Source organism: Tasmannia lanceolata, unplaced genomic scaffold, assembly GCF_043159265.1.
Source record: "Tasmannia lanceolata isolate RefF3 unplaced genomic scaffold, GAP_Taslan_0.1 ptg000012l, whole genome shotgun sequence".
Classification (NCBI taxonomy): Eukaryota; Viridiplantae; Streptophyta; class Magnoliopsida; order Canellales; family Winteraceae; genus Tasmannia; species Tasmannia lanceolata.
The window spans coordinates 34713754-34841444 of record NW_027518689.1 but is presented as its reverse complement, the minus strand read 5'-3'; the positions used below and the strand labels follow the sequence as shown (position 1 = coordinate 34841444).

The 127691-nt window shown below is 40.1% G+C and overlaps 7 protein-coding genes across 7 annotated transcripts; 4 read left to right on the top strand and 3 right to left on the bottom strand.

The window, feature by feature from the left end:
- The first annotated feature begins 938 nt into the window (after positions 1 to 938).
- Positions 939 to 2834, top strand: LOC143887249 (peroxidase 5-like). Its single transcript, XM_077391365.1, has 4 exons — positions 939 to 1174; positions 1296 to 1487; positions 1922 to 2087; positions 2254 to 2834. The coding sequence occupies exons 1-4, from the start codon at positions 965 to 967 to the stop codon at positions 2664 to 2666; spliced, it is 981 nt and encodes a 326-aa protein (XP_077247480.1). The 5' UTR covers positions 939 to 964; the 3' UTR covers positions 2667 to 2834.
- A 5726-nt stretch (positions 2835 to 8560) lies between these two features.
- TIM13 (translocase of the inner mitochondrial membrane 13) lies at positions 8561 to 28311 on the bottom strand. The gene is made up of 2 exons (XM_077392208.1): positions 28071 to 28311; positions 8561 to 8969 (listed from the first exon to the last, which is right to left on the bottom strand). The coding sequence occupies exons 1-2, from the start codon at positions 28179 to 28181 to the stop codon at positions 8820 to 8822; spliced, it is 261 nt and encodes an 86-aa protein (XP_077248323.1). The 5' UTR covers positions 28182 to 28311; the 3' UTR covers positions 8561 to 8819.
- A 22314-nt stretch (positions 28312 to 50625) lies between these two features.
- On the top strand, positions 50626 to 52920 carry LOC143887956 (B3 domain-containing protein Os03g0120900-like). The gene has a single exon (XM_077392207.1). The coding sequence runs from the start codon at positions 51207 to 51209 to the stop codon at positions 52473 to 52475; it is 1269 nt and encodes a 422-aa protein (XP_077248322.1). The 5' UTR covers positions 50626 to 51206; the 3' UTR covers positions 52476 to 52920.
- Positions 52921 to 70000: 17080 nt separating this feature from the next.
- Positions 70001 to 107722, bottom strand: LOC143887955 (uncharacterized). Its single transcript, XM_077392206.1, has 5 exons — positions 106815 to 107722; positions 76459 to 77885; positions 71272 to 71379; positions 71009 to 71186; positions 70001 to 70932 (listed from the first exon to the last, which is right to left on the bottom strand). The coding sequence occupies exons 1-5, from the start codon at positions 107398 to 107400 to the stop codon at positions 70247 to 70249; spliced, it is 2985 nt and encodes a 994-aa protein (XP_077248321.1). The 5' UTR covers positions 107401 to 107722; the 3' UTR covers positions 70001 to 70246.
- Positions 107723 to 110263: 2541 nt separating this feature from the next.
- LOC143887248 (uncharacterized) lies at positions 110264 to 110743 on the top strand. Its single transcript, XM_077391364.1, has one exon. The coding sequence runs from the start codon at positions 110413 to 110415 to the stop codon at positions 110581 to 110583; it is 171 nt and encodes a 56-aa protein (XP_077247479.1). The 5' UTR covers positions 110264 to 110412; the 3' UTR covers positions 110584 to 110743.
- Positions 110744 to 120464: 9721 nt separating this feature from the next.
- LOC143887247 (heavy metal-associated isoprenylated plant protein 30-like) lies at positions 120465 to 123521 on the top strand. The gene is made up of 3 exons (XM_077391363.1): positions 120465 to 120656; positions 122068 to 122143; positions 122993 to 123521. Exons 1-3 carry the CDS (start codon positions 120528 to 120530, stop codon positions 123310 to 123312), a joined length of 525 nt encoding a protein of 174 aa, XP_077247478.1. The 5' UTR covers positions 120465 to 120527; the 3' UTR covers positions 123313 to 123521.
- A 1885-nt stretch (positions 123522 to 125406) lies between these two features.
- On the bottom strand, positions 125407 to 127389 carry LOC143887246 (uncharacterized). Its single transcript, XM_077391362.1, has 4 exons — positions 126760 to 127389; positions 126057 to 126297; positions 125839 to 125956; positions 125407 to 125649 (listed from the first exon to the last, which is right to left on the bottom strand). The coding sequence occupies exons 1-4, from the start codon at positions 127287 to 127289 to the stop codon at positions 125558 to 125560; spliced, it is 981 nt and encodes a 326-aa protein (XP_077247477.1). The 5' UTR covers positions 127290 to 127389; the 3' UTR covers positions 125407 to 125557.
- Between the last annotated feature and the right edge of the window lie 302 nt (positions 127390 to 127691).

Genomic DNA, 127691 nt, shown 5'->3' with positions numbered 1-127691 from the left:
TAGAGATGCCATTCTTCACCCTTGGAGAATTGCACCCTAAGCTCCCAGGCTCATCTTTTGAGATGTTTGATTATCTTAGGTGGGTTCTTTCTGCTTTTGTTCTTTGCTTTTCTTCTTTTCTTTGAATTGTTTGACCTCCTAGGTCCTCTCTCATTTTTTTAAACATTTATTCACCGTTCATGAGAATTAACCAAATTATCTCTTGAGCAACTCAATTTTCTGTTATATGATTGAGTCAACTTGACCCTTTCAAGTTGACAAGGCAAAATTTAATACCACAACTTTTGGCACGATATCTGCTTCACGGGTTTGAGTTTGCGTTTCTCAATTTTTCATTGACCCAATTTGAGAATTTAAATTTAATCAGGTTCTTTAGGGGTAGGCTTCTTTGCTTTGCTCTACCTCATCTCACAGGAAAATTAACAAATCCTCTTCAAATCTTTAACTATATGGGAGGTGAAAACTCAAATATAGAGAATGTTACATGCTTGAGAGTGAGATGCACGCCAAAAAAAAAAAAAAAAACCATATTTACTGCTTCTAACCAAATTTAAAGTCAGCCATCCTTTCAACCCCATTACCGGGAGGTGCCCGATACATGTATCTTTCATTGGTATCATACCAAACCACTCCCTCTCTATTTTATATATTTCTACACGTTTCTCTACCAACTGTCATTGCTTTGCAGTTTGCACTACAAAGATCCCACTAACACTCTGGCTTTCTTCATCCTTAATCTAAGATTTTATCATCTTTCAACTGAGACCGGATAAAAAATATTATTGTTTACAAGCAGTTCAACACCAAAGTCCCTCTCATTACCTAAACATATTTAATATTTCCCGCCCTTGACCCACAAATGGGTAGTTTAATAATGCAAGTGTGTCACATTTTTGGGTATAAATAGTGATGCGGTGCAAGTATAATGGGTAGGACTTTGAAATTTAATTAGTTGATTCGAGAGATGGGTCTGAGCGTAGGGATGTTGTTAGCTTTGGCTGTGGGATTGTGTCTTAGTGTTGGGTTGGAAGCTCAGCTTCAAATTGGGTTTTATAAAAGTAAGTGTTCCACTGCTGAGTCTATTGTCAGGGATGAGGTTATAAAGGCTTTTAATAGAGACAAGGGTCTAGCTGCGGGTCTGCTTAGAATGCATTTTCACGATTGTTTTGTTAGGGTAAGTTTAAGTTTTATTTGTCATTCTTCTAAACAATTTCAGGAGTAATATTTCCTAGTTTAGTACTCAGTAGCTAAGTTTTTGGTGTGTTTGATAAGTGATTTTGGTTTGTTTTTTGAAGGGCTGTGAAGCGTCTGTTCTCATTGATTCGACCCCATCAAACACGGCAGAAAAGGATGCCCCACCTAATAATCGCAGCCTTCGAGGGTTTGATGTCATCGATAGTGCCAAGGCTAGATTGGAAACCCGATGCGAAGGAGTGGTTTCTTGTGCTGATATACTTGCATTTGCAGCAAGAGATAGTGTGTTGTTGGTAAGTAGGGACATATTTATCATTTTGTAAAAAAAAGAAGGGTATTATTAGCATTAAAAAATTGTTATTAATGGGATGTTGTACAAGTGGGGCAATAGAGAATGCTGTTAGGAAGCTTTTTGAAATGGGCATGTCTTCCTAAAAGCTCTCATTAGAATATTTATACAAAATAGGTGACTGCTATAGACCCTTAAATTTAGGCACGTCAAACATGTTTGTTTGTCCTACATATGAAAAAGTACAAGCAAAATAAATAAGACAGTTGGAAAATGCATAAATCTAGGGTTGCAAATCTAGAGAGAGAGAGAGAGAGAGAGAGAGAGAGAGAGGGGTGTTACAAGCTCAGTGTAATAATGATTTGAAGACACACACACACATATATGAAGATGAAAATGTTTTTTTTTTCTTTATATATTTTTTCTTGGATTGTGCAGTCAGAAGGGTTATGGTATGAGGTCCCTTCCGGAAGAAGAGATGGAAGGATCTCATTAGCCTCGGAGGTACTCGCAAATATACCTGCTCCATTTTTTAACCTCGATCAAGTCACTCAATTCTTTGCAAACAAGGGACTCACGCAAGAACAAATGGTCACACTCTCTGGTAAAAGCTCAGAATTATCACATATAAAGAATTCATCTGCTCTCTGATAAGTTAACTTAGTTCGATTATGATGCCCATCACCTTTTTTATCTCTCATTCACTAGATGTAAATAACAAAGTCTAGAGCGTTTAACTCCATGAAATTGATTTTAATTTGTATGTACAGGAGCACATACCATTGGTCGTTCACATTGCACTTCCTTCAGCAACAGACTCTACAATTTCAACTCAACAACAAGCCAGGACCCCACCTTAGATCCCACCTATGCAGCCGAACTGAAGAAGGACTGTCCACAAGGAAGCAACGATACTAGCTTGGTAGTTCCAATGAATCCCAGTAGCCCAACTGTCTTTGACAGTGCTTACTACACTGATGTTTTGGCGAACCGAGGTTTGTTCACATCTGACCAATCCCTCCTCACGAGCTCGGCAACTGCGAGCCAAGTTACTCAGAACTCGAATAACGGGTATCAATGGAAGTCTAAGTTTAATGCAGCTGTGGTGGAAATGGGTAAGATCAGTGTCTTCACTGGTACCGATGGGGAGATCCGTTTGAACTGTAGGGTAATCAACCCTTGATTCTGGGTCTTTCTCCCTCTCTTATTGTGCTTTAGTTTGTATTTGATGGTGGGTAGGATTTCGAGTGGTATTATGGGAAAAAAGTAAAAATGCCAAAGGACATTTACTATATTCAAGATTATGTTACATAATCTAATGAATAAATAAAGCTAGCTGACAATTGCATCCCCTTCTCTTGTTTGGTAGATACTAGATACACCTCTTCCTTTTATTTCCTAACTTTTCCAGTGGTTGATATAGTTATTAAACCGGCCAATGAAACAAGTCTAAAATAAAGTTTAGGAAGTGATATATTCGTTTCGTTTTCTTCATGTTTACACACATTTTTTAAATTAAGATGACTTCGAACTTGAAAGACCGAATCATTCGTTTGGATACTAATTCGTTGAATTTAGGACAATTACCTACACGTGGACATTCTCATAACAATAGGGATAATGATTGTTATTTTTAATGAATTGAAATTTGAAATTCCAAATGGGAAGTTGAGAACAGATATGACAGGTTTCCTCCCAAAAGTAACGGGTAGTTAAAAATGGTTTCCAATGGGGAAAACTAGGGGTGCAACTCGGATCGGGCGGGTTGGGTTTTGAAGGACCCTATCCTACCCAAGAAACTATGCCGGGTCGGGTCGGGTCGGGTTTTTTTGGAAAACCCATGATTCCTGTTGCGGTCAAAATTGGTAACATGACGCGGTAGTCTAAGAGGAGTGGCTGAACTAAATTGGGAATAGATAATGGTAGGTCCGAGATGCCGCGCGGTTAGTTCGGCACAAAGTTCGGTCCTGCACAAGGTAACACCCAGTCAGACGAAGTGGTTACTCCGGATAGGTCCTCCGATACTTAAGTCAGTAACTGCACCAGATAAGGGAAGTAAGCTGTGAATAGTAAATCTCGGGATTCGGGCCCCTACCTTTGCCTCTGTGAAGGCTATTTATAGTGGAGGCTTACGCACTAGATTACCTTCTCACCCTTAGACAGGTGTTAACCTGTGATAGGGCAGGATGAGCTTTAGGGTTTTCTCTTGGGGGTGTAATTACCTGTTTACCCCTGTTTTGGATGTATAACCCCATTTTTGCCTTGGCGCACTTGTCTAAGTGGTGATTGGAGCTACCTTTTTATACCCCATCAATTCCTAAACCCAGCCCTACCCATGATAGTTTCTCAGGTCGGGTAGGTTTTTTTCATATTGCCGCCTTGTTTTAGTTTTATTTAAAGAATGAACTGGTACGATAAAATAGAAGTGTGTTTACTGCGATACAAGAGCTCCCACCTTCACTAGAAGAACATCAAAAGGATAGATCAAGATGAATGGCTTAACGGTAAATCAGATGTCTATAAAAAGCCAGTAAGGACCCCAACAATGCAAATACAAAATCTGTTTTTAATCATCCAAGACCATTTCCTATACCATAGCAAAATCCCAATAGTCAAATATCTATAAAAAGCCAATAATGACGCCAACAATGCAAATACAAAATCTGTTTTAATCATCCAAGGTCATTTCTTATTCGTAACGCAGCAAATCCCAACAGATATTTGCCTCTCCGGATGTTACTGGTAACTATTTGAATATAATCTTATGTGCAAGTGGGTTTAAGAAGGAAATTATATTTCCAAATCACAAACATAAACACCTCAATGAGAACAATTATATCAATATATTGAAAAATTATTTGCTATGTTATTCAAGAGATATTTAAGAAAGTCATAGTACACCTATATAAGTCGGGTCGAGTTTTAGATTTCAGGTTTTTTTTTTCTTTAAACCTGACCCTACCCAAGATTGAGCCAATTTTTTCAAACTAAAACCCAACCCTACCCCAGACCCATGATTTCTAAACCCGACCCATGTTATTTTCAGGTCGGGTCAATGCATGTTGGGTAAAACCCGACCCAAGTTGCACCCCTAAGGAAAACTAAATAAGGAGACTGCGTCTTGAGAAGTGATCCTGAACCATTCAACAACATGTTCTAATTTACTTTATCCTAGTTTTTTAGGTGTCTTAGTTTGTAGTTTTATTTGAATTCTAGAAGAAATGGAACCATCCTGGCCGGTGAGCATTTCCTTTTAGTTTCCAATTCTATATCAACGCATCGGTGCTTGTTCGTGCTCTTTGTTCTTTGGTTGAATGCCTATCATTGACCGTTGCCCGTTTGCGTTCCTGCATTTTCTCGTGTTAGGCTTGCATTTTGGTAACTTTAAGTCATTTGTTTCCCCAAAAAGGCAGTAAAATTCTGAGGAAGTCAATTCCCCTCTTCTTCTCAATCACCTGGAATATAATCCTAGGGAACGAATTGATTACCCCCTCACATTGAACTTTTGAAATCAAACACTTCTCTAGACTACAACTATTTTTTTGCGGGTGGATCGGAAAAAAGGGGGCGATCGAATCACATTTCTGTCTCTTGCACTTCTCCAAGAAAAATAAGGACAGTTAAAAGCTTGATTACCTAGTTTACTCAATTACATTTGTTTTGGAACTAGTACAACTTAAGCACTAGTGAATTAAAGATAATTTTAAGGGCGTGCTAGAGAACCATTCTCCACAGGACTTCGCCCATTTTCTCCTTGCTGAGAATGAAAGTTGTGAACCATGAATCATGAACCCAAGCATGAACAAAACCAAGTGAGTCCCTATTTATGACAAGGTGAGTGCTCAACACATGCCCACCACCAACCAGTGTTCCACCCTCATAAAAAGCACATGAGGTGGACTATCACTATGTCTCTGAGTTTGTGGCAAATAAGAGCTCTTAGAATCGCTCTGTCAACTCCCCATATCAAGATCTTGATGTGTTTACAAAAAGGTCTATCTACTCCAATGATTCATCTGAGTCAACTGGAAACTATTATGCATTGACTTGACACGCTAGTAAAATGAGTTGACTCGCTAACAACTCGATAATAGAGAAAATGAGTAAAACCAATCCTAGGACTCAAACAGACACAGCTTCTGATCTCGGTATGGTACCTTTTCATAAATTGGAATCTTTATATGAAAGAAGTATACCATTAGAAAAAGTGTCAACGTATTGTTACCACTGAGTCATTCAACTTTACTCAACTCTACCCACTTTCGAGTTGAGTCCGAGTTTTTGGGTTTTCGAGATTTTGAAACTATGGTTCCATTTCCATCACTTTTGGAGTAAAACTGATGGTTTCTTGACCACGATACATGTGAGAGGAATAACAAGGTAAATGATATAGATTCAGTTTGGCAAGATCCACGAAATCATATTAAGACAGAGAAAAATACAGAATCCTCTGGTGGACTTCTGATCATCAGGGTGACTAGCACAACCAGCACAACCGAAATCAGAGTAGGCACTTGAAGTGAGAAATGATGTCTTGGGACGCGCACGCCCCCAGTTGATCATCCATCTTTGTGCGGAAAAGCAGGTTGTGGCAATATATTTTCGCTGAGAAATCAGTAGACCAATGGATGTGTGAGAAACTTAAACAGGATGGGCATGGGGATCCCAAGAGGTACAACAGAACCATAGGCCGGAGAGTCTGATACTTTGAATGAGTGATCATGTTATAGGTATTGGTAACAGGTGGTTGTGAAGGAGGGCCAATGCCGACCAAGTGAGAGGAAATCAAAGGGAACAGGTTGGGAGAGAGAGGAGGGCAAGGGCCTGAAGTGGCAACAGATGCAAGAGCTGAGTGGGAGAGATGGGTAAGAAGTAGGGTCAGACCACTTTCGACAACATGACGGTACTTGCATTTAGCCAAACGTTTCTGTTTGGTGGGTGTAAGGAAAAGATACTCGATGATCAAATCTCGAAGAGCAGAGAAGGGGTTCAAGTTTTCAGCACTCACCCCCTAAGTATCAATGTAACACTAATGCCCTGTTTGGTTGCTCATTTTGGGGATCTTCAGAAGATGATCTCCCCAAAGCATGTTTGGTTGCATAAACTCCCTTTAACCACCAGACATGTTCCAGACATCATTATTAGCTTTTTTTCCTACGTGGCGCCTATGTGGAGACAATGTTCCCCCTCTAATCTTCTCCCCATCTTTCACCATTTTTGTGGAATTTAGGTGAGAGACTAGGAGAAGATTCTTGTCTTATTCCCTTTTCTTTCTTTCTCTCTCTTCCACCCTCTCTTTTGGTAATGACACCCCACATCTTCCGCTTCCCGCACAACCAAACACTACTTACCTATCTTCTTCTAATCTCCTCCTCATCTTCCATTCTTGTCTAATTCCCTTTGACTTCTTATGCTCCTATGCTCTGTTTGGTTGCCTATTTTTAAGGAGATTGAGGGGAGAACATCTTCTTGAGATTGTTTGGTTGCCTTTTAAGGTCTTTGACCACTAGCGTTGTCGGGCGACGGTCGGGTGATGTGACACGCTCAAGATCTTTTCTCCAAATTTCTTCAATCGATGAAATTTTTGGAGAAGATCTTGGGGAGATCTTTTTGCCCTTACCCCAAATCCCCCCAATATTTGCAAGACAAACCAAACAATGTTTCTTTCTTCCACCCCTAATCCCCCCCGTTGACTGATCTGCTTTAGATCTTCCCTTTAATCCTCCCTTTGACCGCTGGGATATAGATCCCCCAACGAATTACCGGCATCCAAACAGAGCACGAGGATCGAAGCTGGGAGACTGGCTAGCAAACATAGCTGCAAACAGAGGATGTGGGAAGCACTAAGATGATTGGTTGTGTAGTGGTAGCAGGCCTAGGCAAAGTACCTAGGCATCAACATAGCTAACAAATAACTCAGGCCTGTGTAGGTGCTTGGTGTCTAGGTGACTTAAGGTATTTGGATTGCAGACCACCATGGCCCCAGCAAAGAAACTTGTCCTGCTTGGCATTCCCCATCGGCTGAGACAGTGAGGAGATCTTGGCGGCAAACTGGGCTTCTTGGGGAGCAGTAATGCACAAGTGGAGAATAGCGAGAATCATACTGGGCGTCTGATTCCATATAAATGTATGCTCTTGAGATCTTTGAAAAACAGCTTCACAGCGTATGCACTCGAGATCGTTAAAGAGAAAAAGCTCTACACAGTACTTGTTAGCTTGAGAGATTTTGTACTTACGATGCAACAGAGACAATCTAAAGATCAGCACAATAAACTCCACCACAATAATATGCTGGCAAGACTAGTCTCCAACTGATTTGATAATCCTAACCCAATTATCCAAAAGGTGCCCTGTCACGGTGCTTTCCCAACAAGTTAAGGCCATTAATATAAATAGGCCTAAATTGAGAGGGCGAGATACCCTTCCACATCAAATGTCAGTCATCTTTGCCCAAGTGTGAAATGCAGACAACTCCCCAGTGGTTCCATTCCTTCTGACTAATGGGTGAACTCAACCCGAATGGGAAGAAGGTGGCTATAACTAAGTCTTGTCCCTTCGGAGTTATGATGACCCGCCACATCAATGGCTTCAATCACTGGTCACACACATGCCCCATGTTGAGGAGTTCAGTCCTCATCCTCAGATAGACCTGCCTTGCTTGGTTGGCTTTCTATTGATACTTTGTTTCCCAAAAGAGAAATATTTCTGAAAAGGGAAATGATATCTGCACCAAGTGTTTTGATAAACATGCGCTTCACTTGTTTGTCATGTAGTATTTAAAGGGATGTCAGAGGATATTACGGTTCTCAAAAAGCGCTTAAAACCCTTTAAATGCTAGACAACAAACAAGTGGAGGGATGTTTATCAAAAACACTTGGTGTAGATATCATTTCCCTTCTCAAAAACCTTCACCTGCATGAATGGAGATTGTTTCTCAACTGAACATTACATGCACAAGAAGAGAAACTCCTACTCAAGTAAACATAGGCGCTCTACATGAGCATCGCCTGCAAAGACATGCATTTTGGTCCAGGTATAATATGATTTGGTATCAACTGAAATCAAACTACATCAAAATAATAAGAAATTGTTGCTTTTGTTTCAACAAGTTCAAGGGTTCGAAGGGTTCAAGAAAGTCAAATGCATATGAAAACTAAAAAATTCCAAGTTCTAGTTTAAAACTCTGAGCCCAACTGCAATTTACTCCAATTTACCAAATTAGACCCTAGTAACAGAATGAAAGGAAAATAATGATAACAATGGTTAAACATATCATATGCCCTCCTTTTTACCATCACATTCTCTCTTAAACTCCAAATAACTTAATGGGCTGAAACTAACGCGTCGAACTGAAAAGAGCTCGGCTGATAATCCCGGTGGCCTCAATGTAGCGTTCTACGCATCTAGAGATGCAACTGCTGTCACTTCCGCTCAAGCTTGTCCCTGGCTTTGTGATACACTTTGCAAAGCATTTTCCCCTTACAGTCTGTGGAGTGAATAAGGCGGCGAAATGATAATGCAGCAAAATTATCGTTAACAGAGACAGGCATATCAGCAAAATGTAAATCAATAAAATCTAGAACATGCATAGAGGCTGTAATTCAGATGTGAGAACGTATTGCAACATCGAGTAATCCATAAATATGGAGAGGTGCAAATCATACGAGAGGACTTGGTTTTTTTTTTTTTTGAGAAAGGTAACAATTTTATTAATAGAGAGGTAACATTCAACTGTTGATGAGCGATCCAAATAATCTGCAAGTGACTTTCCAGATACATCGAACCTCAGCCAAGCCCCCACGTTTGAAAGATAACAGAATATTGGACGGGGGTAATTTTGAAACAAAACACGAATAATGATAAATGATTTGTATCACCTTCTCCATTGCACAGTTATAGATTGTGCTAGAAGTAGAAGACCTCAGTCAAAGTGGCCAACTGACCACAAAGTCACTTGCTTTCAAGTCTCGGATTCACACTAAGACGGTTCGAAGAATTGGGAATCTGGGCTTTAATGGCTCGGGTGAAAGTGACAGTTTCATCAGAGAATATATTCTGCATTGGTGGTTCTTGAGGTCTCTACACTACCGAGCACTGTTTTTATTTATGATTCATTAGAGTGGTGCACATGCTCAGTCATCAGGTAAAGGAAGGTATTGCATTGAGGGCATGGTTTTAAATTTCGACCGAAATCCGAAATTTCAGATTTCGGTGGAGACTGACACCGAAATCAATGAAATCCGAAACAGTATTTTATTTCAGCTGCAATTTTGAAATTTCGGAATTTTCCGAAATTTCACCCAAAAATCTTTTTTTTTAATTAATTTAATATATCGATTGAAGTTTTATATCCTATAAAATAGTAGTTTCCTTGTTTCGCCGGATTTCGACCGAAATTTCGGTTTCGGCTAGGTCCGAAGCCGAAATTTCAAACCATGATTAAGGGTAGGGATGATGGCACCCTTTGTGAGCTTAATCATGTCAACGTTTAAGCAACAGTCACTAATACTCTTTTACGAGCATACTTCTGGAGGGTGGATCCAAGAGTAGATTTTCCATGTTTTCATCTTTTTTGAAAGAAAAGGTTGCCCTTACAGTGGAGGGGGTGACATTCCTGTCACTCGTCAGAGCCGAGCTCAGCACTGACAACAGGGCTACCGACCGCTTACAAGATAGGCTCAGACTTTTTCTTATTTGATCATGTTAATAGGAGAACGGTTCCACTCGAATCTGCCTCCTTTTTGGTCGGGCTTGCTCTAATCTAAGAGGAAAGATAGCCTTTTAGGACACAATTTCTCTTCGATTAGTCTGAAGTAAAATCACTCAGCACTTAGTTGAGCTTTGGTAAGGTGCATAACTAATATAAATGGCCGAGATGTAACCCGGTCCCTACTTATTAAGGGTTCCACGCAAAAGAAAAGATCCCACATCGGAAAAGTGAATGGATGTGGATGGGCTTAGAAGGGCTTAGGCACCCTCCCCTTAACGACTAGCTTTTAAGGGTGAGTTCCACCCGGGTCCCAGCTCTACTAATAAAACAGTTGTCCAAACAGTTCCATTTCTAAGAACGAAATTCGAGTTGGAGCAGTCAGCTATCTTCCTTTATTACTACAGCTTATTATTTATTTGGTCAGTATTTATAGCTCTACGGACGAAAGTGTATTTAAGTACAATATGTCATGAAAGAAATTACCAACCAAGAAAAGAAAGCCTGAAAAAAGTAACATCAGTGCAACTGGCTTGTTGCATTACATAAAAACTATTTCATAGCTTATCCATATAGCGAAACCATCAGACGCACAGGAAACTCCACAATTAGGTAACTGTGTGAAATAAAGCTATCCAATTGCAACCATCGTCCAATAAACCATAAAGGAAATGTTGGTGAACCTCAATTTTTTTGAACTGGCAAAAGAAGAAATTCCATTCCCCTTGACCGTCCCTATCGCTCCGAAGTCCGAACCAAACCCTACAACATCTCTCTATGCTCCCTAAGCACCCTATCAAGCAGATAATGCCTTGAAAAAGCAGCAACTGAGACTAATAGTTGCCCAGCCTCAATTACAAAAACCACATCCAGTTCAGAAGAGATTGACCCAGTCTTAGTCATCTGTCATCTTAGGTAATCTCACCCATCTTTCCAAACTGCCAGATTGCATAGCTTTTTGAACACCTCCCCATCTCCATCTTTCACTTAAAGACAGCAACTTTCCCCAACTTCAGATCTCCCGCCGGAGGTCAATACCCAGCAGACACTGAATCATATTGAATCCAAGGACTTCATACAGGAATTTGAATTTTGTTCTTGGTTTTGGTGTCGGGAATTTTTCTGCAAGACAGGACGTGTTGCAGAGCTTGGGGGATGGACTGTGTCAGAGATGCCATTTATGGTGGACATTATAGAATATGCCACATGAATACTACAATGGAAAATGAGCTCCAACAATTAACATATCCCGTGAAACTCCTTGGCCAACTGATCTGCCATATTGCTCGTTTCTCTCCAAATGTAACAGAATTTAACATGTAAAAACAAAGCCAGATCTAAGAACTCCTCAATTGGATCCGCCCACCTTCATGAGAAGGAAGACTCTTGGGATACCCATTTTATTGCGCTCCTTCAGTCTCCTTCTCAAAGACCTATTATTCAAATGTAACACCAACTTCAAACCATGAAGAATAGCCATTAAAATCACTTTTCAATTTATCAGTTTCTGCATTACCACTCCAAGAAAAATAATGTCAACATAAGCTACAATGAGAACCGTACCTAACCTAGTGCGTGTAAAATACTAGCATCACATACACTTCTCCTGCATTCCCTGATCTGAAGAGGTTGATTTACCTATCAACGCAAGCTGAAGGGGCCTGGTTGGGCACATAAATGGCTTTCATAATACTCCACAATTTTGCACCTTTGTTCGCTTCGTCAAATCCTTATGACTGCTCCATATAGGCTTATTTTTTTGAATGAAAAGGAATTACATTAAAAAGAGCAAAAGATGGAACAAGGCGAGCCCTACGACGATCGAGATGACCAGTCCAAGTATACACCGAAAAGGGAAAGAAAATAGATGTACACAAAACAAACTCCCATCAAGGGGGAAAGAAATCGAAGATTTCCAATCCTTCCCTAGAGACACCCTCCCTCACTGATCTACCGGCCTCACTATTTGCAAATCTTCTTACATGATGAAAAGAGATGGGGGATATTGCCTGCCACTCAATCCAGAATCTCGTCTATCCATTGAGCGAACCACCACGAATGGGATAAGCTTCCCTTCAACCATTTAATTACATTGAGGGAATCCCCTTCCACTACTACTTTGATCCACTTTATTGGACTCAAATCATCCTTATTCCTGGATGCACTGCTCTAATCTCCGCTTCATTGGAATTAACAATGCCAATAGGAATAGAGAAAGCTCAAATTGTTGAGCCACTATCATCTCGTAGGATACCACCAACACCAGTCGGCCGAGGATTCCCCATACTTGAGCCATCAAAATTTAGCTTCATGTATCCACGGCTAGGAGGGTCCCATGCTTGCGAAATGGGTGGCCACCGCTCACTTCTAGAGCATACCTCTGACCAACCGTACCACAATTCATGCACTGAAACGAACCGTAAGTAGGCGTCGCCCTAACACATGAGATAGCAATTTGCCTCCACTTGAAAATAGATTTAAAAAAACGGGTATATATATGTAGATGAAAATAGATTAGAACCTATTTGATTACAACTGTAGGTCTGATTTATCAATACCCTGAAAAAAAATACTGCAGCGAATCCCGTATGGATGATCTCCTAAGAAAAGCCACACGAACAAAAAAAAACATGTAGCACAAAACCTACGTAGAACTTTCTTCCGTTCTTAATCAAAGCATACCAACTGTCTCTAAAAGACAACAGATTATATATATATATATATATATATATATATATATATATATATATAGAGGAAAGTGTTGGTGAGCTTAAGCGCCCAATCACATTGGGGCCTACTTTGTTAGGATGATCCAAAGCATTCATTTGAAAGGCCCTTACATAGATGGGGTGTGTACCAAAAATCAGCTCCATAGGATCATCCTAACCCATCCATTTGTGGAGGTTAAAATGGACAGACATTATTTGTCCACAAATCTGCCCATTTTTGTCCTCCACAAATGGAGGGGTTAGAATGATCCTATGGAGCTGATTTTTGGTACACACCCTATCTATGATAGGGCCTTGCAAATGAATGGTTTGAATCACCACAGAAAATGTGGGACCCATGTGATTGGGGCGCTTAAGCTCACCATAAGTTTGGTGAGCTTAAGCTCACCAACACTTTCCTCATATATATATATATATATATATATATATATATATATATATATGGAAATGTCATCAGCACTACCATATTTTGATGATCGCACTCCTCACTTTATTAAAAAGTAAGGTATGGCCCGCACCATAGGATGATCCAAACCGTCCATTAGATAGGCCACAGCCTAAATAGGTTGAGTGTGATCATCAAAATATGGTAGTGCTGATAACATTTCCCTATATTATATATGAGTATAGAGTTGCTGCGCTCGAGCACAAAAACAGGGTGGGGGCACATTTTGGGTGGGATCCAAAGCATTCATTTGATGGGCCCTTTCATGGGTAGGATGCCCACCAAAAATCAGCTCCATTGGATCACCTTAGGGTGTCCATTTGTGGGGCAAAAAATGGACAGATTTGTGGACAAACAGTATCTGTCCATTTTTGGCCCCACAAATAGACACCCATTGGTGATCCAATGGAGCTGATTTTTGGTAGGCCCCCCATCCATGATGGGGGCCTTCCAAATGAATGGTTAGGATCCCCCCTCCACCCCCAATGTCCCCTCCCCCCTGTTTTTGTGCTCGAGCGCAGCAACTCTTTTCTCATTATATATATACATATTATATATATATATATATATATATATATATATATATATATATATGAGAAAACTGTTGGTGCGCTTAAGCTCACCACTTATGGTGAGCTTAAGCGCCCCAATCACATGGGAGCCCACTTTGTTAGGTGATCCAAAGCATTCATTTTAAAGTCCCTTACATGGATAGGGGGTGTACCAAAAATCAGCTCCATAGGATCATCCTAACCCCTCCATTTGTGGAGGACAAAAATGGACAAACACAAATCTGCCTATTTTTGTCCTCCCCAAATGAAGGGGTTAGGATGATCCTATGGAGCTGATTTTTGGTACACCCCCTATCTATCATAAGGCCTTTAAAATGAATGCTTTGGATCACCTAACAAAGTGGGCCCCCATGTGATTGGGGAGCTTAAGCGCACCATAGGTTTGGTGCGCTTAAGCTCACCAACAGTTTCATATATATATATATATATATATATATATATATATATATATATATATATATATATATATATATATAGAGAGAGAGAGAGAGAGAGAGAGAGTAAAGGGTTCCTGCGCTCAAGCGCAGAAACAGGGGTGGGCCACATTGTGCGGGGGGGGGGGGGGGGGGGGGGAGATCCAAAGCATTCATTTGATGGGCCCTTTCATGGATAGGGTGTCCACCAAAAATCAGCTCCATTGGATCACCATAGGGTGTCCATTTGTGGCGTGAAAAATGGGCAGATTTGTGGACAAACAGTATCTGTCCATTTTCTCCCCCACAAATGGACACCCTAAGAGGGTCCAATGGAGCTGATTTTTGGTTGACCCCCCATCCATGATGGGGCCTGTCAAATGAATGCTTAGGATCACCCCCCCCCCCCAAAATGTGGTCCCACCCCTGTTTCCAGCACTCAAGCGCAGATAAGCTATCTGCGCTCGACCGCAGGAACCCTTTTCTCATATATATATATATATATATATATATATATATAAAACCTACTATTGCTGCCCTAATAGAGTTTTAATAGGACAAGAACTACCTGTCACTGTTCAAGTACACAGTAACAGTAACTGATTAAGCCCTAAAAAATAAAACATAAAATATAAAGGCCAATGAATCAAAACATATAAACATTGATGGTCCCCACCAAAATAAACGACAACTAAACCTAAATAACTCAGCCGCAGGCGCCTATGTTGCATGGATTCTTTGTCCCCCATGCCGAATCCGTGGCGACACGTCTCCGCATCCGAATCGGACATGGATTCACGTAGGACACACCCGGATTCTTGTCGTAGCCGTGTCCCGCTCGAATCCTATTTTTTTTGGGCGAATCCGATTCATCGTTGACGCTTTCAAAATGCGAATCCTATATATTTTCCCTTTAAACGTATTTTCTTCATAACTTCTTTTATATGAAAGCATAACTCGTACTCTTTTAATAAAAATCCTAGCGCCTTGACCCTCGAACATCGACCCCCTTCCTCCTTCAACTTTCTTAATACAAAACTCGCCTCAACCCTCTACCCTCAATTTTTTCATGAATATATATGCATAGACATACATTTAAAATTTAAAGTTTGAAAATTTTATTTTATTTAAAAAGTACCGAATCCGAATCCCTCTTTTGGGGGTTTGTCGAATCCGACACCTCGAATCCGTGTCGGACCCCGACACGCGAATCCGAATCCATGCAATACTCTGCAGCACTTGGAAGTAGGCCCCAATTGCATCAACTGTATTCTAAATCATAATCAGATCGAAAAGTCTTTGAAGTGGACACCATCAAGGTGATTCTCTCTCATGAACAGCAGCTTCTCTCCTCTTTCTTGTCTCTGTCTAGGCCCCAACTCTAGATCACGAACAATCCTTATTTACTCCTTGGTATGTTTCAGTAATTTTTAGATTTTCAAACTGTTGTACATGTTCTTTTTGTTGAATGACGAGTATTGCACATTTCACTTCTTCCTCAACCTCAATGTGAGGTTGTACTAGATCAGATCCCCATCTGATGAATAATTAACATCAGAGTTCAATTGGTATTGTACATTTAAGCGATGTTACTAGTCCGTGTCCTGCAGTACACTAAGGATAGGATTAAGTGGCTCCAGGAGAACAAGAATGTGGGAAGCCCTGCCAGTAGAAAGGTAAAAGGAATCCCCTTGAGGAGGACAACCTTTGCCCTGTCCAAGCCATCGGCCACCGTTGCAGGGGACACTTGACAAAGTTGTTAATGTTGGCCGTAACTCTATTGTGCCTGATTGAGGCATACCCATGTTGCTGATTGGAATAGTTTTCTCGGCCACGACCAAGTCCACAGCCCCTACCACAGATGCGACGAGAGGACCGCAAACATAGTGTGTTTCAAGAGAGTCTTGGGAGGTGGAGTGTAATAATGTGACGCTTTGCATGTTCCACTTTGACAGATAGAAAAGCCTTACGTTGAACCAGAAGCATGCACAGCTCAGCAAATGTTGGTGGTGTTTGGCGAATGAGGATCGAAGTTTTGAAGATCACAGGCATATCCCAAACCTGATAGTGTCCATCGAATCATATCATGCTTGTCGAGGGACTTCTGAATGGCAGCAAATTGGTCAAAAAGACAGTTACTTTTGTTGAGGTACGTGGAGATCAAGAGGTTTCCTTTGAGAAAATTATGCAGAGTTGCATGATATGACTTGAATTGTTGCAAGTAGGAGTGTGGGACTCATGTCCAAAGTTCACAAGAAGATGATATACGAAGTACTTGAGCAAATCTTCAAGAGCCTCAAGGGCTTGCGGCAGGGTGATCCTTTATCTCCTTTTTTGTTTAAGATTATGGCAGAAATGCTCAGTCGTATGCTGGACATGGTTAGAGTTGGTGGCCTTATTGAGAGATTTGTGATTTTGAGTCTTTCAGTTTGGAGATTACTCACCTTCAATATGTGGATGATACCCCTTTCCAGCAGTGGTAGTCAAAAGGTGTGGGATCTCAAAGCGATGTTGAAGTGTTGTGAGGCAGTGGCAGGGAAATGAATCAATTTATTTAAATCAGTAGTCATGGGTGTTAGGCTGTAAAGTGGGGGTAGATTTCTTTACTTGTGTGTTGGTTTGCAGATATGTTGCTATCCCTAACAACTACTAAGGGATTTCATAACCATCCTTTTTATACTTTAAAAAAAAAAGCATTCCTCTTTTTTTTTAAATGGTACATAACCATTCCTCATATGCTGGATTCTTCTCCTAGAAGTTGGCCTATTCTTCTAGATTAGTGGAATCATCTCCCCCTCTTATAACAAACTCAGCAGGTCCTACTACAGAGAGGCCAATTCAAGCGATGTAAGATGCCTTGGGCACTGGCAGTAAGAGTATTTTTCCCCAGCCATAGAAGAAAGTTGTCATTAGATATGGATTGTGCTCGACCACCCATGTGAAAGAAGTGTTGAAAAGGAATAAAACTGAGATCTTTACCCTCCAACAGAAAAAAAAATGGAGCAGACTTGAGAACTATAGGGTGCTCAAGAAACTTTTGCTTCTCGATGCTTGACTCCAACGCTCTGAGGGTGGGCATCTTAGTCGCTTGGAATGGGGCCAAGTTAGTATTAGAAGATGAGGTTTATTTGTCAAAAAGAGAAGAGTCGAGGATACCACCTCGTTGGGCCTTTCCAGCAATAAATGGATCTCTCTGTTTATTGATTACCTTTTCAACAAAAAAAAAAAAATGGATCTCTCTGTGAACATTTGCGGAATGAACTGGAATCAATCCGATCTAGATGGGACATTCCCTGGTATAAGGGGAGATTTCAATGGGACACAATTAATGGATGACAGAGTAGAGAGATCAAGGATGTCTCAAGATATGGTTAAGTTCTCAGACTTTGTGAGGAGGAGGAACACTCTGGTCGACCTCTTTTGACAGGAGCTCGTTTCACTTGGGAAAGTAATGTAAGAGTCATATTGATCACTTCCTTATCCGCACTCAATGGAATGTGGTGTTCTTGGGTGCCATTTAGATTGCCCTCCTAAAGCCAATTTCGGATCATAGACATTTGCTCATCAACCCTATTTTGGGCTTGTGGCAACCATCTCCATTCTGATTCGAGCTCGTTTGGCTTGGGGATCCTTCATTAATAGAGAAACTCTAGGAATGGCGGTTTGAGGTAAGTGGATCCGGCCCGGCTGACATTAAACTAAGCCAAAAGCTTTGTTTTGTCAAGTCCAAACTAAAAACCTGGGTCGAAGATGTGTTTGGTGAGGTAGATCAGGGAAAGAGCAATTCTAGAGAATTTCAATAGGATTGAAAGAATCAATGAAGAGAGACCTTAATACGGATGAATCCTTGGAGAGCTCTAAACTTCAAGAAGTATACAAGCGCATCATCATTCAGGAATAGGTAAAATGGAAACAGTGATCGAGATCAAAATGGTTGAATGAGGGAGATAAGAATATTGTGTACCTTCATAGCACGCATGCTAGAAGAAGCAATGATAGAATCCATTTCCTGAAGGTGAACGGGACCAGAATTGAAGATCAAGAGCAGATTACCGCAGAAATTGTCTCCCATTTTGAAAAGTTCTATTCTTTGGAAAACTAACATTTGTCAGCTCCGATAAATTTCCAATTTGGGCAATTGGACAAGGATACTAAGAGGGGGCTTGAGAGACCGTTCACGAAGGATAAAGTTAAAAAGGTCACATTCCCTATGAAAAGAGGTAAAGCACCTGGACCTGGCAATTCTCGCATAGTTTTCTATTAGATGTTCAGGGAATGGATAGAAAGAGGTACGATGGAGATATTCAACGAATTTCATGGAAGATGTAATTTAGGAAGAAGCACGAGGGCCACATTTACCACCCTCATCCCCAAAAAAGAGAGTGAAAAGTCTAAACAACTTTTATCCCATCAGCCTAGTGGGTAGTGTCTATAAAATACTAGCCAAAGTCTTGGCTGGCCGTCTCCGGTCAATTCTAGAAGGAATCATTTCTAAATTGCAGTGCGCCTTCATTCAAGGCAGAAAAATCTCAGATGGAGCCCTGCTAGCAAATGAATGTATTGATTTCTACCACCGAGCAGGTAGACCGGGGTTTTGTACAAAGCTGGAATGGGAAAAGCCCACGATAGAGTGCAATGGAGCTATTTTGACTATTTTTTTTAATTTTTTTTTGAATGGTTGGAGCTATTTTGACTATGTTATAAAAAGAATATGATTCAGGGACATATGGAGAGATTGTACATTTAGGTGCTTACCGTCGACTAGATATTCAATCCTCTTTAATGGATCCTCTAAAGGATTTTTCTAAACTTCTAGGGCCTCCGTCAAGGAGATTCATTATTGTCTTTCTTGTTGACTAACTTGGCAAAAGCCTTCAGTAGGATGATGGATATATTGGATACTTGGAGGGGGAAGTATCCCACATCCAATACGTGAATGACACATAGTTATTTAGCTGGGCACAACCATCCAAGATATAAAAAAAAAAGAAGCGATAATCAGACACTATGAAGCGATATCTATTCAAATAATGAACTTCGCCAAGTCGGATTGTGAATTTTCAAGCTGGAAGATTGTGCCAAAATATTGGGTTGCAAGATAAGTTCTCTCTTCAATACAGGGCCTTCCTGTATGTACAAGAAGACCATCAAAAAGATTATGGGATCGGATGATGGAACGAATGACAAGGTGACTCCCCTCTTGGAAAGAAAGGCTGTTTTCTTTAGTTGGCTTGTGGTGTGTAGGCCCTGTAGAGAGGGAGGCCAAGGGATCATAAAGCTGAAAAAAAAAAATATAAGACTAAGACTTTGGAGTCGAACAGATTTCTCTCCCAATCTGCTCTTGGAAATCGCAACTATGACGGCCGGGGGTCCTCAGTTGTCCGGTGGCAGATTAAAAAAAGCCGCCGAGAGGAGAGACTGCAAAGGGTTATAGAGAGAAGAAAAGCAAGTAACCTGGGGGACTGGCGATGCTCCAAGTGCAGATTCCTAAACTTCAGACGACGTCCCGAATGTTACCGATGTAGGAAGGTGTGGTCGGGTTTTGACCGTAATATCCCAGTTGGTTTCCAACGTCAGCTCCCGTCTACCTCAACCAGATCTGTAAAGAAGCTGCCTATCACGAATTTCCTGCAAAACCGTTTGGAGGGGATGCATTCTAGGGGACAGATAGAGCCCGAAAGGAGTCAGCAGGAGACGGAGGTTGTTGCGGTAGGCCCGGAGGTGATAGACAATCTGTCTCAGTGCCCGGAGGAAATATGGGCTGAATCCATTGAATTGGGATCTAGATTCGACCTTCAACGAACTTTTTGGGGTAAAACTAGAACAGGATCAATGAAAGATTTTACGAAGTTAAAATGTTGGTTAGAAGAAGCTTCGGGAATTTCAGCCAAGTTCGAGATTTTTTCGATAGCCCAAGAGGAGGTTGCTATAACATCTTCCCCGGATGCCTCGTACGTTGACTGCAGACTTCGGTGGGCTAATGCCAAGGATTGTCCTTTCGAAGAGCTACGTGAATGGAAGGATAAATTTTCCGTGAATTTCACGTCTTCATGGTGGTCGATTGTAGGGCTTCCTCCACATGCATGGGTGGTGGAAAATTTCAGGAAAATAAGTTGTCGTATTGGAAGGATGCTAGCCACATATGGATCATGTGATGAAGGTGATGGTTATGAGAAAGCGTTAATTCTTCTAATGACATCTTCAACCACCCCATATTCTCTGAAATTACCGGTTTGTATCGACGAAACAGTGTACTGGGTGATGGCGTCAAGAAATGATAAACGTCCGGACGTACACAAAGTTCGACACTCAGACGAATTCAAGCGAACTTGGTCGGAAATTCTCTGTAACTCCGGTAATGGGCGGTCGGAGAAGACAATGGCGCAAGATAGTAATTCTGCGGTGGTAGGTCTAACGAGCGCACCTCCCTATATTCTATTACCCTCCTACGTGTCCTATGCTGTGAGTGATAGCGTATGCAGAAATGGGAAGGGGACGGGTGTCAGGCATGTTGCGTCTGGTCTCCTATGCCAGGATGACGTGGCGATTGGAGCAAGCTCCTCCAGACGGCGGGAAACAGCCTTTACAAGTTCAACTTCCCAGGTTCTCCTATCTCCAATGATTCAACTTGAGTCTCCCTATCCGTCGGATCGGCGTATAAAGAAGATGTGGGCCCCTCCAACTCAGCCTAAAGTGTTGGGCTTGTCTGAAAAATATAATATAGGGCTTTCTCCTTTTTCATCTTTTAATCGGGCTATAGCCCATATTGACGGTTCTACCGCAAAGGACAAAAGCCCATCTTCACCTCTTATCCAATTATCGGCTTTTGTTGACCACTCGCAGCTTTCGGAATCCCGTATTCTGCTTCTTGGTGATAAGGTAGCGGCTGGAAATTCTCGTCTAGTAGTCAATTTATATGAGGCATTTACTGGAGTGTCCTATGATGAGCTTAATATTGAAGATACTCAAGAGGGTCACGGTATACAACAGGGGGGATGTTTGGATCATTACGATTCGGAATACTCAGATCTAGATACTCTATCTTGTGCGACCACTGCTTTGATTCCAAACGCTGGTGCGGCACTTGGGGGTTCGGTCTCCGGTAAACAAATTTGCCATAGCCAAGTTCGGGTGGACTCTCCGGAGCGAGGCCAAATCGATTTCTGCTCTAGCCGAATGACGAACGATTTTTCTCACGCCGGTAGGAGGGAGTGTACGGTTGAGGCAGAGTATAGTGGAGGTGGTCTGGTTTCCCGAGAAGATACCGTGAAAGAAAGCCTAGCGTTAGTATTATGTGTGGAGGAAAATATTAGTCCTCTTTCCTGGGTCGATCCCAAATCCGAAATTCTGGGGATTTTTGTAAATCATATAATTTCCACCAGCAGAGTTTTGGGATTGACCTACTCCGGGCCGGAAGATCAATTGCGTTCCATGTTCAGAGTTGCGGAGCTTCGAGAAATGGATCATAGGACCTTTGAAGATCCTTCCAGTGTTGAAGGTGTCAGGAAGATGTTACGGGAGCTAACCAAACTGAAATCAGATATAAATTATGAAAAATCTCCCGCTAGTAAGAAAGTGGTTCGTAATTCGCGAATGAACAGTAGAAATTGCCCCAGGGGAAGTGCACGGCGGTCGTCCGGTTGTAAATGAAGATTTTATCTTGGAATGTAAATGGGTTGGGGTCCTTGGAAAAAAAGGCACAGGTCAAAGACATAGTAAAAAGTACTAAGCCGGTTATAGTTTGTATTCAAGAAACAAAAATAGGGGTAGCAAACAGAGCTCTGATCATGAGTTTATGTGGCAATTCCAATTGGGATTGGCTCTCGCTGGCATCTGAAGGGGCTGCAGGAGGTATTTTAGTTATGTGGGATCAATCTAAATGGGAGATCCAAGATTCTTGGGTAGGTCAGTTTTCCGTCTCAATAGTTCTCAGTCAGGTGGGAAACAAAGATGTGGTTACTTTTTCAGGCATTTATGGCCCTACAGATAGGTCGGCGAAGCGCCAGATGTGGGAGGAACTTACCATGATTAGGAGCAAATGGGGAAATACGTGGTGCTTAGGGGGAGATTTCAATGAAATCAGAAGGGTCGAAGAAAGATTGGGGTGTAGCAGAACTTCCCAGAATATGATTGAGTTTTCAGATTTCATTGCTGAAAATGAACTAATTGATATTCCGCTGATGGGGGCTAAATTTTCTTGGTCCAGAAACTCAAGGAAAAGTCGGTTAGATCGCTTTTTGTTCTGCCCTGGTTGGAATTCTATGTTCCCGGAAGTGTGTCAGAAGGCGATTGTGCATTCCGTTTCTGATCATTGCCCGCTGTTGTTGGATCCAAGATTGGATTCATGGGGTCCCTCACCTTTCATATTCGAGATTGCGTGGTTAGAAATTCCTAACATGGTTGAGAGGCTAGGGGGGTGGTGGGAATCACATACAGTGGATGGTGCAGCTGACTGGATCATAGGGGCGAAACTCCGTTTTGTTAAAAAAAAAGCTCAAAGAGTGGAATTCTCTCAGATTAGAGGCTCTCCATGAGCGTCAATTATGACTAAAAAATCGAATTCCGGACATATCTTTGGCCGATGAGGAAAGGTTAGCTTCAGAGGATGATTTGAATGAACTGGGAAAAATAAAGGAGGAACATAGAGGCAGCCTCCTGCAGGCAGAAATCTCATGGAGGCAGAAGTCCCGAGTTAGTTGGTTAAAGGAAGGAGATAAAAATACTGCTTACTTTCATAACATGGCCAATGCAAGGCGTCGGAATAATAGAATCGAGGTATTGGAAGTGCAGGGATCCTTATCTTGTAGCAAAGAGGCGATTACCATGAAAATTCTTAACTACTATCGGAAGTTATATTCAGCGGAAGGTATTGTTCGGCCCAGGCTGGATGAGGTGATCTTTAAATCTCTCGATGCTATTAGCATCTCGGGACTGGAAAGCCCTTTTTTGGAGGAGGAGGTGGAGAAAGGGCTATTCTCGATGAATCGTGATAAAGCTCCGGGGCCGGACGGTTTCTGCCTTACTTTCTTTCAGGCTTGTTGGGCGTATGTAAAGGGAGATATTATGGCCTTTTTTCGAGCATTTCACGATGGGTTGGAGTTGGATCGAGGAACAGGAGCCACTTTTATTGCTCTCATTCCAAAAGTTAAAGGAGCAGTGAAAGTATCTGACTTTCGGCCTATTAGCTTGGTAGGTTGTCTATATAAGATCTTGTCCAAAGTTTTGGTGGACCGGCTAAAGAGGGTACTTCCAACTATCATTTCTGAGAATCAGAGTGCTTTTGTTGGCTAGAGACAAATCTTGGATTGCTCGCTGGTGGCTAATGAAATGGTGGATTGGATGGCAAAATCAGGTGAGCAAGGTGTTATTTGTAAGCTGGACATGGAAAAAGCGTATGACAGAGTGATTGGCAATGTTTGGACTACTTTCTACAAAGAATGGGTTTCGGTGGGAAGTGGCGAGGGTGGATCAGAAGTTGCTTATCTTCAGCCTATTTTTCCATTCTTATTAATGGCTCTGCAAAAGGTTTCTTTAAATCGTCTAGAGGCTTGCGTCAAGGGGATCCTCTATCTCCCTTTTTATTTGTTATTGTTGCGGAAGCCCTCAGCGTGATGTTGATGAAAGGCCGATTGGAGAGTCTGATTTCAGGGGTTAAATGTAGCGAATCTGGGATTGAAGTCTCGCACTTGCAATTTGCGGATGACACCCTTCTCTTTTCCTCTCCTCAGGCCTCAAAGATCCTCAATCTTAAGGCAATTCTCAGGTGTTATGAATTAGTAACAGGGCTTCAATCAAATTTCTCAAAATCCAGACTTTACGCTGTTAATATAGACGAGGAAGGAGCTTCTAGTCTAGACAATATTATGGGGTGTTCGCTGGAGAGTCTGCCTGCATCTTATTTGGGATTGCCCTTGGGAAGAGGGCGACCCCATAAAAGTGCATGGGATCCCATTGTGGAACGAATCGAACGACGACTTGATACATGGAAGAGGAACTTGGTATCTAAAGGAGGCAGATTAACCTTGATTAAGGCCGTATTGGCCAATATACCGATGTACCAGTTATCATTATTTAAATGCCCTGTGTCTGTTGTCCAGCGTATTGAACAGATTCAGAGAAGATTTTTGTGGGGGGATCTGAGCAGAAGCGGGTTATGGCCTTAGCGAATTGGGAATTGGTTTGCAAGCCAATTCAAGGCGGAGGCCTCGGAATTCGAAGAATCAAGCAGGTAAATCAAGCACTGATGGGAAAATGGCTGTGGAGGTTTGGTGAAGAAAAATCAAGACTATGGACTAAAGTAATATCAGGGAAATATGGTGCTGCTCAAGATGATTGGGTTACTATGAATAGCTTTAGCAAACCTGGGGTGACAATATGGAGGGATATCCTGTGCCTAACTCCTCTATTTGATCGAGGAGTTAGGTATAGAGTGTATTTCGGCGACAGGGTCTCTTTCTGGTTCATGAGGTGGTGTTCGAGTTCCCCTTTAAAAGTTTTATTCCCTGACCTCTTTTTAGTTGCCGCTGATAAGTCAGTTTTAGTGAAAGATTGCTATGAGCGACTCGCTGGTAAAGTTATCTGGAATCCTCTCTTTCGTCGGAATTTTTTTGATCGAGAATTGCCCTCGGTGACAAATCTATTTCAGACTCTTGATCAGATCTATATAAGTTCTTCAGGGGAAGACAGAAGGTTGTGGGTATTAAACTCTTCTGGATGTTTTTCGGTCAAGTCTTTCTATAATAGTCTGTTGCCTTATGAGGAAAATGCTCTGGTAGCAAGGGTATGGAAAATAAAGGCTCCTCCTAGAGTATGTTTCTTTGGATGGTCAGCGTTAAGAAATAGAATCCCAACGGTGGACTTTCTGAGAAAGAGAAATATGCTGATTATTGATCACTGTGCTATGTGTATTGAATCAGGGGAGTCGGTAGACCATATTTTCATCCACTGTAGAGTAGCTCGGGAGGTCTGGGCGAGGATTTTAGAAAGGCTTGGTATTAATTGGGTGTTTCCATCCTCTCTTCCAGACTTGTTCGCAGGCTGGTCATATACACCATGGGGCAAAAAAGGTAAGCGATTGTGGTGGCTTTCTCTAATGGCCTTCTTATGGGTTATATGGATCGAAAGAAACTCTCGAGTCTTTGAAGGGAAAGCTAAATCTCCTTACTTTCTATTTATTAAGGTCATTGCTCTTACTATTTCTTGGGCTCGAGCTCTTCCTTTATTCCGATTCGTTTCGGCCTTCGAATTGTGAGAAGGGTGAGGAGTTGTTTGCAATAGCCAGGAGAATATTAATGTTTCCATTCAGCACTGGTGCCCTCCTCCTGAAGGGATAGTCAAATTAAATTTCGATGGCTCAAGTTTGGGTAACCCTGGCCCAGCAGGGATTGGTGGAGTATTTAGAGACAGTGATGGTGGGGTCTTTAAGGCTTTTTCTGGTCCAATCAGCATAGCAGATTCGAACGAGGCAGAGATAAGAGCAGCGCATCAAGGTATCCTGTGCTTGGCAAGGGGCCGATTAGAAAGTTGTATTGTGGAGGGTGATTAGCTGAATGTTATCAGATGGCTTAGGGGCCCTAGGTGTTCTCCGTGGCGTTTTCTTCATTTCTTTGACGAAATTAAAGATATCTTACAAGGGCTTCAGGTATCTTTCCAGCATGTGAGAAGATCTGCTAATGATGTGGCCGATAAGTTGGCGAAAGATGGAGTTTCGAAGCAGGATTTCGATCTTTATGATTTTCTTCCTCCCTAAATGTATCTCCCGGGATAGTTTAAGTTCCTTGGGTGTTGTTTGTTTTTCTTGTATTGTTTGAGGGACTTCCTCAGTCTTCTTTTAATATAGTCTGCTACCATTCAAAAAATAAATAAATAAATAAATAAATAAGACTTTAATTGATAAATGGCTTTGGAAATTTGGTGAGGATAGAGATTTTCTATGGAGAAGGGAAATTGAAGCGAGGCCTCGGAGAATGGACCCATGTTGATGAATTTTGATGACATGGACTACAGTTTGGTGTCACATCATGAAATTCTTAATATAATTCCAAAAAGGGAGACGAATCAAAGTACGTGATGGGGAGAGGATTAGGTTCTGATTGGATGACTAGTGTGCATATAGATGTTTAAAGGAAGATTTTTCAGCTTTATTTAATGCGGCATCTCGCAAAGACGCTTATGTGACTGAATCTTTTTGCAGAGTGAACAATCTTATTGATCGTATCTAGTTTGCATGGAGAAGTAACATGAATGTTGATGCAGGAATCATTGAGCAGCAACACAAGATGGATATCAAACAAGCAAGCACTAGATCATCTCGTGGGGGTTCGAAACCCATACCACGGTTTTGGAGTAAAACTGCGATATGGCACATGAAGGAGAGAAGCTCCTTGAACCACGTGAAAGAGCCAAGGCTCTCTTCACAAAGGATGTTCTAAAAATTTACTTTATTCAAATATATCTCTTTCCTTCATCATGTCATTTTTTAAAAAATGTCCTTCTTCATGTCATTACATTACATAGATATCCAAAACCCAAAAATAGAAACCCTAAATGCTAACTTACCTAAACAATTAATCTCAATGTTTCATCTAAAGCAACACAATAAAAGTTAGAAACATGACTAAAATGATCCTAAAATAGAAATCCCATAATTGATACATAGTATGCTCGTAAATCGTCCATAACTTCATCAAATCGCGTGATCTTGGGCTCGTTAGACAGGTAATCGAAAAACCTTTACAAAGATACCAAAATCAACCCAAACTAAAAAAGATTTGATGCCCACAAAATATGCTATAAATAAGATAACAAAAATAAAAGTTGAAGGACCCGTTCCACGCAGCACATGTTCTGCATCAAATGCCTCATAAATACAGGCGATGGTAAACATTAATTAGATTGCTACCGCACAAGTCAGAGACTCAACAGACATAGTTAATGCAGCCCCTACTCGTTGACCACTTGACCTTATGCGGACATATGAATACTTGGTAATATTTTCTTTTTTTCCCAACCTTTTCTGTGTACTTGAGATAGTATCAATAATTGATTTTTCTTAAAATTTTCTACTCGAGATCATAAAAATGGTTTCTGAAGAGATCATAGAACACATGGGAACGAGAGCGAACTAGGGAGCCATGCTCCAAAGCATGCCACATGTTTCAGAAACTGAGGCATTTTGAAGGAAAGGTAAAAAACAAAACAAAAAACTTTGTTTGGTCTTTAAAAGCATTAGATACTCTAGACCTCCTACTCACAAATTTGGTTAAAACCCTCTATAACACTAATAAGCTTGCCTACATGTGAAAGAATCATCTAAAAGCAGCAGTAACTCGGCCTAGGGTATCCTAATTCTACATGCATCTCTCATGAAAAAGGTGAAATTGGTTTATCACAATATGCACGAAATCGGATCTTTCTAAATCGATGGGGGAGTATTAAGAGCAATAGAATAAAACCCAGAAGCCTTTCAGAATCATTGGGTTTTCTTTCGACCATACTGCATAAAATTCTCAGCCTAAACCCTAAACCCTAAACCCTAAATTCTCAGAGTAAAGAAAGAGAAGACGAAACTAAAACATACATACAACATGAAAAAACTTATGACCCAGAATAACTAAGACAGCCCAGGAGTAAAAGAGAAAGATTAAACTAACATGTCCATAAAGATTTTAATGATCTTAGAAATTGAGAAAGGGATACAGAGAGATGAAGTTGAGATTTACCTCGAGGAATTCCTCTGCATAAGCCTGAGCTAACTGGGTTTTGACCTGATCAATTAAATCTTCTGTTGAAGGAGGGGAAGAAGAGCTTGAAGAAGAAGAGTAGGGATCCATTTCAAAAAAAGAGAGGCAAGAGGGGTTTGGGAAATAGGCTCTTTGTTTATGTAGTAGCCGCCCAAAATACCCTAATTTTCTTCCTCTTGAAAGAGTGAGATGCCACGTAAGTATTGAAAGTGTTGAAGTCCTTGTTGTCTGATATGCTTTTGAAGGTCCGGCAAGCAAATGACTAAGGGTGTGTTTGGGTACACTTTGAAATAGCGTTTAAAACGCCGTTTTGGTTCAAAACGGTGTTTTGCCAAACTACATTTTCATGTTTGGTTGGCCAGATCAAAACGACATATTAAACGGCAAACGGAGGTATTGTGTGTTTGGTTGTAAATGCCCCAAAACAGAGTTTTAGTGGTAAAATGATCAAAAAGGGCATTGTTTGGTTGGCCTCAATGTAACTCAATTACTCTCTCATTAGGCCCAATATTAAAAGGTCATTAGGATCTCATTCAAACACTACTAAAATTAAACATCATTGCCAAAAAAAAAAAGGCTATACCTTTGGGGTTCTTCTCCTTCTTCTTCTTAACAGCTGGATTTGCCGGATTTGACGAACGAGTGGAGGCGCTGAGGCAATGAGGCGTGAGAGGGTTTGTAACTTTGCAAAGTAGATGAAGAAAGTAAAAAACTAGGGTTTCTTTTAATTCTTTTGTCTTTAAAAAATCAAAATTAAGTGATCATATAATAATATCAGCAGCCCCTTGTTTTGAATTAAATATTAACAATTTAATAAATTTGTGTCCTCAAGAATGATATTAACACCCCCACTTTTTTGGTATTTGACGTAACGCATAAAATCGCAAGCATATACGTAAAAAAAGATTTTGGTGAGGGCAAACACGTAAAAACCTACAGCCCAAAAACTCCGTTCAAAACGGCGTTTTGCAAACGGACCTCCCCCGCCCTCTGTTTGCAAAACGGCATTTTGAGGGTTCAAAACGGTGTTTCAAACGGTGGCTGCGCATCCAAACACTCCCAAACGGCCATTTGGCCCCAAAACGGTGTTTCAAACGCCAAACGGTGTTTTAAACGGTACGCCAAACACGTACTAAAAAGTAGTAGGGCTGCACACAGTTCGTTCCAGTTCGGTTTAGGGAATTTTTTTTAACCGAACCGATCCCATCGGTTTGGAGAAAATCCAAACCGTAACCGAACTGATGGGGGGTATAACCGAACCAAACCAAACCGATTTTGGCCGGTTCGGTTCACGGTTTATCCGGTTAAATACATATATCTATCCAAAAAAAAAAGTTTTATCTATCCAAATCAGCCATCAATCCAACCATCAACTTTAGAACATATCCAAATCAAGTCATCAGCACAAAATAAGCTCAATACAAATAAAGTAATTCAATCCATATTCCAACCCCCCCCCCTTTTCTTCTCTTGAACAGCCCCTCTAAGTATTTATGACTATTCTACACTTCTAAGGGGAAGGGGTGACTATATCAATGTATTATTACTTTTGAATATAGGGAATTGATATAGGTACACCTCTCTTGTTTAAATCACCCATCTTCTCTTTGCAAATGATATTAAATATTAATTCACCTTAGATTTGATGATGACACAAAATCAGTTCGTCTTTTTCTCCATTTCTCGGTTCGGTTCGGATAATTTTCAGATTAAAACTCAAAAACCGTGAACCGAACCGATGGGATCGGTTCGGTAAAATTTTAAACCGTGACCGAACCAATGCCTAGAAAAACCAAAACAAACCAAACCTAAGGTCTGGTTCGGTTCGGTTTATCGGTTTGGCCAGTTTTTTGTGCAGCCCTAAAAAGTACAACATACCTATTTGATGATGGGTTTTCCCTTTCTTTTCTTTTTTTTGAATGGTAAAGAATTGAATTAGGAGGGGGTTGAGATGATCAATGAAGCCCAATAGAGAAGAAAAACCAAAAGTACAATAAAATACTCATCAACGCGGAGGAAGTCAAATACTACCAATGCCATCGTGCAGGCTCCCTCTCGAGCTAGCCTATCCACCTCGCTATTTGCCGATCTTCTAACATGATTAAAAGAGATCGAGGATCTCTCCACTCGGTCCAAGATCTCATCAATCTAACGAGCAAAAATTCGAAGATGTGGAAGATTTCCCTTCAACCATTTTATGACATTGAGAGAATCCCATTCCATGATGATGACCCGATTGAGGATGTTGTGGTCAACTATTTTGTTGCTTTCTCTTCTATTTCTTTCCTCTCTTTCTTTATATTTTTGTCTTTCGCCTATTTAGGTTGAGGTACCTCTTTATGGTGCGTGCCTGAAATAGGAGCTCTACTCAGTTGAGGGGCCTCTCTCCTTGAGGTTCGTGCCTGAGAGAGCAATTTCTCTCTTTCATAAGGATCGGTATCTCAAGCTGACCTGTGAAGTCTACCCATTGAGGCTTTCTTTTGCCCATAGAGGCCATTTCTTGCCCATTCCGGCATTCGTCCATTGTGACTCATTTCTTGCCCATTCTGGCATTAGTCCACTGTGACCCATTTTCAGAAGGTTCGATATTCTAATCGGCCTAATGACTCGCCCATTCAGGCTTGAGTCCAATCCAGTTCAATGACTTTTTGCGGCTCACCTTTTCAATGCAACACATTCTTCAACAACAGGCGGCCATCATCCATCATCTTCAACAATATTGGCAACATACATCAAGCAAACATCAATCGTGACAACGTGCAACAAAATTAGCAAATTTTTACATTTTTTTGTGGATATTCATTGTAATCAAACGAATATTGATTTTCAATCCATATACGTTTGAGGGGGCATGTTAGAATATGTGAGATCTCACCAATAGGTTAGATTAGGTAACTATGGTTTGATTAAGTAAAATAAAATCACATCTTCCAAGATTTGATTTGGATTAATTGGGGAAGATTATGCAGGCCAGATTAGGTATTGAGATTATCTTCTCATATCTTGTCAAATCTCTTTCCATAAATCTTGTGATACTAGTTTCTATGTTTATTGTCTTGAGTGTTCTATATAAACACTCATTAGGCTTGATTGTAAGATAAGTAAAAATTAGTGGAAATCTTCAATATTTTACATATGTTGATGAACGGTTCTAATCTCCGCCTCATTGGAGTCTGCAAATCCGATGGGACTTGAAAATGCCCAAATTGATTATTTGTTTTCCTTACTTTTAACTATATTTTCGCACCAAGAAAATCAAGCGTCAGAACTATTGGGCAACCTTTAATTAAGCTTAGATTAGGCTTTGAAGAATGCAAAATCTTCATGAACAATACTGCCCTAAATACAAGATCTTCATTACCGAAGATTGCCCTTACCAACCATATTTGGTGGGCGACCCATACAATGGGCTATAAATTATGTTGATTAGAGATCATGTCTACCCAATCAAGGCTTACAATGGTGATTTTTTTTAGGAAATTCTATTACCCTCTTAAGAAGGAATAATTACTGGGGTTATGGTCATTATATCATGGAGTCTTTACTAGATTGTAATTGTAATTGTACTCTGTGATGTAGCGAGAATTACTCGATAGTGTGTTCTAGCTCCTTTCCTCTCAAAAAGTGTGATTCCTCTTTCTACCCTCTTCCTCCAATATGAGTGTGTGTTTAGTCACTTTGCGTCCCAACAAAGTGGTACCAGAGTTCACAACCCAAAAGTTAAGTTGAGCCATTATGCACCCTATGAGTCAAGCGTGAGACGGGTGCGATGACTAAGTTTTTCATCGCATAAAAAAAATGCAGTGCCCCTCTCACCTAAGGCTCCTAAACGCCCTTACTTTTATGTCACCAGTTTATATGCCTTCTTTCAAAGCAAGCAATGGCTTCAAAGCTCCTATTAGCCAGGTGTCCTAGGTGTTTACATTTTCTTAGCTAACTTCAAACCCCCAAAGATCTAGCCAGAGAAGGTAATAGCCATGTAGATTGGTTCCCATGGTTCTATCCTTTCTGGTAAAATCCGGCATGTTCGAATTTTGATCGCTTTTACGTGAGAGAGGAGAACCACCCTCTAAGCCTATGTTTTCCTCAATGACCGATAGTGTACAAAGATCTGTAGATTATCCAACATAATTACTTTTACTTTAAGTTTCTCCGATCTTCAAAGACAACTATGAGAATTAATTCATCCAAATAAAGGCACTGCTTGGCTCGCAAGATATGTAAGAGTTCGTTGAGAAAGCATATGTTGAGCCCCAAAATAAAGTTGTCATAAATCAAAGGAAGTCCTTATGTGACTCATGAAAGAACGGTAAGAAGGCTATTTACCTCATCTATAAATAATGTTGAACCCACTTTAGCCACAACCTCAGAGCAAGAAGAGAGATCCTTCAAAATTCTTTCAAGATATTGGTCATTGTAAATCATTTGATACGAAATGGTGAAATCATGAATAACACCCAGGTGGTGGAGAAAGAATGATGGGGTTTACTTGTGGAAGCTACATGAAAGTATGAGTGGGGCCTGGATATGGGCCCTCACGAATAAGACAATTCATCAGTCTAGCAAGGATAGTGGCAAGCTTCTGTTTCGTGTCAACATTAATTTGATTTGTGGCAGGGTTGGAGAGAGGTATGTTTAGTGCCGATTAAAGGTCGTTCATTTCAGTCATTGGAGCCTCCCTGCTGCGGGTTTCTCAAATTGAACTTTCACAGTTCAAGTTTAGAGAACCTAGGTCTGGGTGGAATAGATGGTCCCCTGCGAGAGGGGCAAGTGCAGACGATATGAGCATTTTCAAGACCAATTAGGATTTTGGACTCTAATGAGGCAGTAATTATAGCAGTTCATCAATATTTGAGGATGATAGATCCTGGGATTTTGGACCATGCTGTGGTCGAGGGAGACTCCCTAAATGTTGTGAGGTGGTTGAGGGGGAGTTCTTCGTATCCTTGGAGGTTTGCTCAGTGGATGAATGAAATCTTGGATTGTGTGGTGGGATCATCCATCTCTTTCCGTCATTAAGACGGTCGGGCTAATAGTGAGGTCGATAGGTTGGTTAGGGAAGGAGTTTCTAGGGCGGCGCTGGAAACTTTCAATTTTCTCCCCTCTTGACGTGTCTTTGTATTGTGTGCTCTTTATTTTTGTTTTCTTTTATCTTGTATTGATCATCTCGATCGCTGGGTTCTTCTCCGTGTATATTTTACTCATTAATTTAATTCTTTACTATATATTTTTTGGCATATTTATCAATCTATAGGTATAGAAGGGTGGCCAATGTTGATATATGGCAATCTATTAGCCTATATCTACCAATATTTAAAAGCATGATTGTAATGGAATCGAACATATTGGATAATAATTCTTTTTCTCCTTTTTAATAAAACTAGCGGGAGTACCAATCAAAAAAGAAGAAGAAAGAAATAAAAAGAAATAGCAGCAGTCCGGCCAAACCCAGATTAATTTCAACATTTGCTTTCTCCAAATGTCTAATGTGAAGCAAATAAGCTACTATTTGTTTTTTTTTTTCACCAAGAACATGTACTAACGATCCATGGTGCTTGAAGATGTAGGCTCAAGCCATGGTGAACTTGAAAAGTAAGGTTGAACTGGACCCACATGCATGTAGTTGCAACTCAACCTGCCCCATTACTGGATAGGCTCTGAGACCCGATGGACCAAGTCTATAAATTTACGGGTATAATATAGTGGCCCATCCGCAATAGGACCTCCACAAAGACCAAATTGGGGGTCTCAAATTTAGGGTCCGTTCATCAACCATTGTCCTCAAGGCATCTCTCTCTTTTGCCTTGCGAAAAATGAAAAAGATAAAAAATCGAGAAGACCCTATTCGGCAAGTAGACCTGTTTCCATCCCTTTCTCCCTGTTTGGATTGCAAGAAAAACGTTTCTGATGGGAAATGTTTTCCTGAGAATTTTTTTTTTCATTCCATGATTTAGAGGTAAATTATATGACTACGGTCAATTTAGAGAGAGATTATCATAAATTGAAGCTATCTCGAAGTCAAAATTGAATAGGACTGGTTGGATCAAGTAATCTCTTTTCAGGTGTTAAAAAAGTAGGAAATTTTAGAAACATTTTTCTTCCCAAACTTTTCCAGAAATTCCTGAAATTCATTCCTCTTGCGAAAGATGTGGAAGATTGCATGACACAAAGTCATACATAGGTGGAGAGTTATCAGTAATAACAACCACTAGCATGGAATGGTGCCGAGATGGAGACACATGTGATCGCATTCACCTTTTATAATAAAATCTAAGAAAAGTTATACAAGCTTTTAACAAAACATGCCAAATTTTCCACACCATACTTTGGACTTTTGACCAACGTTTCCTAATCAGTCCGAAATGACACCCACCAAAAATGAAGTGTGAACACTGAGACCCAACTAGCGGCGTGAAAGAGAGCGTGCCCCACTTGTGATACTCTAGACTATGTAGGATGGTCTTCCTACATTTGTTCTTTAACATCTTCAATGCTATTCACCCTAACTTTGAAGGAATCTTCCTCATTGGCTATCTCACCTAGAAGTGGCCAGTTGCAATCCTAGATTTCTACATCCCTAGTGTCTCCTTAAAATCCCCAACTCACAAATGCAACTTTACCATGGGTCAACTTATTAATTAATGCAACTCTCTCTCTCTCTCTCAGCTGGGAGGGGTCGCTATAGAGGCTAGGATGAGTCTTCCTATACGGTGGGATGCCCAGCTCTAGGCGAAGCTCCTCGAACAACGACTGATTGCCATGAATGTTGAAAACAAAGCGTTTTAGGATGGCACTAAATCTTCTTATGGATAATCAAAGTGGGTGACTATTCTCATAGACGGAAAGACTCAACGACAAGTAGACTACTTGCAGCTCCACTCGTGTGACTGCGAGCCAGGCCCTTTTCGTTTCTATATACTCTTCCATATGAGGCTTTTGATTGTATCATTTTGACATTTTCCTTGTTATGTTTAGACAGTGATAAATCGACTCCTAAATATCTTAAATCGACTCCCCATGTGTCTTTCACTCTCATCTGGGTTAGAGAGAAAGTGGAGAGAGAAAAACACATGGGGAGTCGATTTAAGATATTAGGGGAGTCGATTTATCAGTCCCCTATGTTTAACATATGAATGTTTTATGGGCCATTTGGATCTACGGAAAATTAAGACGGAAAAAATTCGCGACTTAATTTAAATATTATGAGACATTTCTAATAAATTATTTTTTGGGATTTTTTTTTTGTTTCCTTATAGGTATAATATCGTGTGTACGTATGACATGTTTATAAATTTTGGACAATCTGTGTTGAAAATTTATGATGTGTATTTGCTTTAATATTACTCTGTTTGGTTGAATGGGTTGTTTAATAACAATCAAATCTAAGTTGACTTCTGAAGCCAGAGACACATTGGGGTTCAAACAAGTTCGAGTTTCGAGGTGTCACATTTGGGGAGTTATAACAATCTTTAAAAGCCAATTAGAAAAGTGTAAAGGGTGTAGTGCCATTATTGAATAACGGTGTAAATATATCATTCCCCTATACATTATAGTTTAATGCAATTTAAATATATAAAAGCATTCTATACATGACAACGAATCTCCTTAAAAAGATGAAAACTTTGCTGTATTATATAATTGGAAAAGGTTTCTTTGGTATCGCTCACCCTCAGTAACCCACTAAATACACCATCTCTTATAGTTGTTTGACTCATCCAACCCATTCATTCTATAGGTTATGATTAGGATTATGATTTGTGGTTATGGTTAGGATTATAGGTTATGGTTAGGGTTATAATTTGTGGAGGCTTAGAATGGATGGCTAGAAAATGGGCTTCTATAGATCAAATGGTTTGGATTATGGTATGGAAATGGTTTGTTAGGAACATCCTATCTATATGAGGTCCTATAGAATGAATGGGTTGAATGAGTGAAACAACACGGAGATGGTGTTTTTATAGTGGCTTGCTCAGACTGAGCGATACCTCAGAAACCTCGCCCCCATTATATATATATATATATATATATATATATATATATATATATATATATATATATATATATATTATAAGAGATTTGCTAGAGGGATATCTTTCGCTATCTTGGTTCAATTTTACTTAAGGAATGAGAGATTGAAGAGGATGTTAACCATAGAATAAGAGCAGGTTGGTTGAAGTGGAAGCTTGCCTCAGGAGTTCTGTGCCACCGTAAAATCCCTACCAAGTTGAAGGAAAAGTTTTATAAGACAGCCGTGAGGCCGCCTGTGGACCCCGATCCCGAGGACGGCGGGCGAGGGACACGAGATCCCGCGTCGGTCCTCTAAGATCTCCACGATGTGAAGGAGAGCTCTACCAACGAACTCTCGAAATGATGTCACTCATAGCATGGGTGGCGATGTAAATAAGATACCTCTCGATTCAAGGACCAGCCCGGAACCAAGATGTACCTATAACAAAGAAGAGTCGCCATCCAAGGAAGTAGGCCCTGGATCCCATGAAATACTCTGTTGCAACGGATAACCAGAGATACAAAAGTCCGTGCCTAATGACGAATGGGAAATGTATTAAGCGCCCCTAATTCGCCCAAGTGCAAGCACCTGGTCTCTTATGCCATTTTTAATTAATTTTGAAGAGTTTTGGGCTAAAATCATGTGAAATGGGAACGAGCACCCCCGAAGAAACGTCTATCTAAGCATGCATGACTCGAGGATGGGCAAAAGAAAATAAACATCCAAATCCTAACTCACCGCATCTACTCCTAACCCATCACATCTAGGAAAGCAATAACATCCGCATGCACAGCTACAGCTAAGCAAGTGATAGCAGATATGATAAGCAGAAAAGCAGTAAATATCTACAGCTAAGCATGTGAAAATAAACGCACAAGGAATAAGCAAGCTGAAAGTAAACACACAAGGAACCAAAGACGAACACACGATAAACTAAAGGATGCGAGGGAAGAAAGGAATCAGAAAATAGACAATATGCGCAAACCCAAAATGCCAGGGAAAAGAAAATGGGACATGCGATAGACTCAGGGAGCGATTCTAAAGGAATCGAGCTCAGTGATCCTGGTCCGCTTAAGATCGGACAAGTCTTGCGATCGTCGTATCCTATCGTTGGGCTCAGCGAGGATAATCCCTGTGAAGGGGCCATGCTACGTCGTCGCCCGTCCCAAAACCCGATAAAACATTGAAAAACCGATAAAACCGATAAAACCGGCAAATCACGATCAAAATCGAAAATGAAATGAAAAGAAGGCTCCGAGTGACCTGGCAATCACCATCCTTGCCCATTTTGGTTTTTGTATTTTTAGGAAAAGCTTGAAAGATATTTTTAGATGCTGAAATGATTTTTTTGAAGGGTTTAAATGATTTTATTGAAGGGTTTAAATGATTTTATTGAAAAGTTTGACTGAACTTGGGATGAAGATCCCAAGCTGCCTACGTACCCTGTAGAAAGGGATCAAGCCAACGTAGTTCGAAATAGCTTTTCGAAAAACGCTTTTGTTATTTATTTTTTTTGAATTTTTGTTGTTTTTGTTGTTTTTATCCCTTTTGATTGAAAGGGGGTTTTGGCTTAAGAAGTTGCCGTCCGTCATCGCCTAAACTCGACGATTGTTCCCAAAATCGAGGGAATCCTGAAGCTCGAAAAGGATCTCTAGGAACGTGAAGAGAGTAGTCCCGAAAGAAGACAAGATAGAACCCTTGAACCTTATGAGAAGCAAAGGCCTCAAAGAATGAGGAATCCCTAAACCCCATGAGAAGTCCCAGCACATGAAAGGAGACAAGAAGGGTAAGGGGGTGATATGGTACTTAGGATGCGAACATGGACAATTATCTGAGTAAATGAGGCACAACAAAGTGAATTATTGCGTCCCTTCACATCAGTAAGAGAACCCACACATACACTATATTTCAGCAATGGCATCATTCTTATCCGAACCAAATGGACTGCAGGAGAATTAAAATTTGGGCACGGGCAGCTATTCAAATAACTAAAAATGTATGTCCAGTAAGGACAATTGAAGGCATGCACTGACACAGGATCCATTTTTATGAGAAGAGGAGGCACAACAAAATTGCGAAATGGGAGAACTAGGTCTGGCATTAGCACTATTACATCTGTGATTCCACCATTAAAACTCAAAATCAACATCTTAACAGATATCAGCTTCTTGCATTAATAATTCTTCCTTTAAAATGATCATTACACACAAACGAAGACCATAAAAACTTCCTCTGGAATGCGAGAATATGAACGTAAGAGTTATGAAAATTATCAATGAGCACCACCATCAAACAAGATAATGAACCTTTACAATCCTAATCAACATAATCTACTCCTTCATTATGAATTAGAAAAGGGGAAAAGAGTTGCCTGAATACGTCAATAATCGAAATTCTCATTTCTTTTCTCTTCTAGTTGAGTCTAAGGCAAGAGAGAGGTGATGATCCGACGAGCTAAGGGCAACGGAGAAACGACGATGAAATGGTCGAAGCTCTAGAAAAGATGCCGGAGGTAAAAGCTGAAATAATGGGGATTGAAATGGGTTTTGATGGGGTATTTGACGCGGGTATTAACGAGGCCAAAATGGGGCCAATTGGGATTAAGAAATTGAAATTGAAGAGGGGAATTAGTGGGATAGAGGTGGTGGCCTGAAATGGTGGTGCGACACAGCCGGATTCCGGCAAGATTGCCGGAATCAATAGTGTTAGAAATGGGGATGGGTTTTGGTTTTGAGTTTTGGTAGATGAAGGGAGGAGTGGCTACAAATGGAAGAAAACCCAAATGGGTTTAATGAGTAAAAGAAAATGGTGGTAGGGGCGGTGGCCGGACCAAATGGTCGGCAAGAACGAGGTCGGAGAAGACGACCCCAAACCTCTCTCTCTCTCTCTCTCTCTCTCTCTCTCTCTCTGTTTCCCTTTCTCTGTTTTCTTTGGTGGCTGCTGTTGGTGGAGGTGGAGGTGAAGGTGGAGATGGGTTTTGGGTTTCGGGTTTGGAGTGGAGGATGGTGGCTGGTGCGGTGGAGATGGGTTTCGGGTTTCGGGTTTGAGGATGGTGGCTGGTGGTGGTGCGGTGGAGATGGGTTTTGGGTGGAGATGGTGGTGGGTATGGGGTTTCGATGGTGGAGATTGGTGGTGGATGGGGTAGATGGAGGTGGCGGTTGGAGAAGAGTGGAAGAGGAAGAGGGTTTGGGGGTGGTGGTTGGAGGCGGTGGTAGAAGGAGGAGAAGATGAGGTGGCTGCAAATCCCTTTTCCTCCTCTCCCTCTCTCTGCCCTTTTTCTTGAAAAAAATCCTCCTCTGAAAACCCTAGTTCGACCCCCTTTGTTCGGGAAGTGATATATTCCACCCCCTTTTGTTCCTTGGACAACCCTCTTCAAGTGTATTTATGACTACTCTTTTTAACTACGAGGGGTGGTCTGGGTAAAAAATGGGGGGGGGGGGCATTTAGCTCTTATTTGTTTACTATCCATGGGGTTGGTATTAGCACACCCATGTTGGATATTTCACCTCCCTCCTGCTTGATTTTGAGATAAAAAAATGGATTAGAGTGCAACTTGGGTTAAATTTTCTCATAGTCGGGTTGGGCTATTAACTTAGGATCATGCCGGGTTCGGATATTTTGGGAAATTTTAAATTTGGTTCCAGACCTTAGGTTTCGGGAACTTGAGACTTGATTCGGGAAGACAGTGAATTCGGTTTCGGGACTCGGATTTCGGGATTTATTCAATTTATTTTTTGGGGAAATTGGGGCTAGGTCAAAATGGGGTGTCTACACCGCCATACTGTACTGCTCAGAATGTTGGGCCACCAAGAAGCAGTATGTGCATAAGATGAATGTAAAGGAGATGTGAATGCTTAGATGGATGTGCGGCCACACAGGGTTAGATAGAATTAAAAATGAAGACATTTGTAAAAAAGTGGGGGTGGCACCAATTGAGGAGAAAGATGAGAGAGCACCGCTTAAGATGGTTTGGACATATCCAACGTAGGCCTCTGGATGCTCCGGGGAGAAGAGGCTACTCGTGCCAAATTGATGGAGTAAAAAGAGGTAGGGGCAGACCAAAAACAACTTGGGTAGAAACAGTGAGGAAAGACTTGATAGCTAGGAACATAACAAAGAACATGACCTTGGATAGAATAGAATGGAAGAAAATGATCCACGTAGAAGAACACAACTATAGCCAGGATTAGAGCCATGTAGATTCCTTTCACTTTCTTCATGACGTTTTTCTAAATGATTCAGTTAGCAGACCCCAACTAGTTTGGGACAAAGGCTTTGTTAAGTTGAGTTGAGATTATAAGGGATTTGCTAGGGTCCATCGCAAAAGGCATTTAACGGCTGGTCTGTCGCATGTCAGACCAGCCACATTGTGAATAGAGAGCCGCGAAATGCCTTTTGCGATGGACGCTAGCAGTTCCCATATTATAAATCGAAAACTTTGGTGACCTCAAGGCTATATGAAAATCCTAACAAATGTAAACCTTGCCATACAAATGTAAATTTATTTATAACTATTAGATGATTTATATAAGTAAATTTCTCTATGCATTAATGTAAATTTCTCTATAGTTATTGCATAACATTTTGCCTCACACATGGGTGCCGAGAGTCCCACTATATAAATATTGTCCGGTTCTGAGTCTTCTACCCTCCCCGGTTTTTCTTTCCAGCAGCACTAATTGTGCCCGACCCACTCTGCGGGGTCCTCCCCATGGAGATGCTGAAAATGCATCTACACTACACAGGGAGAAGGAGAATCCACATATATAGGTCATGAACTTTCTCTCACTGCGGGAAGTACAGCTCTGATAGCATTCCGTCGCACCCCGACCCCACTGTGCAAATATTGTCCGATTTTGGGTTTTCTACCCCTGGTTTTGTTTTCCAGCAACACTAATTGTACCCGACCCACTTCATGGGGACCGCCCTTTGAAGAGGTTGAAACGCATCTACACATGGAGAAGGAGAATCTACATATGTAGCCCATGAACTTTTTCTCCTCTCCCGATGTGGGATCTTACATCAAGACTATCTAAAGGCCTAGCTCTATTTTCACCTCATAAAAATAGTCATAAAAGGATTTAATTTTCTCATGAATAATGTACGCACAAACGTGTTGTTTTGTTGTAAAATGGAAATGGAAAAGCTCGTTATGTTAGGCTAAATCTAAGGATTTTTTTTTTATCACATATACCAAAGGCCAAGCTCTTGGGCCCATGCATGTCACGTGTCCATAATGAAACATATTTAATTAGTGGCTACCCAATGCTAGCCCGCCCATTGTAGGTGGTGCCACTAAAATTAGATAATCCTGTAACCTCGATCAATTAAGCTGCAATTAGGAGACCTCCAAAAGAAGTCTCCTATGACACACAATGATTACAATATGGGCCTCAAGGGCCCATGTACAAGGGCTGCAAGGGGGTCTTGATGGGGAACAGTTGCCAGTTCCTCAACTCCCCCCTCCTAGTGGAAGCACAAAATAATGGTATTGTTGTAATGCGAAAGCAGAATAGTTTTCATATTTGGGTAATACTTCTATATTAGCATCAGTTGTGATATTATATACATATGGTATGGTTTGTAGACATTTGATGTAACTTTTGTAGACATAGTGAGAGCTCTTTGATCATGTTTTCGCCGTGGACGTGATCATTGTCGAATCGCATAAAAAAATTTGCACTCTTGTATGTGCTTGTTTTGATTTTTCTACATTTTATTTTGTGTTTCCTCGAATCCTAGATCAATCATTTTTATCGAAGCTCTTAATTCTTACTCTCTCTTTACATCATAAAAACTTATTCATAATTATATGAATCATGTTTCGGAATCGAACATGTTGTTTTCTTGTCTCCAATAAAGAATTTTTGCAAGTATTCTAGTCACTTTTATTGATATTAAATTAAAATTTCAAAGAACTTAGATCAAACACCTTTTTTTTAAAAAAAATGGCTGAGAGCGAAGATATATTAAATACAGAAGAGAGGCGTATAACCGAGATGGTCAAGGCTACAACAAAAGAACAAATAGAAAAATACAAAATAGACAAATATCAAGGCGGGAGGAAGTCAAAAAACTCCATCTCAGCCCTTCCAATCCCATCAGGGGCCAACGCCTCTTCAGTTCACTTAGAACAAATACTTAATTGATATCATTAAAAAAATTAGTGATGTTTGAACATAATAACTGCAATGTATGAACACTTTGTGGGTAATTTACAATCATCTTCAATTCAATTCAAATGTCAGTTTGTTGAAAAGACCTCAATTATGACTACTGAATTCATCAATTAAAACCTTGAACTAGAAAATAGTGTACATAAAAAATTACAAACTTTACCAACTTGATGTAGAGAAGTGAGTAAACTGAAGACCAACTACATCCATCAAATTGGGATCAGTAAGTAGCAAGTACAACTTGATGTAGAGATTTGAGTGAACTGATGACCAACTACATGCAACAAATTGGGTTCACTAATATAGTAAGTACCCTAGCAAATACATATGTTGCAAGATCCAAAAAAAGCCAAATTATGAACTGAACAACATTGAGTGAGCACTAATTGTACATGTCCTATCATTACATTGTGTGGACTACAACCCTTCTAGTACTATTCACGTGTAAAGCTCCAGTCCAGTTGTCATCTTCAACTTCTCCCAATATCCTTCTTTTACTTCCGAAGATTTATTACTTATTATCCGTTAACAACACTACGAGATATCATCAAATCACACAAGAAAATTGGTCTCCTCATATACATTTTATAGAAGAAAAGATTTTTCTAGTGTGGGACTACAAGTTTAGAAGTTTGGATTTGTGCTACTATACAATATGGATAAAGGTTGAAGACGATGATTTTGATTAATTTTGTCTAAGAACTATCCATTTTGTGCTGAGATTAAGGTAATTAAAATTTAAAAATGGAGGTTTTGGATTAATAAAATCCAGTGTTGAATTGTGCTTATTTCATCTCTCATTGAAAGGTTGCTCAAGGAGAAGAGAAGTTGAAATAGGAGTGAATTTTATGTATTAATTTTGAAGCTAATTAATCTAAATACTGAAATTCAGGATGATTAATCAGAACACCTTTAGGCCAGTCGGTCATGGGTGACCGATTAATTACCAATTGTAGTTTACTTATTTTGTTTTTCTCATCAATCTGTCATTACATTTTTACTAATTAGATGACTTTAGTGGCCGGGAGATTGATCATCTCTCAAACATAAATGAAACTACGCCCCACCATGGAGATGCCTCGGCCACAGGATAACTATACCGAAAGATTTTTGCCAATTGAACTTGGGAATATATGCTCATTTGTCTATTCGTGAATCATAGATCCAATCTAAGTTCATCTATTTAAGGCTCATTTACTATGGCAGATCAATTACATCAACTAACTACTTTCAGTACCACTGGACACATAAATAATCAAATGATAAATGCTATTGGAATTACTCAAATGACTATGACTACTAGTTACAAAACGTGATTCGGCAAAAAAACGGGACGGCAAAAATTCGAGTTTAATACAGTACTAGTTCATAAAAACCTGGTAAAAAAATGGAAACACAAGAAAATGAGTTAAGAATTTTGTCATTTATAAAATATGGTGGGGGTAAAATTGTAAAGTTGGCCAAAAAAATGTGTTTAAAATGTTTAAACACATTTTAAACATGTTTAAAACGTTTGCCTAAAAAAAACGGAGTTTTATTTGTTGTAAAAGTTTTAAATGGCACACCAATAAAACACGTTCTTTTGGCAAAAAAAACGCCGTTTAAAACGGAGTTTTGCCAACTATGGTTACAACATGAACATGGGTCACATTGATTGATCTTACCTACTTGTGGTTAACCTAAGATTACCATATCCCAAAAATGAACCATTTTAACCACCTTGAATGACCTTTATGACTACTTAATCTAGAAGGCTACACGCAGGGGTGTCAACGGATCCACCTATGACTTGGTCACAATCGATCATAAGTCGGATCCTACATTCTACGTCTCGGTCACGATACTTCTAAAATCGGACCGTTCATCATTGTTCTTGATCCTGTTATGTTGTGCAGAGTCAGGGCTTAAACTTAGAAGAGGGACGAGGGAAGAAACTTGAGAGACACATAGGGAAGGCGGATCATCGAAACCAAGTAGGACAGTAAAATTTTGTATCTAGTTTTGAGTATGGTTTTTGAATGTTACAAAAATATCCTTCATGAATAAACATAAATGACCAAAAATATAAAGGGTATTTTCGTACAGTGATAGCCTCCATTCACGAATATGATGCTCCATCTGATTTTGTGACCATATCTGGCCCACGATCCGAAATATTTTTTTAATCTTAGGATATGGATCCAATTGAGACAGTTCAGATCCAACTATTGTGCTCAAATCCTGTCCTTTAATGTTGAAATTCTTTGGAACCTACTTTCAAAGTTTGGGTCATGATCCATTTTAAATCGGACCATCCATCATAGTGTCTTAGATCTATCTTACATTGTACACAGTTAGGGCTTAAATTTAGGAGAGAGAAGAGGGAAGAGACTAGAGAGAGAGGGCTGGGAGAGGGATCGCCATCCATCGAAACAAAAACTAGGAAAGTGAAATGTTCTTATCATTTTAAATAGGGCTTTCTAATGTTAGGAAAATACCCTTCATGTATAGACATAAGTGATAAAAAATATAAAGGGTAGTTTCGTACATTGACGGCCCCCATTCGGAACTATGACGCTCCATTGGATTTTGTGGGTCCATTGATCCCCTAGCTGCATGTTTATATTTTCTATTGCGGTTGTTGATTACATAGTTAGGATAATTGATCGAATAATTACTTTTCATTGGAAAATTGAAGCATCAAGGATACATAAGGTCTAGCACATGAACGGCTTAGAACAATCCCCTGGTACGATGAAATCTAGGAAGCATGAAAATCCAATGAATTTATGATGTATAAATGGAGTAATTATATGATGAAAGGGCCTATGAACAAGTAAAGGTGGTTCAAATAAGATAAATGTACGACCCTTGATATTTGATCCAATAGCAGCTCCTCAAAAAAGTGAGATGCTGTTGTATCAAATAACTAGGATGGGATGATGACTAGGTGTTCATCACTCATAAGGCCTTTCATCATATAATATCTCATATGAATGAACAAGGGAAGTGATATATTAGCCCCCTTTTTCCACTTGGGACAGCCCCCTCTAGTTTATTTATGACTACTCTTTTACAAAGCCCTATTTGGACTGAAAGAAAAACATTTCTGACGGAAAATTTGTTTTGGGGAATTTTTTTTTCCTTGATTTAAAGGGAAATGATATAATTATCGCTTAGGGCGATGATATTTTCACCCTCCTCCCCTTTTACGTGATTTGACGTCAAAAAGTGTTAAGTTTGCGGTTGAAAGAGGTATTCATCTGGCTTCTGCCCTTAACACAAGAAATATTTGGGTAGAATCTGATTCCAAGTTTGCGGTTGATATCTTAAACTATTCCTCGGCGATCCCATGGAACCAGGTTATGAGAATCAGAAGAATTAAAGCAGCACTGTCTACTTTTCTTCATCACAAGATTTCCCACATCTGGAGGGAGGCAAACTCAGCAGCTGATTAACTCTCAAAGAGAAACTGCCCTATAAAAGGTTGGAATTTGCCCGGTTCAGGTTCCACTTATGAGCTTATCAACATTATTGATGAAGATGGTAAAGGATCTCATTACCATCGTCTGTAACTTTCTCCTCAGACTAGCTCTTTATTTTCCTCTGTTGTTACTTCTTATGTGTGTGTGCTGCCCTTGCACGCCCCCCTGTATCTCTTATTTCCATTTATAATGTATCTGGTGGGGGTCATGCCTAACCCAGCTTGCCAATAAATAAAAAAAAGTGTTAAGTTGCCCGCTGTTCATGTTATAAGGGGAGCGAATGTGTACTGCAGGGGGTGAAAATATAATTGTACATCACTTATTTATTCGCTTATATAGAAAGAAATTATCATAAATTGAAGGTCCCTCTAAGTAAAAATTGAATAGGATTGGTTTAAATTATTATTTTTGAGTAAAAAAATAGAAAAAATTAGAAAAAAAAATTTCCTTTCCAAACTTTTCCACAAAATTCTCGCAATCCAAACAAGGTAAAAAAGTGGGGTGTCCCAAGTGAAAAAAAGGGTCGAATATATCATTTCCCATGAACAAATTAAAAAAAAAAAAAAAAAAAAAAACTAGTAGCAGCAAAAAATTATAAATGGAGGAAGAAAGCGACCTAACAAGGAAAGCCTCAACGGTTTCTCAGATGAGGATTCAGGGGCTGGGGGGCTACGAAGGTACGATCTGCCCGCCCTGCCCGCTATTTCTACGGTCAGGAATTATTTGGGGTTTCCCGCCCAATAACTGACCGACTTTCTTCTTGATATAAAATAAACCCAAGAATGAATAAAAGGAAAAAAAAGAAGAGAAGAGTGGTTGATTTTTAAGGGTTTTGTTCGTTAGATGAGAAAATAAAAAATAGAGAGAGGGAAATTAAGGGGTTTTTGTCGTTGTTTGGGGGTTGGGAAAAAAGAAAGGGGGGTGGAAAAGGATAAAAAGAGAGGGTGTCAGAATGGTTGTTCAGTCTATTTCAAGGGGGGAGATGGGAAAACGCCAACAGAAGAATTATGGAATAGGATAGCCGCCAACTGGATGCGATTGCTGGATTTTAGGCTGTGGTCCTACACCTATAATATGCCTACATTTTTATATAATGGGATTGATATTGCCACCTTTTTTCTTTTTTTCTTTTTTGAGGATTTTTTAGTAGGGGTGCAACTTGGGTCGGGTTTGGTTTGGGCTGAGCTTATGTGAAAAAATGAAATGGAATTAACCCGAACCTGCTCAACCCGAATTTGCAAAAATCGACATGAGTTGCACCCATATTTTTTAGGGGTGCAACTTGGGCTGGGTTGGGTCAGGTTGAGGTCAACCCTAACTTGACCTAATCCAAGCCTCAAGCCTAGGGGGGTTAACCCGAACCCAAGCTGCCTCTAAACCTCTCAACCCTAATGTAACCCATCTAACCTGTCTTTCAAATTGGGTTAGGTTGAGTTTGGATTGGCCAGGGCAGGAATTAAACAGAAAAAATAATTCAAAAAACATAATCCTAAGATTTAAAAAAATCAATATAAAATTAGGCGGACATGATTTGGGTCAAATCGTGTTGTCTAAGGAGTAAACCCTATCCCAATCCGAAAATAAATTGGTTTGGTTTAATTTTTCCCAGCCCTACCTAGGCAAATGCCAAACTAACCCAAGAGCCAAAATCGGGTTGAATCCGTCGAGTTCTGGTTGAGCCCAACCCACGTCGTACCCTTAGATTTTTCTCTGGCTATAAGATGTACAGCCGGAATGTACAAAAACAAGTGTGTGGCTATATCATTTACCTGATCTATAGTAATATTAATACAGGCATTAATGGCGGACAGCCACTTTCATCTGAATAAATGAAGAGAGAGGTCCCCCATAAGCTGCTGCCTTAATTTATCTGCAAAGGCACCCCCACCGCCTAATTGGCCTTACTTTATCTGCAAAGGCACCCCCACAGCCTAATTGATGTGAACTGCTTATTTTTTCTCCATACTTTACGTACTCTTCATCTCCCGAGTGGCTTTTGTAAAATTGAAGTCTAAACAATGGAGGAATTATATGGTGTAAGGCCTTACAACAATAAGGCCCTTGCACAGTATTTACATATTATATGGGCTTCTATGTACAATAAGGCCCTTTGTTTGGTATTACGTATGATATGGGCTTCTTTACATGAGATTTTATATGGTGTAAGCCCTTATAGTCCCTTATTTTTCAAAAAGTACTGTGCGGACCACATGATAGGATGATCCAAACCGTCAATAAGATGGAACACAATGTAAATAGGTTGTTCCCCAAAAACGATTTCCATAGGATGATCCCAACCCACCGATCTATAGAGAACTGCATGCATATTATATAAACCTCTATAGATTGGAGGGCTAGGATCATACCATGGAAATGATTTTTGTCGAACAACCTATTTACGTTGGGTTCCATCTTATGGACGGTTTGGATCATCCTATGATGTGTTCCGTACAGTACTTTTTGAAAAATAAGGGACTAGAAGGGCTTACACCGTATAAAAACTCTCTATACAGAGTTTATGGGGATAGCTAAACTGATATCCGTGTACTGTTTGGAATTCAAAAGTTTATTACACCGAATCTCAGTGTATAAGCTAAGTTATATTTATATACGGAGGTGATCTAATTAGCCTCCTTCAAGACTAACTTCATCACACACTAAGTTGAACTGTTTTTGTTTTTTAATCTCAGCCCTTCACAAAAAGGACAGGCTGATGTTACTGGGACGAAGTTAGTCGCGGTTGAGCTTAGACTACGTATTATATTGGGAATGTTTTGAATTAAAAAGTATAAAGATCTGTAATGTAGGTTGTACTGCATATAAAGCATACACCGAAATTTGGTGTAAAACAAATTTTATCTGTTACAATATAGTAAAAAGACAAAAAGAGATCAAGTGATCTATATATGCCTGAGATAGTACGCATACATGTTAGGCTAAAGCATTAGTAGATGTGTACTGATCAAGTGTACGAGAGTGCAACCCAATACTAGTGTACAAGGCGCATCTTCTTTTGGCAATTGGTGCACATGCAGATCGATCTACACCGTCCATTTCATGGACCACCACTTTGACGAAACATCCGAATGGAAATTAGGACAAGAAATTAAAGAAAAGTTTTTTTGAGTTATGATCCAGGAAGTAGATGGTTAGGATCATGATTTTGGGCTATGATCAACAGGCATAGGCATAGACCAAAGAGTGTTTTGGTGAATAATTCATCACACAATTTCTGAGGGGGAACATGTGGACAATCTAAAATCTGAATTAAAAAAGTGAAACTTGAATTCAAATAACTGGGTAATTTTAGGAATAAATGGAAATTTAATCCTTTTGGGCCTTTCAAGACTAAATGGATTGTGGCAGAGGGACGACTAATTTAGAAACTTATGATAAACAAATTTAAATAAAACTGGAAAATTGCACTCTCATGGCCTTAGGGTAATTTGGTGTTAGTCTGTAAATTTTTACACATACATCATGCATGGTTCTCTATATATCTATTTATGTTTCAATAATAGAAATTGTCTTTATTGAATTCTTTGTTGTATGCATGAGCACCAACTTAACTTGGACTGGGGGCATTGTTAGATTGATCCCAGGCTCCCACCTTAGAGCAAGTGATAGATGGCCAGATTGTAATGTGGGGTTGTTCTATAAGAACAGCCCCTTCCTCTTTGATTCATTCTAACAATCATCCTACCGATGTCGCACAATTAATTTCTTATTGGAAGAAATACATAGCTCTCTCTATCTCTATCTCTATCTCCATTCATTTTGACTTGGGATTTTTACTCTCTCTATATATATAGATAGAGAGAAATGCTAAATCTCACCATAGGTATATAGTCTTTTGATGGTTATATGGTTTCAAAAAAAGGGTTAAAAGATTGTTAGGTGTGGCCCTTTTTCGACTCTAGAGCTTCTCATTGCATAAATTGCCTGCTAGAAAGTGGCCTGCTGTTTGCAATTCATGATAAAAGGCTGCTACAGCATTTACATTTCGCCCATAACCTCTTTTCCTTTTCTTTTCTGAGAGAGAGAGAGAGAGAGAGAGCTATAAGATTGGATTGTGTGGGGCTTCAAGGACTAGTTTTACTACCAAAATCTATTACTACCTCGACACCTTGGAACCCTTATCCAACCCCCTTTCCTTGTATGCTTTGGAAACATCTGTATATTTGGCACACGGTTCGTATCAAATAGATGCTATTTTCTCTCTTAGTAAATTCCTCTACTTGCTTACTTCCTCCACAAACAACTAATAGCTGGAGCACTAAAAATCCTTCTTTTGAAAGAAATCTCTGAACTCAGGGACCACCAAAACGATATTGTACCAGCATTACACATGGCTTTGGTTTTTTGCAAGTGGGTCTCTTATGGTATTGGGATGTGGGTTTTGCAAGCTGGATTAGAAATTTGTGACAGTTGCCTGATTTGAAAGTCAAAAATTATAAAACTAATCCCAGTTTTGATCTACCCAAGAATCAAACGTCAGTCAAGTTTAGGAAGATGACGATTGTTAATGGAAGAGATATGTATAGTATATAGTAACTAAATATATAATAATAGAAGAAGCAATAGAAACATATGTATTTTTTTTGTGGGATAAAATGAACTGTTCTGAATGAGCCTTATGACATCATAACTTTACAAATGTTTTTTTTTTTCGCCTGTTGAAGGAATCTTGGCCACGGAAGAAGGGACCAGGTGGGTATTAGTATTAGCACACCCCATCTAGTTTCTCATCCCAAAACAAGTCAGTACAAAAATCAATTGTTTCAAAGTCAAAACCTTCGGACCCATACGAAAAAAAAATCCTAACTAGTTCCTTTTTTTTTTTGGTTTCCTTTAAACTCTCTCTCTCTCTCTGCCTTGTTATTCTTCCTTTTTTGGTGCTATATATTTCTTTTCTCCCACTGTAGCAAATACATCTCAAGGTCACGCTCTCTGGAACAACTGGCTTCTGGGGCTTATCACCATGGAAAAATAAATACCTAAATTATGAAATGGACAAGCTCACATGAGCCCAACCAGATAATTCATGGGGCCCTACATATAAAGCTCCCTTTCCTTGCACTATCTCTCTCTCTCTCTGCCCTGTTCTCCTCTCACCCTTCTCTTATTTGGCTTGCTCCTTTTCTTCTCAGAGGGAAAGAAAAAGTCACAGTTTTGAGAAGCTTCGAGGGGGGCGGAAAGAATTCATGCCTAAAAGGTCAATGAGAACCCGACTCACTATGCCCATGGTTTGTTTGGTATTGAGGTCTGAGACTTGTTAGTCTTGGTCAAAGAAGAAGGCACCGACCCTTCTTGTATACCACTGATCGAGTCTTTGGTTCTTGTGGGTCTCAGAGATTTGAAGAATCTGTGAGAAATATACATGTGTGGTGAGCAGTTCTATTAGGCAGAACCGACTTTGTTTGGTTTTCTTTTTCTTGTTGGGTGAAAAGGAAAAATTCTTTGTCTTATGGAGTTTGTCCAAAGAAGAGAAGGGTATTGTGATGTAGAAGAGGAGGTGGAGGAAGAAAAACACATGATGGTAGGAGAATTTGACAAAAACCCTTTTTGTTTTTCTTCTTCTTCTTCCACTTCCTCTCCTTCTCAGTTCAAAGGCGTAGTCCCCCAACCGAACGGGCGGTGGGGTGCACAGATATACGAGAAGCACCAGCGTGTCTGGCTCGGCACGTTTGAGTCAGAAGAAGACGCGGCGAGATCATACGATCGCGCTGCAGTCCAGTTCCGCGGCCACGAGGCCATTACCAATTTCAACAAGCTAGACCTAATTGACCCACATGAAATCTCAAGAGAAGAAGATGGCGGTGGGTCCACCAGTGGAAGCTCAATAGAGAAAGAGCATATGTTTGATAAGGTGGTGACCCCTAGCGATGTCGGTAAGCTCAACCGCCTTGTGATACCGAAACAGCACGCGGAGAGGTACTTCCCCTTAGATTCCTCGGCGAATGAGAAGGGCTTGTTGCTGAATTTCGAAGATCGGAGTGGGAAGCCATGGCGCTTTCGGTACTCCTACTGGAATAGTAGCCAGAGCTATGTGATGACCAAAGGGTGGAGCAGATTTGTCAAGGAGAAGAAGCTCGATGCGGGTGACATTGTTTCGTTCGAGCGTGGTGTAGGTGAATTGGGCAAAGATCGTCTTTATATAGATTGGAAAAGGAGGCCAGATTCCGGCCTGGAGATTGGTCATCCTTTTAATCCTCACCACCACCACCCACTGTCCTTGCACCGGTCCGTTCCGTGGGGCCGTCTTATCCTGCCACCGCCGGTGTCAATGCCAATGCCAATGCCAATTTCGCGCAATCACTTGCTTAATTACGATCAAAGGAGTTATGGGGGTACGGTAAACCATCCTGGTCATGTTTTTTACCTAAGATCATCTGTCCCAATTCCAGACCCACCACAGTATGTGGGAGTGCAACACGGTGCTGGTGGTGGTGGGGGCGGAAATGCGGGTTTGCCGGTGGTTTTCGACTCTGTGCCGGTGGTCCAAGGTAATGCAGCAGCCAAGCGTCTAAGGCTGTTTGGGGTTAACCTAGATTGCCCCATTGAAGCTAGTGGAGACGTCGGTGGTGGCGACGTTTTATCCTCACCACAGACAATGGCTTTGGCTCAGCCTCATACTCCTACTCCACTCCAATTAGGGCTCTACAATGGCTCGCCACCCGTCGAGTTGCCGAGGAAAGTGGGGAGATCGTCTTTGTCATTCGATCTCGATATCTGAAAGAATAAGAAAGATGGAAGGAAACTGAAACATGTTGCAATATCTGTTTTCTCAAACACCCAGGTGGGAATTTTCTTTGCAAAAGCAGCCATGGATTCCCAATAAGAAGCTTTGCTATTGATGGTGTTGATCTAAATTATGGGCATCCTTCTTATTTTTTCTTTACAGCATGGGGATTAATTGCTTTAGTTTATTCAGGTAGGAAGATCTTTTTTGGATTGAAGGTTGGTTAGGGTTCTGTGGGGCTGGAGAGATTTGCTGTATTACAACTGTTCTCTTAACTGTATATAGACATAGGTATAAATATAAATATAGATATAGACCCATGCCTATATATGACATTTTCCTTTTGTAAAGACTGGATTCGGTAAATGCATCCCGTCCATTATCACAGTTTAGTCTGGAAACTTTAGTATTTGGTTTTCTACAACTATTTCATTCTCTATTGTTCTTATCTTGGCAAGTGACTTTTTTCTGGTACAGATCTGATGAGATTAAACAAGTTTCTTTCTTTCGTTTGTTTTTGGTTTTCTAGTTTTTCTTTGCAGCTTCATCTTCCCAAAATTCATCTTTGTTTGGTTGATGATTGTTGGTTTGTTATCAAGAGGCCTGGCAGATTGTTTTGGTATTCTTCCACCCACTTGGAGTCGATTTTTGCTAAAAATGATTATTTGGGGAAAGGACATTTTTTTAAAAACTTAGCAAGCTTCGTACTCAAATGGGTCTCAGTTGAAGACTTTTATGTCAATACTGCAAGCTTGGAGTGCTTTCTTTTAATGTCTTCGAAAAACAGATTGGGCGTTGCGGGATAATGTTCAAATGTTTGCAGATGCAAGAGGACGAAGTTGTACATTCACGTACCATTAAACAATAGGTATGTCGAAGGTAAAATGAAAGTTGTATTGGGTTTTGTTGCATACATAGTCATTATGTATGCTTAAACCCATGCTCTCTCTCTCTCTCTCTCTCTCTCTCTCTCTCTCTCTCTCTCTCTCTCTCTCTCTCTCTCTCTCTCTCTCCCCCTTACCATAATTATTTTGTTGCATACTAGTATTTGGTTTTGTTGCGTACACAGTTATTATCTATGCTTAACCCCATGCCCCCATTTTCTACATATGAATGCTCCTCAATTCAACTCTTTCCTTATCTTAGCAAGGAAAAAACATGATATGGGCATTAGATAAATTGATCTGTTTATTTCTTAACTTTTGTTCAAGCATGCATTATGAGATTGAGACCCGAACATGAAGTGAGTGCAAAATTTTATCCTTACCCACAAGTCTCTTGATTAGGGAAAAGAATTTACACATGGGTGCAATTGATGGCCAGAAATCGTGGTGGACATAATGACACTACATAATCTGACATCTTATAAATAATTAAGCATATAAAACTTACATGAGAAGTTCATCTTACTCACTAACAGTGTTCAATGTTCGTTGCTTTACATTCTTTGTTAGGGACACCATGGTGTTAAAGCTTCCGAAGAACCACCAATATGAACTTAGTTGTTCCAATTTATCTTTTGTAACAAATTCTAAAAGCTGCTTGTAAATTTGAAACATTTCCTATGGTGTTCTACGCTCTTATAACAATAATAAGTTTAGTAATTTTTGCAATACGTTTTTCATTTCCTTATCTCATTAATTGCTCAAAGATAGGCTTTGCTTTGTCATGTTGAAACCACAAGCACCATATACATATACCAAGTCCTTGACCTCTAGTAGGATCTCCTTACATTCTACATAAGATTGTCAGAGACAATAGACTCCCATCTTTGTAAATATTAGTAACTGAAAATTCTACTTTCATCTTAGAATTGAACTTAATTCTATTATAAAAGTAGGGACTTCAATTGTATGATCTAAACAGAAATAGTCTTCAAATGTTTATTGTGGTTTTAAAGTTGCATTCAAGCCTTAAACAGTATAAGCTTGACCTTGATAAACCTTGTCATTGTGATGTTAGGATTGCTTACATAGGTATTCAATTTGGTAATCACATGCTAAACCTTTTCGATTCTTATAATTCAACATGATCAGCAAATTCTACTGCATATGGTTTAATTTCCTCAAGGATTAATTCGACAAATGTCAATTTACCATTTAAAAAAATCAAAGTAATGTCAATTTGTTATCAATGGAAATCATTTGGTATTGCGTAGAGATTTTTTTACAAGGTGTATTGATGGTTTGTATATTTGGTTTGTAGTACTTACCATATAGTATCCCATGCTATGCAAGGTGTATTGATGGTTTCCTACAAATATCAAATCAGAACGTTTATATATGTGATTTAACATTTCATGCTACTCCAGGTGTAACCTCAAAATATCTATGCCTATTAAAATCGAATATAAAAAAAATAAGTAGGCAAGATTAAGAGCAAGTGGAGTCTTCCTGGAGGAGGATATCAACCAAGTGTTAGTAATTGATATTTCTGATTACATGCTTCATAGGAAAGTTTCACTTTCAATGCAGGTTTTGTGTTGGCCCCAGTTGGAAGGATTGATTATGCAGTGTGTGATCATAAGAGCAAGGTACGTGAGCTTGTGAGGTACAAAGCCAAAGGGCCCGTGTAGAGCTCCGATAAAACACAAATCAAACATCAAAATAAAAGGAATTCTATATATCAAAACAAATTACAAGTCCTTTTTTCTTAGAATCTCTATACTTCTCCCTTGAACCTTTAATCTTTTAGCTAACCCTTGAAACTTCTCTTTAAGCTTACAACTCACTACACCAATGACTTCATACTTATAGACACAAGACACTCCAAAAATAGCTAAATACATTAAACATTTTGTTGTAGTCCCCACGAGTCGCTTAGGTATCCTAAACATCATAGGAATTCCAAATTGACTCTTTCATAATCTATCTTAGATATTATGAGCTCTAGAAAATATACAATAACTTTTAGATTTTCCACACATAATACTATCCTAGAAGACCACAGAGACTTTTCACAAAACCATAAACATTGATTTTGATTTACAATTTCCCACATTTCGGATCCGATTGATAATGATGTTGGGGATGACAAGGTGAATCTTTGGTCACATAACCAAGTAGATAACTTGCTCTAAGAATACGGAGGAACTGAGACTTCTGCAGGAGTTAATTCCTCCAGGTTGAGGGAGATGGCATGGCATGTTAAGGATAAGGATCCCAACTAAATGAGCTCAATTTCTTCTCGCCTTAGGATTCTTCTAGTTTATCCTATTACCTATGTGGCCTCTTACTTGGTCGACCTGGCCTTGTTTAGTTAGTTTTTCGTGTTTAGCTAGAAGTTGTTTGCTTGTAAAAGATCTAGTATTATCTGATATAATCTGTATCTCCTATTAGACAAATATTTTCCCTCATGAGCACAACGGCATTGAGGATATTCAACACAATCTTAGCTATTACATGATGCATACTACCAAGCTGTGCGATGGGATTTGGCAGAGAGATGACCACAGAAAGTGAGTTAACTCAGAGGATACCATAAGAGATCTGCAAATAAAGAAGGTGCAGCAGAAGCACAAATGATATACAGATGTCAATCATGGTAGGATACCATTTAAAGAATGCGATCAAGAGTAATAGAGGATCACACTATATGCCTTAAGCTCGGTGAGATTTCATAGTACACAGTTTGAATTACAAAACATATTTACAATTTAGGATTTTCTCTCTTTATTTTGGTAATTGAAAAGAATAGAATAATCCCACGGGAAAGATAAAATTCTAGACATTTGGGGTAGCTATTGGATCAGGATGCAATCCCTGTTTCTTTGGTGTGATAATTGAATTGGGTTGTCTCTTGTCAACGCATCCCTTATCAAAAAGGATGTTGGACTCTAAAATCTCAATGAACAATACCTAAATCCTTTCTGCTTTAAACCATCAAATCTATTAATTCAAGTGTTCCCCTTGTAATGCGCATTGATGGTGTTGAGCATTTAAAGTCATTTGCAAGATATCATCGAGATTTAGATTTGGAATTTTGTTGTTTTTGCCTTGTACTTAAGCTTAAGAGAATCAAGAGATTATTGGAAAACAGTAGACATTGTACAAAAAAATTAGGGTTACTCGAAATATGTTGCGGAAAATTAATAATGAGGAAACAAAATAGAGATCACTGTTATAAACAAACATTTATTGATTTTGAAAACTAAAACATATAGGATCAAATTTTCAATTGAACTGTGAAGCTTTCAAGTCATTGCCCACCATTAGCCTAGTCATGTTAGAAACTTCAACTATATACACACCTGATACTGTATGAAGATTTTCACCTCCTTCACCGGTCATGACTGAGAGCTTTCCCATCACCGGATCGATATACAAAGGATTCCATTCGAGACAAACAAAATGAAGACATGGGATTCACAATTAATCGTAAGTTGTAGGCCTATCTTAAATGTTTAATGAAGTCTCCAGGATAAGACGTGCAAATGTGTGATAACAATATTTTAAGGGATCTGATATTCTCCCCCCCCCCACTTTAATGGTTTCTGTGAGAATGGTTCATTGCTTGAGGATAAATTCACCCCCTTTAACGTTTTCTTTTGCGTTTAAAACTTAACGAATAACTTTAAGGGGGGGGGGGGGGGGGGGGGGGGGATTTTAACGAATAACTTGCTGATTTTTCTCTAGTTCTCTTTTGCTTTGGAAAGCGTCCAAGGAGTCCAAAGTTTTTAAACATTTCCCCATAGGGTCTTCCCAAAAAAATTGGAAAAAAGAAAGAAAAACGGAAACCACATTAAACCGTACGGCTCAAAATTAGGGAGGGAATCCCTGCCCCTTCTTTTTTAACTGTTTTTTTGAATGGCGAAGAATTATATTAATGCCCCACTCCTTTCTTGAATTTAGATCACAGAGAAAAAGAGGACCCCTTCTCCATATTGGAAAGAGATTTATGGATATTAGCACTATTTTATTGTCTTGCAGATGGAATTAGTTGTATGAATGGAGAATGATGGAAGGAGAGAATCTTATGAAACACATCATCGTGTTCAATCCACTTGTGGACTAACTCCACGAGATTCCTGAAAAGAAGAAAGAAGACAAGGCTCTATTACTTCGTACTTTTCTTCCTGCATCTTACACCAATCTAGTGACTACAATACTTTTTCAAAAGGATATAGTGAAGCTGGATGGAACTCTTGTCAATCGTGATTATGAAGAAACCCAATCTTAAGGGAGTCAAGAGCATGGTTTGGTTATACGTAGTAACAATCATAGAGGAAGGTTAAACGACGGGTTGACATATGGAGGTTGTGAAAAATACATGTTTCATTATCATTGCAAGGGTTACTGTCACATCGTGCTTGATTTCTGAAGTAAGCTTAGAAGTTAGACAATGGTGTAGGAAATACGATGGTATAGCAATAATGCATGGGCAAAGCAAGATGGGTGGAGATGTCCTTATGGTCTCCAGCGATAGATTCGCTTCGTTGTGATTGGACTCTAGATTCTAGTTGCCCTAATCATGTATAATCTATATAAAAATATTTTGTTACATTTTAAAAGAGAAGGGAAGGGGTTATCCCCTTAGGTGATGGATCAAAGTTGCGATGTTATAAAATTCGGGACAATGAAAATGAGAACGTTCCATGGAGTGGTTTGAACTTTAGGTGGTGTGGCGTACGTTTCAAAGATGCGAAGAAATCTAGTAATAGTAGGCCAGTTGGAATCTAGGGTTTGTTGATTCTCAACTGAATGTGAAGCCATAAAAATTACACATGGTTATAGTATGATAAATGTAGCAAATGAAACGATTTTTATTATTCATTGGGGAGCATGGTGATAGATGGTATTTCTAGAACCTCGATGGATGATTTGTACAAGGTCTCTTTCATCATAGGTGTAGATATATTTTTAGGTCGCAAACTATGGTAAGGAGGTAAGAGGGCGAGCCTTGGCGCAACGGTAAGGTTGGTCCATTGTGACCTGGTGGTCACGAGTTCAAGTCATGGAAACAACCTCTCTGCAAAGCAGGGGTAAGGCTGTAGACATCTAGCCCTCCCCAGACCCCGCAATGGCGGGAGCCTCGTGCACTGGGAGCCCCGTAAGGAGGTGATTGTTCTAGGTTGTGGAGAGGATGGTTTGAGCTCCCTCTTCAAATTGATTGGATGAGAGTTGACTTGGGACAAGCTACACATTTGCATTGGTCATGTTGATCGAGGCATGTAGAGTCAAGACCAGGATGATTTGATGAAGTGTGTGGCTAGTGATTATAGAAGACCAATGGATGTTTGCAGTGGATCGATATAGGAAATAAGCTAAGAGGTAACTATTTTTCCGATCTCTATGCAGTTTAGTTTTAATTTTGAAGGCTTGTTAAATCAATCGGAGAAGATTTAGATCGATTGAGAGAGAAAAAAAGTAAAACTCGTTTGGATTCCTAAAATAGAAAATGCACTGTCAGTTGATCATCGCAACATTTGACTAGCTGATTGACCATACCCTAGTTGATCGGCTGATTGATAATTCGATCGAACGACTAGAGATCGATCGGCCATGCATTGTATAATTGGAAGAGTGATAGCTTGACCGGACGACTGGAGAATTCAGACCATCAGAACCAAAATCAAATTATTTGCTTCCAAAGTTTGTGAAGTGATTCGCTATTAATCTGAAATAGTTGCAAAGAGAGTAAATAACAACCTAATTCAATGAGGCATTCCTAAGGCATTAAAAGAATAGGATGAGAAGTTAGAGAACATGCATGACTAAGTAGGCATACATGTAATTTGCCAGGGACTCCTATCGATGAATTAAATAAATAAGACAAAATCTCCTGAAAAGTGAGCTTGTGGCTGCATTCTATACATCAATACACCAACCCTTGGTTTTAATTAATTAATTAGCTCTTTAATTTTCACATTTCCTGAAATTTCTATAAAGAAAAAAATCTTCCATTAAAATGGGTCTTATCCACAATGGTAAAAAGCCTTCTATGTGAAAAGAAGCATCATCGTGGTAGCAATAGATGGAGCCATACTCTGCCAAAGAGCGTGTGAATCAGCACGTCCTCATGCCACCCCTCCACAACCATCTAACTTGACAAACTGGCATTTATGTCAAAAATTACCCATGGCTTTCATACTATATTCCCAATTAGTCCTCCATGTACCCTCTACTCTCTACTGTACACATGTGAAGAGAGAGAGAGAGACTTTGCTAATGGGGTCCCAATCATTGCAATAGATCTATCAAACCTTGTGTGATTAATAGTAGAGAGAGAGAGAGAGAGAGTAGGGGTGCGTACGATAAGGCAATAGTGGAACGGGGAAAGGCCCAAGAAAACAACCCGTAACGAGGAACGTACGCGATTCCACCGCTTTCATGGGGTTTACAACTTGGTAGCTTCTTATTCTTTGGCTTACGAAATTACATAAATACAGATGGGTAACTTTTGATATTGCCACACCCCCTATTCAAATCTCTCTGTTCTGCTCCTGCCCAAAAGGTAAGTCAGTTAGAGCAGTCCTCTCTGTCCCTTTCCTCTTTTCCAGCATTTATTTTTCCTTCGACACCTCGGGCGCATTTTAGACAGACTTCCTCCTTTAATGGCGTCTTGTCACTATAAACCCAACTGACCTATAAATCATTTCTTCTCTTCTTCCCTGCAACTTCAGCAGAGAGATCTTCAACCCTTCTTGGTTGCACCCATTACGATAAACGGAACCCTCTTATTCTCTTTTCCTTTTCATGTCAGTTATCGGCGCACGTTAGTGCTGTTTTAACACTAACCTGAGTGGGGGAAACTTAATTGGTTGCACCATATTACAGTGTGACTCAACGTGTTTATTTAGTGGGCCCGACCTTACTGATTTAGAGCTTGTACGTATAGGATCCAACAACAAATAATGCATGCAATGGACACGTGTCTATGAATGTGTGGTCAGGATCATTCCATCAAAGCGATTTTGGACAACCCAAGGTGGGGCCACTGTGTTGTTTGACAGTCTATTTGGTGGGTCCCACATTGAATTTGCAATGTGTCTCTTGACTGACCTAGCTGCCTGACAGAGCTTGTACGTATAGGATCCAACAAAAAATAATACATGCAATGGACAAATATCTAATGTGGTTGGGATCATTCCATCAAAGCCATTTTGCACAACCCAAAGGTGGGGCCACTCTGTTGATTGTACACCCAAACGTCAAGTACTTACCAGGTTGCACTACTGCGATATAATGTGTTACCGAATTACATTTTCTCTATATATAAAGCTACGGCAATGATATTTCCCACCCCCCTCTGATGGATATTCTCCCCCCCCCCCCCCCCCCCCCCCCTTTTAACAGTCTTCTTTTAGGAAGGGGTGGAGAAGTACCAAAAGTTAACGATTTCTGTTGTGGGGGCGGGCGGGGCGGGGAATATCACTCCCCTAAAGGTATCATAATTAAATTCATTATGGTGGCTCTGTGCATTACTGCAAGAAGTCGGGTGCCTTTATTTCCATGTTGGAGAGTGTATGATGTTAGGAACTTTTCAAAAAAAATTGTTCGGGATTCACTCTTAACCTGAAAAAATGTGTGTCAAAGATCCAGATTGTTCATCTGGTGCGTCCCACCACACCACAGATGATGAGGATTGGAAATAGAAGATTAAGATGCATTGGACTCTTGAGAACTACAGATAGTTGCTTAAAAATACATTAACACATGCCTCAAATCCAAAAGGTAAGACCGTAATCGTCTGTCGGCCAAATTCTGTCCATTGACCTACAGCCCATTCACAATTGGGCTCAGCTCACCCATCAAGTAGTCCTTTACCAGCAGGGGCGGAGGCACATATAGCTTGAGGGGGACCATGCCCCCCCACCCCCAATTACTTGCAAAACCCCTTTTATGGTCAAAGGTAGTACATGCATTCTTAGCTAGTTTAGTGGCCATGGCCCCCCAATGACCAATGCAGGCTAGTGTAAATTAGTCCGGCCCCAGTGTAATTAAATTCCTGGCTCCGCCCCTGTTTATCAGGTACATGTACATGTTGTCCATTTATATTGGATTACTCATCAAGGCCTTGTTCGTTTTGGATTATGAGTTCAAAACTGATTATTGCAGGATAGTGCTGGGAAGCATGTTAGAACAATGGTTTCTAGATTGAGATGACTATAGAGGCATGATATTAGCATGCTTTCTAGCCCAATCTTCCACATGTGATATACTTTGAATGAAATGAACCATTCATGCTGTTGGTTCCATCTTAGATTGCCTAAATCCCCAAAATTAACTATAAGAAAGGTTTTAAATATTAATTTTTTTGGGAATTGATACACATGACAATGGTTTATATATAAAAAAATAGGAAAAACATAGGGGTGTCAGCGTCAGATCGGATCCACCTATATATGTCTTAATCACAACCCATTCAAATTCCTTATCAGTAGATCAGATTAGGAGTGTCCTAGCCACTCTTACTTACATTGTACGCTGTTAAATTATTATTTAAAGAGGGTAAGGACAAGCGCCAGCCGTGGTGGTGAGGGCGAGCCACAGTGGCTGTGGAGCAGTGGATTAGGGACTTAGGGTCAATGGTTAGAGAATGAAGAGAATAGAGTGATTCAATACATATCAGAGATGAATGACAAAATACTTAAACTAGGAATCATTTAAAAATGCATAATAACTTATTTTTACTAAAATACTCTTAAAATAATTCTTAAAGTTATAAAAATGGTGGGTATTTTCATAAAATAGTATAATAATAATGGATTTAGGACTGTCTCACTGGTTTTTGTTAGTTGCTTGGATCCTGTCAGAAATAATTTTGGATCCTACGCGTCAATAGATCCTAGTAAGTGTCTAGATCAGTGTTTAAAAATGTGGATGCAATTCAAAATGCGGCAAAAAAAAATCTTTGTCGGCTCGGCGCGGACGCGACCAAGAACGCAGTTGATACAGCTGAGTACTCGGTGGATGCGGTCATAACTCAGGAGAGCCAAGAGAGCTTTTATTGACTCTTGTAGAGCAAAATCTGAAACGCAGCCAAGGGAAAAGGGAGTTGATTTGGGGGATTCCATGATGACGTGGGGGAGTTTTAAAACTAAGGTATAGATACTGTCTCTTTAAGTTTTTATACCGGACCGTATGGGTCCATCAACACTCCTAGCCGAACATATTGGATACTTGCGTGGATTTCTTAAACAGTTATCTGATTGATTTTTTATCGCTTTTAGCTAAGGCTACTGATGTTGGAACTACGAGTCTACGATGTTTTGATATTGCCCAAACTCAATTTGTCTTTTATGATTTAAACAGCTGTTAAAGGTTACTGAAAAAACTCTGAGAAGTCAATTAAAAAGGAAGAGAGAAGCTGAGTTTGTGTTATTATTAAAACATGGTAGTGCCAAGTTTGCAACATCCACTAACAGCTAATTAGGAAACTGACAATAAAGCTACAAGTGTCAATATTAAAACAAGGGAGTGCAATATCATTTCCCAGTGCGCTCTGGCTAAAGACTAAAACCTATTGTGGGCTGATAGAGAAACCCTAAAAAAATTGGCATGACACCCATGTCATCTCAGGGGTCCAAATTCCAAAACTAGTTCTCAAAACAGTTACAATCAACACGGTTCCATATATCTCGTAACAAATTATTTGATTTGATTCACAAGATTCCTACGTGAAAACCTGAAACCCATGAGCCCTCGAAAGCTCCCTACTAACCTTACACACCCAACCAAAGAAGGCCTACTATATAGGCCTAATCGATAGCTCTTCAATGTTTGTTGGCTGTCTTATTTAAAGATAATGATGTTGGAAGAAGAACACAGAGAAGGCGTGCAATCTAAAGTACTCAGTCCCTAATACTACGCTACTTTGCATGGACCACGTTGATATTTCAATGCACACACTTCTTACCTCTTGTTCTCTCTCTTTCATCCTTTATCTGCTGCTATTCTCCTACCCTATTTTTTCTTCTTAAAAGTTCAAAATAAAAGGAGTGTAATTTGTAGAACATGGAGAAGATGATGCTTGCTTTAATAATATGTGGGCACGCTTCTTTATCATCCATTCCTACTTGTTGCACCAAATCTTGCCTTTCTATCAATAATGCACTCATATTTTTCTTTTGATACAGCTTCTTCTGTTTCATTTCTTGTGATATTTGATATGAGTCGGTTCTAAGTGGGGACCTGCCTAGGTATGGGACTGTAGGTGGGACCCAGCTTGGTATGGTCCACAGTTAGTCTAGTTGGTCCGTGTTTGCCTAGTTGGATGATCTTATTCATGATTTGTATTATTCATGATTTGTATAATCCGCAGCATGCAAATATCTGGTGCAACTTTTTTTCTTTAAGAGAGAAAAAATCAAGAATGGTTCTACATTTCAATTATAGGGCCCACAGCATCGACGTGACATGCCCGTAACAAGTAGGTGGGCCCAACTTGAGGGTGTCTCATGTCTATCTCCTATATCTACATCTTTTACTCATATCCCCATCAATTAAAATCAATACGTAGGTCAATGAAAGGAAGGGAATGGCATTTTTATTTTTCCACATTTTCTTAGAAGGACTTTTATTTGGCCCATTTCTGGCTCATTTAGGGATTTATTCTAGGCCCTTGATCCATGACTCCAAGTCGCTCCGTAAAATCTCATTTTTTAGGTGCACAAAAGGAAAAAAATATGGAGAAACGGGTTTTTAAGGTCTAAATTACCAAACCACATTTTATTTTTACTTATAGTTTTTTTCATTCGTCACAATTAAAAAAAAAAAGGCGAAGGAAGCCCTTTTATAAGAGAATTGCTGCCAAATGTAAACTAAATTATTGATTTTGGCAGTCCTTTATCTTACACATGGGATCCATCGGATGGGCCCAAGACCATGTGGGTCCCCTCTTGATGGTCTACAAGATCAATGGTCCTAATTTCACATAAATATGTAGTACCATATTAGGTCCAAGGATGGCTTTCACCATTGATGGTAAAAGTGACTATGCATATAGTACTTGTCTTTGTTTTTGTGGGCATAACAGCGACAGGGCAAGAAGCAGCTGATCCAAGGCAGCAATAATGCAATGAGAAGAACAGGTCATGATGGACTCTCCTAACCACAGCCGGAATGGGTGAAAAAAGTTAGGTTTTGGGTGGCCAAAAGTCAGACCCCAGGTCCACTTTTTTGGCTGGATGGGTGTACCTCAGAGCCCACTCTCACCTAGCATTAAATGCTCAATGCTCCCTAGCTCACCCTTCTCTTGAAATTTCACTATACATTAGATACTTAAACTGCCCTAAAAACAGGCCCACAACCCACCCTCTTTTCATGTGATATGCCCAACGTCCTTTTCTTCTTTTCAGCTCTCATCTATGCATGGTGGCATCTTTCTTCTTCTTCTTCTTTTTGCTATTTCTGTCCTCTCTAGCAACCTCTTTACACTAATTATCTTGCTTAGTTAAGAGACTTTCCTACCAGCCCAGCTAGCCCTCTACTTCTTATTACGCTTTTTTGGTCTATTTAAAGCTAAAATAATGGTGGCTATTGGGGTCTCTTTAGCCTTTAGGTTTTATCTGAGCAAACAAAGCATTCTCTAGATAGGGACCCTTTTGTTACAGGCCATTATTTAATCCATTTCTTCTGACTATTACTAGTTACTTTGGTTTGTAGAGGCATCTAGAATAGTGACATAAGTTTTTAACCTTCTGGTAATAGATGATTCTACAAATGTCTGAGCTGTTTTGGCTTATTATTTACCTTGTAGCTCCTATCTGACCCTCTGAAGGCTCCATGTGTCCTGCTTTGATGGTTTACGAGTGTGGACATATTTGTGATGGGATGTGACACAACTCGTCTGATGATAGTAACATCTCATCGTATGGCTTGGGAGCTGCCTCTCCTGTCACTATTAAGATTGCATCTGGTGAAATAGCAATCCTAGGAAGGTCGATACATGACATGAAATTTTACGGTCTGATGGCATTGTGATTGTATTGCCATTGTTACCCAATTCAGGGTTTTCAAAGCATCTGCCTTTTATTTGTGAATTTCATATAAATTTTACGTATTAATGGAAAATTTTCATTTTTTTTCAAATAAATTATGGATATTTAAAGTAAAACACTTTTTTTTTTTTTTTTTTTAAATCCAAATTTCTCTTAAAAAGGCATACTATTTTGTCAAAAATATACAACCATTAACCCAATCTAGTAAGACTTAAACCCTACAACTTGACTCATCGAAATCCGATGACAAAATCTGATTAAAACTAGAATTCAAGATAAAGCAGATCAGAAGTAAATAGACAAGGCAAAAAGTGAACCGTACCGGTGGTCCACCTTGCCCGCCCGTAAATTACCTTCCAATTGATTGATTGGACCGGATGGATCAGAGTCTTAGAAGAAGACGTGCATCACATTAGGAGAGGACCCATATTCTAATTGATACAATCAGAGCAAATATTATTCAATACTTACTGAGAGCACTATCAACCAAGATGCACATTTAAGAAAAATCAAGAGTCGTGACAATGGATTTGTGTCGATATTCAAGTGCCGACAACCCTAAATTGACATCTAGACTTTTTTGACCGGCCGACCATTGTGCCCATCTAAGGGTGGCAATAAAGGGAGATCAAAGGTCAAATGACAACATTCAAGTACAATCGATCATGGGTTGAAAAAATCAGGGAAAAATAGAGTTTCATCAAGGGAGAATTGGCAAGTTATTGAGGCATCTACATACTAAATTGGCATGAACCAAATGCGTATTTGAATGTGGCTTTAGAATTTATTTTAGAGATGGGTCAGGATCTACAAAACCAATCTTGAGCTACCATGATCTGAAGTAAAAAATGGAGGACCCTATGAAGTCCCTATATTTATTCCAAAAGCCAACATCTACACCCTCCACTCTTTATAAATCATCAACTTAAAATTTTCCTATAGTATAAGAAAGCCAAGATTTATCTTTAGCTTTGTCTAATGTGGCTTGCTTTGGCTTGAAGCAAGATAATGAGAAGCTAGCCTCAAGTGAAATTTGGCTTAAATTGAGTAGCTTTGGCTTGACTAGCTCTAATGTTTAGATCATTCAAGACTAAACGCTTTCATGTTTTAACAAATGGTCACTCCAAGGTTAACTTAAAATAGAAAAATCTAGATACTTACTCACCCACTTTATGACTACTGATTTTGCCCCAAAGTTCCCCAAAAATCCTATAAATAGAGGCATCATCTTCACCTGAAAAATACTAAAACTTTTTCTAGGAAATTTTTTATAAAAATTTCAAGAGTTTAGACCATTGATTACTCAAACTCAAATCCAAATTAACCTCTAGTGCTCCCAATTAAGAAAACCCTAATCATACTTCGAGTTAATCTAGGAATCTCTATTATACTAATAAGAAACCTCTCATCCAATTTAATTAGTTTAGCTTAATACCTAAATCACAATGCCCATTTGGGTTCTTAGACAGATTTAACTTGGCCTAAACCTTATGACTCATACTCACATTAGGTATAGAGATTCCAACTCCTAAAATGTGTCTAAAAGCCCTCGTTGAAGTAACGCAAGCTCCATCAAGCTGACCACATCAATAAAGAAATGACGAAACTCTTAAAAACTTTTTTTTTTCCTTTCTTCCCACTGCTATATTCATTACACTAAGCTACTCCATGGGGGACCTGATTTCTTATTGAGGGAACTTTTTTAAAAAAAATTTCTTACCTTCCCCAAGTATAGCAAAGCTCTGCATAGGTTCTACCAAAAATTTTTACACTTCCTTATAGCGAAGAACTCTATCAAAATCTTTCCAAATATAGAATCTCTTGACTACCGAAGCCTTTATTTACTGCTTTCTTCCATTTGCTTTATGTCCTTATCATTTACGTTTTTTTAGATAGGATTTACTTTTTGACACTTAAATTCTATTATTTACATTTCTGAAAATTTCTGTTTTTTTTTAAATATCAATTACTCATGAGTGTTGCACCCATCAGGAGTCAGGATCAATTTTTGAAATTTACTGCAAGTCATCTTATAATAAATGCATGTAGAGGATATTTCAATCCTTAGCATTTCATCAGAATAAGAAATTATAATTTGATGATACAAAAGATAGCAACATACACATCTAAAAACATCAAAATCCACTCACATCATAAGCTTCTAACCCTCCAATTTGTGGTATTGAATACATGGCTACAAATGGGTTCATTATTTTTTCAGCATGGCTACAAATTAGAGTTAAAGAAATTTTATATACAGGGCGTATCTGTACCAGGTTCTAATAGATACATGGTTTGGATCATTCTACAAATGTGTCCCACTTGTACTTTTGCCTCCTCATATTACCCATGAAAAGATATGTGTAAGTGCAACCATATATAGAAGAAGGGATTTGCTAGCATCCATTGCAGAAGGCAATTCACAGATGGTCTGTTGCATCTGACAGCAGCGATTTTGTCTTCATACACAAGGTGGCTGCTGTCAGATGCAACAGACCATCTGCGAATTGTCTTCATTCGAGTTGTTACGTTCCTAAGTTGGGGCTTCCCTAGACATGGGACTAGGTAGGACCTAGTCTAGTATGAGACAAGATTAAGGGCTTAACCTAACGTCTTCCATATCTCTAGAGATTTTGGCGTACTGGCTAGGTACCTAACATTTGGTATCAAAGCAACTTCCACATCATGTGTTCGATTAAAAAAAGTGGTGACTTATGGAGAGGAGTACATGGAATGGGCTACTTGATGAAAAAAAACCAGAGTGAAAGTTGCCATAGAGTGTCACCGCGGTGTGACCTGTGGAAAAGGCTACCTAAAATGGCCAAAGTGAAAGCACTGTTTAGTATGATCTAGTGGAAGAACAATTGACAACCATTGCAAACAAGGATGTGGGAATAAGAAGGAATATAGCAAATCAATCCTCATGAATGGATAAACTTTGTGTTCTTGACTTTTTGGTGTTCAATCATTCACAAGGATGGTCTGGAACTTTGGCAAACTGTGTTCCTAACTTGTTCAGTCTTCAATCCTTCTCATAGATGGTCTGGAACTTTAACCGACCGTTAACCAACCCAAATGGAAACTGTATGAACGTGTGCCGACCAGATTGGGCTGGAAAGGTATGCGGACTTTTGAGGAAAAGACTTCATCATCCTACACTCTAGACTGGAAGATCAGATCCAGTGTGGCAAATTGGGCTCGGCAAAAGAGCCCCTTTTGGGACTATTCTATTGATTGCATCTTGAGGAATTGGAAGATGATCATAATGGGTTCTATTCAAAAGAAAAAGGCAGTTAGCTAATTGGATATTCAAGCTCAACGTCGATGTTGGTTGTTCGAAGGGGTTTTTAGAGATAGTAAATTGGATATTCAAGCTCAACGTCGATGTTGGTTGTTCGAAGGGGTTTTTAGAGATAGTAATGGTGTCATCATCTACATCTTTTCTGGGCCGATTGGAATAACGGACTCTACCGAAGCGGAGGTTCGTGCTCTTCACTTTGGCATGAGCTTATTTAGGGATCAAATGGAAGGCAAGCTGGTGGTAGAAGGGGATTCTTCAAATGTCGTATCTTGGGTTCAATGCGATAATTTTATGTATCACAATCTTGAGGTCACAAGTTCAAATCCCAGCTTATTTACCTAAAAAAATGCGTTTCATTTTGCAATTCAAAAAAATAATCACATCTTGGGTTCAAGGCATCAGCATTGGTCTACGGAGAAAAGCTAAGTTTTTGGATGGGATTAGTTCTATCATCAACGGTAATCTTCTTTCTTTTGTTCATGTTCCTAGGAGTGCCAATGATCTACCCGGATTCATCTTTCAAAACTATATTTATATGACAGGTGGGTCTTTTTATCAGAAAACTACGTCCTTGAGCCCAAGGTTTTAACTTTTTAACGATAGTACCCCAATGACTTCGGCGTGACTAATGACTAACTCAGCAATAGCTTACCAAGGCGATGATCAATAGCTATAGCTGGTCCGAGAGGATGATCAGCCACACTGGGACTGAGACACGGCACACACACCTTTAGATGCATACGGTTCAAAAAATCAAAATTGCTGATCCGGCTAAATCCGGAGCATTGAGGGTCTCATTGTACTCCGAGTCCACTCTCCCCATTGATGTGAATCTGTAATCTCATTTTTCTCTGAATATAGTCATCTATTTCAAAAACAAGTATGAACTTGTACCGACCCATTTCTAATGGGTGCAGAACTGCTGCATTTCTAATACGATTTGGTGGTTAGGGTTGAACTATAAGACCGGAAAGGGGAAGAAAGATTGCAGCATTCTCATGGATAGAATCAAACAAATGTTCGTCCAATGCAGACTTGAAGATTTTTTTTTAATTAAAATGGACTTAACCACCTGCAGCCTAGCGAAAATTAAATTTCGATGAAGCGTTCAGGATTTCAAAGAAAATGGCAGCAAGAAGAAGTTACATTGGGTTCTTGACAATGCATAAAGTGGCCATATTTTTGTTCAATGATTTCAATCCGATGCTTTCTCTGAAGCTATGGAGCTTCTTTTTGGCCTGCAAGCTGCAATCCTGTGCAATATCAGTAAGCTCTGTATCAAGGAGGATTACACAGTTTTAAATATATACAAGCCATTTCATACAAGTGTCTAAATGTTTAAGGAACTTTTGAGTTCAACCAGTAAAATATTTCAACCACATAATCACAATATTCCAACCATATATGCAGTCATGGTGTCTATAAATCTTAAGAGACCCAAAAAAAGAATTTCAAGCTACAGTTAAGTTTCTAGGTAACAGTAGGTGAAATTCTAAATTTGGGTTTCAAAACCAAGTCTAGTTTTTACCAGCTAAGCTCCTCTTTCAGTACATGCTCCCAATCAGAAGAAGGGCTATCAGACTCGACACTTGGAACTTGATTCCCAAGCCAGTCAGCGATATGAGACTGCATCATCGACTCATCTTCGATGCCTACATGGAATTCCCTGGTCATTTCCAGTTGCTCTGAAACATCTGAGCCCAAGCCAATTTCATGAGTAGAGTTTGCACCAATATGACGCAAGTTAGATCTAACTCCCAGATTGTCATCTTCCATTACATCTCTAATGAATGGCCACGGCCTTGTTCCCTCCCCAAAACCCAGATCGAAAACGTTTATCGGCTCGTTCTTCGTCCCAACGTCAAGTTTTGTCTCCAAACATGGGATGGATTTTGTCTCATGCATTCCCACATTGATTCCAACATCCACCGAGTCCGGCACTTGTTGCTCCACTTTATTTGTGGAACTTAGACTGTCGATCCGACTTTTTAGAACCCTAAATCTGGCCATAACTGAAGCCTCAACATCTTCTGTTTGATACTTCACGCCTGACTGAGTAACATCATCACCTGGGGCTGGAATATTCTCAGTTGATCTCTCTTCAGCCTCGGGCGCTGACATTTCATCTGTAATGGTCCCACCAATGTCCTTCACATCAAACTTCTCCACATTTATAGACTTCCCAGCTGCATCTGATAAAGTGTGGCAATCTGTAGCCACACCAATTGAGTTACTAAATGTTAGGTAAAATCCAAAGAGAGCAAAAACATACACCAAACAGTTCACCTTGTGGCTGATTCTGCTTGCATTTCTCCATCTCAAACTTCATCCGGACAAGTTGGAGTTCATACTTCATGGAACATAGTGCAGCTTCTGAATCAATCCATAAATTCTTATATAATAGAGTTTGAGGCTGGTTCTCTCCCTCATCACGCATGTTTTCCGTCAGAACCTTCTTTACAGCCTGTGGGTTAAGAGTTGCTTTAAATTTTCAGAAAGAATAATGAACCAGGCATCGTAGGTTATATGGAAAGAGGCCAAAGTTGTACCTGTGTAATCCCATTATCTTTCTCAAGATCCATATCGCCACTTTCCAAAGCAAAATTATGGGACTGACTTTCTTTTGCACGAGACCTACCGGAATGCATCTTTTCCTCCTGGACATTGACTCAACTCATAAGAGAATGTGACACTTGAATTTTCAAAAGATTCAGATGAAACAATGCAGTTCAGAACCTTCACCATTTCAAGATGGAATCTTGATACCAAGTTAAATCAGGAAAATGTCCAACCATTACAACATCCAAACAAAAAACTTATGAGGACAAACCGAGAAAATACAGTACTGAGAAAAATTTCCTCGATGGGGATGGCCTGCATATATTGTAATCAAGAACACAATCAACTGATTCAAAAGGTCAAAAGGTACCCTACAAAAACATGCTATAGACCTAATACTGCCATCAACATCAGAATTGCAAGGCATAATCAGGACAATATGGCAAATGTTTTGAAAATCAGAATCAATAGTAAATTGTAAATAGGGGTCGAATGGTATCAGATCGTAGATCGTAAGATTCATTGAGATATATATATATAATTTTCAAAATAAAAATAAAAATACATATATATATATATATATATATATATATATATATATATATATATAAGGAAACTGTTGGTGAGCTTAAGCTCACCAAACTTATGGTGAGCTAGCTTGCCCAATCACATAGGTCCCACATTTTGGGGAGTGATCCAAACCATTCATTTGCAAGGCCTTATCATAGATAGGGGGTGTACCAAAAATCAGCTCCATAGGATCATCCTAACCCCTCCATTTGTGGAGGACAAAAATGGGGCAGATTTGTGTCTGTCCATTTTTGTCCTCCACAAATGGAGGGGTTAGGATGATCCTATGGAGCTGATTTTTGGTACACCCGCCATCTATGTAAGAGACTTTCAAATGAATGGTTTGGATCATCCTAACGAAGTGGGCCCCCATGTGATTGGGCAAGCTAGCTCACCATAAGTTTGGTGAGCTAGCTTGCCCAATCACATGGGGGCCCACTTTGTATATATATATATATATATATATATATATATATGAGAAAAATGATTGTGCGGTCGACCGCACCAAGAAAATATATATATATATATATATATATATATATATATATATATATATATATATATATATATGAGAAAAATGATTGTGCGGTCGACCGCACCAAGCTTAGGTGTGGTCGAGGGCCCCAAACTCATGCGGGCCCATTTTGTTAGGATGACCCAAAGCATTCATTTGAAAGGCCCTTACATAGATGGGGTATGTACAAAAAATCAACTCCTTAGGATCATCCTAACCCATCCATTTGTGGAGGTCAAAATGGACAGACACTGTTTGCCACAAATCTGCCCATTTTTGCGCTCCATTTTTGGAGGGGTTTGGATGATCCAATGGACCTGATTTTTTGTACACACCCTATCTATGATGGGGCCTTGCAAATGAATGGTTTTGATCAGCACAAAAAATGTGGGACCTATGTGTTTGGGCCCTCGACCGCACCTAAGCTTATTCCTCTATATATATATATATATATATATATATATATAGAGAGAGAGAGAGAGAGAGAGGAAAGTGAAGCTACACCGCCGGCTTAAAATACAATGGGCCCACATTGTTTTGGTGATCCAAAGAATTCATTTGATTGGCCCTCACATAGATAGGGTGTCCACCAAAAATCAGCTCCATAGGATCATCCCAACCCTACGATTTGTGGAGGCAAAAATGAACGTGTAAAAACCTTCACAAATTTGTCCATTTTTGCCTCCACAATTTGAAGGGTTGGGATGATCCTATGGAGCTGATTTTTGGTGGACACCCTATCTATGTGAGGGCCCATCAAATGAATGGTTTGGATCACCAAAACAATGTGGGCCCATTGTATTTTAAGCCGGCGGTGTAGCTTCACTTTCCTCATATATATATATATATATAGAGAGAGAGAGAGAGAGAGAGAACATTTCCTACACACTTGTGTAGGTAAACACTACCTTAAAATACAGTGGGGGCCCACATTGTTTGGGTGATCCAAACAATTCATTTGAATGGTCCTCACATAGATAGGGTGTCCACAAAAAATCAAATCCATAGGATCATCCCAACCCTACGATTTGTGGAGGTAAAATGGACGTGTATAAACCTTCACAAATTAGTCCATTTTTTGCCTCCATAGTTTGAATGGTTAGGATGATCCTATGGATCTGATTTTTTGTGGACACCCTATCTATGTGAGGACCATTCAAATGAATTGTTTGGATCACCCAAACAATGTGGGCCCCCACTGTATTTTAAGGTAGTGTGTAGGTAACTTACCTACACAAGTGTGTAGGAAATGTTCTCTCATATATATATATGTATATGAGGAAACTGAAGCTACACCGCCGGTGTAGCTAACTTAGCTACACCGCCGGCTTAAAATACAATGGGCCCACATTGTTTTGGTGATCCAAAGAATTCATTTGATTGGCCCTCACATAGATAGGGTGTCCACCAAAAATCAGCTCCATAGGATCATCCCAACCCTACGATTTGTGGAGGCAAAAATGAACGTGTAAAAACCTTCACAAATTTGTCCATTTTTGCCTCCACAATTTGAAGGGTTGGGATGATCCTATGGAGCTGATTTTTGGTGCCGGTGTAGCTAACTTAGCTACACCGCCGGCTTAAAATACAATGGGCCCACATTGTTTTGGTGATCCAAACCATTCATTTGATTGGCCCTCACATAGATAGGGTGTCCACCAAAAATCAGCTCCATAGGATCATCCCAACCCTTCAAACTGTGGAGGCAAAAATGGACAAATTTGTGAAGGTTTTTACACATTCATTTTTGCCTCCACAAATCGTAGGGTTGGGATGATCCTATGGAGCTGATTTTTGGTGGACACCCTATCTATGTGAGGGCCAATCAAATGAATTCTTTGGATCACCAAAACAATGTGGGCCCATTGTATTTTAAGCCGGCGGTGTAGCTAAGTTAGCTACACCGGCGGTGTAGCTTCACTTTCCTCATATATATATATATATATATATATATATATATGAGAAAACGGTTTCTACACAAGTGTAGATAAGTTATCTACACACTAGCTTAAAATACAGTGGGGGCCCACATTGTTTGGGTGATCCAAAGAATTCATTTGATTGGCCCTCACATAGATAGGGTGTCCACAAAAAATCAGCTCCAAAGGATCATCCCAACCCTACGATTTGTGGAGGTAAAATGGACGTGTCTAAACCTTCACAAATCTGTCCATTTTTTTCCTCCACAGTTCGAAGGGTTAGGATGATCCTATGGAGCTGATTTTTTGTGGACACCCTATCTATGTGAGGGCCAATCAAATGAATGGTTTGGATCACCCAAACAATATGCCCTCCACTGTATTTTAAGCTAGTGTGTAGATAACTTATCTACACTTGTGTGTAGAAACTCTCTCTCTCTCTCTCTCTCTCTCTCTCTCTCTATATATATATATATATATATATATATATATATATATATATCTCAACTCAACAAAGCCTTTGTACCAAACTAGTTGGGGTCGGCTAAATGAATCCTTTAGAAAAATTTCATGAAGAAGGTGAAAGGAATCTACCCGACTCTAATCGTGGCTCTGGTTGGGTTCTTCTACGTGGATCATTTTCTTGCATTCTAATCTATCCAAGGTCAAGTTCTATGTTATGTTCCTAGCTATCAAGTCTTTCCTCATTGTTTCTACCCAAGTTGTTTTCGGTCTGCCCCTACCTCTTTTTACTCCATCAATTTGGCACGAGTCACTTCTTCTCACCGGAGCATCAAAAATATAAAAAAATCATAACAAATCATAAAATAGTCAATTATTAATTTTTTTTATCCAAATCTATTAATTTAAATAGAAACTACTATGATTAGTTATTCAATATCATAGTACAAATTGTTTGCTAACAAACTTGTTACATGCTAATCATCTATTTCACATCCAAACCAATGCACAATAAAAGATACAAGATCATATCAATTTTCAAACTCTCTTTTTTTGAACTGGGCAATTTTCAAATTCTCAAACATCAAATGGCAAATATCAATTATAAAGAATTGGTTAGTCATCAATGTTGTCCTCATTATAGTCATCTCCCACCTCGATTTAAGTAATGCCCTCAAGCATATGCATTGTGCTTGACTGGTTCAAACTAGTTTGATTCGTTCGAACTCCTCCTCTGTCTTCTTTCTTCTCATGATAGGTACTTTCAAGGTTTCTTCTAATACAAAAGGGAGAGGGGAACGAAAGACCTTTTTTCTTTTGTACAAAACTTAGGATAAATTGCATGAATCGTATGAATCATATAATTTACGATCGAATTGTAAGATGCAATAGAAAATCACAAGATTTATATAAAGTAAGATTCAATCATGGGATTCAAATCGAAATCCATACGATTTAATTTGAATCGTAAATCGTAAGATTTTCAAAACAATGGATACGCCAACATTTCATACAAAAAAGCAACTCAATTCATTCTCAATAAAAGTAAAAGTTTCGCCTAAAAATTTCTTAATATATCACAAGATGTTGAGAATATCCAAACATTCACTTTGAAAAAGTCAAGCATATCATTGGTGTTTACCTGAATAAAATGTTGATTTGCATATTATCAGAAATAGTACATAGTACACCTATAGTTTCAGGAAATAAAAAATGTATAAGGAATCCTAATGGATACCAAAATCATTCTTATCACTGTTTCGCATGTTTCCATTTGCTTAAAGAGCTTCATGGCTGGAATTTTAATGCAGGGTTTATGTAACTCGTCAATAAAGTTAAGTCATGCCCTGAAATTTAACTACTTCTGTCTTGTTTCAAATTAGAAAGCACAAATTTCCTTGCTATAGGTTGTCTCAATTCAATTTAAGGAGGCCAGCGGCAACTTGAAGAGCCCCAAGGAAATAAACCATCAGAATATAGGATGTGTTAAGAGCAAGGATTTAAATTTCGGTTTCGGTTTTGGACATAGCCGAAACTGAAAATTCGCCCAAAATTCGGTAAAAAAAAAGCAAATTTCTTAAATATACCGATATTTTTGCCGAATTACCGAAATTTCAGATTTTGGTGATTTAGGGTTCAGTCCCAACCGATATCCGAAATTTTGGTATTTCGACCGAAATTTAAAACCATGGTTAAAAGGTAAAGCGTCATACCTTGTGCGAATCAGTTGACTTCCTAAAAGAGTAAGAACTTCCATATGCAGGTAAAGATTCAGGCATTGCTCTCATTAACCCGTCCTTTTTGGCAACACATGCATCAAGATTACCAATTGCAAGCTGAAGAATCTCATAGTCCTCTTCTTTCAATGCATTTACATTACTATAATTACCGCAAGGGAGCAATTCTGAAAGATTATGAATCATCTTAACCAAGATGGGTGCATTTATCTTTGGAAGTGAACAGTCACTTGAAATATCCGACGCTCCATTAAGTTCAGCAACCTCATTGGAAACACTACCATTGGAAACAGTACCAGGATCTGCAATTGTAGTAGAACTAACAATAATTTCTTCCTGGATTAAAGGCATTGTGTCAGAAGTTTTGAATTCAAAACTATTTTTAGGATTGTCGGAAAGCATATAATCGTTTTTTGGTTCTTGAATTCCTACAGAGCACTGAGTCACATTCTCGTTGCCAACACTCAAACAGTCTGCTCCTGTTTTATCAGCCTCTGTAAATTTTTGTTGACTCAAATCATTCCACCCTTCTAATTGCTTTATTGGAGGCAAATGAGACACGGGTTCCTCAAATCCAAATGGAGAATGCCGAGAAGCTGGGGCTCCTTTCCAACAGGGTGAATCCACAGCTGGGTTATATTGATCAAATGTCTCAGAAGAACTCTGCACAGAATCACCTTGTCCAGCAGTACCAGTAGCAAAAGTGAAAGCATTAGGAATGCTCAAGGTGGTGATTTTAAGTTTGGACTTTTCTGTTGGAGAGTGATCTCCGCTGACTGGTCTGTGGTTTAAGGAATTATCTTTTTTTGTCAGTGAGGAATCCACAAAAGTATGATCATTTCTTTTCATGCCATTACCAATTCTGATAGTATTAGCATAACCTTCTTTGCCTTGGACATTCATTGTAGCCTCCTTAACATTTGCAGAAGCAATACTAGAATCCACAGGTTGATAACCACAGTCAACATCTTTTGTCATTGGCCCCAACGAGAAACCAGCGCCACTGGCTGGTGAGTCAAAGTTTTGTGCCAAGGAAGAATATGATGGATACAGAACAGTGGGATCAGTCGTACATGAATCAAGCATCTTAAAGTATCTATCATATGAAGTAGTATTTAGATTGAAGGGATTCCAGGGTTTCCCGAGGGATGCTGTATCTGGTATCGGACAGCGGGGGATTTCTGGGAGTATTGGACTTGGAGCAAAAAGTGATGTTCCCGACATGTCAAAAGAAGGGATGCTGCCATTCTCCTCAGAAATGGGTGACCATTTAGCATCTCCACATCCTGAACCAATGCCTTTGGATCCAATGTGTCCTTTTCTTGCCAAGGATTCAACACATTTTCCACGCCAAACACTTGAAGTTTCATCAGACGGCATAAAACTTCCAGCAGTAGGACCTCCTGCACAGTAACAAAATGAAAGCAGCGGAATATGATGAATTTATGTCACATGGCATACGATATATGCAAAGTCAGGCCTACCTTATGTGTGATATGATGGGAAAAAGTTACATTATCTTATTTTATCCTAAGCTAGAATATAAGCACCACATATAATGCCAAAATAAATCAGGAACTTAACAAGTCTACGCAAAACTCACCTGAGTCGACTCAGGTCGGTCAAGACCAGTGCAATAGAAAGTACTAGGGAAAGCTAAGGAACCTCTGAGTGCAATTGTATTTAGAACTTCATTGCTAATGAAAAAAAAAACTATGTGAGACTTTTTATTAATATGCGAGTACTTTCAAAACTCACTCAAACCCTAGGAAATAGATTGAATTGGGCATGAGTGGTTGAGATAAAAGGTGCTATAAATGTTGGGGAGAAAAATATACTAAAGCACAATGAAAATAAAAGTTCAATAACTACACGAAATCAATACAAGGCCTTCAAAAAAAATCTGCTAAATGTGCTCATATGTTCCTATACTTTAGCCCCAGACACTCAGAGATTCAGTTATCGACTGACTAATACTACCTTAACATCTGATCTGACTCATCTTACATCTCTGTTAAAATAGGCCATCGCCCATAATACTAGAAATACATGCTTCAAGAAGTGAATTTTGAACGTTTTGGGGGTAAATACTTGACACTCAACTTTAGTTTTGAAGACGCAGATTTTTGTGACAGTTTTGAAAGTTTGTGTTATTAATTCCAAAAACTAATTCATGCATTTTATCCAAATAAGGACAAAAATTCATTAGGTGTTGTGGTCTGTTAGGTTGACTAGAACTTGAAGCTTAGATATGATTTAAAGGACATCACAAAATATACTTTTTTGGCAGGACAAATAGCATGGCAGAGGTCCATTGAAGGAACCATTAACTGGAATGACTCCATAATCCATATCTAATCTATGCATTAAGGATGCTCTTAATCATAGTTGCCAGTGTGGGAAGCGAAGGCTCTCGAGAAGCGTGAAGTGATGGGGAAGCGTGAAAGGAAACGACGGGGAAGTGTGAAGGGAAGCATGAAATAAATGAAAAATGACAATTTAAAATAAGTAAATTCCAGTTTCCAACCAACATAAGCAATTTGAATCCAAGAAGGTAAGTGGCTGGAAAATAGGAGCAGAAAGAGTGGGAAGAGGAGAGAATTGAGAGGGCACAAGTGAGGAGATGATGCTAAGTGACAGAAAACCAAGGAAAAGAAAACCTCTATTCAAAATATAGTTTTTCTTTTCCCAATTTTCCAGCCACTTCGCATCATCTCCTCAATCGTGCCCTCTCAATTCTCCCATCTTCCCACTCTTTCTACCCCTTTCTCATCACATGGCAAACTTAAATTCCCTGAAAAGATTTCCATGGCTGCAAACATGGCTTTAGATATTTTGAGCAAGAATCAAACAAGAGATCACAAAGAATCAAATAAGAAAAAACAGAGCAAATTGGGGAAATGTGCTTCCCACGTAATTTCCAAATTGGGGAAACGCACATCCCAAATAGGGGAAACATGCTTCCCAAATTGGGGAAACACTTCCCCAAATTTTGGGAAGCACAACGTTTCTTGCTTCCGAGCACTTCCTCAGAAGCACACTTCCCACCTTCCGAGGGCGTTTCCAGTAATAATGGAGATTTAAAGGCTGGAACTTAATAGAAATACTATTGATGAAACATCATCTATTAATATCCAGATTAACTTGAACGATAACAAGCTCATCTGGTGCCCTCCAATAATGGGTCTTTCTCCATAAGACGGCGTGGAACCTGATTAGAGATTTTGCAGAGCTAAATGATTGGGTTAAGACTATATGGAACTTCATCCCTACCAAAATAGGCACCATCATGTGGAGGTTGATGCATAAAGCTATTCTGGTAGATGCCAGTATCCAAAATAAATACATAGCCTTTGCATCTAAGTGCAATTGTTGTGATGAAAGCAGCATTGAAGATAAAGCAAGTTGGCAAGTGAATTATAGAGGTACTTTTCTAATGCCCTTACATTCCTTTTATTCATCTTCAATCTTTAGAAGGTAGGCTCTTACAATGGTTCAGAATTTCCAAGAACACTAAGGCTGCATTCTGCAATTATTCTCTTGATTCTCATTCTGGAACTAAGAATTGGAATGCATTACTTTAGTGCTCCTGGCAATAAAATCGCATTCACAAACTCACATCCAAGAATAATTTTTTTTTGCTTTTTTAGCATAATGTCGTTTGGCTGTGACAGAAAAAATATATTTTGGCTTTTTAAGTTTTAGAATACATGTAGATCAGGCCAATCAAATGCCTTATCTTAAACATGATGGTCAAGCATATCAATTGGTGGTTTTTGACAGTTTTTGGGAAAGGTAATTAAAAAAGAGATTAAAACTTGTAGCGCCAACATGAGTTTCTGGGTAAGGCAATCATTTGACAACTGTTTAAAAAAAGAGGTTAAAACTTGTGGTGCCAATATCAGTAGGCTAGTGGTTGGATATTTTGTTTAGGGTTTTTAAGTGGCCGCATGCCTTCCACAGTTTTCCCTTTCTCTCATCTCTTATGCCATTTACAAACCCCCTCTGAATCTGCAAAAGCAAAGTAGCAGGGAAGGAGGTTTTACAATATTGTACATGGATTGTATTTCAATTGGCGATCTTCAGTGGAAGTTTCTGTCGGAACAACATCTGTTTCAAGTTGGTCTCTTTACCGCTTCCCAGTTTCTTCTTTTTTCGGCCTCCAATGAGGTATGATTAGATTAAAACTGGGGAGGGGGAGTTGTTTTTTGTTCTCTTTCCCATTTCTTCCCTCTCTCTTTTTGCACCTCTCACTTTCTTGTGGGTCGTTCGGGTCACCACTTTTGGCGATCCGGGTTGAAAATGACCCACGTTAGGGGCCGGTGACCCCAGATCGCGGGTCGGAGGGTGGGAGGGCGATCCCGGTAGCATTGAACCCAAACCCATCAAGGATGACTTGATCCAAGACCAACTCTAGCGGAAAACGAATACAAGGATATGATATGGAGATGACTTGATCCAAGACCAACTTCAGTGGAAAAAGAATACAAGGGCCATGAGACATTTATTTTCCATATGATAAGATATGGAAAAAAGAAAAAGGAACAGAGACTGTTTAGTATGATAACATTAATGGTAGAAGGAACCCAATAGTAAATCAGATATAAATGTCATTATGAATCAGATACCCCAGTCATTGGAGATTTCTTTGGTAACAAACAAAAGGGCGATGTTGAAACTTTGTTTTCAAACCTCTCTCATCATGTGCTCCCATTGACATTCCTCTTAACCAATGCCAAAACAGAACAAACAGCAACCCACATTTTAGTTGTTGAAAATAATTTGGCAATTTTAAGAGGCACAATTCAAAGGCTCCATTGAAAATTCAAATCAGGTCATTTTCTTTGGTTATCACGGTTTCTATTTGAGCAGCTCTTGATTATTTCAATCCTTTCTACTATTTTTTTTTTCCAAAGCGAAGTGATTTAATAAAACAACCCCCTATCATCATCGATCGAAAGAATTATACATTATTGAGGGCACTCGCCAGATTTTATAGAAACAGTCCCTTTCTAGTATTTTTTTATAAAGGTGATTTAATAAAGCAAGGAACCCTATCATCATTCCCAACCATCACTCGAAATAATCCCTACGTTATACACCGTAATTCCCACATTATGGTAAAAAATTCCAAACACACGCCTCTGATTCTACCTGTTTACAGGGACAGGAGGTGTTATTTTAAAGCACAAGCGATGTCATACGAGATTCTTTCAAAGAATCAGACCGAAACCTTGCTTATCAAAGCCCTCTCTCTTGGTCTTCTCAGAGGTACCAACTCAACAAATGGCCCTTTGTTTCAAGCTCCCTCCTTTCAGAATGGAACAGATTCAGATCTTTAGAGGGAACAAGAAGAGCTAAGGAAGACGACCAGAGAAACAGGGATTTGGTAAGAAAACGATAGGATTTTCCACAATTCACGAGAGATGATGCAAAAACGGTGGACGGCTTCTTTCGTTTTCAGTAGAATGGAAGCTAGGGTTTAGCGAGCGAAGGGAATGTCTGGAAAGGCGGAAATGGGAGGGTGAGATGAGAAGAGAGGAAGCATGAAGCAAACGCAAGTAGCAAAGGGCGAAGTATCAGAGCAAGCAGCACCTGTGGCAATGGAGAGATGTTGTGGAGGGCTCAGAGCTCATTTTCGACAGGGAGGAAAACGGATAGAAGGAGTTTTTGGTTTTGCGAAGTGACAAATAGTCACTCTGAATAATAGGAGTTATTAATGAGTTGGCCAAGAGGGAGAGCCTAGGCGCAACTATAAGGTTGGTCCATTGTGACCTAGTGGTCACGGGTTCGAATCACGGAAACAGCCTCTCTGCAAAGCAGGGGTAAGGCGGAGTACATCTAGCCCTCCCCAGACCCCGCAATGGCGGGAGCCTCGTGCACTGGGCCGCCCTTTTATTAATGAGTTGGCCAACGAAAAATGGGCCTATTTCTTTCAAACGAATGTCATGCTGTTTTTCCCATTCTTCAACCTAAAAAATACTCTTTTAAGAATGGTGACTGAACAAACCTAATTCTCTTTTCAATTCTTCCTTCCATGTTGCTATGGGAAATTTTGTAGAGGTGGGTCGAAGGATAAAAAATAATTATTGTACTGTAACTTGTGCATTGGTTACACCTTTTGGTTAAAAAGTTTAAACTAATTAGAAGATATACCGTCTTGGAAAACTTGGTTCTAACACGATTGGATTAGAGAAGAGGATCATCTCTAATCAAAAAATCATGAAGGTGTTCTGGTGCAAGCCGCCTGCTAATTGGTATACAATAAATGTTGATGGGGAGTCTAAAGAGAACCCAAGTTTGGCAGGGGGAGGAGGTATTGTTAGAGACTCTTGGTAAGGTTGTTTTTGCTTTTGTTCATTTGTACTGTAACTTGTGCATTGGTTACACCTTTTGGTTAAAAAGTTTAAACTAATTAGAAGATATACCGTCTTGGAAAACTTGGTTCTAACACGATTGGATTAGAGAAGAGGATCATCTCTAATCAAAAAATCATGAAGGTGTTCTGGTGCAAGCCGCCTGCTAATTGGTATACAATAAATGTTGATGGGGAGTCTAAAGAGAACCCAAGTTTGGCAGGGGGAGGAGGTATTGTTAGAGACTCTTGGTAAGGTTGTTTTTGCTTTTGTTCATTTGTATGGCGTATTTTCGAATATGGTTGCTGAAACCAGAGCCTTTATCAGATAGGCTAAGATATCGCAAAACTTTAGGCCCCCGTCAATATTTGGACTAAATCTGATAACCAAGTCCTAGTCAATCTTGTTAAAGGCAACAATAAGTCGCCATGGACTATCTATTATTTTCTTAAAGATATATTGTCTCATTCCTAAAATGAATTGCTTCATAATCTCAGAAGTATAGAGAAGGGAATTGTATTGCAGATTCGTTGGCCAATCATGCTTGTCCTACTAGACCTAATTAACTCTTAGGAACTGATTGGATCTCCCAAGAGACACGAAAAGGGCAATTAGATATGATCAGTTCGGTATTCCTAATTATTAGTTCGGTATTCCCAAATTTTATTTTATTTTTTTGAAAACTGACAAATATATTCATACCAGCAAAATTACAAGGGGACCAGCAGTCCCACTAGATTTACATAGTATGAATTGCCATGGAGCATTCTCCTTGGCCCAAAAGAAAAACCCATTACCCCTTACAATACTCAATATCCTCAATTGAATCGAATCCAGCAAAAAGTGCCAAATTTGTGGGACCCCCCAAGTCAAGATCGTGACCTGCCACGTCACACCGATTTCTCCACTACAATCTGCTGGCAAATTCATTTTTCAAAAGTCCCGCTTGAAGGCCCAGAGCTATTGTGCGCCCCTAACTGTGCACGATAGCCAACCACCCAACATCATCATCCAATCTCTGGCGGCCTCCACGTCGAACCACCACCAAACACCTCCCCATTAAAAATATATCAAATCCTTCCACCATCCGCTCCAAAACCTACTTCTACTAACCCAAAAATCATCCCATCCAAAAGTATACTCCAAGCCCTAACCCTAAACCATAACCCTAGAGACTATAATACTCCCCACCTCCTTCCCCATTCAACCCTGACCCTAACAACCCTAAATCTCCCCTCCTCCTCCTCCTCCTCCTTCAAACTTTAACCATACAAGGTTCATTGCCGCTATCCACAACGTCCCTCACCTCCATATCCAACCTCCTCCTTTTCCCCTGAATCCGAACACCATTTTCCTCACATCGGCCCCTTCCATAGCCTCCAACGACTCTCCCACCCACTTTCTCCATCATCCCTAACTAGATCCGGCCCTTTCACCATTAAATCCGGCCTTCTTGAGCCCAGCTCCGGCCATTCCGCCCCTCCAGCCATCCACAGCTCCAGGTCTGGCAGCCCACGGCCTTTCACGGCCACCAACAACCTTCACGGTTTTCCTCGGCTCCAGATCCAGCTTCACAGCCTCCATGGCTTCAGATCCGGCCTCCACGGCTCCCAATCCAGCCTCCATAGCCCTAGATCCAGCCACCACAGAAAATCCATATTCCAGATCTGGCCTCCACGGATCCCGATTCGGCCTCCGCAGCTCATCTTTTGCCAACAATGAGAGAGACGGTAAAAAGAGGGTCAGCAATGGGGAAAGAGAGGGAAACGAGCGAGAGAGAGGGAGAACGAGAGGAAGACGAGAGGAGAAATCGCCTCCCTCCCTAGGTTTTTATCGCCCTTTTTTCGCCCTTTCTTATGGTATTCCCAAATATTAATTCAGAAATTGAAATCTACAATCTTCGCCGCATAAAAATCCATAATCCCAGCTAGCCTAGAATAATCCACTCCTGTCGATCCAGTATCGTCCCTAACATCCAACGCTCTTCGGGTCAGGATTTCCAGGATGAACAATGAAAGTTCAGGTTGAAAGATCTAAGAGAGGATAAAGTGTGTTACCCTATGTCATGAAAAAAGAGAGAGAGAGAGAGGATGGTGTGAAGGACTCCAGCAAGAACTCACAAGGGAAGGGATAGAGTTGAGAAAATAAAAGTCCAAAGATCATCCAAGATCGGAGAAATTATAGCCAGAACTCCAGAGTTCTGGATAACCCTTGAAACACTCTGTGTGGTTTCATTCCTTCCAATGAGTACCAGTGAGACAAAGTTTCCAAAGCATGCAACACCAACTCGGACCAGGGAAGAGAGGCTAGGAGTCAATAACCTCAGCCACTAATTTAGGGAATACACAATAGATCTCAAACAAAAAAAAGCACGAAACTCCAACTGCTAGAACCCACCTCACAATGTACCAGGAGATGGGCCATCGTTTTCGCGTTTGACTGGCACATAGTGCATCTATTAATGATGAATCATATTAGGCGAATGAAGTGGTCCAAAATCGAAATCTTATCTAAGCTTGCAATCCAGAAAAATGCAAAGCCCCGAGAAGGTGCGAGGGTGGGCCATAGTCTACCTAAGGTCACATCAACGCAGTGTGAGATGTGAATGGAAGCACCCAACAGAAAAGGGGCCATCGGGGCACAAATTCCATAAGCGCATGTGCCTACCAGATAGGCGGATATGGGAAGCATCCAAACACTTAGCTAGGTTTGCTACAACCTCAAATTCCCAATAAATGAAACTCATATGGAAGGAAGTAGATCAAGCAATGACGCACTCCCTAATAATATCGAATGCTTCAGTAGCATCACAGATACTCAAAGGAGAAATGCCTGTAGAGTATGTTGTCATTTTTTACCATGTAGTTAAAGACAATGGAAACACATAATTTCCATTCCTATAAAAGCACCTCACACTAGAATCCCTTGCAACATTTTGTTAACAGTTTTGCTATAAATGTCTGTTAACAAAATAATATTGATTGAATCTAGATTCTCATAGTAAGGAACTAAGGATTCAACTTCATGTGCCAAATAGATGAAGTTGTTATGAAAATGGTCATGACTGACTCCAGGGATATTCCATTCCGATCTATTTTTAGGTAGGTGCGAACCTTGGGGCTTCCTATGACTTCTTAATATGCAACCATAATCTATTAAGTTGAATTATTCATTTATTTGAAATCTCATTTTGTTAGTTAGATAATGTGTGCACACACAGCAAAAATCCACTAGAAAATGAGCAGCATGCAATAGGGTTTTACCAAACATGATAGGGTTCGCAGAGAAAAAATCAATAGAGTAAAAAATGGGTCGAATTGTTTTAACAAAAACTGATTAAGATTAGTGAATCAAATGGAACAATATCCGGTTCCACATAAGAGACATTAATTGCTTCATGGAGATGGCATGTCTCCAACATTAATGAGTAGATGATGCAGGACCAATGATGGAAGAACTAATAATTGGATCTTAATTGATGGAACCAAATATGACAAAAATTTAGGGTTTAGGTAAATTTTCGAAAATAGATCAGATCCAACATGTCCAAATGCTTTGAAATTCAAACATATGGTTAATCTCATCTTATGGCCCCAATTTTTTGGGGCATGGCCTATCTATGTCCGGGTCCAAAAATGAATGGTTTAGATCATCCATTCATGTAGGCCCAACTATAATTTGTGGGCTGCACGTGGATGCGCCATACAAAAGCTCCTTGTATGAAGTAGTGGATTGCGGAAAAAAATGCAATGCTAAAACAATAATAGCTACAAAAAATGTCGGTGGTTAGGGATATCAATTGGATAAATAATTGTATCATATCAATGTTGGATGTATTCTAGTTTCACAAGATAGCCCTTTCACTCGTGTTGATTATATATTTAGGAATGTAATGTGATGTTAATGGCAATATCATCATATCATAAGGTGCTATAGTATATTTCCAAGGCATCAATTTCAATACAGTACAAAAAGCCACTTCAATGAGATTATGGGCAATTTACAGTCACATTTGAAAGTCAATTAGGTGAATACTTAAAACTTTACTTCACATAAGTCCAGGTAACTTTACATCACACAAGTCCAGGTTTTCTACAATCGTAGTCCAAGTTGAAAGAGTGAAAACATTGATGGAACTCCATTTTTTGAATGGCAACCAACTTTAATGATAAAATGGGGAGAGAATCCCCACGAAGCCATGACCGAGATGGTCAATGCAGCATAGAAAAGGGGGAGACATGCTGGCGCTTCCACTCATGAACCCATGCACACATGCTAGCCTTTCCACCACCATGGTTCCACTCCTTTAGCTTCTTAACAAAACAAAGTTTCATACCAATAACCACATCAGCTGGCCCTGCCATCTTAGGTTCATTCCACCATGCTCCCAATCTCTCTCTTCCATCTTAGGAACTTTGAGCCAAGCTAGTCCAAGTCGAAACCAGATACGGCCCACAACTCTAATCTAGGGACTAGCGAGAGACGGTAATAATATCTAGTATGCATTAGGGCCGTCTAACACACTCCTGGAACGAGAGATAACCATCTGGGTCAAACAAGGAATCGATCGATCCTGCTTTGACTATAATTTCTCGCCCAAGTGAACTAAGCTCCATGTAAAGGCAAGTCAATTAACTCATTTCTACCGATAAAATCAATGAATGCCAACCATATACTCATTAGTTCTACACCCTGCTCGCTCCTCTACCATCTTAATTTCATTGAAATCCCCGTCTCTAGCCCCCCCCCTTCCAAAAAAAAAAAACAAAACAAAACAAAAAACCACGAATTAGACCGCCACCTTCTAAGATTGTCCAATTCCTCCCATAGAAGTCTCCTCCCGATTATCCGCCCATAGACTCCGAAGAACGTCCACATTGAATTATCAGCCACCTTTATTAGTATCGAGACTGAGAATCTTCCAATCAAACTGTCAGGCATCTCAAATATTGCCAAATCCCAAGCAACTAAGTACCCTCTAGCCGCTCCAACTGCAACAAGGGTCCCAAAGTCCCAGTGACATCAAACCCTCAGCCCGGCAAAGCTCAGCAGGCAAGTCAGCCCACAGGAGAATATAGATTTGTTGCTAGAGGACGGATGTTCAACATGACTAACTGACGGGCGTCGAAGGATTCCTGGACTGATAACTTCCGGTTTGTATTTTATTACCAACTCTTTGACGTGGGCCTTTTTCTCGAAAGAGTCCAACCTTCTCACATTCCAGGATAGTATCGTCATGGAGACTGAGCTTGATGACAGGTTCTTACCCTGGAGTTGCTTCTTCCACTTCCTTCTCTTCCCCTAACTTCCAAATTTTTTTGCCGCAGCCCCGTTATAGTTTATCCCCGAATGCAACCGGACCAGTTCTCTAATCATCTTCCTAGACACTTCCAATCTTGATACTTCATATTGATCTCTCATCTGGAACTCTCTCAGCACCTCAGGTTATCCTCTACGCCTACATAGGATAGTCCCAAAATCTTGTTGGTACATGATTCACAAGAATCTCTATCAATTTCGCGTCCAATTCTTGCCGCGCTACGGGGGACTACTACTTCAACTCCCGTCCGATTCTTGTCATGCTAGCAGGACTATTTCTTCAACCTGCGACAATAATGCAAATCTGTTGCTATCCATTTCATCGCATAGCCCACCATTACATTCCCTTTCTTTAGCCACGCCAACACCTCTACACACTATGTCAAGAGAATGCTCCATCTCTGACTGTTGAAGCCAAAACATAAAAGGGTTTGGATCTCATTTTTCTCTTCATAGGGCACTGATCTCCCCATTCTTCTTATTTGTACAAAGGTCTGCGACCCGCAAAGCACCATAGATGGAAAACAATCCAACAGATAGTCCAGATATCATACACTGTGTACCTGGATTAGACAGTCCGGTCCAAGATAAGTATTGCTAATGCCTCCACAGGTTTCCCACTTCTTAATTGGCAATAGTGTGGAGCAGAAAGAGGAGAAAAGAGTAAGTTGAAGTATGCTCCCCCTAAATTATGTATTTATATAAAAGAGAGAACATAACAATGACCACTATGCCCTTAGGCATCTACATCACATACACACTGTTAAAGTATAAAAGATAAATAACGCCTTTCTCCAAGAGCTTAAGCTATTGGAGAAGTTGGTAAGTTAACATGGTATCAGAGCCAAAGGTCTCGAGTTCAAAGCTAATGGGCTGATCCTTCAAGAAGGAAAGAAGAAGAGTCTATCTCCGTCCACGCCGTTCATCTCTTTCTCTCGTATCTCTCTCGTATCTCGTTTTCGTCTCTTTATCTCCCTATAGTTTCCCCTCAAATCTTTCCTAAGAACTCTCTTCTCTATTGTCTCTCTCGTATTTCTCTATTTTTTGTTTCAAACCGGCAAACCCATTTTCCTCTGCCGTATTTACTCTCTCTCTCATTTGGATTTTCATATGGAGTATTGTCTTCTTGTCCTTCATTCTCATCTTTGTTTTTCTCCGCCTATATTTGTTGTGTTTCATGTCTTTTGTCTTCCTCTCCAAGGTGCCCACCAACTATTTGATAAAATCTCTCAAAGGGGTTTTGTGCCTTGAAAGTCTTCTTTTCATTTCAAGTTGAAGGCCTCAACTTGAGGAGGAGCATTATCTTGTATTGTTTTTCCTCTTGTCTTGTGTTGTTTCTTATGGTTCTCTTTTTTTTTTTTTGATGTCATCTCTTTCTTTACATTGTCTTCTATGTATTGTTTTTTATGTCTTTTATGTAGTTCTTCAAGGCGCACACCAAGTGTTTGCTCAAATGTCTAAGAGAGGTGTAGTGTCTTTTTTCTCTTCGTTTCTTTCTCTTCTTCAAAGCGCACACCAAGTGTTTGATGAAATGTCCGAGAGAAGTGTGTTGCCTTGTTTGGCTTCGTTTTTTTTAGTTGCAAGTTGAAGGTATTTAACCTTCAACTTGAGGGGGAGTGTTGTCATGTAGTTCTTTGTGTCTTTTCTTTAGAAGTGTTGTCCACTTTGTTGTCTTTTCTTGAGGGAGAGTGTTGTTATTGTTGTCATTGTCTTTTCCTTCGTATTGTCTTGGGGTTGTCCTTTTTCGTGGTGTATCATCTTTATGTTGTCTTTTCTTTAAGGAATGTTGCTTTCTTGCCTTGTTGTTTTCTTTTCTTCTCATGTCTTGTTGTTATCTTCGGGCTCATGGATCTCATCTGAGGGGGAGCATTGTTGTGCTTCCTTTATGTTCTTGTTTGGTGTTCTCCCTGGTCAGTCTTGATGTCTTCTCGGCTTTATACCTTATCCTCTCTTTTCCGGACGATGGTTTCCATATCCATTGTTAGTCGGCTCTCTTACAAGCGACGGTCTTTTCTCATCGACCTCTCTTTTTCCTAGCGATGGTATCCCTATCGTTGGTCGGCTCCTTTTCAGGCGACGATGTTCATGTCGTCGACCTTGTCTCCAGACGATGGTGTCCCCATCGTTGGTTGGTTATCTTCTCATTCCTTTTCTTCTTATCTTCAGGCGACGATGTTCATGCCGTCGACCTTGTCACCAAACGATGGTTTCCCCATCGTTGGTTGGTTCTCTTCTTCTTATCTTCAGGCGAGGTGGACAGTTCGATACTTCATGGTTGGTTGGTTTCCCCGTCGATGGATCGTTGTTATTCCCCTGCCGAGGTGCACAGTTCGATCCTTCATGGTTCTAAACTTATTGCCGGGTTCTCATTCAGGAAGAGACCCGGTTATGACTGCTCTCGCCGTTGTGCTACCTCAGGTGGAGCTACTCTTTTTGATTGCCGTACTCCGTAGATCTCGATGCTGTTCATGGTGGCCTTTATCTTTTGTTTATGCTTTTCATTATGTATGTACCACACCAGCTTGAGGAGTGTTATACCAAGCTGGATGTGTGTATGGGCTTATTGTACTTTTTGTTATTTTTAGTTGTTGTAATCTCCTTTGTACCAAGTTGGAGTTCCCAAGTATATACACTCCAGCTTGAGGGGGCGTGTTGAATAACATGTTGTAGTGTAGTTTAGTCATTACCTCTAGTATAGAGGGTATTGTAGTCTTTGTACTCACTTGCCCTATTTGGGCCTATATATACATTGTATGTGTGTAAGAGCTCCCTAGTGGAGACTCTCCATCCTTCACTCCTCTTCTTCTTCCTCTCTTCTAACCCTAATCTCATTTCTAACATGGTATCAGAGGCAAAGGTCTCGAGTTCAAACCTCCCGATAGCAAAAATCCACATGCGATGGTCGGCTCGAAGTGGGACCACATGTGCCACGTGTTTGCCAAGTAGGCCACACATGCGGGAGAGTGTTAAAGTATAAAAGATAAAAAACGCCTTTCTCCAAGAGCTTAAGCTATTGGAGAAGTTGGTAAGTTAACACACACGTACATCTAACACTCCCCCTCAAGCTAGAATGTATATATCAAACATTCCTAGCCTATTACAAATGTCACTCAACTTCGCTTTGCTTAGTGGCTTAGTAAACATGCCAGTTGATCCATAGATCTAGTAAACACCGTGCATATCTCTCCCTTTTGAATTCTATGGCGGATGAAGTGGCAATCTACCTCAATGTGTTCGTTCCTCTCATGGAAGACCAGATTTGTGGCAATATGGATCACAGCCTTATTGTCACAATAATAACGAAGGAGAGGAAGGAGGAAAGCCGATCTCTGATAAAAGGGAGCGTAACCAAAATGAGTTCTCCACTCGTGTGTGTGTGTGTGTGTGCCATGGCTCTATATTCTGCTTCTGCAGTGGATTTAGCTATAGCATCTCGCTTCTCACTTCGCTATGACACCAGGTTACCTCCTACGAAGGTGCAATATCATGTGGTAGATCTCTTATCAGTTGGATCTGCATATGTGAATCCTTCTATTTTCTGCTAACCATTCTTAAGCAACAAGCCTCTTCCCGGAGCCCCTTTTAAGTACCCAACAATTTGAAGCACTGCTGCCAAGTGTAAAGTACGAGGTGAGCTCATATATTGGCTGACAACTCCAAAAGCAAATGATATGTCCGGACGAGTGACTGTGAGATATATGAGCTTACCAACTAACCTCATGTACCTGTCAGGGCCATCTAATAGGTCTTCTGGATGGAATTTCACATTTGGATCCATGGGAACATGGGCAGGTTTCACTCCAAGGTAACATGTCTCCTCAAGCAAATCTAACACGTATTTCCTCTGTGAGAGAGAGAGAGAGAGAGAAAGATAGAGAGAGAGAGAGAGAGATCTGGTGGAATATGCTACCTCAATGCCAAGAAAGTACCTAAGACGACCCAGATCTTGGTGGAAAACTCTTTCTGCAAGGTCTTCAGTTTCTGTATCTGAAACACTCCTAGTAATGATAGTATCATCAACATACACTATCAATAGAAAACAACCAGTCACAGAGTGATGACTGAAGATAGAGTGATCAGTTGTATATTGCTTCATGCCAAAACGCATGATAGCATCACTAAATTTCCCAAACCATGCTCTAGAGGACTGCTTTAGGCCATAGATAGATCTCTTCAAGCGACACACTGAGAAGGACATCTCCCCCTGAGCAACATACTCAGGTGGTTGCTCCATATAAACCTCTTCAGTAAGCTCGCCATGAAGAAAGGCATTCTTGACATCCAACTGGTGCAGGGGCCACCCTCGGTTGACTGCGAGATGAGAACCCGAACAGAAGGGATCTTCGCTACAAGAGAGAACATCTGTGTATAATCAATGCCAAAGGTTTGAGTATAACCCTTAGCAACTAAGCGCGCCTTAAAGCGCTAAAGAGTCCTGCCACTGCATAAACCCAACGGTAGCTTAAAGGCCAAGCACGAGTAGAAAGAGAGACCAAATCTCATGTCTGATTGACCTGAAAGACCTCCATCTCAAAGATCCATAGCCGTACGCCAACCTGGATGGTCAAGAGCCTCTGGCACTGACTGCGGAAAAGAGACAGAAGACAAAGAAGACACAAAACTATGGCACATAGGAGTGAGAGAATCATAGGAAACAACAGAGGAAATAGGATGTGCAGTGCTATGAGCGAGTGCGGGAAGCAATGGGAGAATCTGCAGTAACATCTGGAGAGAGAGAGAGAGAGGAGGTACCTGAGAAGTGTTGGTCATGATATCCGGCTGAGATGGCGACGGCGGAGGGTGCTGGGCTGCAGATTTCAGCCGTCGTTGATATGTCTTTGTATGAGCTGGAGGAGGAGCCTCAGGTACCTGTAATGAAGAGGGCTCGGAAACAGGAAGAATCTCAGGTACCTGTAAAGGATGAGGCGGAGAGGGAGATACTACAGGATCGGGAAGAACGAGAATAGGAAGCAGGATGTCTGAATCAAGAACGGCGAGACTACACTTCTGAAGAGTGATAAAGTAAGACTCGGACTCAAAAAATGTGACATCGGCAGAGACAAAGGACCTACGGAAGCGCGGACTGTAACAACGATAACCTTTCTAGGTCCTAGAATAGCCGAGAAAAATACATCATTCGGCTCGAGGGTCTAATTTATCTAGGCCAGGACCAAGGTTGTGTACAAAGCACACACAACCAAAGACCGAGAGGGGTGGAGGAAAAGAGTCATGCTAGGGATGTACCACCAAGGACTGAGGAAGGGAGCCGATTGGAGAGGAAGCATGCGTTGAGGATGGCATCACCCCCAATAGATCTTAGGGACCCGCATTTGAATGAGAAGAGTGTAGGCCCCACCGAGTAAAGATCTCAACTTCCGCTCAGACTATGTCACAAATATCTCCGATATTTTCACAATTTAGCGTTTTTATCACAAGATTTTGATAAAACGACAAAATCCCAAACTAATCCCGAGATTTTAAAAACAAAGCGATATTTTCGTTTTTATCATAAAATATCGCGATATTGTCCCGATATTTTTACGATATTTTTATTTATATTTTTTTCTTAAATTTAATATTTTTATATATTTTTTAAATAATTCTAATTTTGCCGTTTATTTCCCTATATAAACCAGAAAAAATTAATATATCCCGAGATTTCCCTTGCCGAGAAATTCTCAAGAACGACATTTGTGACATAGCGCTCAACTACACCATTTTGTTGGGAGGTGTGAGCACAGGAATATTGGTGGAGGATGCCACGAGTAGAGAGAATCATGGAAGCCATTAGATTTTGAAAAGTACCCTAGGGCGTTATCAGTGCGCATACATTTGATGGTGCAAGAAAATTGATTTGTAACTTCAGCATGACAGGTGCGAAAAGCAAAGAAAACCAGAGCGATCTTTAAGTAAATAAAGGCAAGTCATGCAAGAAAAATCATCAATAAAGACAATAAAATATCTATATCCAAAAAGAGAGGTAGTCCTCGTGGGACCCCATACATCCGAGTGCACTAAATCAAAAGGGTGCGATTCCCGACTAACAAGCCTAGGAGGAAACGACACACGATGGTGTTTTCCAAGTTCACAGGCCTCGCACTGAAAAGACTGAAGAGGGGTAGAAACAATGGATGTCCACTGTAGACACTCGAGAAAAGGATGACCAAGGCGGCAATGCCACTCATAGGCGTCAATAGAGCTGTGCAAAACGGCACTGGAAGGGCCACAATCCAGACGATAAAGCCCATCCACCTCAAGGCGCGAGCCAATCATCCTCCCAATCGAGAGATCCTGAAACAAACAATAAGATGGATAAAATGAGACAGGAAGATGTTTAGTAAGCTGGCTAACAGAAAGTAAGCTAAAGGGAGACTTGAGAACACATAGGACAGAGGATAAGGTAAGGCCAGGGTGGGGAGAGAAGCTCCCAATACCAGAGATATGAGTAATACTCTCATTAGCAAGAGTAATTGACTGAGAGAAAAGGAGGTGAAACGAACTAAGGGATGAAGAGGTACTTGTCATATGGTTCGATGCTCCAGAAGCAATGATCCGGGAGTGGGAGCGAGTGAGTAGAGAGGCAGGAGAGCTACCTGGCTGGGTAAAACCGGCACTCAGAGGGCGACTGGTCAACCTGAGGCGTTGGAACTCATCATAGTCAGCACGAGATAGAAAGAAACCATCAACAAAGGCGGCTAAGCTGTGCTGGGAAGAAGACACCAAGGGACGGAAATGTCAGGAGCAGAAAGATGCGCTAATCGGCCAAAACGAGGCTCAGGTGGAGGACGTAGCTCGGGATGCAGAGCATAGCAGGTGTCAAGATGATGTCCCTCACGCCCACAATGAGAACAATAGGGGAGGGAACAGCCACCTATACCACGACCTCCAGCAAAATCTCGGCCAGCACCACGACCGCCACGGGCAAAATCACGCCCACGACCACAGCCAAAGGTACCATCAGCACGGGTAGCACAATCACCAGTACCATAGGCCGTCGTAGCAGAGCCATCAACATGGACGGCAGGCAGAGAGTCACCAACAAAGCACTGTTGGGCTCGTAAATATACCTCTTGGAGGAAAGGCATAGAACCGGAACCAAAAATCTGTTGTAGGAGATGCAGGAACTCAAGGCTCAATGTCGCGAGGAAGTGAACAACGCGAAGCTGATCCCGCTGTTGTGCAGCAGTGGCCAAATCAGTCGTAAGGGCCATGAAGACATCCAACTGCTGATAGTACAAGACAAACTGACTATAGTATGTGGAAAGAGGAGTGTCACCATGCCGGAGCTGCATCCGCTGTGAATATGTGGCACAAATGCGAGCGAGGTTGTCAACTCCAGAATAGAGAACAGCTGTATAGTCGCAAATCCGTTTGGAGGTCGGAAGGTGCATCACAGTGCCTGCAATCTGAGTGTCATGCTCCGCCACAGGAGAGTGCGAATACGAGCATCATCTTGTTCCCACTTCCCATAAGTGGGATCAGTGGCAGAGGGAGGTCGCAACGGATGAGATAGACCATAACCCTAGCAATGAGGTAAGTCCCCACAGCTACCTTCCAATTCAGGTAATTGGAACCGTCTAGTTTTACTGTAGTCATCGGTGGGAATGAACCATCCACCGATGAAGAATGGCTAGATGAAGAGGAAGCCATAAGGGGTGGAGGATATGGGCCTCAGAAGCCTACCTGAGAGAGGGATCCTCAATGATGGGAGAATCCATGGAGAGAGAAAGAGAATAATAATAACCTCAACGACAACCACGGCAAGGAGGAGGAAGAACCACTAAAGGAGTCCAAGAAAGAGAGCGCAACTCCGATGAAGAGCAAGATAATAATGAGACATAGGAAGGCCACGAAGGCACAAATAGAATCAGAGACGCGGATAAAGGACAGAACACCCAAAGAGGATCTAGACCATGAGAAAGGAAAGAGGGGGGGGGGGGGTATTAGGGAGTAAAGGAGAGGAATATAGAAAGGAGAGTAAAGGAACAGATAGATAAAATGGAGGGTGGTCACGGGTGGAGAGACGAGAGGAGGGGTTTGGGAGTTCGGGGAGGGCGGGAGCACAGGAAGGGGAGGGCGGAAGTCGAGCGAGAGGGGGGGCCGCGTGAGGGCGGGAGCCTAAGGAGAAGAAGAAGAATCAGAAAAAAAGAAGAAGGTGGAGGAGGAGGTCTTCTATGGTGGTCCCTAGGGCACCACAACCCTAGGGCTCTGGTACCATGTCGAGGAGAAGAAAGAGGAGAAAAGAGTGTGTTGGAGTATGCTCCCCCTCACTTATGTATTTATATAAAAGAGAGAACATCACAATGACCACTATGCCCTTAGACATCTACATCACATACACAAAGATACATCTAAATCTATGCGGGCAAAGAACACCCATCAAGGATAATAAATTCGCATTCGTCGTTGGAGGATTTGACCTTAAATCTATGCGGGGAGAATGATATTAGGTCAAGATTGATTTGTTTGGACTCTTTTCTTGGCCGATAATCTCTCTGCTGGGTGAATAGGGCCCTTCACCACTAATCTGCAGGCCATGGATAAATCCATCAATCCAGCTTGCAACTACAGCTAGACCCACTGGCCCACTGATGATCCGTAAGGATCCATATGTTGGTTTGTGCGTGTTCGGCCAGGATTCAGCCCTTGTCTCAGCATGCTGGAATGAAACAACAGGTATCACTTCTCTCTCTCTCTCTCTCTCTCTCTCTCTCTCTCTCTCTCTCTCTCTCTCTCTCTCTCTCTCTCTAAAAAAAAACAAAACAAAACAAAATATTGATATCCAGGTAGCATCGTCCTTCCCTATTCCCCACAAAGGGGGTTACTTCCCGTGAAGCATCGACCAATGGCATATCAGCCACCTGGGGTACCTCTCGTTTTGAAAATCAAATTCCCCGCTATCCTATGCTGCCACACTATCGTGCACCGCCACCGTCTTCGGACTACACCTTCCACCTCGAGTTTGCCCTTCTCTCTTCTCTAGTAAGGAGATTCTAACCATCTTCTCTCACATTAGCAGAGACGGCTCATTTCCTCAATTCCTCCCGTAATCCCTTTCAGTACTGTCGGCTCCCCTTACTTCAGATTGCGGTGAAATAGTGCGCATGTTCCAAGACGAAACGCAGTTTAGGAATTAAAACACACTGTGACCTTCATCTTCTCTGGCGCTTCGATGGAGGTCATAATCAGGATCATGCTTACCGCACATTCTCAACCCGCCTTGCAAGATTTATCTGTCACTAAAACTTTGCCGATTTTACTTCCTTCGGTGTGGATATTCTCTTCGCACCAAGCATGAGGCAGAAGCCTGCTTACCTCCCACCAAGATGTTGTAACGTAGTCTGCAAATTTGACAAACCACAGTTCGAGTTCTGCAAAAGGAAGCAATATACAAAGAACACACGAATTTACATGGTTAGGCACAATGGCCTACATCCAAGGGTGAGATCACTTATTCAACTGTTAGAGAAAAGATAACAAGATTACAAATGGGATTAACACAATCCTATCAAACCATAACCCTTCTTATTCTCTTCCACGAATGTACATCTCTCTCAAAACCACCTTTCTCTAAACAAGAAAGATAACCCTTTTTTTCTACTAGCGGAAACCTAATGAGAGAAAAATTACACCCTCTCCTTTTCTTTCTATACAAGAGGAAAAACCAAACTAACACGATTCCGAGGGTTTCTTCAAATGAACCCAACCTCCTAAGCTAAAGTTTGAAAGAAAATATCTCATGCCTCATTCGACCAACCTGTCTCTCCTAAATAGAGAGTTACAAAAGTAAACAATTTCTCCTAAAAAGAAAGAGTAAAAAAACAATTAATATTGAAGTCTCAAAAGCAATAACTCTAAAAAGGAAACCAACCAAACTAAGGAACTACACATGGCATGAAATAACAACAAACTAGGAAGGTGCATATTGAGCAGATCTTCTAGCCGGTCCAGCAGGTCCACATCGGCGTTGATAAACCAGACCATAACGTGGGTCTGGGTCTGGATCCTTAGGGTCAAGGATGCTACCATTGCCTCCCCCTTCAAGGAAGAACCTTGTCCTCAAGGTTGAGGTGAGGAAATTGGTTCCTAAGGTCGTCATAATCAAGTCAAGTAGCGTCATCAGTAAGTAGACCTGCCCATTGTACTAGTGCCTTGTGATGACTCTCCCTCCTCGCTGATTCCAATAAAAGTTAAGAACAGCAATTGGCTCAAGCTGAAATTCTTCGTCAGAAGAAATAGGCGCAGGAAATCACTTAATGTAGGCACAGCGGCTTCGACATGTTTCTTTAACACTCATGTGAAACACCGGGTGTATACGTGAACCTTCTGTTAACTCCAACTGATAGGCTACCTTGCCAATGTGAGTAACGACCTTATAAGGCTAGTAATAACGCTGAAGCAACTTCTGATTAACACATCGACCCGTAGTAGACAAGTGGTAGGGCTGTAGCTTGAGGTATAGCATATCATCAACCTAAAACTCAAGCTCAATTCGGTGTTTATCATGTTCGGTGTTTATCATGTTGGACCTTCATGCGATTTTGAGCTATTGCTAAAGTATTCTTGAGGTCACGGAGTAACTCATCCCTCTCACATAAAGCCTTGTCGTCATGGTCAGCAGCATAGCGGACATACAGGCAATAAAACCCAATAGGACAGGTGGAGGACGCCCATATAACACCTCAAAAGGTGCCATATTCACCGTTGAATGATAAGATGTATTATAACAATATTCTGCCCAAGGAAGATATATCTCGTCCAATGTTTCGGTCGATCAGCAATGAAGCACCACATATATGTTTCTAAGCTCCGATTGAGGGACTCCATTTGGCCATCCGTTTAAAGATGGTAGGCGGAACTCATCTTCAATTGGATTCCCTATAACTAAAACACTCCTTTCAAAAGTTGCTGATAAATATGGGATCTCGGTCACTCACAATGGAGCATGACATGCCATGAAGGTTTGAAACATCATGAAAAAAACTGCAGCGACAACACGTGCAGTATTTGGATGACCGAGAGCACTAAAATTAGCATATTACGACAAACGATCAACAACCACCATAATCACCTCTTACCCGCTGACACCGGCAGTCCATCAATGAAATCCATCGATATGTACCCCCTAAACCCTATCCGGAATCTGTAGTGGTTGCAACAACCCAGTCGAATCCAACAGTTCTTTTTTTTTCTTTTTGAAAAACAACACATTCGGCAACAAAGCACTAAACATCGCCTTTGAGTCCCATCCAAAACAAGTTCTTAGAAATGCGCTTGTAAGTGAGAAGATATCACGTATGACAGCATGTGGGCAAAGAGTGAGACTCCAAAATCAAAACCCCGTGCAACGACGAGTCAAACGCTAACATCAATCGTCCTTTATAATATAAAAACCATTCCTTCATGTAAATGTGCGAAACCGACGACGGATCAAGCTGCAAGTGTTTTCTAATTTTTTTCAGTTCCTTATGATGGAGATTCTCCTACAAAGCTCATCTAAAATCAATAGGTGAGGCGAGGGGATCACTGTAAGCGCGGCTGCGTCGGGTAACCGTGATAAGGCATCATTAGCTATATTTTCTCGGCCAGCTCTGTAAATTATTTCATAGTCATAACCCATCAGCTTCGACACCCTTTTTTTTTTCTCCTGAGTAGTAATGAGTTGCCCAAGAAAAAAATTCATGCTCTTGTTCGTTGAATCTGCAATTTGGGACCTAGCAAATAGGGTCACCAACGTTGTACTGCAAGAATAACAGCGAGCATCTCCTTCTCGTATGTGGACAAGGCTAACAACCGTCCAAACCAAGGTTGCCAAGGCGGGAATCAAAAGCGGGATTCGATTCGGGATTCGAAAGCGGGAATCGAAGGCTTCTGGGATGGTTGGAAGCGGGAATCGTGGGTTTGCCAGAGAGTCGACGAAGATTCGCCAAGGATTCGTCGGGGATTCGTTGGGGATTTGTCAGGGAATCGCTGGGAGTCGCTGGGGAGTTGGGATTCGCTGGGGATTCGCAGGGAATCGCCTGGGAATCGGGGTTCCTATAAAGTGGGAATCGGGGTTTTTATAAATTGGGAATCAGGGTTCCCAAAATTGGGAATCGGGGTTCCCAAAATTGGGAATCGGGGTTCCGACGGAATCGATTCAGGATTCCCTAGAATCGGGGAATCGAATCGAATCACGATTCCGATTCGCGATTCGGGGAATCGCGAATCACCACCTTCAGGTACGAATCCTGCTTCCCTGGTCCAAACAAGACCTTGCTAAAGTAAGCTATAGGTCGAGACGCTTGCATTAGAATTACCCCAATGCCAACCCTTGACGCATCACTCGCTATCACAAACGATTTAGAGAAATCAAGAACCACCAAGATCGGTGTCCGAGCCCTTGCATCGCAAAGCTCATTGACACTTGCATTGACGCTTGCATTGCATCATCTGTCCACACAAACCCATCCTTTTTTCAATAGCGAGGTGAGAGGAACAGTGATTTTACCGTAGCTACAAATGAAACAACGGTAATCCCCAGTGAGGCCCAAAAATCCACGAAGCCCACGGGCATTTTTTGGAACCTACCAGTCAAGCATACTTTGGATCTTAGAGGGATCCGCAAACACTCCTCTCTATGAAACGATATGCCCCAAATACTCTATCCTCACAAATAAGCATTTTGATAAATTGGCATGGAACTGATTTTCCTTGAGCACCTGTAGAACCTCTCGTAAATAGCACGAGTGTTCTTCCAAGCTGTATTGTAGACCAAAAATAATTGCCTCAAAAATCTGTGAAATATCTTGTTCATGACTGCTTGAAAAGTAGACGGCGTATTCGTGAGGCCGTAGGGCATCAGCCGAAACTCACAGTGACTGCGTGCAAAAGGCCGTCTTGGGAATGTCGGATTCCTTGAGATGGATTTGATGGTATCCAGAACAGAGATCGAGCTTTGTGAAATAACAAGCACCATGAAATTCATCCAGTAACTCGTCTATCGCAGGAATTGGAAAACAGTCTTCGATGGTGATCTAATTGAGCGGTAGTCCACAAAGAAAACAGCATCTTGCTAGATTTTTCAGATCCTGCTTGTGGCCTTGCTGTCCGGCTGTTGCACGGGCATACTCTACTCTACTCCTATATCTTCACCCCGGATCGACACATCGCTGGATGTTGTTATCATGGACTGTTTTTGGACCTTCCCGGCTTCTCCACCTCTTTTCTTGGGCCTCTATACTCGAGATCTGAGGGTGAAGCATCTACTTTCCGGGTAAGATCTGAACACTAGTTTCTCTTTCAGTCCAGTAGACTTGATTTTGGTTCACAAACATCCCTTATCCGGTTACCTTTGGGCCCTAGTTTACATTTTATTGTTTATTCTCAATTTGTATTACAGCCATATTTATATGTATGGCTATCTTTGATGTGATCCGTTACTGTCATTGCATGTTTGAGATAGATTTTTAAGCTCATTGTGAATGATCTTCAAGACTAACTCAAAGCAAGCATCCTAATGTGATTTGATTATTTTTAAATGCTTGATCTAATTTTGTGGCTGGTTTAAATTATCTTAATTGAAAAATTGACTCATTAAGATACTAAGTTCTCCGGAATTACCCGCGGAACCTCCAGGTTTGCACCACGATGGATCACTTATGCTCATAGTGGATAAAGTTATTATCCGATCACCTTCAATAGAGATGATTAGCTGAAAACCACTATAGTCATGACCCAACCTGCCATCTATTCTTCAACCTTTTTTCCATTTGGGAAGTATGTCTTTCCAACTGCTATTTTTCATCGTTTGGTTTTAATTCCATACACTTCTCCCATGTAGATTTTCTTAAGTTTTATTCAAGGGTTTCTGAACAATTTTATTCTGTGTAAAGCAAGCAAAAAATAAGTGACAACAAGCATCAAATAAGACATCTAACTTCAATTTACATAACATGATCATAGTAAAGAGGGAAAACCCAACCATGGTTTTGAATCAGATGATTCAACTCAGTCCACTCACTCCGACAAGCACATTAAAGAAAGGGAGGAAAGATACCTCGTGAATTTATGGTTCAGAATAAGAATCATGCTAATATTCAGAATCCATGCATGATAACAAATCAAAGGGAATAAAACAATTAAGCTACCCTAAAAGCAAGAAAATATTGAAAATTACAGTCCATCGCAGAAATACTATATGTTACTAGTCACCTAGTGCCACAAGAAATTGATGATAACTTTCTCTATCAAGTTTCTGAAATTTGATGAAACTGCCTTGCTTTTGACATCCTTCCAAGACAAACCCACATCACATTCCTTCTTCCCACGCTCCCCTTCGAACACCTCACTCCAAGGGCTCATCCACTTAGACGAATAGCTAAAATCAGATAAATTACGCGCACAATCATTTTGATTGGACCCGTCCAAAGAGGCGATGAGAGAACCACCACTATCACCATGAATTTCCGACAGGTATTGGGGATAATAGGGTTCTGGTTCAACAAGGCTACTCCCTACTGGTTCAGACCCTTGATCATATGGGAAAAGATGGGTACTCCAATTTGAACCCTGATCATATGGGAAAAGATGGGAACTCCTATTTGAACTACCGAAACTGGCGTGAATCGAGTCCGTGTCCGAAATTGGATGAGAAATTGGATCAGACATGAATGTAGGAGGGTGCAAATGGAGCCAATTTTCGTGGGTCAATGGAAAATCATAAGGATCTTTGGGTTTTGGTTTGGGGAAAGATCGATCGAGGTGAAGGGTGGAGCAAAGGGAGACAAGGTGGATGATGATCCTTGACCAAAAGAACCAAAACCCGTCATTTTTGTTTCACAGAAATTAGGCAATTTATATCAGAAATAGAAATCCAAAGATACAAAGAGAGGGTATTTGGAAACAAAAGCCGACAAGATGAATAACACGATGATAAACAAAAATTACATATCAGAATAATCAGAAAGAGCTCAAATTTCATGCAATCAAAACAAAACCTAGATCAAATTACTCAGACTGTAGTACCCAAAAACTCTAACAGAATATGGAGCCCAAACCAATAGAGAAGGAGGCAGGGTTTTGGGAACTGGAAATTTTTTTGTTATTTTTATCTCCAAAGGGAATCTAAGGACGATGGAAACTACAAGGAAAATGGGGTTTTGACATTATTGCTTTTTCGCCTCCCTGCCTTTATTTTCTTTGGACGATGATAAATTCGCACCCCCTGTAGAATAATTTGCACCCCTTTAAAGGAGGTAAGTGGCAGACTTTAACGCTTTTTAACGTTTAAAGGGGTGCGAATATCCTACAGGAAGCGCGAATTTATCATTACCCTGTTCTTTTCTCTTTCTTTTTCTAAATTGAACCGCTAACTTGCACAGGTAACGTTAATCTGAACCGTTAATTGCTTATCATCGAGACGTTGGTGTTAACAATTTGAGATGAATTGGACTCTCTGGGGAAAACTCAACAAAGAGACTTTTACGCCCCTTCCACAGTTATTGGGCCCCACTTCTATATCTAATGATCCAAATGGAACAATAATTTTGGCCAAGTACCATTTAGAACACTTTGATGGAATGATCTTCTGCCAATGATCCTTCATTCCTTGTTTAGAGTTCGGCCAAGAAATCCCAAATCATTAATTTTTTTAGTCTTTTATCTTACTGTTATAGTCTAGTAATTTTCAAAACATACAGTACAGCCTACTCCATACGATGATCCAAACCGTCCATTTGTTGGGCCACAACATAAATAGGTTGTACCCCAGAAATCATTTCCATGGGATGATCTTAATCCTTCAATCTACAGAGAAATTGCAGATTGTGAAAAAACTATATAGGTCGTAGGGTTAGGATTATCATATGGAAATGATTTCTAGGGCATAACCTGTTTAAGTTGTGGCCCAACAAATGGACGGTTTGGATCATCCAATGGAGTGAGCCGGTACTTTCTGAAACATACCGGACTATTCAGCATTTCAGCCCCACACCATAAAAAACTTCTTTTTTACAATATTCTGCACGGCCGTCTTGATTTCATCTAGGGCTGGCAATTTCACCCGTGAAAACAGGGATCCGTATGCGGGGCGGGGGATTCCCCGATTTGAGCGGGGAGGGGACTGGGATTTTTAAAAATTCCCCGCAGTAGGGACAGGGATAGATTTCGCCCCGCCTCGCCCCATTCAATATCCAATAATTAATTTATTTTATTATTATTTTCAAGTGTTTTACTATTTTTTGAGAGAACTAGGAATATATTTCTTATAGGCTAGTGATATTAGCACTACCATATTTTGATAATATAAAATCAATCGTCCTTTATAATATAAAAACCATTCCTTCATGTAAATGTGTGGATCAAGCTGCAGGTGTTGTCTAATTTTTTTTGAGTTCCTTATGATGGAGATTTTCCTACAAAGCTCATCTAAAATCAATAGGCGAGGAGATGGGATCACTGTAAGCGTGGCTGTGTCGGGTAACCGTGATAAGGCATCATTAGCTATATTTTCTCGGCCTGCCCAATAAATTATTTCATAGTCATAACCCATCAACTTCGACACCCATTTTTTTTTCTCCGGAGTGGTAATGTGTTGCCCGAGAAAAAAATTCATACTCTTGTTCGTTGTATCTGAAATTTGTGACCTAGCAAATAGGGTCGCCAACGTTTTACTGCAAGAATAATAGCGAGCATCTCCTTCTCGTATGTGGACAAGGCTAACGATCGTCCAAAGAAAGCCTTGCTAAAGTAAGCCATAGGTCAAGGCGCTTGCATTAGAATTGCCCCAATGCTACCCTTGACGCATCACTCTCTATCACAAACGATTTAGAGAAATCAAGAAGCACCAAGATCGGTGTCCGAGCCCTTGCATCGCGAAGCTCATTGAACACTTGCATTGCATCATCTGTCCACACAAACCCATCCTTAATTAATAGCGAGGTGAGAGGAACAGTGATTTTACCGTAGCTACAAATGAAACGATGGTAATCCCCGGTGAGGCCCAAAAATCCACGAAGCTCACGGGCATTTTTCTGAACCGGCCAATCAAGCATACTTTGGATCTTAGAGGGATACGCAAACACTTCTCTCTATGAAACGATATGCCCCAAATACACTGTCCTTACTAATAAGCATTTTGATAATTTGGCATGGAACTGATTTTCCTTGAGCACCTGTAGAACCTCTCGTAAATAGCACGAGTGTTCTTCCAAGTTTCCATTGTAGACCAAAAATAACTGCCCCAAAAATCTATGAAATATCTCGTTCATGACTGCTTGAAAAGTAGACGGCGTATTCGTGAGGCCGAAGGGCATCAGCCAAAACTCATAGTGACAATCATGAGTGCAAAAGGCCGTCTTGGGAATGTCAGATTCCTTGACATGGATTTGATGGCATCCAGAACAGAGATCGAGCTTCGTGAAATAACAAGCACCATGAAATTCATCCAGTAACTCATCAATCGCAGGAATTGGAAAACAGTCTTCGATGGTGATCTAATTGAGCGGTAGTCCACAAAGAAAACAACATCTTGCTAGATTTTTCAGATCCTGCCTGTGGCCTTGCTGTCCGGCTGTTGCACGGGCATACTCTACTCTACTCCTATATTTTCACCCCAGATTGACACATCGCTTGATGTTGTTATCATGGACTATTTTCGGACCTTTCCGGCTTCTCCAACTCTTTTCTTGGGCCTCTATACTCGAGATCTGAGGGTGACGCATCTACTTTCCGGGTAAGATCAGAACACTAGTTTCTCTTTCAGTCCAGTAGATTTTATTTTGGTTCACAAACATCCCTTGTCCACCTACTTTTGAACCTACTTCACTCTTGAGTATACTTACCCTAGATAGGCGGTTACCTTTGGGCCCTAGGTTACATTTTATTGTTTATTCTCAATTTGTATTATAGCCATATATATATATATATATATATATATATATATATATATATATATATATATATATATATATATATATATATATATATATGTGTGTGGCTACCTTTGATGTGATCCGTTATTGTCATTGCATGTTTGAGATAGATTTTTAAGCTCATTGTGAATGATCTCAAAGACTAACTCAAAGCAAGCAAGCATCCTAAGTTCTCCGGAATTACCCGTGGAACCTCCACGATGGATCACTTATGTTCATAGTGGATAAAATTTATTATCCGATCACCTTCAATAGAGATGATTAGCTGAAAAACCACTATAGCCATGGCCCGACCTGCCATCTATTCTTCAACCTTTTCCATTTGGGATGTATGTCTTTCCAACTGATATTTTCCATCTTTTGGTTTTATTCCATATACTTCTCCCCTGTAGATATTCTTATGTTTTATTAAAGGGTTTCTGAACAATTTTATTCTGTGTAAAGCAAGCAAAAAATAAGTATCAACAAGCATCATATAAGACATCTACCTTCAGTTTACAAAACATGATCATAGTAAAGAAGGAAAACCCAACCCGACAAGCACATTAAAGAAAGGGGGAAAAGATACCTTGCAAATTTTTGGCTCAGAATAAGAATCATGCTAATATTCAGAATCCATGATAACAAAACAAAGGGGATAAAGCAATTAAGCTAACCTATAAGCATGAAAATATTGAAAATTGCAGTCCATAGCAGAAATACTATCAGTTATTAGTCGCCTAGGGCCATGAGAAATTGGCAATACCTTTCTCTATCAAGTTTCTGAAATTTGATGAAACTGCCTTGCCCTTGACATCCTTCCAAGACAAACCCACATCACCTTCCTTCTTCTTCCCATGCTCCCCTTCGAACGCCCCACTCCAAGGGCTCGTCCACTTGGACGACGAATAGCTAAAATCAGATAAACTCCGCGCACAATCATTTTGATTGGACCCGTCCAAAGAGGCGATGAGAGAACCACCACTATCACCGTGAATTTCCGACGGGTATTGGGGATAATATGGCTCTGATTCAACAAGGCTACTAGCTACTGATTTAGACCCTTGATCATATGGGAAAAGATGGGTACTCCAATTTGAACCCTGATCGTATGGGAAAAGATGGGTACTCCTATTTGAACTACCGTAACTGACGTGAATCGAGTCTGTCTCCGAAATTGGATCAGAAATGGATGTAGGAGGGTGCAAATGGAGCCAATTTTCGTGGGTCAATGGAAAATCATAAGGATCTTTTGGTTTTGGTTTGGGGAAAGATCGATCGACAGTGAAGGGTGGAGCTAAGGGAGACAAGGTGGATGATGATCCTTGACCAAAAGAACCATAACCCATCATTTTTGTTTCACAGAAATTGGGCAATTTATATCAGAAACAAAAATCCAGTTCTACAAAGGATGGTCTTGGAAAGAAAGGGTATTTGAAAATAAAAGAGCCCAAGATGATTAACAAGATGATAAACGAAAATTACATATCAGAATAATCAGAAAGAGCTCAAATTTCATGCAATCAAAAGCAAAACCTAGATTAAATTACTCAGACTGCAGTACCCAGAAAATCTTACAGAACATGGAGCCCAAACCAGTAGAGAAGGGGCGAGGGTTTTGGAACTGGAAAATTTGAAGCTATTTTGGGAATCTAAGAACGATGGAAACTACAAGGAAAATGGGGTTTTGACGTTATTGCTTTTTCGCCTCCCTGCCTTTACTTTCTTCGAGCGCTGATAAATTCGCTCCCACTGTAGGATAATTCGCACCCCTTGAAAGGAGGGTATGCGGCAGACTTTAAAGCTTTTTAACGTTTATAGGGGTGCGAGTATCCTACAGTGGATGCGAATTTATCATTATTCTTTTCTTTTCTCTTTTCTTTTTCTAAATTGAACCGCTAGCTTGCGCTAGTGTAAATCTGAACCGTTAATTGCTTATCATACAGACGTTGATGTTACCAATTTAAGATGAATTGGACTCACTAGGGAAAGAGACTTTTACGCCCCTTCCACAGTTATTGGGCCCCACTTCTACATCTGTTGATCCAAACGGCAACAACCATTGAGATTTGAGAACACTTTGTGGGGGGCCGAATAGTCCAGTGTGTTGATCCAAACCGTCCATTTGTTGAGCCAAACTTAAACAGGTTATGCCCTAGAAATCATTTCCATATGATAATCCTAACCCTATGATCTATAGTTTTTCATAATGTGCAATTCCTCTGTAGATTGAAGAGTTAATATCATCCCGTGGAAATTATTTTTCGGGTACAACCAAGGTTTTAAATTTTGGTTTCAGATTGAGTTTCGGTTCTCACCGAAACCGAAATTTCAGCCGAAATTTTGTTCAAAATCTATCGAAATCGATTTAGTTTATATTTTATCCGGTACAAAATTTCGTCAAAATTTCTAATATTAAATAATAATTTAAAAACATATATATTTTTTTGGAGATATCCCTTAAATGTCGGCCCAAAATTTTGGGGAAAACGAAATTTCGAAATTTCCATTGAAATTTGGTAACTTTCGATTTCACCCATTTTCGATTTCGCTCTCGACCGAAACCCGAATTTCGGTCGAAATTTAAAACCTTGGATATAACCTATTTACGTTGTGGCCAACAAATGGACGGTTTGGTCTGTTTGGATCATCCTTAGGCTGTACAGTACTTTTTGAAAAACACCACTATAACTGACATCTAGTAAGATAAAAGACAAGGAATTAAGAAAAAATTGCCTTTTATCATTAGTTACAGAGCAGTGATAAATCGACCCCAATATGTAGGGGTGGCAAATTTCGGTTCAGTAGAACCCAACTGATGATCAGTTCGGTTCGGTTTCGGTTCGAACCCTTGCCGAGCCGAAAATATACACTTGTTCAAAATTAATATTGGAAGCAATGGAAGAGAACCATTGGATCAAAAGGAAAAGAGGGGTTATGATCAATTCTACTCTAACCCTAGCTAGAATAATCAAGAAAGAAAGCTATTAAAAAAAACCGAAACCGAAATTCTTGAATCAATTCAATTTGGTTCGGTTTGGACATATATATGTTCAGTTCGGTTCGGTTTCGGTTTAGAGTGTAAGCATCATCGGTTCGCTGAACCGTTGCCACCCCTACGCATACATCTTAAATCGACACCCATATAGGGCAGTGTTTAGAGAGAGAGATATGGGGGTCGATTTTATGATTTGAGGGTGTTGATTTATCACTGCCCTAATTATAAAAGCGACTTTCTACAGAGTCATTCTCTTTTTAAGCCACATTTGATCAAAATTACATTTAATTTTGCATCCAATAATTGGTTTTGAAATCACAATCGGCTGTCTTAAACGAACATTTCCTTAGATATTACGAAGTTTGAATACTGCTAAGTCATCGAACAGAAGATTGGTTGGAATGACATCAGTAGGTTGAGATGATATTTCATTAATCTAGGATGATTACAAAGAACCTATAAGAAATCCCCTCATCAATGTGATATTCGACAATGAAAGAATTACCCTTAATCTTCAAATTGAGAGATTCTCGGTTAACGAAAATGGAACTCCAACGATGCCCGTAGAGCCACCACCCATGACTGTTCAAATATTTATATAGAAAAAACAGAGAAAGATATAAGGTAGGAGATGGTCATAATCAAATCAAGTTACCTAATCTAAGCTAACTACTAAATTTCTCACTAACCCAATCCAACAGATAACATTTTTCTAACAGGGATCATCTAATCAAACAGATAAGGCAGGGTAGTTTTGGTCACTGGATCAACAATACATTGATGCGTATGGTGAGGAGAGAGCATGAGCAAGAGGATAGAAAATCCTTGGATAATCAGTATTTGGGATTGGCTATCCTGTTTGCATAAGTTTATTATTGGCCCACCCAAATCCTGACATAGGGTGGGCCCACCATACAGTAGCTCCACTCAAACCCGCCCGTCTCAAACCGGGGTGAAGAACACCATATTAGATATTACACACCTAATGTTTTGATGGGTGGAGCCCACTATTCAAAAGCTATGTGTGTCATATAAAAAGGGTTATAATTAAAGACACTTAATTTCGTTATTAAGAAAAAAATTAAATATTTTAGTTACTGGATAAGAACGAAGGAATCCACACCAATAGGCTTTCCTCTTTGAGACACGTGTCTCTCTCTAGAAAGGACACGTGAAACCCAAAGCGGCACACAGAAACGCTACTGGACATGCTAATAAAAAAAAATTGATAGAATGGAAAGGAAGAAGACGAAAATAAAGCACGGCCGTTTGGGCTTTATATGCAGCTGAGACTGAGCTTATATACCATTCTTCTGTGTATTATCTTTCTGAATCCATTAGAGATTTGTGTTTTAGAGGAGGAGAAATGATTTTGGTGGCGATTGTGGCGGAGCTTTTGGAGGAGTACACGATGCTGTTGGCTAGGGTTTTAGAGGAGTTGTTTCGTGACGCGCCGTTCCCAAGACGCATGCGTTTTCTTATACTGAGAAATCTACGCTTCGCTTCGTCCCCTCGCCCGCTTCGAGGAACGGCCTAGATTGACCCCACTGTCAAATGGGTTTTCTTTTTTTTTTTTCTTCCGTATAGGTTTTTGTTTATATGTTTTTCTTCTTGGGTTTTAATGCGGTTTGAATGGTGTATATGAGCGTTTCCAATCTGTAAATTTGATAATATTAACTCTTTTTCCTTTGTCTTAATTATGCTCTGATTATCCTATAATCCAATGGAATTTGGAATGAAATTATACCTTATTTTAATTTTCGAGAGAAAGGGTTGGAATTTTTTCAAATCTCAACCCTCTTTGTTTTTGCACTTCTAAGTATAAAAAAGCTTAATTTAGAGTCTTTACATATTTTTTTTGTAGGGCATCTGAACAGCAAGAAGAAATTAGAGACAATGAGACTAATTTTTTGGGGGTTACGGTAAAATCATATTGGGGTTCTGTAATCTCTACTCAAAACAGTTTTCTCGTGTCTTTAGATTACTCTAGAATTTTCTCCATTACTTGTCATGTCCGGTGCAGTTGACATTTAGGGCTGCAACTTGGGTCGGGTGCCCCGAAAATAACATGGTCGGGTTTAGAAATCATGGATCTTGGGTAGGGTCGGGTTTTAAATTGGAAAACCTGACTCAATCTTGGGTTGCGCTGGGTTTAAAGAATGAAAACCTCATATGGGTGTTAAATATCTCTTTAGTAACGTAGCAAATTATTTTCCAATATATTGATACAATTGTTTTCATTGAGGTGATCATGTATGTTATGTTAAAATACAGTGTCTTTAAATTTACACACTTCATGACATAAATGTAGAGATTTTTGGTGTGAAGATTTGTTTTTATTTTTTCTACATTCTTTTAAATTACCCACTATTCTAAGCTAAAAAATTGAAAACCTGATTTACGAATCTCGGGTTTTCCTATAAAATTTAGACCCGACACAAGATAATTCCCGTGTAGGATAGGGTTTTGGAAAGCCCGACCGGAGTTGCACCCCAAGACTTTGAGATAAGGGTTCTAGAAAACTCACCTAGATAATTCCCGTGTAGGATAGGGTTTTGGAAAGCCCGACCGGAGTTGCACCCCAAGACTTTGAGATAAGGGTTCTAGAAAACTCACCTAAACACCATTTATATATTTGTTTATTATTTATTTTTGTTGGGATTTCTATGTAGATTTTAGGTGTTGGGTTAGATGTTTCCAATTTCTTTATTTTTTTCACATGGGAGCAAGAAGCCTTATGAATCATGATGTCTGAGGAAAAACACGGGATGTGAGACTTTTGGTTTTTAGGTTTGTCTTTGGATTGAGCGGATAAGAAAGAGTTTTAAGGGGTAGCTTTTGGTATTTTCAACCCCCGAACATCCGTACATTTGTTGGTTAATGGTCCTACTGAAATGTTAATCTCCATTGTTCAGCTATACATGTATACATGTACAGTTGGCATCGAACCATATCGTTGTTGATGCAGGTTGGCCCCGTCAATGTGGTCCATATGCTTGTGGACAGAAAGGCTTCTTTATGGAGAGACCTCATTGTACCACTTCAAATGGTAGGCCCCAACTTTGATTCAAATACAACCGTCCATTTGATAGCATTGCGTAGGAGTTGGAGCTTTGACGGTCCAAAATTACAATAATAATCTGATCAGAACAGCCAATAATGTGTATTTTCTTTTTGTTGAATGTGAGCAGTTGCTCTGTATGTAGTTTTTTACTCTCAGTGCTCGACAACGTAATATGAAGAACAATGGATGTTAGGATAGGGGAGATTTGGTGAGATTTATGTATTATGGGAGGTCTAAATCAATGCCTTTAAAGTGGAAAGTTCATATCAATCAAAGGTGGGTCATAGAAAAAGGGAGGGAAATCACTGTCAATGGATGTGGATGATTCTAATTGTCTGATCAGATGACTTATGCTATAGGACTGTAGATGGATCCACCTATATGGTGCTCTTTCCCTAGGGGTGTCAATCGATCCACTTATGTCTTGGTCATGAACCATGAAGAATCCTCATCCATTAGATCTTTTTCAAGAGAGCTATTGGGATCTACTTTTTGAGTTTAGGACATGATCAATTTTGAATTGGGCCATATATCTACGTAGTTAATTAAGGCTTAAGGCTGGGGAGAAGAAGACCTACTACTACTACTACTGCTGTGAGAGAGAGAGTAGGCCATATATCTACGTAGTTAACAATGAATGCAACTCTTCCTACCTTAGAAACAAACTTCCCCAAATAATGTTTGGGAGAACTCCCCCTAATAGCGCCCGAGTAGATTATGAAGTACTGTGTGTTGTTTGGAAACTTATCAAGAAGTGGGTTCCATCTATTCTAAGGTCACACCAGGGACATATATGTGTAATCAAGAGAGTAGGCCTTGGGAAATATCAGGAGGCAGCCCACATGGTCCTGTTCCTAAATGACATAGCTTTTGTTAGGGGTGCAATTCGGGTCGGTTCGGGTTGAGCTTTTGCTAAAAAAAAATGAATTGAAATCAACATGGTCCTGGCCCAATTTTATTGTAAAAGCTCAATCCGAATTCCCAAGCATCAACCCGAGTTGTAGCCCTAGCTTTTGTTGGCGGAACCCTAAACAATTGATCAAGCGCCTAGTCGTTAGAATAGCTTTTGTTGTCGGACTTGTGGTCGCCGGTCAGACCAACAGATCTGATCACATAGACATGGTACCATCGGGGGGTCGAAATAGGCTGATATAAACGAGCCTAACAGTCACATATTTAGCATGGGCGATGATGATAAATTCACACCCCTGTAGGATGATTTGCACCCCTTTCACATTAAAAAGTGTTAAAAGTCTGCCACATATCCTCCTTTGAAGGGGCGCGAATTATCCCACGGGGGTGTGAATTTATCATTGCCCTTTAGCATTATCCTAGTTAGACTAGATAGATAGGATGGTCCAGCTACGGCTTATCCATGATGGGCCCACCAAATCTCAACTTGATGGGTTAAAAGGTGGGTGGCACTATGGACGAGCCACGACCAAATCTCAACTTGATTGCGTAATCCTAGCCATCTATCTCTTAGACATTTGCCTGCTAAAAGTAGATCGTTAATTGTTCTCGTTGGAAAGTTGCCTAGTTTCCCGGGCACAGTTTCCTTCCGTGGGAAGCAAAAATTAGAAATAGTTTTTTAGGTTTTACTAAAGAGTAATGCTATGGAGACCAAGAGTACTACGGAGAAGTGGAACGAACAACAAACATCGAACTTCGAAGTAACCTAAGCCCACCCTTAGGAACAGGAAAATCTACAAAAAGTAGGCTCTCCATTGGTCGTACGCTCGATCTCCACATCATGTTTCTTAGTAAAAACTCTCTTCTCACACAAGAGTGTGTGGCGGCAAGAGAGACTTAGGCGTGAGGTAGAGAAAGAGACATAAGGGGTTTTACTTCTCAGAGTTTTTCTCTTGGGTTTTCTTTCGAGTTTTCTCGGGTTACTCTCTTGTACGATCTTGGGTGAGAGGATAAGGAAAGATTTGCGGGTTTGGGTTAATCCTTTGTAATCCATGTATATTGTTTTTCTCGTAATGAAAGATCGTGTTCTCGCTCGTGGATGTAGGCTTCTTGTCCGAACCATGTAAAATCTCGGTGTTCATCTTGTGGGTTTTTTTTTTCTTATTTGACTTTTCCCTTAATTTGTGCACGGTTAGATCGGATATGCCCAGTGGATTTTCTCAACAACTTGTATTAGAACCATGGTTCGAGCGATTGACTCCGGATGAAGTTGTCATAGGTGTTGTGATTGGATCACGGTTACAGTGATCGTCAAAGGATAGAAAGATTATCTAAGAGATTATCGCTCGAGGTGGAGCCCTACAATGAGAAGTGCAGGGTGTCTGAAATGACGGTAAAATCAACATCTATCTAGTTCAACATTGACGAGTTTGACAGAAAGGGCAGTTTCACCCTATGGCAGATGAGGGTGAAGGGCATACTTGTTTAACAAGGCCTCGCTAAAGTGTTGAAAGAGGGATGAAAAGGCGGAGAAGATGACGGATGCTAAGTGGAAAGACATTGAGTCGAAGGCGGTCAGCACGATTCAATTATGTTTTACAGATTATGCTATGCAAGAAGAAGAGGAAACACCTAAATTATGGTAGAAGCCAGAAAAACTTTACATGTCAAAAAGCTTGGCCAACTGATTGTATTTGAAGCGGCATTTTTTCGGCCTAAAGATGGATGAAGGATGGAATCTTTTAGAACACATTACTGTGTTCAACGGGTTTGTTGATCAACTCCGCAAGGTTAATGAAAAGTTGAAGGAAGAAGATAAGACCCTTTTGCCTCTTACTTCGCTTCTTGATTTGAATGGCAACTTGATGACGATTTTATTATATGATAGGATATGGTGACGTTAGAGGAAATCATGGCGTCGCTCTTTTTGAATGAGATGTGGAAGAAACATGTTCTCTATGTAAGTCAAGAGCATTGATTGGTTGTTCATGGTGGGAATGAAAGAGGAAGGTCGTCTGACGGGGGATCAAGAAAAGACAAGTCAAGATTCAAGGTCAACGGAAAGGGTGTGCAATATTACTGTTGCAAAGAATACGGCCACATCGAGCGGGATTGTCTGAAGCGAGTTGACCAATCGGACAATGGCGCTACAAATACGATGGTGGCCATAACAGACGAGCAAAGTGAAACGGTTGGAGACATTCCCACAGTCTCAAAAGGTAATCACACTTCTCGTGTTGAGTGGATTTTAGATTCAGGATGTTCTGTTCAAGCATGCTCTATGAGGGAATAATTTTTAGATGGCCGAAAAACAAGCCAAGATGGAGATTATTGGAAAGTTGCCTAGTTTACTAGGCTCGGTTTCCTTTCATGGGAAGCAAAAATTAGAAGTTGTTTTTTTGGTTTTCCAAAAACCAAAGTAAAATGTCTCTTCCCACACAAGAGTGTGTGGTGGCAAGAGAGACTTGGGCGTGAGGAAGAGAGAAGGAGAGAAAGAGAGAAAGAGAGAAACAAAGGGAGAGAGAGAGAGAGAGAGAGAGAGAGAGAGAGAGAGAGAGAGAGAGAGAGAGAGAGAGAGAGGTTTTTCTTCTCAGAGTTTTTCTCTTGGGTTTTCTTTCGGGTTTTCTCGGGTTATTCTCTTGTATGATCTTGGGTGAGAGGGCAAGGAAAGGTTTGCCGGTATGCAGGTTTGGGTTAATCCATTGTAATCCTTATATATTATTTTCACTCATAGTGAAAGATTGTGTACTTGCTCGTGGATGTAGGCATCTTGGCCAAACCACGTAAAGTCTCGATGCTCATCTTGTTCTCTTATTTTTCTTTTCCGTTAATTTGTGCACGATCGGATCGGATTTGCCTTTCGAATTTTCTCAACAGTTCTCATGTTAATGGTTTGCTTATAAGACACTAATGTGTGTATAGAACATGGGGCCCACTTATGTAAGTGGTGGGTCCCATTGTGGTGGAGAGAGAGGGGTTGGTTTTAGTATCTCTTTTGATTGCTCGGGGGTGGTTCGAAGAGTAGTGGAATATGGAGTCAAAAGAAGTCAAAAGGGAGGAGACAAGCATTTTGATTTGTCTAGAATTACCTCGGAGAATAGCATAAGTAGTGTTTGGTTGCACGGCATATATTCGGAGAGTAGGAGAATAAGTAGGGGTGTCATTATCAATATAGGGAGAGAGGAGAGAGAAGGAAGAGAGATAAAGAGAGAGCACCATTCCCAAGAAAATTCAATCAAAAGTCCTTGCGTTTGGAATAATCTGGTTTAAAAGTGATAAGGAGGGGACAAGGAGTCGATGTCAGATAAGCAATTATTACATGAGAGACATAAGGGAGTAAAAGGGGGGTCCAATGCTATTTTGGCAACCGAACAAGGAATTTGTCCCGTGTGGCAGCTATTCTCTAAACTTCCTGGAAAATAAAAACCCAACGTCAACCAGACGGAGCCTTAGGAATCAGATTTTTGCCGGTTAGATTTCTTGACACCTAGAATCTAAGTGCTTAAGCAAGAGGCCCAACCAACATAATAAGAAATCTTATCTCAGTAAATCATGAACAATCCCCACGACTGAAAAAGTCTCAAGCTCTATCTCTTGAGCATCCATATACTTTGTTTTCAGTATAGATTTATATTAGGTAGAGGAAGGAATGAGAATAGAAGGGTTCTAGCTAGTGGAAGATGTCACTGCTCAAATATTCTCTATCAGGGCAATCAGAGCACCCCACACAGATAACATTATCTGGGTGCATGAAATGAGGCTCGATGCTAATCTTCCACGTCATGTGTGTTGATGCTGTTCGCAAACCAATTCCATGAAGAAAGTTAGATGGGAGAAAACCCAATTCGATGTGAATTATTAAAGAAGGAACATTTCGGGAAAAGGTGGAACACTCAACTTTCGAATGTCTCCTCGTGCCTTAGTATTCTATTCACGATGGGGAATTTCTTGTGCATTTAATTTAGTCTGTAAGCCAACATCGCAATTATAGTAAGCGATTATGGATAAAATTAGAAAATATCACTTATTCCTTGGGCACTGCTCGTTTCAGATTATGACAACCGATTGTGAGTGCCAGACCAATTATGGGATTCAAAATTATGTTTAAATATGAGTCCAATAATCAGATTAGCAGTCACATTCGGTTGCCATAATCGTAAACAAACAGGGCCATTCCTTTTATTTAGGGCATGTTTGGTTTAGATTATGACAACTGATTGTGGAGTCCCCAACCGATTATTGGACTCAAATTTAATGCAATTTTTGGTCCAACAATCAGTTGGGGACTCTACAATCTAATGTCATAATCTAAAACAAACAGGGCCTTAGTGGTGTAATAGTGATTACATTTAATGATTGGTATATGGGCTCATCATGACCGTGTCTAACTACAATCAGGCCGTGATCGGGCCCCTGGGGTTAGCAGGAAGGATTTATATATAAGATCAAAGAGGTTAGGGGCCTTTTTGATACATGAATTTAATAATCTGGATTTTACAATCTAAAAACTGAATCTTATAAGCTAAAATCTGGATTTTACATACTGGAAAATTTTGACAACTGATTGTGAGTCCAAAATTTCCAAAAATTAGTTTCGAACTTGCAATCGGTTGTCATAATCTAAAACGAACAGGTCCTTACGGTTTTAGCTTGTAATATCCAAACGGCCCCTTTAGTGTATGAAAGAATTTTACTTTTCTATTATTTGTTGACGGTATGTTATGAGATTGTGGATAGTGGCAACCTTTGCCCTTTGATAATTTATTTTCGGGTTTCCTTTCTTTTCAGCTTGGATTCATGGAAAAAAAACAAGAGTTATTAAGGTTGAAATTTTCCCAAAAATGAAAAAAAAGTTCCATGCATGGGAAAATTGGAAAATTTACCTTGCGTCCAAACTGCCGACTTTTCTTTATCTTTCAAAAAACTTCAATCAGGACATGATTGTGAGGCCCATTAAATTGGGTCTATAGCTCAAATGGCAAGGATTTACATAAAAAAAATGTAGAGTATAGTAGTGTTGAAATTTACCTAGAAAATAGGAAAAATATTTCTGTGTTAAAGTAAAAATGATTAAATAACGTCATCTCCATCGGCCTAAGATTTTGGAGTAATTTGTCGTTTCACATGGTATCAGAGCCAAAGGTCATGAGTTCAAACCTACTTGATAGTAAAAATCCACATGCAATGGCCAAATCCAAAAGAGGGGCCACATATGCCACATGTAGGCCAACCCTAGAAAGAGGGGCATCAGGCGAGGGGAGTGTTAAAAGTATAAATGATTACATAAGGCCATCTCCATCAGCTTAAGCTTTTGGAGTACTTAGTTGTTTCACACGATGTCATAAAAATCCATAAAAAATACCAAACTCTGGAACACCGAAAATAAAAATAAAAATTCTACATCCAATGAGAATGTGATGATTTGTAAGGCCCACTTGATCGCTATAATTCATAGCTTCGAAACTACCTTATGATGATGTGACAATAGTGATGAGTTGGAACTACTAAAAAACCCAGACCTGGATGGAGATTTGGTCGACCACTAGGTCAAGTTGATATAGAACGCATCACAGATGACTACTTGGGATACAGAAAAGATCAGGCCAAAAGGGTGCACCTTGTCTTTCAAAAGACATAATTTCGGCTACAGGCATCAGAATTGCTATGAATGCACATCATCTAAAAAAGAAGCCATTTAGAGAGGGTTAAAAATAGGTTTGAAGCCAGAATTTACTAAATTATAGTAAATTCTTGTTTTGCTCTGTTTATCCGGTTTAAGGTTTCAATAGTCTCATTGGATTAGAATTCTCATTAAAGGTTAGTAATGAGTTTAAGTATGTTTTATAATTTTTCCATTTTAGGAAAATTTATAGAAGTGCTGTTTTGTTATCTTTAAGCCTATTTAAGGCTTGGGACAAAGGCTTAGTTGAGCTGAGTGTCTAAAATTCTCGTTGTGGATTGAAGGTTTTGTTATAGCTAGGTAGAAGATGATGATCGTCTACTTTCGTTTCTACAACTTCATTCCTGCGTCACAAGTTCACAAGTTGACTTGGTGTGTGGGTCGAGTATACTTAGTCTAAATTACATTTTATTAAACAAGATACTTAAAATTCAATTAGAAAAGTTAAAAAAAAAGGGCGGCCAGTGCACAAGGCTCCTGCCATTGCGGAGTTTGGGGAGGGCTAGATGTACGCATCATTACCCCTGCTTTGCAGAGAGGCTGTTTCTGTGACTCAAACCAGTGATGACTAGGTCACAATGGAGCAACCTTGCCGTTGCACCAGACTCGCTCTCTATTAAAAAAAAAGTAGTAAAGAAAAAATAATTTGGTTTTTTACGAAAGCCAGTCGACTCGGAACCCTCTAAGTTGGTTCAGTTGATTAGCAAAAACCGACTTCGTGAAGTCTAACCTAGTCTTCTTGACCCATTGCCTAGTTAATAACTGATCACGACTGAGAACCTTATCGACCCGCCCGGTTTTCGAACTAAGTTAGCCCTGTTCGTTTTAGATTGTGACAACCGATTGTGGGCCCCAAACTTATTGTCCTTAAAATTAGTTCTCACAATCATAAAGAACCCAAATCTAAAAGGGAAAAACGAACCTCCAACACATATGTCAAACAAGTGTTCATCCTTTATTTTATAGCCGAGAACAAGGATAAGTACTGTCCTACACTTGGTAGAGAAAAAATAATAAAGATATCCCTAAATTCAGGCGGAAGCCATACATCCATGGCTTTGTCTATTGCATTAATCTATAGCAAAAAAACCCAACAGTCTCTTTATTTTCTTCATCTGCATGTCCAATAGAGAAATTATACTTGCTTACTCTATGATTACCAAACCTATACTTGTGGGGGCTATAGCAAAGGCTTGTAGAATAGTGTGGGTATAGATGCTAAATTTTGTACTCCAAAGGTATTTTTAAAGCATGAAAAACCCAAGTGATGGAGATTTTCAACACAATTTTAAGTAAAAAGAATCCAAAGGTTCTGCTTTCTTCTTCTTCAAAAATAAAAATAAAAATAAAGGAACAGCAAAATGTGTAGAAAGCCTTACTGACTAAGTTATTGGAATAACTTTGCTAGAAGGATAGTGCATGTCTGGTGTTTTCTAAAGACGTGAGAAAAGGAGATTTTTAGAATATATTTTCCTACCCTTTGCATCCGCCCCTCCTTTTCTTATGATAATTGATATTCTCTTTGAGTACTGTCAACCATCTTAGCTTGACCCACATTTCAAGCATTAAAATGTGGTGTGAGATACCATTCTCTACTTTTAGGGTTTAATTGTTTAGGAGGGGATGGCCCACATCTCTAAGTACAATGGAATAGGAGGCCAAGGAAACTAACAACCCTACAATTGTCTTGTGAATGGAACATGGAATATTACAAAGAGATTATAACTCCAAGGAAGCGATGCCTTGGAGGAATATCTTCTAAACGCGTCCTCATCTTCTCCTCCACTTGAGTCACCTTCCCTTTAAATTAAAACTCAAGTTAGTCATGGCAACAACAATAGAGAGAAGATTAAGTTCTTTCCTTTCCACCATCGACCACTACTCTTTCTTTCGCTTTCCAAAAATCAACAACATCAACAGCAACATGCCCAAAGGACGCCCTCTTTCCTTGCAGGTTGGCTTTCATTCCAAGTGTTTGATTTTGTTCTTCTTAGGTATCTCACGTAGTTGCAAAGGGATTTATTTTCTATTCATATAAAAATGAAAATGGATGGCTTATATGTTTCTGAGAAATTATATGGTGCCTAAGCGTCAAGTCCCTTGTAGGTGGTACGACAAAAGTACCACCCTTGATGTATGATCCAGCAGCAGGCTCTTAAAAAGTGGTTAGCATAGGCACCATAGCTACTTTTCCTTGTATTATTGAAAACCCATTAAAGCCACTTTTTTCGTTTGTTGGTTGTGAAGAAAACCCACCAATTTTTACATAGACTCCATTTCTTTCAACGTAAGATGGGTGTATATACGATGAAAGAAACAGAGCCCTAGGCCACGTTTGGCAGCCATTGAATTTTTTTTTCATGGAATATAAGCTTATCAAGTGTAGAGAGAGGGGTAGGGACCATGGTAGAGGGAGAGAATAGAGAGGACATGACTGAAGAAATGGTGCAGAAAATAAGGAAAACAAAAACTCTTTTGATAAGAATTTTTCGTTTCCCTGTTATTAGGCACATCTCACCCTCTCCTCATTCATGCTCTATCATTCTCTCTCTTGGAAAAAACTTTCATGGCTGCTAAACATACTTTATTGTGAAACAAGGCCCTTAATATTTCTTCCATGGCCTCCTTCATCTATTTAATTTCTTGTACGAGCTAAGTTGGAGAACCCATTTGGAACTGATAGTAAAATAAACAAGGAGGTGATTAAGGAAAATCTAGAATCATTTTCCTTTTTATCTATCTATGTTTTTTTTGTTTTCCTAGACTTTATCTAGGAGTCGTCTTTACATCTTTCTAGACGGTGCGTAGAAAGTTGTTGTACGTGTCCACTGTGTTTCCTGAAAAGACTTTGGTTTTCTAAGAAGATAGCTATTACAATATTTACTGCCCTATTTATTTCTTAGAAGTGTTGTTTGGTTTACCAACGTTTGTAGAGTTTTCTCCTCATGTCCATAAAGTAAGAAGTTCCCAGTGAATATATTCAAGCAATCAAGTGATCACAAATCAATAGAATACCAGATTGCTGATCTTCCTCTTCTTCAACATATTTCCCATGAGAAAACTCTAGCAATAAAATCTACAAGCCATGTAAGCCAATAAATTTAAAATAAACCCAAGTTTCCCATATAAAAATAGTACCAACAAATCCAATTTTCAATTGGAACGGCCTCCTTCTGCCTTTCACGTTCAACACAGACCTAAAAAGCATACCAAACAATAAAACAGTATATGAATAAAAGAGAGTCAAGCAAATCATTTAATGAAAGTAGTACTCTCCACCACCCCACTCCTCCTCTTTATTTAACTAAAAAAAGCCTCATTTAAATTTTGATATGTCAAATATTCTCATATATTCATCTTTGCAGACAGTGGAGCTCAAGGTAAGGATGTGTTGCACAGGCTGCGAGAGGGTTGTAAAAAACGCAATAATGAAACTTAGAGGTATGTAAATACATAACACTTCCCCCTACTGTTGGCATACTCATCCCTTTGCGCTTCCATTTTTTTTTTGTAAGTGTTATTTTTCGGGTCTTCAAAATATAAACAATAACGAGTTTTTATGTGGTGCCCAACCGTCAAGTCCCATCTGGGCGGTACCGCCCTTGATATTTGATCCAACGATATCCCGCTTTTCAAGAGGCTACTGTTGGATCAAATATCAAGGGTGGTAACGTTCCGTCCACAGGGGACTTGACACGATATTTATTACAGAAAGAGATTTTATGTAGTATGAAGCCTAGCTAGTATTTTTCAAATACTACAGTAGGAACTACTACATAGGATGATCCAAACTATTCATTTCTTATGCCTCAACGTGAATATATGTACACGTGACTCATCTCCGCATGATGAGGGTTAGGATCATCTTAACCCTCTGGAGGGCGTGACTTATCTCCGCATGAATATGGTGCCCAGGAGTGAAGTAAGTCATCACCACCCTTGATATTTGATCCAAGAGCAAACCACTTTTCAAGAATATGCTGTTGGATCAAATATCAATGGCGCGGTATTCTGTCCTACCGCCTGCACTGGACCACGCTTAGGCACCTTATAAAGAATCCAAAGAGATTGTTTCACCTCCATCGCACTAAGTGGCTCACCCAAAAATCAGCCTTTCACTTTTTTTGTGAAAGGCTGAGATTTTTTTAACCTCAGCCCTAACCGGAAAAGTGAAAGGCTGATTTTGAGGGTTGTCCTTAGCCTCGATCAAGTTAGTCACACCAGAGGTGAAACGAGCTCCTAGAGTAGAGAAACAGGGCATTTTATGGCCATATGGGTTCCACATGGCAGGCGTTGATTCGGTGGAGGTGGACCTTGAACTGGAGAAGGTGACTGTAACGGGGTACGTTGATAAAAACAAAGTGCTTAAGGTCGTGAGGAGGAGCGGGAAGAAGGCTGAGTTCTGGCCCAACCCTTATGTGCCCTTATACTTCACCTCGGCTTCAAATTACTTCCGGGACACCACCAGCGAGTACAAGGAGAGCTACAACTACTGGAGGCATGGATACAATGGAGACAAATATGGTAATATTCCGGTGACTTATAGAGGGGACGACAAGGTCAGCAACATGTTTAACGATGATAACGTGCATGCGTGCTGCCTCATGTGATATGAGTATCAGTTGGGTATAGTAATCTGTTATGTAATGTTTGATGAATCTGTTATGTAATGTTTGATGTTAGTAAAGGAGGGGTGCCATTAAAAAAAGAGGGGTGAGGGTGTGGAAGGTGCTGGAGGGCTCTTTGGAGATTGTAAATGACTCCTTGGAGCTTGTAAATAAAGTAATGTTTCTGCTTTAGTTGGTTTAAATTTTGATCATGCTCCTTGTATGTACTTTGGCCCACTTTGGATTGCAAATTTTTTTGAGGATTGTATTAGCTAGGTTTTGTAAATGATGAGGTGAGTTTGTTTCATTATCAAAACATGGTAGTGGGAATATCAGTCCTTAAAATTAATCATTTCTCTCTAAATTGTGGAAATAAAAAAAGGCAGCGATATTCCTCCCCCCCCCTCTGATGGATATTCCCCCCTACTTTAACAGAAATTGTTTGGATATACAAAGAGGTGGAGGAGCCACCATTAACTCCTAAAGGCTTAAAAGTTAACGATTTCTGTTAAAGGGGGGAAATATCCATTGGGGGGGGGGGGAGGATATCACTGCCCTAAAAAAATTCCTAGTAAATATTTTTGCTCAATAAATGTTTTCCTTGAAATCAGAAGATGACCTTAGTTATGCAACTTCTAATCAACCTAGGCCCTGTTTGGATTGTAAGAATTTTTTGGAAAAGTTTGGGAAGGAAAAATATCTCTAAACTATTGAAATTTTCTTGTTCTTGGTTAAAATTGTATTTGTCATCCTAATGGACATAAGCATCATTCCCAAACCACGTAAAATACTTAGTGCATCTTTGCGGCTCATGGCATTTACTTATATTTTTAAGTTGCACCATGTAAATCGTGCGCTAAGCTCGTCATATATTATTTACAGCAAAATGGTACCAGATTTCTGCCACTATCACACAATCGCTCTTTCAAATGGAAGAAAAGCAAAGCCCTAGCTCCATCTCCATCCCCCAATTCCTTCATTTGCTTTTGATACTTCTGAGTTTCATCTTTGCATACCCTTTCATTTAATGAGTCCGAAATCTCTGTGTATATTCAAAAGTATATCCAAAAGCAGGGTCAAAGATGTGTGGGGCACAAAAATCTATGTTAAATGCCATTTCCACCATGGTGCTAAAAACTCGTCTGAGTTGGCTCGACTTGCCCTCATAATTGAAAAATCCTGCCTGTCCCGCTTCTTTTTTACATTTAAATGTTAGGAACACAAGTATACTCTACAGAATCATGGTGGTCTGAATGTCTTATTACTTTAATACATAGTTCAAAAGCTCCAAAACTCAGCTCGACTCGGAAGTGGGTCAAGATCGAGTCAATTGAACGAGTGATTGCTGACTCAATCAAAATTTGAAGATTCCAATTGGGCTACTGATATTGGGCATTACCATGTTTTAATAATTCCACAAACTCACCTTGTCTTTTCAGTTTTAATTGGCTTGGGAGAGCTTTTTGGGCACCCTAATAACCTTTTTTTAGGCAGGTAAGTTGGGACCTCCTCCTCCTTGATCATTTTTAGAGGTCCAATCCCATTTTTTAACCTTTTTTTTTTCTTTTTTTGCTGTAGGTAAGTTGAAATCGAACCTCCAACCTCCAAGATGAAGAAGAACAAACAAAGCCTTGACGAGCTATAGGCTGTAATATAATAACCATTGACACAGCTGTTTAAGTGATAAAAGACAATAGGAGTGACTTCAATTATCAAAACATGGTGGTAACATGGTGGTCGTAACATGGTGGTCGTGCCAATATCAGTGGTCTTTCCCTTTCTTTATTTGGACACGTTCAGTGCCTGAAAATTGCATGTGCTTTCTCGCTCTGTTGCCACCTTACGTTTTCAATAAGTTTCCACTGCCACCCTTACCACACGCCACATGGGGGCGTTACAAAATTTGGTCACATGATTCCCCCCCTCTCATTTATCATTTCCGATTGTCCAATCAAAGCTTAATCTTTTTCTTTTGATATCCCCACACTATATTCTCCAACAATTTGAGGAGTATAATGGGTATTACACAGTCATTTCATATCTAATTTAAAATTAAAAGAAACATTTTGCAATTTCTTGGCAAAAGAACATCAGATACATCCCTAAAAAGAATTAAAAAAAAAAAAAAACATGACACAATTACAAAAGAATCCCCAGAAAAAACTAAAAATTACAGATCACCCACCTGCACCTTTTCTCTCTCTCTCTTACAAGCAAAATGAGGCCAAAAAAAGAAGGCTCCATATTTTTACAGAATCACAACAGCTTTCTCCTTGGAAGCGATCGGAGCAGCACGGGCGATCAACGGCTCATAGTGATCGGCCCCACCACCACACCAATCTACAATAAAGAAACCGAAATTCTGTTTAACAGCTGTCATTTTTATTATATTATAGTTAAAAAACAAAGAAAAAAGAAGACTGTGGATGATAAATTCGCACCCTCTCTGTACGATAATTCCCACCCCCTTTAACGCTACAAGGGGTGCGAATTTATCATCTCTAGAAAAAGGTCAGTGAAAAACAAGACCTGTTCCTCTCATGAGGAGAAAAATAGGAGGCCCTAAAATCTGGCCACGTGGCTGATGTGGCAAGAAAAAAAGGGTTCCCTCCTCATCTGGCCTGGAATCTGAACCGTGCACTTGCACCTAATAAAAAATTCAGAAAAAAAATGAATAAATAAATAAATAAAAGAAACGGAAAAAATTAAAATTTCAAAGTATCGTAACGTATCGGATTGCATCGGACCACGAATATTTCTCTCTGGAACTCCGTTGCCAAAGTTTCAATGGCAATATCGTCTCCAAATGCAGCTGCCCTTCCGTTTCGGTTCTCATCAACGGTTAAGAGCCCTTCCTCCGTATAATGAAGCGATATGATATCGTATTCGTCTTCCGTATCGCCCGTTACGGACATGTATTTCGCCCAGATATCTCCGTTCTCGACCGATACACATCTCTCCTTGTAAACGCTCTCTGCGGCAGCCTCTCTGCCAAAGGGGCAATTAATGGAAAAAAGAGGAAATTTTCAAAACCCAGATCACATAAAATAGAGATTTCATATGGCCGTATAGTCCAGTATTTTTCAAACTGTACCGTACGGCCCACTCCACAGGATGATCCAAACCGTTCATTTGTTGGGCCACAGCGTAAATAGGTTGTCTACCAAAATATCATCTTCATTGGGGTATTTATCCTAACCCTCGGATCAAGATCGGACGGTTAAAATCATCCTATGAAAATGATTCTTTGGGCACAGCCTATTTAAGCTGTGGCCGATCTAATGAACGGTTTGGATCATCTTATGGAGTGGGCCGTACAGTGCGTTTTGAAAAATACTGGACTATATGGCCACACACCATCTAATTCCTCCCATAAGAAATCTCCAGAAAATAAATCTTAAAAAAAAAAAAAAAAAAAAACCCAGATCTTGATTTGTAAAAAAAACATACCTTGAAAGACCCACTTGAACCAGATCATCGATCAATGAATCGAGATTCTCACGATCTTTCTTCAAAGCCAAAAGCTTAAGTTCTTGAACAAAATGAACACCCCAACCCAAATCCAAATCAGGCTGATAAAGATTTCGAATCACAACATCTATTTCTCTTCTCGGAAAAATCCCACCCAAATAATCTTCATAAAATCTATTAACAATACGGGTTCGGAGCTCCGAAGGAGATCCATCAAGCCTCAGAGCTTTATTTGCAGCTGAGAAAAGACAGTTCCCATCCGCGCCAACATCACCTCCGTGAAAGAGAAGAAAAAGTTCTGAAATGGGCTTTGATGAATGCTTCCAAAAAACCCCACGAGATGATAGAGTCCGAAGAACAGTCCGTTGAGGCCCATGTAGGCCTGAAACTGTTTCCCAATCTACGAGCTCTTCGGGGAATTCGTTTTCTGGTTGGGTTTCAATTTCCCATTTTACAGGGGAAATTGGAGGAAAGCCTTCGTGGACAGAGCCTTCTGAGAGCTTTCCCATTGAGAAGAAAGGTAAGGAAAAATGGGATAAAAAGTTTTCTGGTTTTCTTTTCAGGAGTAAAAGAAGGAGAGAGGGAATTTAGAATATGAAGGGTTTGTTGTTTATTGTTTTAACTGTAGGATTGGGTTAACTGGGGCTTGAGTAAAAAGTAACCGTTGGGAGTGGGGATAAAGAGATGCTAACGGTCAAATTTTAAGCCGATGTGGCATGGTCTTTGCTGAGCTGTTTTTTGTGTTTTAAATGGGATTATTATGGGTTTTGATTAATTAGAGGAGTTAAAGAGGGTTAAGGGTAGAGGGGAATTTTTTTGAAGAAAGTAAAATGATATTTACAGTCCCATGTTTGGTAATTGCACTAGTGTCTTAAAGAGTGTTATTATCAAAATATAGGAGTGTGGATATA

Coding starts and splice junctions, on each gene's coding strand:
- LOC143887249 (XM_077391365.1), top strand. CDS start 965: ATGGGTCTGAGCGTAGGGATGTTGTTAGCTTTGGCTGTGGGATTGTGT. Junction 1,175..1,295: donor TTCACGATTGTTTTGTTAGG/GTAAGTTTAAGT, acceptor TGTTTTTTGAAG/GGCTGTGAAGCGTCTGTTCT. Junction 1,488..1,921: donor CAAGAGATAGTGTGTTGTTG/GTAAGTAGGGAC, acceptor TGGATTGTGCAG/TCAGAAGGGTTATGGTATGA.
- LOC143887956 (XM_077392207.1), top strand. CDS start 51,207: ATGGAGTTTGTCCAAAGAAGAGAAGGGTATTGTGATGTAGAAGAGGAG.
- LOC143887955 (XM_077392206.1), bottom strand. CDS start 107,400: ATGATGGGTTATGGTTCTTTTGGTCAAGGATCATCATCCACCTTGTCT. Junction 71,380..76,458: donor AGTCAACTGATTCGCACAAG/GTATGACGCTTT, acceptor GTCAATGTCCAG/GAGGAAAAGATGCATTCCGG. Junction 70,933..71,008: donor CAAGCAGAATCAGCCACAAG/GTGAACTGTTTG, acceptor GTGTGGCTACAG/ATTGCCACACTTTATCAGAT.
- LOC143887248 (XM_077391364.1), top strand. CDS start 110,413: ATGATTTTGGTGGCGATTGTGGCGGAGCTTTTGGAGGAGTACACGATG.
- LOC143887246 (XM_077391362.1), bottom strand. CDS start 127,289: ATGGGAAAGCTCTCAGAAGGCTCTGTCCACGAAGGCTTTCCTCCAATT. Junction 126,298..126,759: donor GTTCAAGTGGGTCTTTCAAG/GTATGTTTTTTT, acceptor CCCCTTTGGCAG/AGAGGCTGCCGCAGAGAGCG. Junction 125,650..125,838: donor TCTCCTCATGAGAGGAACAG/GTCTTGTTTTTC, acceptor TCTTTATTGTAG/ATTGGTGTGGTGGTGGGGCC.
- TIM13 (XM_077392208.1), bottom strand. CDS start 28,181: ATGGATCCCTACTCTTCTTCTTCAAGCTCTTCTTCCCCTCCTTCAACA. Junction 8,970..28,070: donor ATGCAGAGGAATTCCTCGAG/GTAAATCTCAAC, acceptor TTCACTCCACAG/ACTGTAAGGGGAAAATGCTT.
- LOC143887247 (XM_077391363.1), top strand. CDS start 120,528: ATGGCAACAACAATAGAGAGAAGATTAAGTTCTTTCCTTTCCACCATC. Junction 120,657..122,067: donor GACGCCCTCTTTCCTTGCAG/GTTGGCTTTCAT, acceptor TCATCTTTGCAG/ACAGTGGAGCTCAAGGTAAG. Junction 122,144..122,992: donor CGCAATAATGAAACTTAGAG/GTATGTAAATAC, acceptor TCCACATGGCAG/GCGTTGATTCGGTGGAGGTG.